The 121,323-nt window shown below is 40.8% G+C and overlaps 1 protein-coding gene across 9 annotated transcripts; it reads left to right on the forward strand.

Moving 5' to 3' along the window:
* The first annotated feature begins 1,176 nt into the window (after positions 1-1,176).
* MND1 (meiotic nuclear divisions 1) lies at positions 1,177-108,360 on the forward strand. Of its 9 annotated transcripts, none has more exons than XM_065545623.2 (9): positions 1,177-1,241; positions 6,584-6,649; positions 14,273-14,330; positions 17,057-17,205; positions 19,931-19,951; positions 53,801-53,875; positions 56,813-56,927; positions 68,369-68,413; positions 108,189-108,360. In XM_065545623.2, the coding sequence occupies exons 1-9, from the start codon at positions 1,239-1,241 to the stop codon at positions 108,266-108,268; spliced, it is 612 nt and encodes a 203-aa protein (XP_065401695.1). In that variant the 5' UTR covers positions 1,177-1,238; the 3' UTR covers positions 108,269-108,360. The 9 variants fall into 9 exon arrangements, with proteins under 9 accessions (XP_065401695.1, XP_065401694.1, XP_045248902.1 ...); XM_065545622.2 differs by lacking the exon at positions 108,189-108,360 and adding an exon at positions 74,172-74,414; XM_015450935.4 differs by lacking the exons at positions 1,177-1,241; positions 108,189-108,360 and adding exons at positions 1,806-2,010; positions 74,172-74,414.
* The last annotated feature ends 12,963 nt before the right edge of the window (positions 108,361-121,323 follow it).

Consider the following 121,323-nt stretch of genomic DNA (forward strand, 5'->3'; position numbering starts at 1 on the left):
TTACATGGTATAGCTCTTACAGGAAAAACCAAATTAATGGAACTCTGCAATTCAATGTATCCCTTCCTCTGCCTCCAGCAGAAGCAACAGGGGCCATAAATTCTGATTTTAGATGCTACTCTTAACAGTATCTACACGACTTACTATAGTGTGTGTGTCCGTGTGTGTGTGTGTTATAGAGTCTCACTCTGTCGCCCAGGCTGGAGTGCAGTGGTGCGGTCTTGGCTCACTGCATTCTCTGTCTCCTGGTTGCAGTGAGCGATTCTCCTGCCTCAGTCTCCCGAGTAGCTGGGATTACAGGCGCCCGCCACCATGCCTGGCTAATTTTTGTATTTTTATTACAGATGGGATTTCACCATGTTGGCCAGGCTGGTCTCAAACTCCTGACCTCAAGTGATCCGCCCGCCTCTGCCTCCCAAAGTGCTGGGATTACAGGTGTGAGCCACTGTGCCGGGCCGTACTTCTTACACCTAAAACTGGTTCAAAACACCATATAATAATTTTGAAAATAATTGAATTCTCAGTGAAATGTTTTCAGCAGTTTCAGGGGCCTGAGTTTTTGCTCTGAATCTGCATCTATTCTCAAGCCATGAAATAGCGTATTTTTGACCATTTTGATTCGAAATTCATTCCGTTGTTTCCTTCTTTTTTAAAACCTAAGGGAAAAACAGACATACACGGGATTTGAAAAGCTGGAAAGCAGTGGGTAGCGGCTGCGGGAGAAGATGAGAGGTCAGATTAGAAGACAGATTAGAAGAAAGGAATCTAGTCAGCCCCAGACAAGACAAATCCGCAAGGATGGAGGAAGCGTTTACTTCCTCAGCAGCCTAAAACGCCTCTATTTTTTTAAATCCAAACTTAGGCCAGATTTCTGCGGCGCCAAGAAAACGCAGTAAAAGCAAAGGCAAGATGTCCTTTTTTAAAAAAAAAAAAAGTCACATTCACAGAATACCGAGGAGACGGAGGCAGCTCTGTAATCGGTCGGGTGAGACGCGGACAAGCTCCCCCAGCCCCGGCCCCAGGCCCGCGCCCCTTCCCCCGCCGGCTGTTCGGATGGACCGCTAGGGGTCGCTGCGGGCCGCGCGTCCGAGGACCGGCCTCCTCCTCCACCTTCTCGGTCTCGCTGCTCCGCCCCTGCGGTGTCGGCGGCGCCAAAATCAAACGCGCACTGGTCTTCCCGCCCCTCGCCCCTCGCCCAACGCGCAGGCCCAGCCAGCGGAAGGCCCGGCGCCCGCGCCATGGTAAGGACTGAGGCTGTGGTCCCGCGTCTTCTTCCTCCCTAGTGTGTGGGCTTCGCCGCCCCTCGTTGGCGTGTGGATCCCGGCCTGGCGTTGACCGCCATGCCGGGCCGCGGGAGCGGTCGCCCGGCTCTCGGCCTCCCAGTGGAGAGGCCAGGCCCGGCGCGGCCCCGCCGCGGCCATTCCGCACTCTGCGTCGTTCCCCGCCGCTCCGGTCCGGAGTTCCGAGGCGGGGGGGCGTCCGCGGCCTCCCGGCTGGCTGCACCCAGCGTCTGTCCCCAGGGCCCATCGGGCGGGTTAAGTTAGAACGCTGGAAGCGTTCGCGAACGTGACTCGAGAACCTCACCAACCCCGATTTATCTAAAAGACCACGAACCCCTTGAGAACCGGGGCTCCCTACGCCTCCAGCCTCGGCCACGCGTGGTGTAGCCCCCCATTAAGAACGGGGAGAGAAAGCGCAAGTGGGCGGGAGGGACTGCGGGAAGCGAACGTCTTGATCCCAAAGCGCCCTCCTGGTTTGTCACCATTGAGTGGTTTTCTGTATTGTAATAACGTAGAGCACATTCCAGAACTTCTCAGTTTCGAGTTACCTAACGGATCTTCACTTTGTGCCAATTAGTCGATTTCTGTGAAAATGCCCCGGTTTCTGCCAAAGGGCAGGAGTCGCTGCTCCTGTGCCGGGCTCTGCTGGTTGTGTAGGGCGCTGATGCTTTTTTAAGGACCCTCTGCACTGAATAAGGCTTCCTCGTCTGTCATTATCGGTTAAGTCCTGGTAAGATTCCAGATCGGCTTTATGAGCTTAAGGTCTTTCTGCCCATCAAATCATTTTCATAAACCTTCAAAGTTTCATGCCGTTTTTTCTGCTTCAGTTGGCGAAGAATCAACATCTAGTTAAATGGATCTAAGATTTTAATATCTTCATTTACTTAAGTGGCCGTTAAATGTTGCCGAGCTAAAGGGGGCGGGGTGGGACACCAGGATCTAGTTGTATGCTATTTATTTGAAGATACTTGTCCAGATGTAGTTATAAATGATAACGGCTTCTTTGTGGTTAAACTAACAACCCAGCCACCTGGGCGTACAGTGCTCTAAGAAGCCAAACAGGACTACAGTTAAATCTGTTAGCAGTGCTCTTCAGTGTTACCAATTTTCTCTGCAGGGTTGCTGACCTCGTATAACTGACTTGGAGAACTGTGCAGCTCAAACGCGCTTTGTCCTTTTACCTGATCTCTCTCTCTTTATACATGAATCACCTTCTAATACTAAATGTGTTAACTCTTCAGAAGCTTACCTCTGATAATAGAGAATCCTTTTAAAAAATTAAAACTTTTGATAAGATGCAGACTTCCTATTTTTTAATATGTGATCAGGAAATAAGTTTAGTGTTGGTCAAAAGTAAACTTTTGATTGATTATGAATTAGAAACTGTTTTCATTTGGTTAGGCAGCCTAAGTAAATAGAGTTCGGGCAATTTTTGAAATTGGAAGAGTGCAGTGCTGAACTCTGAGAGCAGCAGTGACATCTACTTAATAATTCTTCATAATTTTATTGTAATTGATGAGTAGGGCTGGCTGTAGGAATTCCATAACTTCTAATTGAGAAGGTTCCTCAGATAACATGATTTTTAAAGTGGTTTAAAATACTTCCAGAAAGCTTCACAGTCCTTGAGTCAGATTTTGAGTCTCCTGACTTACTACTAATTTGAATGCATCGCTAACTTACACCATCAGGTTTTTCCTAGTCTTAATTAAATATTAAATACATCCTCATTGATTTTTTTTGAGAAGTTTCTAAATATGAGTATTAATATGGCATCTTTTTACATTAGTTATTTTAATTCTGGGTATGATACTCCTACTGTGGTTAATAGAAATTATTTCTAGTCATAAAAAAGACTGATGAATAAATCAGGCTGAAAACAATGGAAATGGATGATAGAGCTCATCCACATTTCCTGAGTAACTTCCATAGCTGCTGAGCTGAGTGTTGAGAGCTTTCCTAAAACTTTCCTAAAACCAGGACACTAGATTCTCCTCATTGCCTGCCTCTCGGGGGCAGATTCTTGTGGAGTGCGAGGAGCTGTTTAGAATATCAAAATGTTAGGATCTTGCCTAACACTTCGGGATCTGCTTTCTGCTAATGCAGCCACAGACTGAAGTTCTTAAGGGATTCCCACTGCCCTGCAGCGCCCTTGACATGGCCTTCAGATTCTGGGCTGACAAAAGTAGGGTTCTCAACCCTGCCACAATTAAAAAATATGTTGGAGAGGATTTTAAAAATATATTGGAGGATTTTTAAAATATGTTGCCCAGGTCCCATTCCAGAGATTTTGATTCCATTCATTCGACGTGAGCCTGGGCATCAGTATTTTTAAAAAACTCCTGAGCTGATTCTAATGTATGGCAGTTTAGGACCTTTTGGACTAGAAAAATATGTTGAAGGAGTCTTCTAACTGTTACGAATTTCATGCTTGATTTATCAGATACTGCAGAGGCAAGAATGAAGGCAGGCAGATAGAGCAGTCCTGGACCCTGGCTCTCAGCCCTAGGTTTAGTGAGCAGGTCTGTATGGGTTCCTGGAGTTTGCCTACCTGAGATTTCTCTGATTTATCTCTCCAAGCCAGGCAATACATGGTGTCACTGAATTCACTATGATTAATTCACCCGTTATATCTATGGGAGTATGGTAGGTGTTGGGGGGCTTAGGAGCCTGAGCAGTCTCAAATTTTAGAGTTGGGGGCTTTAGATACATGGTCCTAAAATTAAGGGCTTTATGTCTCCCCTTTCTAACTTGGCACTAAGCCCTGGAAAGGCAAAGGCAGTTCATGTTCTGAAGAAGTTTTTCAGTGTGCTGGGAGAGACAAGTAAACATCTTTTCAATGTAGTAAGTGATTTGACGAAGGTGTGTTCTGGGAATACATGCTTAGCCTGTGAACTCAGGGAAGTTCTGGAGGGATAGCGCCTAAATTAAGCCTTGGGAGATGTTTTGGAGTTTTGAGTAGGCGAGAGAGGTGAGGGTGTTCTAGGTGGAGGAACAACATTTTTTTTAAGGACGGAAATGAGAGCATTCTTTGAGTAGATAATTGCAAGTAGTTTTTGTGTTACAACTCAAGTAGCTTAGGTTTCCATTCTGTTAATGGCAGAATTTGAGGTGGGGTGTGGTGGAAGAGGCTGTAAAAGGTAGCCTGGGGTTAGGTGATAAAGGGCTTTGTATATCATACTGGGGTACTCAGATACGCCTGGATGTCTGGGAGCCACTGGAGGGTTTTGAGCAAGGGAGGGACATGGTCATATTTATGTTTTCCCAGCACAGAATGTGAACATAGAGGGTGAGTCAAAGTGTGGTTAGGGGACTGGAGATATATTGCAGGAGACGGATGATGAAGGCCTGAATGAGGCAGTGGTAGTAGAGATAGAACAGACAGGACAGGTAAGAGAAGTAATTAAATGCTGAAACTGGCAGAACTTGGTGATTGGTTGGATGTGAGATAAGAGAGGTAAAGGTACCTAGGATGACTGTCAGGCCTCTGGCTTGGGTCACGAGGTAGTATCTGAGACTCAAGGTCTAGAATAGCAAGTTTGTGGGGAGTAGGTATGAGAGAGGAAGAGTTGAGTTTAGACAGAGTTGAATTTTGTCCAGCAGGCGGGTAGATGCATGAGACTGAAGCTCAGGAGCACACCCAGGGGTGAATGTAAAGATATGAGATCTCAGCGTGAGTGTTAATTAAAACCATGAAAGCAGATGAGATCAAAGATAAGATATTAGGAGATGGGGTCAGTAGCCAAACCCTGCAGCAAAACAGTGTTTGAGAGTGGACTGAGGAAGAAGAGAAAAATATAAACTTTAAGCTATTTATTTACCCATATTACTCATCAAGAAATACCTGATCATTTTTTTCCTGTGGGAATGAGTTAGTGCACCGGTTTTTTTTTTTTTTTTTTTTTTTTTTGGGGGGGGGCTTTTTTTTGTTTCGTTTTGTTTTGAGACAGTGTCTTGCTTTGTTGCCCAGGCTGGTCTCAAACTCCTGGCCTCAAGTGATCCTCCAGCCTAAGCCTGCCAAAGTGCTGGGATTACAGGTGTGAGCCACCGCGCAGCCAAGTTAGTGGGTTTCTAGGTTTTACAAGAATTAAGACTCACTCACTCTAGTGTGTAGCCAGAATGGCAATTCCAAATCATTGTCTTCACTTATGTAAACTCACATTTTCTGATGATGTTTTTGGTTGGATGGGGCAGTCTTTAACTGTGGTTTTATGTCTGCTGTTTAAGCAAACAATTTATATTCCTTTATAATCCCCTACAATGTTTGAGAAAGATGCAGATCACATAAGAAATATTAGTGCGGAATTTTTTATTAGAGAACTGGAGGTGATAGTGCTCACTCTTTTTTTTTTTCCTGTAAACCTTTGGGTTGGAGGAAATTTGGCTCCTTTCTCTTCTAACTTGGGATTTAGCTTTATATATTCTATATACAACATACTGTAAAATTTATTATTAACATATATTTCAGCTACATATTGTCTTAATTTCAAATTGGCTAAAGGGTATTACAGAAGAATAACCTGAGTAGGCTTCCATTTTCTACTTGGATAGGCCTTTCCTCCTTCCCTCTTGTCGTCCACATTGCTGCTATAATTAACTTACTAAAATGCAACTCTAATCTTGCCACTAGTCTGCTTTAGAAATTACTCAGCAGCTCCTCATTGTCTAGAATGAAGTCCACTCTCAGCTGGACAGTCAGCTTTCGTAATCTGACCCCACACCTTTCTCATCCCATCTGCCACTCCCCATACATACTTCATACAATAATTATCCCCCACAGCTTATCCTTCTGGAGAATTCCATGTACTTCCATAACATTGTGCCTGTGTGTGATCTCCCCAAGATGTGCTTCTCACCATTTCTCAATTTGCCAAAATCTTTTTAATCTCTGTCCTTCTTAGGTAACCCTTCTTCCTCTGCATAGTGGAATTCATTCTGTTCTGGGTATTTATGTAGCAATTGGCACATGTAGCTGTTCATTAGCTATAAGTAGTTACATCTATCTATTTTCTGGAGAGATTGTAAGCCTTTGGAAGGTCAATACAGTGGCTTATCATTGGTTCACTTTATAAATACTGAATTTCTACGAAATGCCAGGCTCTATCTCAATTTATAGTTACTACCTTGGCAGCACCTAGCACAGTGGTTGGCAGATAGTAATTAAAATGAGTCTTTAGGTCTGACTTTGAGAGTATCAGACCTGTTGGTATCAGATAAGACCATGCATAAAATTTCAAATAATGTTGCAAATCTAGCTGTTTTCAAAATGTGTTTAAAAGCATTACTTTTTAATTTTTGTGCTTTAGTCAAAGAAAAAAGGACTGAGTGCAGAAGAAAAGAGAACTCGCATGATGGAAATATTTTTTGAAACAGTAAGTCATTTTCTTTAACACATAATTTTGTGTAATTTTCATCTTAAGTATATGTCATCCAATGTTAACTGCCCTTCTTTGTAAGACATCAATACTGATCAATTTCTTGAAGAATGGGTAAGATTCTGCAAATATTTGTGGCTCCTGTGAGTTATGGAGTTGAAAAAACATATCCCACTATTGGTAGAGTCTCTTTCACCCAAGCAGTCCTGTATACTGGCACCAGAATCTTCTGATGCATATATTTGATTGTCTCCCCTTTCTGCCTGAAAAATAATAATGACGAAAGCCCACATCTCCTGAGTGCTGCCTGGGTGCCAACCAGTCCTGGATCTCAAACAATAGAAGCCATAGTTCCAGGATTCAAACCAGGAAGAATCATTTGATTTCAGAGGGAGTACCAAATACTGTCTTTGGATTTTAAGTCTGTCTAATGTGTAACACATAGTTGATGGTACACAGGCCTCCTTAATTTATTCCAGATATTTGTACCTGCCACCAACAGGAAATATGTTTAAAGTTTCATCTCCTAAGTGACAGAGCCAGAGTTCAAACCCAGGTACCTGGCTCTAGAGCCTCCTGTCTCATGGCTTTACCCTGTTACTGGAAAGCTTTTCTTTGTCTTCAGGTTAAAGGCCACATAAATCTTTCACCTAAAACAACACTAACTTCAAGCCATATGATATGGCTTGGCAGGACCTGCATAGCCTCGTTGGCTATTTTCATGATATACAAATGTGAAGATGGGAAAAAGTGGTAAAATTGAATATTAACGTGATAAAATCCCTTTTCACTTTAAGGCAGATTCTTAGTTAAAAAAAAAAAAAAAGCAAAATACACTGGGGATTTGCCCACTAAGTATAATCTTATTCTTAAAAGTCATTGGCAGTTCAGAACAGGATATCATATTATGATGATGATATGGTTAGGAAGATAAATTGGTGAAGTCTCTATATGAAAATTACGGCAATTATTCTGCTGAGTTGAAATATTTTTCCTGTGGTCTCAGCAAGAAAAGTAGGTTTAATTCCTGCAAGACAGTAGAAAGCTGAGGAGAGTGTTGGGGAAATTATTTTGTCATTTTACAATATTGTTAATTATCTCAAAAGTGACAGTTTCTAACTGAAAAATTTTAAACCTTGTCCTCAGTAACACCAAAACATGAAAAACTCTGAGGATCAGCAGTTTAAGGAAGTTAGTAATTAGTGAGGTTTTCCATAAAGCTGGGAATTAATTGTACTGATTGATTCATTTCATATATTCCTGTTTCTTTTTTTCATTATAGCCTAATCAGTTGCTGCTCATTTATTTAGTCTATCAGTTTTTTGATGGAATTGAAAAGTATAAGAGATTTGGTAAAAGTAATGGAGGCCATTTAATTTGTTCTCTCATGAATGGGATATGGTATATCCAGGATCCAGACTGATGTCAAAAGTAGATAAATATTCGATTTGCTTCAACATCTCAAAGCAAATCAACAATAATGGTGCAGAGTGAAAAGCATGGATTCTGGAATTCAGATTCAGGAATCTGGATTCTAATTTCGTTGTTGCAATTGGCAAGTAAAAATTCCAACAAAATCAAATATGGCTACTCAAGGATTTGTTACAGAATTTGACTTTCTTTAGATGTCAATAGCAGCCCCCTAATGTCAAGGGAAAATGCTTATAATTTAATGTTAAGTAGAAAATGTAAAATATAAAAAACAATGCATGATGACAAATATTAACAATGGTAAGATACAGGTGGATTTTGTTTTACACTCTTTGTTACCTACAGTGAACAAATACTACCTTTTTAATCAAATTAGAAAATCAACTAATGAAGCAGCACATACTATATTGCCTCTAATCATAAGTGGGCTGTCTGCAAGGTTTTGGAAATCTTTTAAAAACATAGTCATTGGTAATAATGACAACTCATAGAGAGAGTAAGAACCGTCAGGGACTATTTGAGGCACAAAATAGGCCACCAATAAATGTGTTGAGCTTTTTAAAAAATTACTTCAGCAAACAAATGAGTAGCTTTCCACTGGCACACAGATCTCTGGAATGGCCATGCGTATGCCCAGATAATTAAAATAAATATATAAATGGAGAAAAAGATGCATAGACATGATCATGTATGGATGGATATATACGTGCGTGTATGTGTGTTTTGGAGCTGCTAATGTAATAAATTATTTGCCTGTTGCACTTAGGAAGAACATGAGAACAGTGTAGCTCAATAATTGAAAGTTTGCATCTGGAACCTGTTTAACTCAATAGCTTTGTGACCTTTAAGCAAGGTTCTTGACCTCTCTATGTCTGTTTCTTCTTCTCTCAAAGAAGATGATAATTTTACCCAGCTCACAGTGTTGGTATGGGGATTAAATAAGATAATATATTAAACAATGCCCAGGTCATAAGTGCTTTATGAAATGTTATCTAGGGCCAGATGCCACGGCTCACACCTGTAATTCCAATATTTTGGGAGACCAAGGCAGGAGGATCTGTTGAGCCCAAGAGTTTGAGGTTGGTAGTGAGCCGTGATCACACTCTGTCACTCAGGCACTCTAGCCCAGGTAACAGAATGAGACCTTGTCTTAAAAAAAAAAAAAAAAAAAAAAAAAAGGGTTCAACATATGCAAATCAATAAATGTAATCCAGCATATAAACAGAACCAAAGACAAAAACCACATGATTATCTCAATAGATGCAGAAAAGGCCTTTGACAAAATTCAACAGCCCTTCATGCTAAAAACTCTGAATAAATTCGGTATTGATGGAACGTATCTCAGAATAATAAGAGCTATTTGTGACAAACCCACAGCCAATATCATACTGAATGGGCAAAAACTGGAAGCATTCCCTTTGAAAACTGGCACAAGACAGGGATGCCCTCTCTCACCACTCCTATTCAACATAGTGTTGGAAGTTCTGGCGAGGGCAATCAGGCAAGAGAAAGAAATAAAGCATATTTAGTTAGGAAAAGAAGAAGTCAAATTGTCCCTGTTTGCAGATGACATGATTGTATATTTAGAAAACCCCATCGTCTCAGCCCAAAATCTCCTTAAGCTGATAAGCAACTTCAGCTAAGTCTCAGGATACAAAATCAATGTGCAAAAATCACAAGCATTCTTATACACCAGTAACAGACAAACAGAGAACCAAATCATGAATGAACTCCCATTCACAATAGCTTCAAAGAGAATAAAACACCTAGGAATCCAACTTACAAGGGATGTAAAGGACCTCTTCAAGGAGAACTACAAACCACTGCTCAATGAAATAAAAGAGGACACAAACAAATGAAAGAACATACCATGCTCATGGATAGGAAGACTCAATATTGTGAAAATGGCCATACTGCCCAAGGTAATTTATAGATTCAATGCCATCCCCACTAAGCTACCAATGACTTTCTTCACAGAATTGGAAAAAAACTGCTTTAAAGTTCATACGGAACCAAAAAAGAGCCCCATTGCCAAGACAATCCTAAGCCAAGAGAACAAAGCTGGAAGCATCATGCTACCTGACTTCAAACTATGCTACAAGGCTACAGTAACCAAAACAGCATGGTACTGGTACCAAAACAGAGACAGAGACCAATGGAAAAGAATAGAGCCCTCAGAAATAATACCACACATCTACAACTATCTGATCTTTGACAAACCTGACAAAAACAAGAAATGGGGAAAGGATTCCCTATTTAATAAATGGTGCTGGGAAAATTGGCTAGCCATAAGTAGAAAGCTGAAACTGGATCCTTTCCTTACTCCTTACATGAAAATTAATTCAAGATGGAATAGAGACTTAAATATTAGACCTAAAAGCATAAAAACCCTAGAAGAAAAGCTGGGTAATACCATTCAGGACATAGGCATGGGCAAGGACTTCATGTCTAAAACACCAAAAGCAACAGCAATAAAAGCCAAAATTGACAAATGGGATCTAATTAAACTAAAGAGCTTCTGCACAGCAAAAGAAACTACCATCAGAGTTAACAGGGGAGAAAATTTTTGCAATCTACTCATCTGACAAAGGGCTAATACCCAGAACCTACAAAGAACTCAAACAAATTTACAAGAAAAAAACAACCCTATCAAAAAGCGGGCAAAGGATATGAACAGACATTTCTCAAAACAAGACATTCATACAGCCAAGACACATGAAAAAATGCTCATCAACACTCGCCATCAGAGAAATGCAAATCAAAACCACAATGAGATACCATCTCACACCAGTTAGAATGGCAATCATTAAAAAGTCAGGAAACAACATGTGCTGGAGAGGATGTGGAGAAATAGGAACACTTTTACACTGTTGGTGGGACTGTAAATTAGTTCAACCATTGTGGAAAACAGTATGGCAATTCCTCAAGGATCTAGAACTAGAAATACCGTTTGACCCAGCCATCCCATTACTGGGTATATACCCAAAGGATTATAAATCATGCTGCTATAAAGACACGCACACGTATGTTTATTGCGGCACTATTCACAATAGCAAAGACTTAGAATCAACCCAAATGTCCATCAGTGACAGACTGGTTTAAGAAAATGTGGCACATATACACCATGGAATACTATGCAGCCATAAAAAAGGATGAGTTTGTATCCTTTGTAGGGACATGGATGCAGCTGGAAACCATCATTCTCAGCAAACTATCGTAAGAACAGAAAACCAAAGACCGCATGTTCTCGCTCATAGGTGGGAATTGAACAATGAGATCACTTGGACACAGGAAGGGGAACATCACACACTGGGGCCTATTGTGGGGAGGAGGTAGGGGGGAGGGATAGCTTTAGGAGATATACCTAATGTAAATGATGATTTAATGGGTGCAGCACACCAACATGGCACATACATACATATGTAACAAACCTGCATGTTGTGCACATGTACCCTAGAACTTGAAGTATTATAAAAAAAGAAAAAGAAAAAAAAAAAACAATATTATCTAGGATTATATGTCTTCCATGGTATCCTACACATACCTACACATCTTTTTATATTGTCTTCATCCCTTCTTCATTATCTCTGCTTAATGCCGGGGAGTCTAAGAACTGAGATTTACTTGAGATCATTTGCTCTGTCCACGTCAGTGACCGCACTGAGTTCTGAGGCTAGTTCTTTCCAAGCCTGTTTGTTTATACAGCAGCCCCACTGGGGCAGCCAGTACATCTGGAGCTGTTCCTTGGTGACTGCATTTAGGCAGATATCTCAATGGTTCGTGTTCTTTTTCTAGGGAATTTAAAGTATTTGCAAAGAGGTTTGATTAACTGATTTTTCTAATGCATTAAAGACTTAAAGTCAGTAATGTATTACATGTTCCCTGAGATTCTAAAGTATTATGTTTAAATAATTTATTCCTCAATGTGCAAAAATTAATCTCATACTCTCACGAAGTTCAATGACTTAATATTTTCCTAAATTTACTAACTCTTAGGTGTAGTGAGATGAAATTTTTTCAACATTTTATTACGAAAATTTTCAAACATACAGCAAAGATGAGTTTTTCAGTGAATACCCATATGCCTACTACCTAGATTCTACCATTCTCATTTTATTCTTCTGGCTTTATCACATATATATTCATCTATCTACTTCTTATCTCTCCATCAACTCTTTTTTTTAAATGTACTTCAAAGGAGTTCTTTATATATGTATATCCTGGGTGCCAGGCCTTTTCCAGGTACATGTTTTGCAGTTATTTTAATCTAGTTGGTATTTGTCATTTCATTTTCTTTCCAGTGCCCTTGGATGAGCAGAAGTTTTAAATTTTTATGAAGTATAATTTCCAAGTGCAGTTGCCTTTTCAAGTTTATTTTGGAAGAACTGTATCCCAAATATTTCGTAACAATAATCAAAATATTTCTGGTTTTTTTTGTTGTTGTTGTTTTGTTTTGAGACTGAGTCTCTCTCTTTTGCCCAGGCTGGAGTGCAGTGGTGTGATCTTGGCTTACTGCAGCCTCCACCTCCCAAGTTCAAGCGATTCTTGTGCCTCAGCCTCCCGACTACCTGGATTACTTGGGTTCCCGCCATAACGCCCAGCTAATTTTTGTATGTTTAGTAGAAACAGGGTTTTGCCATATTGGCCATACTGGTCTCGAACTCCTGAGCTCAAACGATCCACCCGCCTCAGCCTCCCAAAGTGCTGGGATTACAGGGGCGTGAGCCACCATGCCCATCCACAATATTTCTGTTCTAATTACTACATACTTTAGTTTTTTCAAATGATTTAACTTTTGTTATGCAAGTTCTTTTCACCACTTCAACCAAGGCTTATTAGCAGTAGAAAATAATATTCTAGACAGGTTTTTTTTTTTTTTTTCTGGTCGTAAGATTTAAATATTCAACACGCATATCTTCCCTTAATGTTTTCCTTTGCATATGGTGGACATGCAACATGTATATGTGAATGATTGATAGGCAGCCATGAATTGTATAATTTCCCTATTGTTTAGGTATAGCTCTTCCACGAAACCCCTTCCACGAAACCTGACAGTTGCCTGTTTTGCTTTTAGTTAGAACTGCTAAATCTGTACAGTGTCATACATGTTAAAGCACTGTCTGTGTTTTCTTAAAATCAAAGTGTCAGAGAAGGTAATTCGCTCGTGTTACCAAGTGATCCAGTATAACTAGGTTGGTGTTTTTTGATACCATTTCTGTTTTGTTTTGTTTTTTGAAACAGAATCTCACTCTATACTCAGGCTGGAGTATAGTGGCACAGTCATAGCTTACTGCAGCCTCAACCTCCCAGGCTCAAGCGATTCTCCCACTTCAGCCTCCCACGTATCTAGGACTACAGGCACACGCCACTACACCCAGCTAATTTTTTGATTTTGTAGAGTTGTGGTGCGAGAGTGGTCTCAATATGTTACCCAGGCCAGTCTCCAGCTCTTAGGCTCAAGCAGTCCTCCCAAAATGCTGGGATTACAGACAGAAGACACCGTGACTGGCCTATAACTAGTTTTTATACTTAAGTGGGAAGATTGTTCTTTATGTTCTGATCTCCAAGAACTTTATTGTTCTTTATGTTCTCCCTCAGGAGGCTGAAGTGGGAGGATTGCTTGAGCCCTGGAGGTCAAGGCTGCAGTGAGCCATGATCATGCCACTGCACTCCCATCTAGGTGATAGAGTGAAACCATGTCTCAAACAAAAAAAAATTGTATATGTATGCAAAAATCTCTTCATTTTAAGTTCTATTGAGGGTATTGAATGAGATAATCAAAGAGTTTCTTATAAGCTCTAAAATGCTTGATTCTATTATACTGTTCATTTCCAGGCCAATTTTTTAAATACATTTTTTCATGAACATAAAATTATGATGTATATATAAATATATAATAGAACACGATAGGGTGACTATAGTTAACAATAATATATTGTATATTTTAAAATACTAAAAGTGGAATCGTAATGTTCCTAACACAAAGAAATGATCAGTGTTTGAAGGGATGGATACCCTAATTACCACAATTTGATCATAGCACATTGTATACCTGTATCAAAATATCACACATACCCTGTAAATGTATACAACTATTATGTACCCATAATAAAAGTTTTTTAAAAAGATAATATACATAGTAGAAAATAAACACGTGCTTTTCATTTTCTTTAAAACCCTTTTAAACAGAAAGATGTGTTTCAATTAAAAGACTTGGAGAAGATTGCTCCCAAAGAGAAAGGCATTAGTAAGTACCAAAATTACACTGGAATGTTTTGGGAAATATACTGGGATGTTTTGGGAAATATCTTAATATTCATTAAGTCATCTTTTCTGCAACAGTCTTTCACTTTATGGAAAACCTGAATTTCTAGAGACAAAGAAATTACCACCAGTTACCTACCATCCAAAGATAACCACTGTCATGTTGTCCTTTATTTTTCTGTATAATACATCCTGTATATTACATTTTGAATATATATCCCTGTCATTAAATATCCTTTTATAACATAAATGATTGTATAGCATCCCATTGCAATAAAAAATACCTTTAAAAATCTAGTTGATAAGCTGGGTAGTAGCACACACACCTTGAGGTCCCAGCCACTCTGGAGGCTGAAGCGGGAGGATCGCTTCAGGCCAGCTAGGCAACATAGCAAAATCCTGTCTTTAAAATAAAAATCCAGTTATTAGACTGGTTTCCAGTTTTTTTGCTATCGAAAACAATGTATTGACAGGCATCCTTTTATGTATCTATTATTGTTTTGTTTGGCTGTATTCATAAGGTGGAATTTCCCCATAAAAGATATGTATAAATCAGGCTGGGCGCGGTGGCTCACGCCTGTAATCCCAGCACTCTGGGAGGCCAAGGCAGGCAGATCACAGGGTCAGGAGATTGAGACCATCCTGCCTAACGTGGTGAAACCCTGTCTCCACTAAAAATAAAAATAAAAAAATTAGCCCGGCATGGTGGCGGGCATCTGTAGTCCTAGCTACTCAGGAGGCTGAGGCAGGAGAATGGCGTGAACCTGGGAGGCAGAGCTTGCAGTGAACCGAGATCGCACCACTACACTCCATCTTGGGGACAGATCAAGACTCCGTCTCAAAAAAAAAAAAAAAGATATGTATAAATCTAAAGTTTTAGCTACAGAATGCCACATTTCTCCACCCATACTGAGAGTACCCATTTCCTTGAATTCTTTATTTTTTTAGTGTTTTTAATTGGGTAGTCATGTCTAATTGCTTTATTTTTTATTTCTTCAGTTATTAATGTGGTTGAACATTTTTCTCATATATTGGCCATGTATATTTCATTTTATTTTAATTTTATTTATTTATTTATTTTTGAGACAGAATCTACTCTGTCATCCAGGCTGGAGTGCAGTGGTGCAGTCCTGGCATGCTGCAATCTCTGCCTCTCAGGTTCAAGCAATTCTCCTGCTTCAGCCTCATAAGTAGCTGGGATTACAAGTGCCTGCCACCATGCCCAGCTAACCTTTGTATTTTTAGTAGAGATGGGGATTCGCCATGTTGGCCAGGCTGGTCTCAAACCCCTGACCTCAAGTGATCTACCTGCCTCGGCCTCCCAAAGTGCTGGGATTATAGGCATGAGCCACCATGCATATTTTATAGATGCACATTGATGTATTTTTTCTGTGTCTTATGTTGTTTCAAAATGAAAAAACCTCTTTTATTATGAATGTACATACAAATGAAACTAGACAACCACTGAGAGTCCCTCACACTTTTATGCACACCACACAGTTATTCTGTCTTTACAGTCATCAGTGAACAATTGGTTCTGCTACTTCTTAAAGATAGGAAAATTTCTTAAGTTTAAATACACAGCTAACCCTTGAACAACACCTATGTTTTTCAAGATTGGGATACCAATCCCCCACACAATTGAAAATCTGCATGTAACTTTTGACTCCCCCAAAACTTAACTACTGATAGCCTGCTGTTGACGGGAAGCCATACCATGTATTTACTATTCATTAAGTGGCAGTGGATCATCCTAAAGGTCTTCGTCCTTGTCATCTTACGTTGAGTAGGCTGAGGAAGTGGTGTTGCTGTCTCGGGTGGCAGAAAATCCACGTATAACTGGACCCATACAGTTCAAACCTGTACTGTTCAAGGGTCAACTATACAGTTTTAATTACACCAGTGTCCTAATATCCCCAGACAAATTGTAGGTAATGGAATCTCAACTGTATCTTGAAGGATCAAAATCAAAATTCAATACAGTCTACAAGATGGACAAATTTATTTTAAAAATTTGTATTAACTAGATTCCTTTTTTTCTTACCGTTTTCCCTCCCAGTGATTGACAATTTTTTTCTGCAGTATAAGATGATAGCCAAATTACCCAACATCTTTTTTTAAAAAAGAAACATTATTTAGAAAAGGAAAAGATACCATATAGCAACAGACTATGAGCGTTAACACTCTTAAAATTACTTACTAAGCACTGATGCTAGTATCTTCTATTAGTACATAATCTATTGGGGGAGAAAAACTTGCATTTCTGTAGTTCTGTTTTACTTTTTCAAAGGCTTCTCACAAGTAACATTTTATTGACATTACCGCTGTGCACCAAAGTAGGATTGGAAATGATCATATCTAATAGGTTTTAAAAATTAGGCATAAAGAACAGTTTGCCCTAGAGTCATCCAGTGTTACTGCTAAGAGTTAGGACTAGAACTCAGGTCCTATTCTTAATCCTGTATATGACCTGTTTTCCCCTAAGCTCCCATATAAGTTATGCTTTGCTTAAGGATGGGGATACATTCTAAGGAATGTTTCCTTAGGCAATTTTTTGTTGTGCATATTGTTATTTTTAAGAGCTTATTATTTATTAACTTTTTAATTCTTGATTTGTCATATGTTTTGCAAGTGTTTCCCCGGTTATTTGTCCTTTAATTTTATTTATGGTGTTTTTTTAACATAGAGTCTTTAAAAATTGTCTCTTAGCTGCTATGTCAGTAAAAGAAGTCCTTCAGAGCTTAGTTGATGATGGTATGGTTGACTGTGAGAGGATCGGAACTTCTAATTATTATTGGGCTTTTCCAAGTAAAGCTCTTCATGCAAGGAAACGTAAATTGGAGGTTCTGGAATCTCAGGTAAGCTGCCACAGTTAAAAGGAATAGATTTGCTTTATAACAGGAGTTGTTTTACTTCATCCTCTTTTCGTTTAGCAGTTACTTTTAAATTTTTGATGTGCATTATTTGACTGAAAGTCTAAAGATAATCAACATCTCTTTCTACAAAACAATATGAGGAACTTAGAACGTTTTAATTTTCATCTTCCCATATGTCAAGGTATTGTTTTTGTTGTTGCTGTTTTTATTGTTTTTTAATTTTCTCTTTATCAGTAGATGGTTTTTTGGGAGCAGTTTTAGACTTACAGAAAAACATTGATGGAAAAGTACAGAGTTCCCAAACATGCCCTTCCTCCCTCACCATGCACACAGTTTCCCCTATTATTGACATCCTATGCTAGTGTAATAAGTTTGTCACAATTGAGCCAATATTGATTTATTATTAACTAAATTCCATAGCTTACATTAGGGTTCATTCTTGGTGTTATATATTATGTGAGTTTTGACAAATGCACGATGATGTGTATCCACAATTATAGTGTTGTACAGAATAGTTTCACTGCCCTAAAAATCTGCTGTTCCCCACCTATTCATCCCTTCCTTCTCCTGAAACTCTAGCAACCACTGATCTTTTTACTGTCTCTATAGTTTCACCTTTTCCATATAGTTGGAATCATATAGTGTGTAACCTTTTCAGATTGGCTTCCTTCACTTCACAATATGCATTTGAGGTTTCTCCATGTCTATTAGTGGCTTGATGGCTCATTTCTTTTTATTGCTGAATAATATTTCGTTCTATGATTATACTACAGTTTGTTTATCCATTGAGCTATTGAGGAACATCTGGGTCACATCCAAGTTCGGGCAGTTACAAATAAAGCTGCCATGAACATTCGTGTGTAGGTTTTGTGTACACATAAATTTTCAACACATTTAGTACCAAGGAGCATGATTGCTGGATTGTATGGTAAGTTTATGTTTACTTTCTAGGAAACTGCCAAAGTATCTGTTTTTGCATTCCCAACTATGGTGGGTAAGAGTTACTATTGGTTCACATCATTGCCAGGATTTGGTGTTGTCAGTGTTTTGTATTTTAGCCAGTCTAATACATGTGTAGTGGTATCTCATTGTTGTTTTAAATTGCCATTCTCTAATGACGTATGATTTGGACATCTTTTTTTTTTTTTTTTTTCTTTTGTGAGATGGAGTTTCACTTTTTTTGCCCAGGCTGGCGTGCAATGGTGCGATCTCAGCTTACTGTAACTTCTGCCTCCCTGGTTCAAATGATTCTCCTGCCTCAGCCTTCCAAGTAGCTGGGATTACAGGCGCATGCCACCACGTCCAGCTAATTTTGTATTTTTAGGAGAAACGGGGTTTCACCGTGATGGCCACGCTAGTCTCAAACTCCTGACCTCAGGTGATCCACCCACCTTGGCCTCCCAAAGTGCTGGGTTTATGGCGTGAGCCACCACGCCCAGCCCTGGAACATCTTTTTTTATGCTTATTTGTCATCTGTGTAACAGGAGGTGTTTAGATCTTTTGCCCATTTTTTAATTGGGTTTTTGTTTTCTCATTTTTGAGTTTTAAGAGTTCTTTGTATATTTCGGACACCAGTTCTTTATCAAATACGTGCTTTTCAGAGATTTTCTCTGAGTCTGTGGCTTGTCTTTTCATTATTTTAACAGCGTCTTTCACAGAGCAGTTTTCAATTTTAATGAAGTCCAACTGGTCAATTTCTTTCTTCCCTGGGACATTCTTTTGGTGTTGTAACTAAAAAGTCATGGCCAAACCCAGCGGCATGTCGATTTTCTCCTATGTTACCTTCTAGGAGTTTTGTAGTTTTGCATTTTACGCTTAGATTTATTATCCATTTTGAGTTAATTTTTGGGAAAGGTGTAAAGTGTGTGTCTAAATTCAATTTTTTGTACATACATGTCCAAAGTAACTGTATTTTGGTATAATTTACTTCTTTTGTGTATGTGTGTGTATATATATGTATATGTCTATATATGTATACACATAAAGCAAGACCCTGTCTCACACACACACAAATATATATATACACACACACATATATATATATACACACACACTTATATAACTACTAAAGTACCCAGGGTCTTGCTTTGGCACCCAGGCTGGAGTGTAATGGCACAAACATGGTTCACTGCAGCCTCAACCTCCCAGGCCCAAGCCATCCTCCCACTTCAGCCTCCTGAGTAGCTGGGATTATAGCATACTCTGCTAATTTTTGCACTTTTTTGTAGAGACAGGGTTTTGCCATGTTGCCCGGGCTGGTCTTGAACTCCTGAGCTCAAGTGATCCACCTACCTCAGCTTCCTAAAGTGCTGGTGGGTGAGCCACTGCAAGCGGCCTGTAACCCTGTGCACTTTATGAATTTAAAAACATGTCAAGAAGGAATCCATACTGAAGGACTTCCTTTAGTAATTTGTTCAGCCAGAGTTTAAGAGTGGTAAACTCTCAATCTTTGTTTGAAAATGTCTAATTTATCATTGCTTCCCAAATATAGAATTCTTAGTTATTTTTCCTCAGCATTTTGAAAATGTTATTTCGTTGTCTTGTGGCATATGTTGCTAATGAGATGTTTTGCTATCATTCTAATTGTCTTGTTTTGCTTAGTAATTTCTCTTCTGTTTGCTTTTAAGATTTCCTTCAGTCTTTGATGTTATGTTATGATGTTTTATCATGAATCCGAGTTTGCATGTTTTTATTTCTCCTGCTTTAGGACCCTGGCTGCTGCTTCCATGTAATAATTAAAGTCTTCTATTATGGAAAATTCTGGCTGGGCGCAGTGGCTCAAGCCTGTAATCCCAGCACTTTGGGAGGCTGAGGCGGGCAGATCACAAGGTCAGGAGATTGAGACCATCCTGGTTAACATGGTGAAACCCTGTCTCTACTAAAAATACAAAAAAAATTAGCTGGGCGTGGTGGCGGGCGCCTGTAGTCCCAGCTACTCGGGAGGCTGATGCAGGAGAATGGTGTGAACCTGGGAGGCAGAGCTTGCAGTGAGCCGAGATTGTGCCACTGCACTCCAGCCTGGGTGACAGAGCAAGACTCTGTCTCAAAAAAAAAAAAAAAAAAGAAAAAGAAAAGAAAAGAAAATTGTAAGGTAGTATTACTTCAACTGTTTCCTGTTCCCTAATAGCTCTGTTCTTTCCTTCTGGGATTCCTATCTGTATCCTGATTCTGTCGTCTATGTTGTTTAAGAACTCTTTATTTTTCCATGCCTTTCCATGTCTGTGATTCATTGCAGTTAATTTTCTCAGCTCTCTTTCACTTTCAGTTCTTTCCATACTATTTATAATCTGCTACTTAGCTGTTCATTGAATCTTTTTATTTTAATAATTAGATTTTATCTCTAGAAATTCTATTTGGTCCTTTTTCAGTTCTGCCTATCCTGTTTTTCCTACACTGTTCTATTTCATTATGGCTTCTATTGCTTTCATCTCTTTTACAAATTTAAACTTATTGATATGGCTTTGATCTGTGTCTACTCCGAAACCTCATGTCAAATTGTAATCCCCAGTGTTGGAGGTGGGGCCTGATGGCAAGTGATTGGATCTTGGGGGCAGTTTCTCATGAATGGTTTAGCATCATCCCCTCAGTGCTGTTCTTGTGATAGTGAGTGAGTTCTCATGAGATCTGGCTGTTTAAGTGTGTAGCACCTCCCCCGCCTTTGAGTCCTGCTCCTGCCATATAAAACGCCTGCTCCGCTAAGTAAAAGATCCCTGAGGCCTCCCCAGAAGCAGAAACCCCCATGCTTCCAGTATAGCCTGCAGAACCATGAGCCAATTAAACCTCTTTTCTTTATAAATTACCCAGTCTCAGGTATTTCTTTATAGCAATGTGAGAACAGCCTAATACACATACTTAACTTATATTTTCCGATTACTTAAATATGTCAAATTTGGGGAGGACTATTAATTTGATATGTGTATCTGTTGGCTGCTACCATTTGTAGTTTTTTTAACCTGTATGTTTTTTAGTTTTTATTTATGAGCTCACATTCAATTGGTGATGTTTAGTCTGTGGGAGCCACAGGTGCTCTGTGAAATAGTGGTTTAGGTTTTTTTTTTTAGAGTCTTTGGGTACTTTAGTAGTTATAGACCAATTTTTATGTTAATTTCTTGGCTTACAGTTCTACTGCCTCATGTTTTATACAGGATGAGTACTGCATAAAATTTAGTATGCATGTCTATACATGGCATGGATTGAGAGATTTGTTTTCCTATAGGTGACTTTCCCCCACCCCCACATAAAGTGCAAGATGGAGGTAAGCTCCTTGTTATTGTCCATGGAATTTGCTGGTACTTTGAGCTATATGCTGGAGTTCAGTTCTAGCCCTCCTTGTTTCATGACCCTTCACACCTGCTTTCCTGGTGTGCATGTTAAACTCCTAGCCCCTAGTCACCTTTCTATTGTTGCTTTTTGTTTTTTCATTTCTGTCACCTGGGGATAGTTCTTCCTTTTTTTTTTTTTTTTTTTGAGATAGAGTTTCGCTCTTGTCGCCCAGGCTGGAGTGCAGTGGCACAAGCTCAGCTCACTGCAATCTCCGCCTCCCAGGTTCAAGCAATTCTCCTGCCTCAGCCTCCCGAGTAGCTGGGATTACAGGTGCCCACCACCATGCTTGGCTAATTTTTGTATTTTTAGTAGAGACAGGGTTTTGCCACTTTAGCCAGGCTGGTCTCGAACTCCTGACCTCAGGTGATCTACCCGCGTCGGCCTCCCAAAGTGCTGGGATTACAGGCATGAGCCATTGCACCCAGCCTGATTTTATTTTTTTGTTCATCATTCAAAAGACAGTTTTCCATGTTTTTTGAGTAAAAGAAGATGTGTTGGATTTTGGAAATAACATGCCTTCAAAGAGCGTGCAGTCAGTTGTAGGACAGTGGGAGAAAAGGAAGAGGATAGAGAAGGATTGGTGAAGAGATAGGTAGAGGCCACATTCCTCTGTGGCATGATCAGGAGTTCGGACCTACCTAAGAGGGATGGAAAGCCAATGAACATTTTTACCAGAGAAGTTACATGATGATAAATGCCTTTCTGGGGACAGTATGAAGAACAGGTTGAGGGAAATGGCGCCTAGGATCAGAGAAATCAGCTATGAGGCTATTATAATTGCATGGTTAACAAATGGGGACCCACATTGAGGTGTCTGCACACTCTCTAGGATGGCTACTGTCAGACACACGGAGAGGGCCAGGAGTGGTGGCTCATGCCTGTTATCCCAATGCTTTGGGAGGTCGAAGTGGGAGGATCACTTGAGCCCAGGAGTTCACGACCAGCCTGGGCAACACAGCAAGATTTTTTACAAAATAATAGTAATAAATTTTTTTCGAAAGAGAATAATAAGTGTTAGCAAGGATGTGGACAAATTGGAGCCCTTGTGCACTGTTGATGGGAATGTGAAATGGTGCAGCTGCCGTGGAAAACAGTATGGTGGCTCCTCAAAGAGTTATAAATAGAATTACCCTGTGATTCAGTAGTTCTATGGTGTACATCTGTGGTCTCAGCTACTTGGGGCCTGAGGTGGGAGGATCACTTGAGCCCAGGATTTCAAGACCAGTCTGGGCAACATGGCAAGACTGCGTCTCTACAAAAAAATTGTAAAAGTAGCCGGGGATAGTGGCAGGCTCCTGTGGTCCTGGCTATTTGACAGGCTAAGGTAGGAGGATCTCATGAGCCTAGGAGTTTGAGGTTGCAGTGAGCCGTGTTCGTGCCACTGCACTGCAGGTTGGGCCACAGAGTGAGACCCTGTTTAAGAAAAAAAATTCCATTTTTTGGTACATATCCAAGACTTGAAAGCAGGGTCTTGAAGAGCTATTTTTACACCTACATTCATAGCAGCATTACAGTAGCTGAAAGGTGGAAGCAACCCAAATGGCTTTCCATGAATGAATAAGCAAAATGTGAAAGTGGAATATTATTCAGCCTTGAAAAGGAATGACATTCCTTTTATTTATTTATTTAGAGATGGAGTCTCACCCTGTCGCCCAGGCTGAAGTACAGTGGCACAGTCATAGCTCACTGCAGCCTCAAAACTCCTTAGTGTAAGTGATTCTCCAGCCTTAGCCTCCTGAGTGGCTAGGATTGCAGGCTCATCCCACCACAAGGAATGAAATTCTGACAAATGCTACAACATGGATGAACCTTGAGGGCAGTATGCTAAGTGAAAAGTCTATCATAAAAAGACAAATACTATATGATTCCACATAATATGAGGTATCTAGAGTAGTCAAACTTACAGAAATAAAAAATAGAATGAGGGCTGACGTTGCTGACCTTAGAAGATGATTCCACTGGCACTCCTGTCCCTGACTGAAGAACCAGATGTTGTTGCCAGCAAAAAAAAAAAAATTCTATCCAAGCTACCAGTCACAGTTCTGGAAGGTATGTGTCATTGGCCAAGCCTGGGTCATGTGTCCACACTCTAGTTGCCAGGAGAGCTGGGGAAGTAAATAATTAGGGTTTCTAGATTCTGTGGTAGGAGTTAGCTGCTTCCTGTTGGCACAAACAGTTCCCCAAAACAGAAACAGGGTTCAGATGCTGAACAGCACCCCTGCTCCTGTGATAGATACTCAGAAAATAAGAGAAAAAACTCTAGAAAGGAACACAGGACATGGAGTCAAAATAACAACAAATTTATGGAATACCACCATCGTGTGCTAGATACTGTTCTGGGCACTTGGGATCCATTAGTAAACAAAGGTTGAAAGCGGGGAGATCAGATAGGTTATTGGAATAATCCAACTGTAAGGTTACAGTGGTTTTTTATTTATTTTATATTTTTTATTTAAGAAAAAGGAGCCGGGCACGGTGGCTCACGCCTGTAATCCCAGCACTTTGGGAGGCCGAGGTGGGTGGATCACGAGGTCAGCAGTTCAAGACCAGCCTGACCAACATGGTGAAAACTCGTCTCTACTGAAAATACCAAAAAAAAAAAAAAATTTTAGCTGGGCATGGTGGCGGATCCCTGTAATCTCAGCTACTTAGGTGGCTGAGGCAGGAGAATCTCTTGAAACCAGAAGGTGGGGGTTGCAGTGAGCTGAGATTGTGCCACTGCACTCTAGCCGGGGCAACGAGAGCAAAACTCCGTCTTAAAAAAAAAAAGGAAAGAGAAGGCCTCAGAAAAGAGGTCATCTTTTTTGGTTTTTTTTCGTTTTAGGAGATGGAGTCTTGCTCTGTCACCCAGGTTGGAATGCAGGGGCACAATCATAGCTCACTGCAGCCTTGAACTCCTGGGCTCCAGCAGTCCTCCCACTTCAGCCTCCCGAAGTTCTGGGATTACTGGTGTGAGCCACTGTGGCTGACCACAGTAATGATGGTTTAAACCAAAGCAGTGGCAATGGATTTGTGAAAAAAGTTGTTGAATTCTGGATATAGTTTGAAATTAGAGCCAATAGGATTTCCTTATGGAATGGATATAGAGTGTGAGGTCAATAAGGGAATTGTATTAGTTTTTTATGACTGCCATAGTAAATTAGTGCAAACTTGGTGGCTGCAAACAAAAAAATATATTCTATCACAGCTCTGGAGGCCAAAAGTTCAAAATCAGTGTTACTAGGCCAAAATCAAAGTGTTGGCACAGCTGCTCCTCCTCCAGAGGCTCTCTGGGATAATCTTCCTCGCCTCTTTCAATTTCTGTGGGCTGCCAGCATTCTTTGACTTGTTGCTGCATCACTCTAATCTCTGCCTCTGGGTCACATTGCCTTCTCTTCTGCTGTATGTGTCAAATTTCCCTTTAATAAGGATACATGTGATTACATTTAGGATCTGTCATAGTAATCCTTGATATGAACATTGACTACCATAGCAATTGTGGATGAATGTTTTAAAAATTCTACTAAGATAGGGAAGACTGCAGGAGGAGCAGGTTCCTGAAGGAAAATCAGAAATTCAGCTTTGACCATGTTAAGTTTGAAGTGACTGTTAGACAAAGAAGTGGAAACCATCAAGTAGACAATTAAATATATGAATCTGTATTTCAGAGACAAGTCTATAATTTAACCAACTGCTTCACTAATCTCACTGCAGATGGGGGAGTCCTCACTGAATCCTGACTCTCAGGTTGTTCCACATTTTCTTTGAAGTTCTATATTTAGAGTGTTATTGGTTACAAGTACTAGGACGTTACTCACGCTAGTGGGTATGTTTTAAGGAAGTAGAAACAGGAATGGGAAAACATGTAAGAATAATAACTGGTATTTATTGAGCATTTGTGCCTGGCAGTGAACCATGGTCCTAAATGTATTATCTCATTTAATCCCCACAGTATTATGAGGTTAGTATTGTATTTATTTTATAGATGAAGAAACTGAGGCACAGAGAGATTAAGAGCTTGTCCAAGTCTCACAGTAAGTGTGGAATTGGGATTCCATCTCAGGTATTTTGACTCCAGATAGCCTGTCTTTCCATTCTCCCCTCCTTACTGTCCCCTCCTCTCCCTTTGGCTGCTAGAGTTGGGTAGAATGGAAGTCTCAAAAGCACTATGGCTGGGCAGATATTCTAAAAGTACTCACCTTATCTCTCTTTTTTTTCAACAACCTTGCTGAGATATAGTTTATATACTGTATAATTCACCCATTTAAAGTGTATGGTGTAATAGTTTTTAATATGTTCACTGATAGATGTACAGTCATCATTACAGTCAATTTGAGAACATTTTCATTACCTCACACGGAAACCCTCTACTCTTTAGCTATTATTCTGAATCTTCTGAGCCCACTCCTCCCACACAGACCTAGGCAACCACTAATCTACTTTCTGTCACTGTAGATTTCCCTGTTCTGGACATTCTATATGAATGGAATCATATAATATGTAGTCTTTCATGACTGACTTCTTTCCCTTGTCATAGTATTTTCAAAGTTCATCTATGTTGTATGTTTCAGTACTTCATTACTTTTTATGGCCAAATAATACTCTGTTGTACAAATATACCACATCTCATTTATCCATTCACAAATATACCACATCTCATTTATCTATTCATCTGTTGATGGGCATGTGAGTTGTTTCCACTTTTTGACTATTCTGAATAATGCTGCTCTAAACTTTGATGTACATGTTTTTGTGTGGACATATGTTTTCATTTCTCTTGGTGTATACCCAGGAGTACAACTTCTAGGTCATATGGTAACTCTGTGTTTAATTAGGTGAAGAACTGCCAGACTGTTTGCCAGAGCAACTGCACCATTTTATAGTTCTAATAACAGTGTGTTGGCTGGGCGCGGTGGCTCACACCTGTAATCCCAGCACTTTGGGAGGCCGAGGCGGGCGGATCACGAGGTCAGGAGTTCAAGACCAGCCTGACCAACATGATGAAACCCCGTCTCTACTAAAAATACAAAAATTAGCCGGGCATGGTGGTGCACGCCTGTAATCCCAGCTACTTGGGAGGCTGAGGCAAGAGAATTGCTTGAACCTGGGAGACGGAGGTTGCAGTGAGCCAAGATCAGGTCTCTGCACTCCAGCCTGGGTGACAGAACAAGACCCTGTCTAAAAAAAAACACAACAAAAAAAAACTCTGTTAGCATACTCATTTCTCCACATCCTCCCAAAACCTATCTGAATTTTTGATTCTAGCCATCCTAGTGGGTGTGAAGTGGTATCTCATTGTGGTTTTGGCTTCCATTTCTCTGATGACTGGTGATGTTGAGCATCTTTTCATGTGCTTCTTGGCCGTTTGCATATCTTCCTTGAATAAATGTTTATTACTATTCTTTGCCCATATCTCTTCTCTTAAATGTGATGCTGTATTTTTCTTTCCTGCTAGGAAACAACGTGCATATTCACTCAGCAAATTTTTAAAATCTTAGTTATGAATTTAGAAACTTTATAAAGGGTAATTTACTTTTGGGCCTTACTGAACTTCCCTATCTTCATGTTTTTTTGTTCTTGCTTTTATCCATTTTGAGAATTCCCTTTTCTGTCCTATTTAGCCAAATTCTAAATATCTCTTAGAAACCTCCTCAAGCTCTCATTGCTTAAAATATTCTTACCCTTCTCTAACCTCCTGTAATATTTTTTATCACAAGTAAAATATGTTGCTTTGGCATGTACTGCTGGTTGCCTAGCTAGTAAACACTGTCCTCCTCTTCTTTACTATTAATACACTTTGTTAAGGGATAGTGTGTCTTACTAAAAAATACTCATCTTTCCAGACTCCCTAGCAACTAATGGTGGCAATGGGAAGCAGGTCTGATAAATGAGATGTAAGTAGAAGACTAGCTTTGACTTTCCTGGGAAAGTTTTCACTTTCCTGAAAAAGGCAAAGCTTCTTTCTCTTATTTTCTGTGATACTGCGTTACCAAGGTAGAAAGCATAAGGATGACAGTTCTGTTCATTCATGTCCATATCACATTCTCAAAGAATGACAGAGCCTGGAAAAAAGATCTTGGGTCTCTGGTGGCATCATGAGATACTGTACTAGCCTTGTTTAATCCAGTTTTAGTTAAGTATTGTTATTTGTGGCTGAATGTGTATTCTAAATGAATACTACTGTTTTGTAGCCTTTAAAAAAAAAGTGTGATTTAGATTTTGTATTAGTTATCCATTGCTGTGTAACAAAAATATGTACTCCAAAACAGGATGACTTTAAGAAATAGACATTACTGTCTCACAGTTCTTGTGACTCATGAATCCCAGCATGGCTTAGTTGGGTACGTCTGGCTCAAGGCCTTATGCGAGATATAGTCAAACTGTTGGCCAGGGTCATATTCTCATCTGAAGGTTCATCTGGGAGAGGATCTGCTTCCAAATCCAATCATGTGGTTATTGAATTTAGTTCCTTGCAGGGTCTTGGGGATCTCAGTTCCATGATGGCTTTTGTCCTGAGGCCTCCTTCAGCTTCTTACCACATGGTTTTCTCCATAGTACAGCTCACAATATGGCAGCTGGCGTCCCTCAAAGCAAACACACGTGTGAGAGTCCAAGACAGAAGCAGTAGTTTTTTTGTATCTTAATCTAGGAAGCAACATCCCATCACCTCAGCCACATTTTATTACCTAGAAACAAGTCATTAAATTCAGTGTACACTCAAGAGAGGAGATTACACATGACCATAAATACAGGCATACCTCAGAGATATTGCAGGTTCAGTTCCATACCACCACAATAAAGGGAATAATGCAATAAAGTGAGGACAGAAACTTTTTGGTTTCTTAGTGCACCTAAAAGTTATATTTACACTATACTGTAATCTATTAGGCGTGTGATAACATGTTTTTAAAAACTAATGTACATTAATTAAAAAATACTTTATTGCTAAAAAATGCTGATGAGCATCTGAGCCTTCTGTGAGTTGTAATCTTTTTGCAGGTGGAGGGTATTGCCTTGATCTTGATGGTTGCTGACTGATCAGGGTGATAGTTGCTGAAGGGTAGATGGCTATAGTCGGTTTTTAAAAATAAGACAACTGTGAAGTTTGCTCCATTGATTGATTTCACAAAAGATTTCTCTGTAGTATGTGATGCTGTTTGATAGCATTTTACCCACAACAGAACTTTGAAAATTGGAGTCAGTCCTCTCAAACCCTGCCTCTACTTTATCAATTAAGTTTTTGGAATATTCTAAATCCTTTATTGCCATTTCAACAATGTTCATAGTGTCTGCATGAGGAATAGATTCCATCTCAAGAAAACACTTTCTTTGCTCATCTATAAGAAGCAATTCCTAGGACTAGACTTGGTGGCTCATTCCTGTAATCCCAGCACTTAGGGAGGCTGAGACAGGCAGATCACTTGAGGACAGAAGTTCAAGACCAGCCTAGCCAACATCATGAAACCCTGTCTCTACTTAAAATACAAAGATTACCCGGACTTGGTGGCATACGCCTGGAATCCCAGCTACTCAGGAGGCTTGAGACGGGAGAATTACTTGAACCTAGGAGGTGGAGGTTGCAGTGAGCTGAGATCACGCCACTGCCCTCCAGCCTGGGTAACAGAGCCAGACTCCATCTCAAAAAAAGAAGCAATTTCTCATCTATTTAAGTATTATCATAAGATTGCAGCAATTCAGTCACATTTTTAGTCTCTGCTTCTCCTTCTCATTCTTATTCTTGCCATTTCCATCACATCAGTTACTTCTTCCATTGGAGTCTTGAACCCCTCAAAGTCATACATGGGGGCTGGAATCAACTTCCTCCAAATTTCTATAAATGTTGATGTTTTGACCTCCTCCCCTGAATCACAAATGTTTTGTTTTGTTTTTTGAGATGGAGTCTCACTCTGTCATCCAGGTATTGGCACGATCCTAGCTCACTACAACCTCCGCCTCCCGGATTCAAGTGATTCTCTGGTCTCAGGTCTCCCAAGTAGCTGGGATTATGGGCATGCATCATCACGCCTGGCTAACTTTTGTATTTTTAGTAGAGATGGGGTTTCACGATGTTGGCCAGGCTGGCCTTGAACTCTTGACTTCAAGGGATCTGCCTACCTCAGCCTCCCAAAGTGCTGGGATTATAGGCGGTATCCACCATGCCTGGCCACAAATATTCTTAATGGCATCTAGAATGGTGAATCCTTCCCAGAAAGTTTTCAGTTTACTTTGCTCAGATCCGTCAGAGGAGTCATTGTGGCAGCTATAGCCTTACTGAATGTTTTTCTTAATAAAACTTGAAAGTTGAAATTACTCCTTGATCCATGGGCTACAGAATGGGTATTGTGTTATTAGGCATGAAGACATTAATCTCCTTGTATATCTTCATCAGAGTTCTTGGGTGACTAGGTGCATTGTCATTGGGCAGTAATATTTTGAAAGAAATCTTTTTTCTGAGCAGCAAGTCTCAACGGTTGCCTTGAAATACCCAATAAGCCATGCTGTAAATAGATATGCTATCATCTGAGCTTTGTTGTTCCATTTATAGGGCACAGGCGGAGTAGATTTAGAATAATTCTTAAGGGCCCTAGGGTTTTCACTGAGCATTGGCTTCAACTAAAGTCACCAGCTGTATTAGCCTCTAATAAGAGTGTCACCCTGGCCTTTGAAACTTTAAAGCCAGGCATGGACTTCTCCTCTCTTGCTATGAAAGTCCTAGATGACATCTTTTTCCAACAGAAGGCTGTTTTGTCTACCCTGAAAATTTTTTGTTTAGTGTAGCTTGGCTAGGTCTTCTGGATAACTTGCTTCACTTCATAGTACTTGCAACCTCGTCTTGCACTTTTGTGTTATGGAGATGGCCTCTTTCCTTAAACCTTATGAGTCAATCTCTGCTAGCTTCCAGCTTTTTCTGTGCAGCTTCCTCACCTCTCTCAGCCTACAGAGAATTGAAGAGAGTTGAGGTTTTGCTCTGGATTAGGCTTTGGCTTAAGGGAACGTTGTGGTTGGCTTGATCCTCTACCCAGACCACTAAAACTTTCTCTATCTCAGCAATAAGGCTTTGCTTACCATTTGCGTGTTTACTAGATTAGCACTTTTAATTTCCTTCAGGAACTTTTCCTTTGCACTTGCAACTTGGCTCTTTGGCACAAGAGGCCTAGCTTTCGACCTGTTTTGGCTTTTGACTGTATCTTCCTAACTAAGCTTAATCATTTCTGGCTTTTGATTTAAAGTGGGAGATGTGTGACCTTTTTTCACTTGAATGCTTAGAAGCCACTGTAGGGTTATTAATTGGCCTAATTTCAATATTGTTGTGTCTCAGGGAATAGGGAAGGCCAAGGGAGGGTGAGAGAGGGAGGAACGTTGAGTCACTGGAGCAGTCAGAATACATACAACATATATTAAGTTCACTGTCTTATGTTGGCATGGTTTGTGACACCCCAAAACAATTACAATAGTAACATCAAGATCACAGATCACCATGAAAAATGTAATAATAATGAAAAAGTTTAAAGTAATGCAAGAATTACACAGAAACAAGAAGTGAGCATATGCCATTGGAAAAATGACACCGATAGACTTGCTTGACTCAAGGTCGCCACAAACTTAATCTGTAGAAAACACTATCTGAAGTGCAGTAAAGCAAAGCACAATAAAAACGAGGTATGCCTGTACAAAGAGGGATCATTTAGGCCATCTTAGAGGATATCATAGGATTTATTTTTTTTTTTTGAGACGGAGTCTCGCTCTATCGCCCAGGCTGGAGTACAGTGGCCGGATCTCAGCTCACTGCAAGCTCCGCCTCCTGGGTTCACGCCATTCTCCTGCCTCAGCCTCCCAAGTAGCTGGGACTACAGGCGCCCCCCACCTCGCCCGGCTAGTTTTTTGTATTTTTTAGTAGAGACGGGGTTTCACTGTGTTCGCCAGGATGGTCTCGATCTCCTGACCTCGTGATCCACCCATCTCGGCCTCCCAAAGTGCTGGGATTACAGGCTTGAGCCACCGCGCCCGGCCGGATTTTTTTAAAAAAACTTTTTACGTGTATATATCTTCTTAATTAGTTTTTTAAAAGCAGCTTTAATGATAAATAAATGACATACAAAAACCTGCTCATAAAGTGTATGCTTTTATAACCTTTGGCATATGTATGTGTCCACGAAACTATCACCACAATCAAGGTAATTGAACATACCAATCAACCCTAAAAGTTTTTCTATTCCCCTTTGTAAAGTCATTCTCTTCCTTCCCTACACTGCTCCCGTCCCCCTATTCCCAGCAAACTGCTGATTTGCTTTATGCCACCATTCATTAGTTTGTATTTTCTAGAATTTTATATAGATGGCATCATACCGTAGTATGTACTTTCCCACACCCCCACCTCCCAGCTTCTTTTACTCGGTAAAATTATTTTAAGATTTACCCATGTTGCTTTATGTATTCATTCATTTCTGTTGCTGAGTGGAATTTCAGTGTATGAATATACAACAGTTTATTGATGAACATTTGGATATTAAGCTCTTTTATTGAATGCATAGACATTAAGGATTATGTGGCTTTGATGTATTTATTATTATGAAATGACTTCTTTATTCCGGGTAATATTCTTTTTTTTTTTTGAGATGGAGTCTCGCTCTGTCGCCCAGGCTGGAGTGCAGTGGCCGGATCTCGGCTCACTGCAAGCTCCGCCTCCCGGGTTTACGCCATTCTCCTGCCTCAGCCTCCCGAGTAGCTGGGACTATAGGCTCCCGCCACCTCGCCCAGCTAGTTTTTTTGTACTTTTAGTAGAGACGGGGTTTCACCGTGTTAACCAGGATGGTCTTGATCTCCTGACCTCGTGATCCGCCCGTCTCGGCCTCCCAAAGTGCTGAGATTACAGGCTTGAGCCACCGCACCTGGCCCAGGTCATATTCTCTGTTCTGGTGTTAAATAGGAACTCTTTCTTCTGAGTAACTCTTTCTATAGGAAAATTTTTTTTTTTTAATTAAAAGTAGCATGGCATATCTTTTTCTGTTTACTTTTAATCTTTTTGTGTTTTCATATTTAGAGTAAGCTTCTTACATGTAGTTGGGACTTGCTTTTTTGTATAATCTGACAATTTCTGCCTTTTAATTAGGGTGTCTAGACTATTTACATTTAGCGTGATTACCTCTATAGTTATGTTAAATCTGCCATCTTAACTAGTCTCTAAGTTACTTGAGGACAAGAACTATCTTTTATTTATTCAACAAATAATTATTGAGCCTCAAGTACTTACCTTCTTACTAGGCAATCATTTCTTCCTAAATCTAGGCATAATGGGGGCTGGTTCAGCATTTCTTGGTTGACTTCAGAGAAATTCTTTGCATTTGAGGGAAAAGGTCAAATATACAGTTTTTATTTCTTTACTTCTAGATTTCACATAATTTCTACTTAGAAAGTGGGGGAGCTTGGCAAATCTTAATAGAAGTAAGCAGGGAATTCTTGCTAGTACAGTGAATCTAACTTTTAAAAAATTGAGCTTAATGTCAATGTTTATTAATTCTGAATGAGATAATTGGCATCCAGTGTATTTCATGACACCTCCCTCTTTCCGCACTCTCACGTACCAGAGATCAAAGCTTAATCTGACACACCTGCTCATAAGTTGAAGTCACATCAGAGGCTAACACATAGGTAGATCCTGTACCTCCTGTTCTAAGCAGTCCAGAAATAAATGAAGAGCAAGGTTTTGATACATCATTTGTAAAAGGTTGATAGCCCTTGGCATTTGCTATAGATAACTATTTTTTTTAACTCAAATAAAATGACCTCAATGCCATTTCACAGACCTAAACCTACTTTAATCTTTCACTGGATATTGAGAAGTGATGAGAGTATCACACTGTGCCCCTCAGCCATGGTTCCGAAGATCATTTATCATTTTAGAGAAGCAGTATGGCTTCATGGAAAGAGAAGTAGTTAGAAAGCAGACATGGATGGAAATCACAGCTTCACTTCTTGACCGGCTGTACAATCTTAGAAAAATATCTTAAGGCTTTTAAAGCCTTGGTTTCCTAGTTCGTAAAAGAAAGCTTACACCTACTTCAAGGGGGGTGTAATGAGGATTAAGTGGTATGTGTAAGATGCCTGGTACTTAAGGCACTCAGTATATGGTGGCCACAGATCAGCTAAATCAGTATTCACTCAGGAATAAATACCATAAGCTTGTTCATTCAGTTAGAACAAATATTTGAGGGTCTACTGTGTGTAAAATATTTTACCAGATACTGAAGGTAGTTCATAAAAGTAGAAGTCAGGGTCCAGACTTTAACCTGTGCTGAAGGTGAGATACATACACTTGAAAGAGTAAAATGAGTGAAAAGTAATACATGCCAAACTGCCTAAATGAACATTAGAGATGAAAAATGCTTCAAGAGATGGTGGGATTCACATAAAGATAGAAGCCACTCAGTTCATGTTGGATTGAACTAGGTTCCAAACTTAAGGTTGCAGTAAAGATCAGCTTATTCTACATATTGCCAAATTATAACGTTAACTTCCCTTGAGTTTCTTGTTAATTACTTCCAGATGGGGGTTGGGGGAGACTCTTTAATTTTTTTTTTTTTCCATCATTCTTTTCTGCCAGTGATTCCAATTATGTGCAGGAATTTTCTTGTCCCTTGAGAACAGACATTCTTATAATAGATCTGAAAAATCAGGAAACTTATTTTTTTCTCTTGCCTTTAGGTTGTATGTGTTGATCATTATTAAAGACAGTCTGTAAGCCTCATGGTTATAATTAACGTTTCTCTTTAACATCTTCTAAGATAGCAAACAAACCAGCAACTGCTCATGGGTTGTGTTAACTTTGGCTTATTTTCTGTGTGGCTGCTCTGTGCATGTGCTGTGCTAAGTTTTTTGGGCAATATAAAAATAATAGAATATGAGGTTCACGTCCAGAGAATTTACACTTCACTTGGTAAGGCAAGATAAATTCCTGATACGGTTAATTAACTTATTGGAAAAAGTTATTTAACTGTGTAATGTTTAATGTATACTCAGTGCCAAATACTGCCTTTGCTATGGGTCCTACTAATTGTTATACAAGTTTAGAGGATAGCAGATTTTTATACATTTATATAGCTATGGGAAACTTCTTAGAAATGATTAATTTGAGCTGAAAGTTGGGTAGGTTTAGATGGATGGAGGAAATTCCCAAGATAAAACAGAAGGAATATTTATTGAGCACTTAGGTACAGTTTTAAGAGCTTTTGCGTGTTTTATATCCTTTGATTCTTACACTTGCATGAAGTGCGGGAAGTAGGTATTGCTACTAACTCTATTTTATGTAAAAGAAAATGGAGGCACTAAGAGATTGAATAAGTATTAGTAAATGATGAAGCAAGATTCAAATCCAGGCATTCTGACTCCGTAATCCTTGTTTGTAACCACAGATAAACAAAGCTTTAAAGCAGATTACATTTAGTGGATAGTTGGTGACCAGCTTGGAAAGGATATGCAATCTTTTGTTATATAGTAATGGGAAAATAAGGTTGGAAATCAAATGGAGGCCATAATATGGGGTGTTTTAGTGGTTGGTTGAATTTTGTTGTGTACACATACACCAAGCAGAGGAAGCTGGAAGTTTTCCTGTCAGAATGTTTTTATATTCTTTTGCTTACCTAATTGCTTAAAACAATTAGATTATATGTAGCTTAGAAAATAGCTGTTATATTCTGATATTAAGCAAAAAATTTTCCTTCTCTGGGTATATGATTGAATTTTGCTGAAAATAATTTGAAGTGTAGTAATTTATTTCTGCAAAGCTGAAATAAATCTTTGTATTGGCTTGGAAAAATAATTGTTAAACTAACCTCTCTAGCTGTGACACAGATGCATTTCTGAAGACTTTTCACATAAATTAATAATTTTAATGGGAAAGAAAAGCTGTATGTGGAAGTGATGAAAGTGGTAGTGCATGTTCTAATCTGCTAGTTCTCCTGAGATATATGTACATTTTTTTAGTATTCGGATGATAGTGAAGCAGCTGTTTTGGCTCAACAGATAATAATTATAAAGATTAATTATGTTGTGGAAACTTCCAAGTGAAATGACATTTCTCTGTATGCTGAAGAATATATAGAAATTATTGAAAGTCAAGAGATGACTACTTCTTCTTGATAGCTATTTCTAGAATTTTAGCTGGAACTTGTTCATTTTCCCCAGTGTGGTAATGATTTAGTCACTGTGTGTGTGGATGTGTTTATTTGTGGGTGTGTGCACACACACGCTTGAAAGAGAGAAAGAGTGAGTGAATGTGTTTGTGGTCTTTTTGAATATTTTTTGTAAGGAAAAGCAAGGTAAAAATGTGTTACTATAGGTTCTTCCCATCATCTTCTGGTTCTCTTCTTTTCTTTGCCCCTCCCAAATAACTTGGCCTTAAGAATGAAAGAGCAATTCAACTTCAAGGGAATGACTTCTCCATTTTACTTTGGTTTGTGTTGGTGGACATAGCATGGGGTCCTGTGATGTGCACACAGCCAGGAAAGAGCAATGTTGTAACTGTTACGTCTAACCTGCTCTTCCCCTGGAGTCACCTGGCAATACAGGAGGTAACTGACAACTACTGACTTGAAATGCACATTTTTTTAGTCTTTTTCCAAAAAGAATAGAATTTCCAAAATTTATTTTTGTATTTGTACCCCTGTCCATCCCTTCTACACTTCCTGTTCTGACTTACACATTCCTTTTCTCTGGTGCTGTGGTACCCCGAACATAACTCTAATCTACTGGAATATGCTACAATTGTTGGCTTACTCAACCCCGTGTCTTAGTCAACTTGTATCAGTACGTAGCACCGTTTTTGGCATGTGGTAGATTCAAATATTTGACAAGTGAATGAAAATTAAAGGAAATAAAGGATATGAAATTAATCTTAACAAAAGCCTTATACTAATTTGGAGAATTTTATTAATATGGCAGCAAGTCTGTGTAGTGGTTTTTGACTGAGTTTTATTTAAAGTTAATTGGTCAGAATTATGAAAATCAAAATCTTTATTTTGTTTTCTTCCCCTCCTGACCTCTTCCTTAGTTCTTTATCCAAATTCTGGTTTACACCCCACTTATTGCCACTGGAAGTTAGTTTGGGGACATATTTTTTAGGGATTGGCTTATGATAAGAATTACATTTTGAAATCCATACTAAGCTGAATTTTAGTATTGTGTATTGGTTAGGGAAGACACTAACAAATATTTTTAGGATTTTTTTTTTTTTAACCAATTTTTAGAAGTGAGTATATAGAATTCTTTATAGCTAAAACTGAGTGCATCAAGAGTAGGTCCACTATTGGGCTGTGTAGATAACTTGAAATGTTTTTGAATAAAAATAGCATCTCTGCTGAAGTTTATTCAGTTCTGTAAATGTTTAGTGAATGCTTGCTGTGGCTGGCATTGTGATTGATGAGAGGGACATAAGAATGAATTAGGCAGTTTCTGTTCTCTAGAACCTCTCACTCTAATGAAGAGATGCCCATGTCAACAAATCATTGCAATATGGTATGATATATGCAATGCTGAAGAATAATGATAGGACAAAAAGAGGGTGAAAGTCAGTTCTGCTTCCGAAAAGGCTTTATAATTAAGGAGACATGTAAGTTGGTGCTGGAAAGATCTGTGGGAGCTCATAAGGGAATTGAAGGGTGAAGGGCACTATAGCAGAGTGATTTAAGGGAGTAGACTCTAGACCTAGACTCTCTGGATTCAAATTTAACTTCGGCCATTTACATGCTGTGCCTGGCTTTTTCCTTTTTTTGGTTTATAACAGACCAATTATAGTTGTATGGGCCTTGTTCTTTTTACTTGGAAGTTTTAAAATCCCTTCTTCCTCAGCAGAGTATAGTACTTTTTTGTGCTGTGACTGTCTTTTATATATATCTTTTCTCAAGTGAAATCTTTATGTGCCTTGTTTCTATGGCAGACTTTCTTTGAAGGCAGGGTCTATATCTTAATCATTTTCCATCTCCCACATGGGATGCAGTCTCTGAGACACATTGAAACATAAAGAAACATGATAAATTTTGAGCGAATGCATAAATCAATACATCACAACCTAGTTTCTGTTCCAGCTATTGTGTACTGGGTCCAGTAGTCTTACTCCCAGACCCATACCTTTTCTTTGACTCCCAGTCTACACATACAGCAGAAAAGGTGATTTCCATTAAATAGTTATTATAGTAATCTTGATTTTTTTCCTAGAACTCAGCTTTATAAATACATATTGTATAGGAATAATTAAATGTGAATTTTAAACTATTTTTTTGCTACTACCTTACCAGAATTATATTTTGCTGGGACTGAGCTCCAAATGACACAAAATAATTCTGTGGAATGGATATATGATAAGTGTTACATAAAAGGGGGTTCTATAATCAAAGGAATTTGAGCAATCCTGGGTTGACAAAGATAAACTAGTTTGACTTTTCTAAAGCTTTAATATGCCAGCATGCATTGTGAATCTCATTCGACCCATTTTTATGAGGGATTGGTGACCCATGGAATACACTTTGGAGAAATGCTGCCTAAGTTTATGGGTTCATTTTAGCAAATAAGACTATTTACTGTCTTAGACTACCTCTTCTTCCCAGAGCTGACTTATCTTCTATGTTGATATCTGGAATAGTCTCACCAGTTGGCAAATCATATCCCAACATGTGCAAAGCGCTGTTGATAACAACTGGTCTTTTTTGACTCCTTTGCTAATTAAATATACCTGCATGGAGTCTCTGAAAGAGCCCAATCCATATTCCTTATCCTTAACTACTCCCTTATTATCAGGGACTTCAGTATGGTAGTCAGCTTTCTTAGTGTATGTATAAGTGTCTACAGATTAAACATCTGTTCTCTCCATCCATTTAGCATACTTTAGATTTGTATCTCTAACATGACATTAGCAAGTGAGAACTTTGAAACCACAAAAGCCACATATCCTATTTTAAAATATTATTATTTCCATTTTTTAAGTAAGTCTGAACTGGACAGAGACATTCTAAAAGGCCAGGAACAGTGGCTTATACCTGTAATACAGTGCTCTGGGAGGCCAAGATGAGGATGGTTTAAGGCCAGGAGTTTGAGACCAGCTTGATCGTGACAGCAAGCGCCATCTCTGCAAAAAAAAAAAAAAATTAGAAAAATTAGCCAGGCATGGTGGCTTACCCCTGTAATCCCAGCACTTTGGGAGGCCGAGGTGGGCAGATCACGAGGTCAGGAGTTCGAAACCAACCTGACCAATGTGGTGAACCCGTCTACTAAAAATACAAAAATTAGCTGGGCGTGTGCCTGTAATTCCAACTACTCAGGAGACTGAGGCAGGAGAATCGCTTGAACCCGAGAGGCAGAGGTTGCAGTGAGCCAAGACCACACCACTGCACTTCAGCCTGGGCAACAGAACAAGACTCCATCTCAAAAACAAAACAAAACAAAACAAAAAAACCAGATGTCGTGGCGCACACCTGTAGTCCCAGCTACTCAGGAGGCTGAGGCAGGAGGATGGCTTGAGCCCAAAAGATTGAGGCTGCAGTGAGCTATGATTGCTCCACATATTTCAGTCTGGGCAACAAAGCACAACCTTATCCCCCCACACCAAAAAAAAAAAGGGTTATTTACTGTAGATGAAAAGATAAAGAAAATTAAACGATCTGTTATTCTCTTATTCAAAACTAATTACCATGGACATTTTTATATAATTTTTTTTCTTTTTTATGTGCATGAATCAGGATATTTTTAGCCACAAATAACAGAAAAGTGGATCAAAGTTGACTTAATTAATAGGAGTTGATTATCTTATGTAACAAATTTGGAGGTAGCTTCTTTCAGGATTGGTTAATCCCACCACACATTGATATCAGAAGTCTGGACTGGATTTATTTATTTATTTATTTATTTTTTGACATTTTTTTGGATTTTCCTTTTTACCTGCAAGTAGTTACTGCAGCTACTACGTCCTACCATGACAACGTCAAAGCAGAAAGAAAGATGAACTGTCTTCTTGGACATCTCTCTTTATCCAGGAGAAATATCCCAGAATTTATGTCTTATTGGCCAGATCTGAATTACTTGCTCACATTGAAGGGATCTAAGTGAAAAAAATTCATGCTCTGGGAAGGGACCATCCTCTGAGCACATTAACACCTTAGTCTGAACAGAAGCTGTAGTTCTGTTAACAAAGAAGGGCTGGCTTTGGAGAGGCAACTAACAGGATCTGCCAGATTATATCTCTGTGCACTTAAAAGTCACTTTTACTAAACTGAATTCTCTTATTACTTCTTTATGGCCTGGATAATCCAGAATTAGATATATAATTGTTGAAATTAAGTGACTGAAAGATTGTGGGGGGAATAAGGTAAATAAACTAAGATTTTTTTTTATTGGTAAATTATTTAAAATAATGCTGAAAAGTTAATATTACAACTCTAAAGCTTATATGAATTTGTGTGGTAGAACGTAAGACATCAGAGATTTTTTTTTTTTAAGACAGAGTCTCACTCTGTCGCCCAGGCTGGAGTGCAGTGGTGCGATTTCGGCTCACTGCAAGCTCCACCTCCTAGGTTCACACCATTCTCCTGCCTCAGCCTCCCAAGTAGCTGGGACTACAGGTGCCCAGCTAATTTTTTGTATTTTTAGTAGAGACAGGGTTTCACTGTGTTAGCCAGGATGGTCTCAAATCTCCTGACCTTGTGATCCGCCCGCCTCGGCCTCCCAAAGTGCTGGGATTACAGACGTGAGCCATCGCGCTCGGCCAGATATTTATTTTTATATTTATTGTCTGTCTTGCTTTTGCGGTTGGTAGCTTTGGTCTGGGCTTCCAAACCTTCCTCCAGCAATGATTCTCCTTTGCTGCTGAAGCTGTTTGGTAGATGAACCTGAGAAGGCTGACCCTACCGCTACAGAATTCCCATTCTCAAACACTCCTCCGTGTTTCATATGAGATACAGATTTGTGGCAGCCATTCTTCAAAAATATACTGCCCCGAAACCAAACAACTTGTAAAAGATTTATTCTACAAAAAACTGGGCCTGCAATTTTGATGCTGCTACCAGGTAGTGGCAGAGTGTCAAAGTTATATATATTCTTACTTTCCTGGAATAGCCTTAATTTCAATTTGTTTGGGCTGTATTGCGCCCCCAAAGCATATCAATATTTTACAAACTTTAAAATTTCAGTATTCATAACATCTCTGGCTGTTATATATATATGTGTGTGTGTATGTGTGTGTGTGTATGAAAGAAACATATATATAAATTTTTTTTAAAGAGATGGAGTCTTGCTGTGTTGCCCAGACTGGAATGCAGTAGCTATGCATGGCCATGATCCCACTACTGAGCAGCATGGGAGTTTTTATCTGTTCCATTTCCTACCAGGGCTGGATCCCCCCCTGCTTAGGCAATCCAGTGGTCCCCACTCCCAGTAGGTCACCGTATTGGTGCCAAACTTAGTGTAGACACCTGATCAGCGTAGCACACAATAGCCTAGAACTCCTGGCCTCAAGTGCTCCTTAGCCTCCTAAGTGGCTGGGACTACAGGTGCACACCACCGCACCAGACTGTATACTTAGAAGTTTCATAAAAATAACCTTGTTAGGAGGGTGCTTTTTTTCATTTAAAGTATAGCTCTTACTTGACTCAAGGGCATGGTTTAAACATCCAGGCCTATATTTCATCACATTCAGATTTGGGTCCTTGTTCAGGTTCCTCAGTATTTATATTTACTTAACCAGAACTTTTGTGTACAGTAACTCTTTTTGAAAAAAGTAGCTTAACTTTAGATCCAAAACAAAGCAATCTCAGTTTTAAATTATATTAATTGTTATTTTTTAAAGCTATATGCATTCCCCTTTTAAATAACCTCTAACACTTTGGTTTACTATCAATCTTTGTTTGGTGGGTTGCTCACAACTCTTGAGCTAGTTTGCTATCAGAATGTGTTCACTTGCTTTCTTTGCTCTTCTTTAGCTATATAGCCCATGGAAGGGAAGTCATTAGTTTGCCCTTTTAATTTTTTGAAATCCAAGTCCTCTTGAACCATTCTACTGTAAGAGGCAGAAGTAGGAAAGTAAGAGCATTATTCTCTTAAAAAGATAAAAGCCTTTATGGCCAGGTACTCTAATCACTGAATATTTCTCAGACTTTGTAAATTTAATGGGAAGTTTATTTTAACCTGATCTAAATAGAAATTTAAATCTTTAAGTTAATTCTATCTAAGTAGAAATTGGAGTTTAAACTCTTAACTGGTTATTATCTTAGCAAATAATTTGTTTTATTTTAGATTGATGTCTTCTAATAAACAAAATTACTTAAAGGAACTGAATAACTTATTACATTAAAACATTTAAAATAGTAATTAAGCAATATTTTCATTAGAAATTTCAGTGGTGGACAATCTTAATTCTCATAAGTATTCAGAAATGCCAGGAGTAAAACTGAATCAGGTATGAGAAACTTTCTTTTTTTTTTTTTTTTTTTTTTTTTTGAGACAGAGTCTCACTCTGTCACCCAGACTGGAGCGCAGTCATGCGATCTTGGCTCACTGCAAGCTCCGCCTCCCGGATTCACGCCATTCTCCTGCCTCAGCCTCCCAAGTAGCTGGGACTACAGACTTCCGCCACCATGCGTAGCTAATTTTTTGTATTTTTAGTAGAGACGGGGTTTCCCCATGTTGGCCAGGATGTTCTCGATCTCCTGACCTCGTGATCTGCCCGCCTCTGCCTCCCAAAGTGCTGGGATTGCAGGCATGAGCCACCGCGCCCGGCCATGCAACTTTCAACCTAGACAACTTCAGTGGTGTGATGGAGACTACTGAATAGGCTAATCTGTTAGGCCCATTCTTTCCCAATGCTTTTGGAAAAAAAATAGGAAAAAAGCAATTCCATATGTGAAAATAATTTTACTGATCTTTAGCATCTATGTAGATCTGTTGGGAGGTTCTTTCAGTTTTTATAATACATATAAGTAGGACCTTGGCCAGCAAGCCTGAAAATTTGTTGAGCATATGAGTATTTCCATGGACTGCATGTGACCCACACACAAAAGTGAGAGAACAAGAGCTCACCTCGTACTGTGTTAAATTCTGTCCCAGAGAAAGTCATTGAAACCTAACAGGGAGTCTGTGTACTATGAATCTCTGAAAACCCAGGCTGGAAGGAGACTGGTGGCAAACAGAGAAGCCCGATGGTGAGAGAAAGAATGTTGGGTAGCAGCCAGAAAAATAGAATGTGTTTTCTACATCATGTGGATTGCAGCTGGGGAGACCCAACAGGAACACCTACAAAGAACCCAGAAAGGATTTAGCTTAAAGGATTTAGCTTAAATATCTCCCAGGCCCAGAGAACCCTGAGGCATCTTAACAACAATACTTGTTAAGTGTATTTCCTGTCCCGTTTACCTCCTCTCTCTTTCTCTCTGTTTCTCCATACCTTGGTTGGGATAGGGGACAGGAAGCTGCAATTGCAATCAGTGGCCTGAAAGAACTCTAGACTAAAAAAGAGACAAAGATTATGTGATTATGTGCCCTTGCTAGAAGACTGCTCTTGTGACTCCTGAAGCACTCCATCATGTCCTTATTACAGAGGTAGCACGAAGGAGAGAGGGAAGGGTAAAGGGCACATCCGCTTCCAACATCTGATCCCATTTTATTGGACAAAACTTAGTCATGGCTACACCTGATTTGAAGTAGGCTGGGAAATACAGAGTTTCTTGTTTTTTGTTTTTAGCTAGGCCTATTGTCTGAGATCCTGTTACTAAGAAAGAATGGATATTGGTAGACAATTAGTAGCCTCTTCAACTTAGCCCTCATCTCTGGATTTGTTGCGGGAGAACCCATTTCTCAGGTCTAAACAGTCTGTAAACATTCATAAGTTTATATGCAACTGCCTTCATGGCATCAGTTGGATTTTGCATGTCTTTGACTCTCAAAATATCTGAATGATTTCTGACTGGATTCTGCATAAGCCTTTGTCTGACTGTAGCCACAACTAAGTTCTTTGTCCTGACACTGTTAGGCTTCTATTGGATCTTTTATAGCTCTTAACTACTTTTTAATATTTTTAATCCTTCCTAGAAGTTAGAAATGGTTCATTTTAAAAATCTACCTGCTTTTTTTCCTTTCCATATTCCCATTTCCACTTTTTTTTTTTTTTTTTTTAAGAGCCAGGGCCTCACTCTGTTGCCCAGGATGGAGTGCAGTGGTATAATCATGGCTCACTGTAGCCTTGACTTCTGTGGCTCAAGTGATCCTCATTCCTCACCCTCTTGAGTAGTTAGGACTACAGGTGCATGCCGCCATGCCCAGCTAATTTTTATTTTTATTTTTTGGCAGAGATAGGGTCTTGCTTTCCTGGCCCGGCTGGTCTTGAACTCCTGACCTCAACCGATCTTCCTACCTTGGCCTCCCAAAGTGTTGGGATTACAGGTGTGAGCCACTGTGCATGGCCTATTTCTGCTTTTATTACTTTAGTCTTATTATATCTAGTTGAGGTACTAGTCACTTGTTAGGCTCTGACTCTGCTTGACAGTTCGTTTTTTTCACATTGTAATTGATTGTGGTCTTACCTTTAGCAGGTATTATTTTATGTGTGTCTCAGCATGTACTTATTAAGTGGCTTCACTTGTCCTTTATGTTTCTTACTTGATGGGATTTTCATACTCTTTCTATGTCCATTATTCAGGATTTCTGGACTACGTTTCTTATTTCCAGGTTCTTAATGTGTTCCTCAGGGTTGGATTGCTGGAAATTTAACCCTCTGGTTAAGTGGAACATTAATATGCTATATTCTTGCTAGCTTCACAGAGTGTTTTCTTTTAATGACTACTGTCTTACAGCATATAATGAAAAATAACTTAATCCGAAAATATTCAACAAACATCCAGTACTCACTACCTGCAAAGCAATACCTTAAGGTGTTCATTACCCAGCTATATTAATTTTGTGAAAAGATCTGAGCCAATGATACTGTAACTGTATATGTAGTGGGTACTTTATAAATGCTTATTGAATGAAGAGCTTTCCTGGCATGCATTACTTTATTCCAGCCACTCTTATTCTTGGACACTTTGTTGTATTTCCCAAAGTAGAGGAATAGGATGTTTTAAATTTGATATCTCCCAAAATTTTTCACAGCCTTCATAGCTGGCCAGCACTATATGAAAGAGATTATTATTAAAGTTTTATCCATTGTAACAGTTAAAATATTTACTGTGTTAAAGGCAGAAAATTCAAGTTTACTTTGCTTAAAGGATAGGGGAGAGATTGATTTAACGACTTGTTTAACTTCCAAGTTTTCAAAAGTAAAGCATGGTCCAGGCACAGTGGCTCATGCCTGTAATGCCAACACTTCAGGAGGCCAATGCAGGAAGATTGTTTGACTCCAGGAGTTCAAGACCAGCCAGGGCAACATGGTAAAACACTGACTCTACAAAAAAAAAAAAAAAAAAACACAAAAATTAGCCCAGTATGGTGGTGCACACTTGTTTTCCCAGCTGCTCAGGAGGCTGAGGTGGGAGGATTGCTTGAGCTCGGGAGGTCAGGGTTGCAGTGAGCCATGATCATGCCACTGCACTCTAACCTGGGTGACAGAGTAAGACCCTGTCTCAAAAAAGAAAGAAAAGAAAAGAAAACGGTAGAGCATGCTTCAGACATCATTTAAGACTCTGACTCAATTTCTCTGCATTTATCTTGGCTTTTCCTTTTGTGTGATGCTCATGTCCTCAGGTTGGCTTTCTTCATGATGACAAGATGGATGCCAGCAGTAATTTGGGCTCTTTGCCTCTTTGTAGCTGTGTAGTTTAGAATCCAGAGGGCAGGGAGAATTGTTTCCCACAACCACTGAACAAAAGACTTTGAACTGTAACGTAGACAGTGGACTTTGGATGATAATGATATCAATGTAGGTTCACTGATTGTAGCAAATGTACCATCTTGTGTGGGATTTTGATAGCAGAGGAGGCTGTACATATGCGGAATTAGGTCATATATGGGAAATCTCTATATCTTTCATTCAGTTGTACTTTGAACCTAAAACTGCTCTAAAAAATAAAAGTGTGTTTTTGGTTTTTGTTTTGTTTTGTTTTGTTTTTAATGAATGAGTCCAGGCTTGGTGGTTCACGTCTGTTATCCCAGGACTTTGGGAGACTGTGGCAGGAGGATCTCATGAGGCCAGGAGTTCGAGACCAGCCTGGGCAACATAGTGAGACCTCTTTACAAAAAAAAATTTTTAATTAGCTGGGTACGATGGTGCACACGTGTAGTCCTACCTACTCAGGACGCTGGAGCAGGAGGATCACTTGAGCCCAGGAGTGTTGAGGCTACAATGAGCTATGATTGCACTAGTGCATTCCAGCCTGAGCAACAGTGGAGACTGTGGATCACGAGGTCAGGAGTTCGAGACCAACCTGACCAACATCGTGAAACCCCGTCTCTACTAAAAATACAAAAATTAGCCAGGTGTGGTGGCACGCCCCTGTAATCCCAGCTACTCAGGAGGCTGAGGCAGGAGAATCGCTTGAACCCGGGAGGCAGAAGTTGCAGTGATCCAAGATCGCACTGCTGCACTCCAGCTTGGGTGACAGAGCGAGACTCCATGTCAACAACAACAACAACAAAAAAGAAATCAAAGTAGACCTAACTATATATGCAGATATGGAAATTTCTCTGAAAATAGCGAGGCGTAAGACACTACATAACAGATAATCCCCTATATGCTTTTAAATGTTATCCATATTGATCTATATCTAGATGTAAAACAAAGAAATAAGACAAGAAGGATGCACACTGGACTTTACAGGGGTCACTGGGGAGGGGGTTGTGGGGATGGTGCAGAAGTGGAAAGGCAAATGAGGATTTTGCTTTGAGTCTTTTAAAACATGAATGTGCTCACATTTTAATATTTTAAGAATATATTCATATAACAGGAAAATAATTTTTTAAATACTAGTTATATATGTTCATTATATGGAAAACTTAAAAGTATGTTTCACAACACAGAGATAATCATTGCTTAGATTTAGTGCATTTTCTTGCAGTGGTTTTTGTTTGGTTTTTTTTTTGGTCATAGATAGGCTCTCAATGTATTATAGTTTTCCTTCTAGCTTTTAAAAAAACTCAGTTGTATCCCACGGGAATTTTTCGTTGCCATTAAAAATTCTTTGAAAACACTTCCATCGGTAATTATGACATATTTATACCATGAAATATTAACATTTCTCTATTGTTGAGACAAGTGTATTACTCCCATCTTTATACATAAATATATCTTTACAGTGTTCATTGTTTCCTTATGATTAGTTAATTTTTAAATGGAATATTCCCTTTATTAGAAGAGACAAATTTTAAATTTTAACATAAACAAGGCCAGACTCAGTCACTCATACCTGTAATCCCAACACGTGGGAAGTCAAGGCAGGAAGATTGCTTGAGCTCAGAAATTGGAGACCAGCCTGGGCAACATAGTAAGACCCCATCTCTACAAAAAATGAAAAATAAAAAAATTAGCTGGCATAGTGGTGCATGCCTGTAGTTGTAGCTACTCAGGAGGCTGAGGCAGGAAGATGGCTTGTGCCTTGGAGATCATGATCACACCACTGCACTCCAGCCTGGGTGACAGAACAAGACTGTCACAAAGCAAAACAAGGAAACAAAAACCCAAATAAATAAATAAATTATATGGCTTTTTTTTCTTTTTAAAGCAGAATGGAAATATAACCTTTTTTTCCCACAACATAGTGCATGAATTTTGATAAAGCAGTAGACTGATCTAGTTGCTTTTGCTCTTGTCTCTCTCTCATTCTCTATTCCTTGGCATTCTTTCCCATCTGTGAACGTCTCTGTACTCCTCCTTTAATGCTACGACATTTTTTTAATTTCTAAAAAAGTAAATCAGAATTCCAATGCAGCCAGCTTGAATCAGTCATTCTGTGTCTTATGAATAGTCAGTTCCTCCAGGCAATGAATTAGCCCTTTAGAAAACGTTGGTATTATTTTTCTCAATCCTGATTATCTGTATAGGTGACCTGGAATGCATTTAAGGGAAGCATTGTGTCAGTTCCTCAGATCTAAAGATGGAATCCTAGGCTGGGTGTGGTGGCTTGTAATTCCAGCACTTTGGGAGGACAAGGCAGGAGGATCACTTGAGCCCAGGAGTTTGAGACTAGCCAAGGAGTGAGACCTTGTCTCTACAAAAAAAAAAATTAAAAATTAGGCATAGTGGTGCATGCCTATAGTCCCAGCTACTCAGGAGGCTCCGGTAGGAGGATTGCCTGAACCCTGCATTTCAAGGCTGTAGTGAGCCATGATCATGCCACTGCATTCCAGCCTGAGCAACAGAGTAAGACCCTGTCTCAAAAAATGAATAAATAAGGATGAAATCCTGTTTTTACTGATTATAAGTAGTTTTTATTGTTGCAGCTGCAGTTGGGTTCTGGGTTACTGAGTTTTTAAAAATTATTATTCGCTTTAGTGAAATTTGGAAGTGGATTTGTTAAAGTATGTAATTGTGGCACGAGATTTTTCTCAGCTGCTTTGCCAACTGGAAACCTCCACAGCCAGCAGCACCGCACTAGCCCCAATCTGGGCCTTGCTCAGCCCCAGGCCTGCTGCTGGAGGTACCCTGCCCACTCAGCCCACCTGTGTTACAGCTTGTACTCCATTTGGCAGTTCCCGAGCTCTTGTTCTGCTTCCAAGAAGAACAAGAATACCCTGACAATTGAAGGGTAAGAATGGACAGAGAAGAATTTCATTGAGCAACAGAACAGGTCTCATTGGAGAGGGATCTTAGGGGATGGTCCCCCCACCCCATAGTCCGATGGTTTCTCTCCCAGTGTGGCTGAGTCGGGGGCTTTTATAAAAAGGGCACAGAATAGGGGAGTGCATACTGATTGGTTTGTGAGTATGCAAAGAAACTAAAGGCACCACTGAAAGGTGAGCACAGCAATATAGAAAACCAATTATGAAACGGTAGGTATATGTAAAATAGGTGAAGGGTGGGGATCAGAGGAAAGCCACCAAATAGGAAGATGGGTTCTCAATCTAGTCTGTGGATTTAATTTGTAGTTTGGCTTTCAGGCTTTAAACTGTCTTTGGCTTGGAGGTGGGGTTTCACCAGGGACCCACCCCTATCTGCCTAGGCATTTGTCTGCCTCCTGCCATTATCAGTTGCATTATAGAATGTTGAAGACTTTGCTCTTTAAAGGAATATTATGATAAATACCTTTTTATTGTTTATTAATTTTTTTTTTTGAGATGAAGTCTTGCTCTGTCACCCAGGCTGGAGTGCAGTGGTACGATCTTGGCTCACTACAACCTCCGCCTTCTGGGTTCAAGCAGTTCTCCTGCCTCAGTCTCCTGAGTAGCTGGGATTACAGGTGTATGCCACCACAACCAGCTAATTTTTGTATTTTTAGTAGTTACGGGGTTTCACCATGTTGGTCAGGCTGGTCTGACCTCAAGTGATCCACCTGCCTTGGCCTCTCAAAGTGCTAGGATTACTGGTGTGAGCCACTGCGCCCAACCCATGCCTTTTTAAAAATACAGGCTATCACCTCTCTATTTTTGTAAATGTGGACATTTGTATTTCTTTTAAAGACAAACATTAAGATGTTTTCTTGTTCGGGCTACAGCATTTAGCAGTAATTCATCTTTGCTTGTGAACGAGATAACATTTTTCTATAGATAAATATCCTGTGTGTTTTAGTTGAGTTTGTTACTATAAGAAAATAGATTCTTGTTTAGTTCACTAATTATCAGAAGTGTGGTGTCCCCAACTAGCAGCATCACCTGGGAACATGCTAGAAATGCACGTTATTGGACCCCACCGCAGATGTGCTATTCAGAAACTCGGGAGGTAGAGCCCAGCAACCTGTGCCTTAAAAGCCCTTTGGGTTCCACTATATGCTAAAGTTTGGTAACTACTGGTTCAGATAGTTGATATACAGTGACTAGAAATCTCAGCTTTTATCACATGAGGGCTGCATTTGGTTTATTTCCAAGGTATAGGTTCGGAACTATGGCAGTAGTGCAACTGTATAGATGAAAAGCTGATAGCATGGGTGGCCCCACAAGAGTTGCTTTCATTGTTTGTTTCCAGTGGTTGGGATTTTAAGAACTATGCAGTGAGCCAAGAGTCCTTCACTACTGAGTTGAACCAAATTATTTCAGTACTTAGGATAATTAGCAGAAGCTTTTCCTTTAATAACATCATTTGGATTGTGCCTCCCTGTATTACCAAGATACTTAAAATGACAAGTTATGAATTCCATGCTTCAGATTTGAAATATGTAAGATTATTTTTGTAATTAAGAAATTTCTGGCCGGGCGCGGTGGCTCAAGCCTGTAATCCCAGCACTTTGGGAGGCCGAGATGGGTGAATCACGAGGTCAGGAGATCGAGACCATCCTGGCGAACACAGTGAAACCCCGTCTCTACTAAAAAATACAAAAAACTAGCCGGGCGAGATGGCGGGCGCCTGTAGTCCCAGCTACTCGGGAGGCTGAGGCAGGAGAATGGCGTAAACCCCGGAGGCGGAGCTTGCAGTGAGCTGAGATCCGGCCACTGCACTCCAGCCTGGGCGACAGAGCGAGACTCCATCTCAAAAAAAAAAAAAAAAAAAAAAAAGAAATTTCTGAATGAGCTGTTTTTCAAATGCTTTTAAGTTGTAAGTAATTCCAAACAGATGTATAGTACCTGAAAGACTCTTAATTAATATAATTAAGGTATATATCCTGGCTGGGTGTGGTGGCTCACGCCTGTAATCCCAGTACTCTGGGAAGCCCAGGTACATGAACTGCTCGAGCCCAGGAGTGCAAGACCAGCCTGGGCGACATGGCAAAGTTCCATCTCTACAAAAAAAATAAAAAAATTAGCCGGGCATGGTAGCATGTGTCTGTGGTTCCAGCTACTTGGGAGGCTGACGTAGGAGGATTGCTTGAGCCCGGAAGGCAAAGGTTGCAGTGAGCCGAGATCCGGCCACTGCATTCCAGCCCCTTTCTCAAAAAAAAAAAAAAAAAAAGTGTATATATACGTATGTGTGTATATATATAAAATGTCCTTAAAATGTCCTTTCATTATTGTCTTTTATATAATTAGTAACTGTTTGGATAGTGTCTGTCTGGTTATTTTAAAAACATTTTTAATGGAAAAATGTTATGCTAAAATATGTGTTTTTTTTTAATTGGAAAAAATTATTTACTCCTAAATTTAAATGTTATGTATATATTTTAATTATTTCAGGCAGGTCCTTCAGGGTGGAATATTAACTTCTATTTTATTTTTTTTTTTATTTTGAGATAGAGTCTCACCCTGTTGCCCAGGCTGGAGTGCAGTGGTATGATCTCAGCTTATTGCAACTTCCACCTCCCAGGTTCAAGCGATTCTTGTGCCTCAGCCTTTCAAGTAGCTGGGATTATAGGTGTGCGCCACCACTCCTGGCTAATTTTTGTATTTTTAGTAGAGACAGCATTTCCCCATGTTGGTCAGACTAATATTAACTTTTAAAATATGACTTTATTTTATAAATAGGAGCTCTTTTTTAAAAGAACTAGATCTTCGGCCGAGTGTGGTGGCTCACGCCTGTAATCCCAGCACTTTGGGAGGCTGAGGTGGGTGGATTGCTTGAGGTCAGGAGTTCGAGACCAGCCTGGCCAACATGGTCAAACCCAATCTCTACTCTCTACTAAAAATACGAAAAATTAGTCGGATGTGGTGGTGGGTGCCTGTAATCCCAGCTACTCTGGAGGCTGAGGCAGGAGAATCGCTGGAACCTGGGAGGCAGAGGTTACAGTGAGCCAAGATAGTGCCATTGCACTCCAGCTTGAGCAAGAAGAGAGAAACTCCGTCTTAAAAATATATGTATACAGCAGATTTTTTTTTTTAAACTTAGGAAGATAATTACTTGCAAGGAGAGGTATAACTGGTTTGTAGTGGTGTCTGCCTGGCATTATCTATAGATCTTGTTCATGCTACGGATTAGAATCAGTGACTGGAGAGCTGTTAAAGGAAAGCTTACAACGGTCCCTTTATGCGTACTGAGACGTGAAAGATTTCCCAAAGCAAGGGTAAACTTACCAACTTTTTGAAGATAGTATTTCTGAATTTCAAGCAAAAAAAGGATATCTAAATTCTATCCACTCTCTACATATGACTAGATCATATTGTGAACGGTTAGTTTTGTGTGTGTGTGTGTGTGTGTTTTCGGGGTAGGGGAGCAGTTTATTTGTTTTTTGAGACGGAGTCTCGCTCTGTCACCCAGGCTGGTGTGCAGTGGTGGGATCTTGGCTCACTGCAAGCTCCACCTCCCGGGTTCATGCCATTCTCCCGCCTCAGCCTCCGGAGTAGCTGGGACTACAGGTGCCTGCCACCATGCCCGGCTAATTTTGGTTTTGTATTTTTAGTAGAGACAAGGTTTCACCATCTTAGCCAGGATGGTCTCGATCTTCTGACCTCATGATCCGCCCGCCTCGGCCTCCCAAAGTGCTGGGATTACAGGTGTGAGCCACCATGCCCGGCCGTGAACAGTTAGTTTTTTATAATCAGCCAACAGAAATTAAATCCATCCAATTATTAATTATTTTCTAAATGTTTGTAATTCAAGAATGAGGGAGGAGTGAAATATTTTTTAAGAAGGTCCTTACCCAATCAAATGAATCTGTAATTTCTAACTAGTTTATAGCAAAAGATGTGGAGAATTTAGTATTCAGAATTTCCTGTGATTATTTGTTTACTTGTAGACCCAGGTGAGATTAACAAAATTGAGACAAAAAGCCAACACTCTGAAATTAACCAGTCCTTTTTGATGTGTAGGCCTACCCACATGCTAATCAGCATTCAATATCTGTAGTCTCTTTATGCTGGTGTTATTTAATCCATTTCCACATACAACTTATCTACTTTCTAAGCTGAGTAAAAAGTTTAAACTGATGACTTTTAAGATATATAAAACAGGCTGAGCAACAGGGCACACACCTGTGATCTCAGCATGTTGGGAGGCTGAGGTCGGAAGATTGCTTGAGCCTGGAGGTTCAAGACCAGCCTGGGCAACATGGCAAAACTCCATCTCTAGAAAAAATTTTTAAAATAGCTGATTGTGGTGGTGCACACCTGCAGTCCCAGCTACTGGGAGGTGGAGGTTGGAGGATGGCTTGAGCCTGGGAGGCAAAGGTTGCAGGGAGTCATGATCATGACACTGCACTCCAGCCTAGGCACCAGAGTGAGACACTATCTCAAGAATAAAAAGAGAAAAAGATATAAAACATACCTAAACTTGGCAACAGGCTAGCAGATTTTTTTCTTGAGAACATGATATGTAACTATGCAATTCCTTGTGAAGTACTTTATGTAATAATAATAAGTGACAAATTTATTATTGACTTAGTGAAATAGGTTAGGTATTTTGAAAAGACTTTAGTCGGAAGTGAAATGAAATTTGCAGAGAGAATTTATAGAAAAGAGATTTTTTTGGATTTTCAAATTCAGTTTCTTTTTTGTTTCTTTTTTTTTTTTTTTTTTTTTTTTTTTTTAGTAGCTGGGACTACAGGCTCATGCCATCATACTTGGCTAAATTTTTTTGTATTTGTTGAGATGGGGCTTTGCCGTGTTGCCCAGGCCGGTCTCCACCTCGTGGGGTCATGCAATCTGCCTGCCTTGGCCTCTCAAAGTGCTGGGATTACAGGCATGAGTCACCGTGCCTGGCCTTCAAGTTCAATTTCTAACTAAATAATAGACCTCAAGTTACTTGGAGTAGGAGTGGGGAACCTAATAAATAGAGACTATGTGGAAAAGATTAGAGGCATGATATTTGTTTCATGTATTGGCATGGAATAAAAAGAAAATGTTTTTTAAACTTTTTTTTTTTTCCAGTGTACCCTAATGATTAATGGTCTTTGGTTTTCTTCAGATTGGAGAAATTAGTTCCCAGTATAGTGTTTGACTTTGTTTTCTTTTTTTGTTTTTTTTTTTTTTTGAGACAGGGTCTTGCTCTGTCACTAGGCTGGAGTGCAGTGGCCCTATCTCGGCTCACTGCAACCTCAGCCTTTCAAGTAGCTGGGACTACAGGCGTGCACCACCACGCCCAGCTCATTTTTGTATTTTTAGTAGAGATGGGGTTTCACCATGTTGACCAGGATGGTCTCCATCCCTTGACCTCGTGATCCACCCGCCTTGGTCTCCCAAAGTGCTGGGATTACGAGCCACTGCACCCGGCCAACTTTGTTTTCATAAACTACTACATGACTACATGGCAGTTTGTCTTAGCAAGCTATTTTATTTGTTTTTGATTCTCTAGTTGTCTGAGGGAAGCCAAAAGCATGCAAGCCTGCAGAAAAGCATTGAAAAAGCTAAAATTGGCCGATGTGAAACGGTAAGTTTGTGTCTATAGATTCTTTTAATAATGACAATTCTACATATTAGAGTAAGGACACAGAGCTTCCTGTGAGGAGGATGCATTTCTACCAGAAGAAAAGGAGATCATAGCCAAGGCTATGAACGTTTGACCCAGTAGGATTCACTAATTGTGAGTCTAGATTTTGTTATTATTATATATGGTAGCATAGCATAGAAACATAAACCCTAGAGCCAGACTGCCTGGGTTTGAAAGTCTCCTAAATTCTGTTTTCACTTTTCTCTGTTGCAAAATGGGGAATAATAAAATCTATTATACTTCATTGGGTTATTGTATGGATTAAACTAGTTAATATTTGCAAAGCACCTGGAAGAGGACCTGGTACATGGTAAGCCCTGTATAAATGTTTATGTAAATTTTTAAGAGTCTTTTAAAAAAAATTGTATAGAACAAACTGAAAACCATCAACATAGTATCTTTGTGGCCTTGTAATATTTAAAAATTTTTTAAATAAATATTGACCTTTTTTTTTAAAGTGCAATCTTTTTCTAAGTATTAGGTTAGAGATTTTAAAAAATCATTTTACTTTCTATTTTCATCATTATCTGAACTATAGACTTATGACTTTAAAAAATATTGAAGATCAACATGAACCACTAAGCATTTCATCTGGGCCTCTATTTGTATCACTTGATTGGGAAAGAAAGCAACTGGAAAACTTGTCACATAGTAGAAAGGGATATAGCAAAGCTTTACAGTGGCTTTATGCTTTCAGAGTTATTTCACATATATTGTTTTATGTGAATCATCAGCACAATCACAGATAGGAATTGGAGAATAGTCGTTTCTAAAGAATATTCAAGGAAAGGTAAATTCTGGGCATAACCTGAAGCTGTTCTATTTCTTCCTCAGTTGACAATAGCAACTACCACTTTATTTGATCCTTTTGTTTCTTTTTTTAAACACTGGCAATAACTTGTAGAACCACCTTCAACTAATGGTGACATACACTTGCCCTGAAGTTGTCAGCCAGTCTACTGTTAATCCACTGAAACAAGTACATCTTGCAGGCAAAAACCCATCAGCAAACATAGTTGCCGCCTGCAGATATCAGAAGAGCTTAATGGTTCAGAAATGTTCCTAAGAAAGATGAAGTCTTGTGCTCATCCTGATCTTACCAGCCAGGCCTTTTCAGAACTACCTGGCGCCTATCTGCTAGATATTATTCTTGACGATGGTGGCGATCCTGCTGTTGGTAAAGAAGAAAAATAGCTAACATGTGTATTCTGCTTACTCTGAGCCAGGCAACTACTGTTCTAAATGCATTTTGTATATTTATTGAATCCTACCAGCAGTCTAGGGAGGTGGCTACCGTTACTGTCTCCATTTTGCTTTTTGAGGAACTGGAGGCACAAAGAGGTTAAATAATTTGGCAAAGATCTCAATGATAGTGACTGTCTAAGATTGTTTCAATGCGTGATACCTGGAGAACTATCATTGTATTCACAATGGATGTTCACCACTCTGCTTCTCCTGTCTTTTTTTCTCCTCTTGATTTTGTTTTGTTTTGTTTTGTTGTTTGGTTTGTGTTTTAGAGATGGAGTATCTCTGTATTGCCCAGGCTGCCCTTGAACTCCTGGGCTCAAGTGATCCCCCTGCCTCAGCCTCCTGAGTATCCGGTACTACAGGCAGGCGCCACCACACTTGGTGACAGTGTTCCTTTTGAAGCATGTATAATTTGGGTATTGATGGCAAATAATGACTTATCTTCTTATATTCTAGTTATTTTAAAATCTCTCCTGAGCTGTGAAGTATGATATACACTAACCATGTGTGGCTATTTATATTTAAATAAAGATTAGCTACAGTTAAATTTAGTTTCTCAGTCACAGTAGCCACATTGCATATATTGAGTAGCCACATGTGGCTAGTGGGTCTTGCAGTGAAGAGTGCAGATCTAGAAAGTTTTCCTCACTGCTGAGAGTTCTGTTGGGGCGTGCTGCTTCTGAGCGTGCTGCTCTGTATACGCAGTCTCTTGTACAAATGCTAGCAAAGGAACTGTCTTCGCTTTGGAACCAAACGAAATAGCTAAAAGCAAAGTAGAAAAATACAAATAAAAAATACAAGGTAGTTGGGAACCTTACAAGTCGTGTTAAGCAGTTTGAACTTTACTTGATTTTGCCTCGGATTTATCCTATGATTCTGTACTATAATCTTTGCGAACATTTGGTTTTTGTTTGGGCTTTTCAGGTTTCAGAAATACAAAATGAATACGTATAGCACTATGACTTCCACCTGCTAGTGAGAAATATGGCTAGACATTTCAAATGGTTTTTATTGGATTATATTGTATTTTGAAGCTTTATTCTGGTTTACCTTTAAAGAATAGGTAGTGGGAGGCCTCAAGCTACAATTGTGTTATTTCTTTAAATGTATATAAAATATTAAGGATATATTAAAATATTCTTAAAAATTGAAAAATTGTCTAGAACACTGTTAAAGATAATTGTATAATGATCAATGTTGTCTTAAAATGTTACTTACATATATAGCCTTGTGAAACTACTCAAAAAGTAGTATAATTTTTTTCTCTAACATACGATGACATGGTCATCTTAGAGTTCTAACATGAACCTCTCACCTATTTGTGAGCATTCTATTCTGCATATTAACTCCCATTTAGTTATTCAATATATATAAAAGACAGGCTAAGACAGAAAAATATTTAAAAAGTTATATTTTCCCAAGTAAGTAATTTTCCTTGAGATTTCAGGAAAGATGAGAATTGAGCTTGTTCTTATACTGTGACTATCTGTGTGTGTATGCTTATATATATAATATCAAAAGTCTAATGCACATCATTTATGAGAAATAAAATGAAATTGTTATAAAATGTATTACCTTACAACATACAGAATTTTGTCTTAATTGAACATAAAACTATTTGGAATGCAGGAAGAGCGAACCAGGCTAGCAAAAGAGCTTTCATCACTTCGAGACCAAAGGGAACAGCTAAAGGCAGAAGTAGAAAAATACAAAGATTGTGATCCACAAGTCGTGGAAGAAATACGTAAGTTTGTATCATATCTTAGGGGTCTTTAACTTTGATAATGAAAAAGACTTTATATTTCTAGTTGCCTGCTAACCATTCTCCATATACATGAGAAAATAAAACCAGTTAAGATAGTATTCTGTTTGTAGTACTCTAATTTTGTATTTGTAACATAGTAGGAAAATACTGCTTTAGTATCGCCATTAAGAAGTCTTAATGTGCCGGGCATGTTGGCTTATGCCTATAATCCCAGCATTTTGGGAGGCTGAGATGGGTGGATTACTTGAGCTCAGGAGTTCAAGACCAGCCTGGCCAACATAGTGAAATCCCATCTCTACCAAAAAAACACAAAAATTAGCCAAGCGTGGTGACACAGGCCTGTAGTCCCAGCTACTTGGGAGGCTGGGGTGGGAGAATCCCTCAAGCCCAGGAGGTTGAAGCTGCAGTGTGCTATACGTGCCATTGCACTCCAGCCTGGGTGACAAAGTAGGACTCTGTCTCCAAAAAAAAAAAAAAGTCTTAATGTTAGAGCATTGAACAGTGACAACTTTGAAATTATAAGCATTTTAAAATTAAGGAAGATGTGTGGGATAGAAGGATAAAGACATAAAATACAAGCTTAGAGAACTGAGGAGTCAGAAAAAAAGCTAATTTGGCCTGAAGAACTTTGATTCTGTAAAGAAATCTGTCATTATCTTCTAGGAAAAATGATACCATAAGTAGAAGAGTTTGCAAGTTGCAGAAAATCAGTCTGTACATTGAGTTGCCTTTTAAATATACCAGTGATTTTTTTCCTTCTTTTAAACCAGAGTCCCCAGAGCTTTGTTTTAAATAATGTTTATATATTTTTTAAAAGATAGAAATGTGAATATTTGAGGAGATAAAAGAGTATATTATAAAGACAAAGCATTTAATTACTTGGGAAAATATAACTTTTTAAATATTTTTCTGTCTTAGCCTGTCTTATGTTTAGGAAACTGTACCAAGTGAAACTTACAGAAAAGCTGATACTATAGTGTGTGATAGAAAGCTTTGAAAGACATGGAAAATATTTGGTATGTTAAAATTAACCTGAGGATAGTTTGATTGCAACTAAGCTGGCCTAGTCCTTGGCAGTGGCCTTTACAATTAAAGAATTTTTAAGCAGTTCAGTTAGTGTAAATCTGAAGTTAAACTTCATATTAGAGACAGGTCGCTGCTTTGCACAACTCCAGGAGGCACCATTCACATATATGGAGTACATCGCCTAGATGGTGATATGTAGTGCCACTGGTTCAGCTGATTACCCTGGGTGATTTTCAAAGAGAGGCGGAGGTAGAATAACTCCCTGAGCCAGTCATTCTCTGTAAATTAAGTATTTGGGGAAACATGTCAGCTCTTTTATGCTGACCACAGATTCATTTGTCATCATCCTGCAGAAGAAAGTGCTAATCAAATCTACACCTACAAAAATAACCACCTTAATCTGTTTGAAAGTTTTAACTAATACCAGATGATCCTCAGTGAGCACAAGCACATCACAGCAGGAGAGTACCTCACAGGTAGAAGGTTACTACTAGGAAGCTAGGCCTGCATATGATTCATCTTCAAAAGGAAACAGACTGCTTGTTCAGGAGGACATAGAACGTTGTGTACCTTATCTAGAGCACCTTCTCATTCTCTTGAAAGAGAACTTCAAGCACAGTTTCTTAATGAGGTTGAATACTTTCAGGTGATTTATTTTCAGGATAGCATGACTGTGCCCTCTAGCAGTTCATCATGAAAAATCTGACTTTCCACAACAACCAAATCTGACCCTTCATTTACTCTTTCTTGCCTTTTTTCCTGATTTCAGTTTTATGTGATTCTTGTACTTGGTGTACTACCTCTTTGCCTACCTGTTTCATTCTCTTTTATGTCTAGGACCTACAACTCTTAGGTATATTCAAAAAGACGCAAGCTTTTCCACTCCATGGTCCCTATTGTACTGCCACAGCTATTTCCTTGGACAGGTGACCCTCACTGACATCACCTCCAATTGTCTCCCCAGTCCTTTTCTTAATGTTGATACATTCTGCCCACTCAGGAATGAATAAAACCCTTATTTAGGCTTACTAAACTACTGTAACCTACACTGATAGTGACCCTGAGCCAGGATCACATTAACGTTCAGGAAATTAACAGGGAATTGTGCCAGACCGATTCATGAAGTGGGGAAAACTTGTATTGTAGGCATGTTAATTTAAGATGTTGCCATTCCTTGTAGGTCTGATTCAAGTAGCACTTTTGGCAAACACATCACCTCTTAGGTAATAAAACTTCAGAAAAGAAGTTCAGGGTATACAAAGGATGGTGAACTTTCTGGAGGGTGGAATAACACAGTTGAGGAAGAGGCAGCAACTGAAATTTTAAACTGGTTGCCTGCATTCTGCTGTCAATTTTAACCCTTGAATTTATAACTTTGGTAATTTATTTCCCAGCCCAAGGAAAACATGCCATTGTGAATGAGTATTATAGTATATGAGGTCTCACTGAGAGAACAAACCTGAAATTTTCTGGTTTTCAGTGAGATTTTTATTTATTTATTTATTTTTTATTTTTTTGGAGACTGGGCCTTGCTCTGTCTCCCAGGCTGAAGTGCAATGCATGATCAGGGCTCACTGTAGCCTCAACCCCCCAAGCTCAAGTCGTTCTCCTACCTCAGCTTCCCAAGTAACTGAGACTACAGGCACGTGCCACCACATCCAGCTAGTTTACTTTTAATTTTATTTTTTAAAGAGATGGTGTCTCGCTGTATTGTCCAGCTGGTTTCGAACTCCTGGCCTCAAGCAGTTGTCTCCCTTTGGCCTCCCAAAGTGCTGGAATTATAGGTGTGATTCACCATGCTTGGCCTTTATCATTTTTCATCAACATCAGACTAGGTTATCTTTTAATAGTTATTTATGCAACCATGTAAATATGGATCCTGGAGAACTTGTAATGGAGTCTATTAGAGATATATTAATTTTTGACTGGGGAATGAGAGAGTAAGAATCCTTCCTTCCTGGCTTTGTGCATTTTTACAAATTTATGAAAGATTATCATCTTTTTTGCCAGACACAGTGGCTCATGCCTATAATCCCAGCACTTTGGGAGGCCAAGGCAGTAAGATAGCTTTAGGCTAGGAGTTTGAGATTAGCCTGGGCAAGAGAGAGAGACCCTATCTCTACAAACAATTTAAAATTAGCTGGTCATGCTGGCATGCACTGTAGTCAAGTTTTCTTCCTCCAGTTTTATTACCTTTCTACTTGAGAGGCTGAGATGGGAGGATTGCTTGCACCCAGTAGTTCAAGGCTGCAGTGAGCTAGGGTCGTGCCACTATATTCCAGCCTGGGCAACAGAGTGAGACCCTGTCTCTTGAAAAAGGATTAACATCTAGCAAGATAAAATTCATTATGTCTGGCATATAAGCAAAGACTACCAGGCCTGGAGAGAAGTGGGAAGACATGATCTATAATGAGCAGAATACTCCATCAATCAAAATTGACCCAGAAATTAGGATCAGAAGACCAGAACATTTAAAAAGTTATTATAACTGTATTCCATATGTTCAAAAGTTAAGTGGAAATAGAGAAGATATAAAAAAGACCCAGGTCAAACTTTTGGACATGAAAAACTACAATGTCTAACCTGAAAAATACACTATGGTGAATTACCAGCAGATTAAATTTTGCAGAAGAAAGAATTGGTGTTAGTTGAAGATACAGCAATAGAAACATCCAAAATGAAACACAGAAAATAAAGAATTTTAAAAATACTAAAATGGGGCCAGGCGCAGTGGCTCACTCCTATAATTCCAGCACTTTGGGAGGTTAAGGTGGGTGGATCACTTGAGCCCAGGAGTTCGAGGCCAGCCTGGACAGCATATGGAGTCCTTGACTCATGTATAAATTAAAAACTTTAAAAATATGAAAATGGCATCTGTGAGCCTTAAGACAATTTCAAGGGATCTAACAAATGTGTGATTACAGTCCCAAATGGAGTATGTTTTGGTGGGAGGAGAGGTTGCTGAGCCAGAAAAATATCTGAAGAAATAAAGGCTAAAGTTTAAAGTTTTTCAAATTTGATGAAAAGTATAAACCCACAAATCCAAGAAATTTAAATATTTAAGTAGTAGATGCCAGTGATCCCCTTATCGCTAAATTTAGAGAACTTCTTAAGACTTTAACCTCTACTCACCCCAAATCTCCATTCCTCAATGAAATTGTTTTTTAAATGCACTTTTTGACAATGAGGGGTTTCATGGGATTTCAGCTATCATGTTAGTGCAGAACAGATTATACTGGATTAAAGGCTTATGAGTTTCACAAATTGATTTTAATAGGATTTGGTTCTTAGTAGCATGGCTATAGCCCCCCCCCCCCCCATATTATATCACTCAAGCTTATCTCTAAGTCTGTCATGATTTATTCAGAGAATAATTTGGTGACTGTAGCCATAACCATTTGTTCATATGGGGCATGGCTATGTATTCTCTTATTTCTCAGTAACATCCGTGAGAAATAATTTATATTTATGCCAGTTGAATTATATCATTAAGCAAGTATTTAGAAGATTAATTGCTTTGGAGGCAGAGGCAGGCAGATCATTAGGGGTCAGGAGTTTGAGACCAGCCTGGCCAAGTTGGTGAAATGCTGTTTCTATTAAAAATACAAAAATTAGCCAGGCATGGTGGCACATACCTGTAATCCCAACTACTCTGGACGCTGAGACAGGAGAATCGCTTGAACTGGGAAGAAAAAGGCTGCAGTGAACCAACATCACACACTGCGCTCCATCCTGGGCAACAGAGCGAAAACAGTCTCAAAACAACAACAACAACAATAACAAAATTAATTGCAGTATCCAAGAAGTGATATTTACAAGCAACAGTTCTTTAAACAATTTTTTAATTTAGCTATTCTGACCATTATTCAAATGTGACCAGAGAAAACATGTTAGTAGAAATTAAATTCCCACAAAAATACTTGAAAATATCTTAGAGGTACTTAAGTAATTTTCTGAGAAATAAATGCCAGGATGACAGTAAAAAGGTGGAGTAAGGACTTCTGAAACTTTGCCCTTTCAGAAAACTTGCAAAAATTGTTGTAGTCAACTTTTTCAGACCTCTGGAAATTAACCAAAGGCTTACAGGAGCCTACTGAGGAAAATTAGCAGACTCTGAGTAAGAATAATGAGCTTTGTGGTATTGAATTTGCCTATTCTCATTTCCCACTCTCACCTCAGCAGTGACCTTGAAGGATAACAACCCTGCATTCCTACTGTCTAGGGGAGCAAAATGCAGCTGGAGCTCTATAAGAGCTCTGATCCCAAAGAATTGTCATTATTTACATGTTTGGTGATTCCCTGGAGGACACCAATAGGAAAGACTGTTTTTGTTTGATCTGGCCTGGGGTATGCCCAGTGCTAAAATCCTCTCTGTGGGGAGTGTTTGTCTATAACAATTACAAACAAACAAAGAAGTTAAAATTACAAATAATTTTAACTTCTCAGTTAATCATTGTTGATGAATAACAGTTGAGGCAAACAGTAGACTAATCAAAAAGCTTAAAAGGGCCAAGTGCAGTGGTTTATGCCCGTAATCCTAACACTTTGGGACGATTGCTTGAGCCCAAGAGTTCAAAACCAATATGAAAATGGCAAACTCTATCTCTATAAATAATTTAAAAATTAGGCATGGTGGCATGTGCCTGTAGTACTAGCTACTCAGGAGGCTGAGGTGGGAGGATCACTTGAGCCCAGGAAATCAAGACTGCAGTGAGCCATGATCATGCCACTGTGCTCTAGCTTGGGTGACAGAGTGAGACCCTTCTAAAAAAAAAAAGTAAAAACTAAATAATATGTTCATGAGAGCCTTGAAGAGCAACATATTCCTGAAACTATAGAAGGCCTACATGCAAGTTTAGGGTTGTTCACATTCTCAGTAAAGACCTGGGACGGTCCCCACATCTAGCTGACCTTGATGCTCTGTGCAAGCAAGAAGCGAAGAGTAGGTCAGAGTTATAAACTGCCTTGCTGAGAACGCATGTCCCAGCACACGCAAACCCTTAGGCAAAGACGGCTGAGCCCTTTGGCAAAGACAGCCTCTTCATAGAGGTTTAGTCCAAGCATTTAAGGAAATCTCTGTTCAATTAATAGCTTGACCACTAAGCTAACCAAGTAGAGACTTCAGTGGCCATGCTTAAGAACATGGACTTTACGGATTTAGTTCAGGAAAATTACTAAACAAATTGTAACAACTTATTACAAGCAGCAATCCTGGGGAGTGGGGAGAATCTGCTTTCTAGGGTTGCTATTTTTTTTATTTGTGTGTGTGTGTGTGTGTGTGTGTGTATATATATATATATATATATTTTTTTTTTTTTTGAGACAGAGTCTTGCTCTGTCACCCAAGCTGGAGTGCAGTGGCATGATCTTGGCTCACTACAACCTCTGCCTCCCAGGTTCAAGTGATTCTCGTGCCTCAGCCTCCGAAGTAGCTGGGATTACAGGCGCCTTATATTATTTTTTAAATTAATTATTACCCCCTTTTTTTTTTTTTTTTTTTTTTTTGAGACATTCTCACTCTGTCGCCTCAGCTGGAGTGCAGTGGCATGATCATGACTTGGTGCAGCCTCAACCTCCTGGGCTCAAGCAATCCTCCTGCCTCAGTCCCCTGAGTAGCTAGAACTACAAGCACATGCCACCATGCTGAGCTAATGTTTGTATTTTTTGTGGAGACAGGATTTCACCATGTTACTCAGGCTAACATTATTTTAAATGCCCAGTTTTGCAACAGAAAGATTGCAAGACATACAAAGCAATAAAATATGGCTCACACACTGGAATAAAAATGTTTCAGTGGAAACTGTTTTCAATGGAAACTATTCCTGAGAAAGCCCACGTGTTGGACTTACTAGACAAAGACACTTCAAATATGTTCAAAGAGAAATGAAGAACAAGAAAATAAAAACCAAAAATTGGTTCTTTTTTTTTTTTTTTTTCAGGTGGATTCTTGCTCTGTCACCAGGCTGGTGTGCAGTGGCATGATCTCAGCTCACTGCAACCTCTGCCTCCTGGGTTCAAGCAATTCTCCTGCCTCAGCCTCCTGAATAGCTAAGACTACAGGCACGCACGACCATGCCCAGCTTTTTTTTGGTGTTTTTAGTAGAGACGAGGTTTCACCATGTTGGCCAGGGTGGTCTCGATGTCTTGACTTCGTGATTTGCCCGCCTCACCTCCCAAAGGGCTGGGATTACAGGTGTGAGCCACTGCGCACGGCTGTTTTTTTTCTTTTTCAAATGGAGTTTTGCTCTTGTGGGAGTACAATGGTGCGATCTTGGCTCACTATAACCTCCACCTCCCTTGTTCAAGCAATTCTCCTGCCTCAGCCTCCTGAGTAGTTGAGACTACAGGCACGCGCCACCATGCCCAGCTTCTTTTTTGTATTTTTAGTAGAGACAGGATTTTGCCATGTTGGCCAGGCTTGTCTCAAACCCCTGACCTCTGGTGATCTGCCCGCCTCAGCCTCCAGAAGTGCTAGGATTACAGGCATGAGCCACCACACGCGACCCAAAATTTGGTTCTTTAAGTAGATCACAAAGTAGACACACTTTTAGCTAGATGAAAGAGAAATAGAAAAAAATTAGTAGCTGGGACTCGAAGTGTGCACCACTACACCTGGCTAATTTTTTTTTCATTATCTTTTGTAGAAATGGGGTCCCACTATGTTGGCTAGACTGGTCTCGAACTCCTGGACTCAAGCAGTCCTCCTGCCTCAGCCTCCCAAAGTGCTAGGAATTCAGGCGTGAGCTCTTGCACCCGGCTGAAACACAATATTATTAAGGAAATACTCCCCAAATTGATCTACTGATTCAATGCTATACCGATCAAAATTTCAGCTGCTTTTTTGCAGAAATTGGTAAACTGATCTTAAGTTTCATATGGAAATGCAAGAGATACAGAATAGTCAAAAGAATCTTGAAAAAGAACAAAGTTACAGACTCAAATTTTCCAATTTCAAAACTTACTATAAGACTACAGGAATCAAGACAGTATGGTAGTGGTATAAGAATAGACATTTACACTTTGGGAGGCCAAGGCGGGCGGATCACGAGGTCAGGAGATCGAGACCCTCCTGGCTAACATGGTGAAACCCCGTCTCTACTAAAAATATAAAAAATTAGCCGGGCATGGTGGTAGGTGCCTGTAGTCCCAGCTACTCGGGAGGCTGAGGCAGGAGAATGGTGTGAACCCGGGGGGCGGAGCTTGCAGTGAGCCAAGATCATGTTACTGCACTCCAGCCTGGGCAACAGAGTGAGACTCCATCTCAAAAAAAAAAAAAAAAAAAAAAAGAATACACATATAGATTAATGGAATCAGGAGTCCAGAAATAAACCCAATTGATTTTCAACAAAGGTGCCAAGACCATGGAATCAGGAAAGAAATCATGTTTTCAGCTAATGGTATTTGGCACAGCTGGATATCCACATGCAAATGAATTAATCTGAACCCCCACCTTACATCAAAAAAATTAACTCAAATGGATCAAAGACCTATATGGAAGAGCTAAAACTATAAAACTCTTAGAAGAAAACAGATTTATATTTCTTTATCCTTGTGTTAAGCAACAGTTCCTTGAATACGACACCAAAAGCAGGAACAACCACAGAAAAAGTAGATAAATGGACTTCATCAAAATTAAAATTTTTTTTACAATATCAAGAAAGTAAAAAGAGGCTGGGCACCGTGGCTCACACCTGTAATCTCAGCACTTTGGGAGGGCAAGGGGGGCGGATCATGTGAGGCCAGGAGTTCGAGACCAGCCTGGCCAACATGGTGAAACCCCATCTCTACTAAAAATACAAAAATTAGTCGTGGTGGCACACACCTATAATCCCAGCTATTCGGGAGGCTGAGGCAGGAGAATCACTTGAACCAGGAAGGCAGAGGTTGCAGTGAGCCGAGATTGCACCACTACACTCCAGCCTGGGTGACAGAGAGAGACTCCATCACAAAAAGAAAAGTGAAAAGTGAACTCAGGATGGAAGAAAATATTCACAAGTTTTGTATCTGACAAGTGCCTAGTATCCAAAATATATAAAGAACTCATAATACAACAATAAAAAGACAACCCAATTGAAAAATGAGCAAAGGATATGAACAGACACTTCTCCCAATAAGATACACAGATGACCAATAAGCACATGAAAAGATGCACAAAATCATTAGGAAATGCAAATCAGAACCCCAGTGAGATACTACTTCACACTTGTATTAGTCTGTTTTTACACTGCTGATAAAGACATACCTGAAACTTGGCAATTTACAAAAGAAAGAGGTTTATTGGACTTACAGTGCCACACGTTTGGGGAAACCTCAAAATCATGGTGGAAGGTGAAAGGTATGTCTCACATGATGGCAGACAAGAGAAGAGAGCTTTTGCAGGGAAACTCCCATTTTTAAAGCCATCAGATCTTGTGAGACTCATTCACTATCATGAGAACAGTGCAGGAAAGACCCGCCCCCATAATTCAATCCCCTCCCACTGGGGTCCTCTCCCAACACCTGGGAATTGTGGGAGTTACAATTCAAGATGAGATTTGAGTGGGGACACAGCCAAACCATATCAACACCCATTAGGATAGCTATAATGTAAAAACAGAAAATAATGAGGCTGGGTGCGGTGGCTCACGCCTGTAATCCCAGCACTTTGGGAGGCCAAGGCAGGCGGATCACCTGAGGTCAGGACTTGGAGACCAGCCTGACCAACATGGTGAAACCCCATCTCTACTAAAAATACAAAATTAGCTGGGCGTGGTGGCGTACGCCTGTAGTCCCAGCTACTCTGGAGGCTGAGGCAGGAGAATTGCTTGAACCTGGGAGGCGGAAGTTGCAGTGAGCTGAGACCACACTATTGCATTCCACCCTGGGCAACAACAGCAAAACTCTGTCTCAAAAAAAATAGAAAATAATAAGTGATGAGGATGTGGAGAGACTGGACCTCTTAGATTGCTGGTGGTATTATAAAGTGGTGCTACCACTTTGGCAAACAATTTATCTCTTCCCCAAAATATATACCCAAGATGATTGAAAACATGTTCACACAAAAATTATTATTCGTATTAGCAGAAACAACCCAAAGGTCCATCAGCTGATGAATGGATAAGCAAATTGTAAAATTAGTACTTAGCTTAAAAAAGAATGAGGTGTTGATACATGAATGAACCTTGAAAACATTGTGTTAAGTGAGAGAGGCCAGACCTAAAAGACCACATATTGTGTGTTTCGTTCGTATGAAATGTACACAAAAGGGAAATCCATAGAGAAGAGACAGCAACTAGGTTAGTAGTTGCCAGGGGACGGAGGGAGAAGGAATGTGGAGTGAGTGCTAAGGGGCACAAGGGTTTTTTTTGGGGTGAAGAAAAAATGTTCTGGAGTTAAATAGTAGTAATGGTTGTACAATTTTGTGAATATCATAAAAACCACTGAAGGTCCGGCATCGTGTCCCATACCTGTAATCCCAGCACTTTAGGAGGCCAAGATGGGGAGGATCACTTGAGGCCAGGAGTTCGAGACCAACCTGGGCAACATAGCAGAATATCTTGTAGAGATAGGTGATCTCTACAAGAAATAAAAAAAATGAGCTGGGCATGGTGGCGCATGCCTATAGTCTCAGCTGCTCAGAAAACTGAGGCAGGAGGATTGCTTGAGCCCAGGAGTTTGAGGCTACAGTGAGCTATGATTACACCACTGCACTCCAGCTAGGAAGACAGAGTGAGACCTAGTCCCTAAATAAGTAAATAAATAAAAATTACTGAATTTTATAGTTTAGTATGCTGAATTTTGTAACATATAAATTATCTTTCAATTTAAAATGCCATCATTTTAAGTAATAGTTAATGCCCCATTAATCATGGCACTGTTACGTGCTGTGCAGATTAACTTGAAGTACATAATATACATACAGATACATTTGATAGCACGATGTGTATTTATAAAGTAAAAGTAAATACTTCCTTCTATGTGACTACTTTCTTACCACTAAAATTTTTTTTAGAGTCACACTTATTGTGGTCTTATAATGCCTGTATAGTAAAATTCTTATTACATTTAACTTGTGTTTTGGTATGGTGAGTTCTTTGAAAAACATCTCATTTAAACTTACATGTTATCTTTAAAGGAGCAAGTATAATGATGATGGACACTTAGGAAAGGGAAATTGTTCACTTTGACTTTCCATTAATTACTAATATTACTGCAGCTCCCTAAATTTCCTTAGGAATTTGCAAGAGTTTGTAAAATACAATATTATGTCACTATTTCAGCTTTTTTCATAGCCATTTTACATATAAATTTTATTAAAATTTTGTTCTTATGAAAAAATATAAATGTACACATAGCCAAAGATAATTTTATATATATAAATACATTTCATTTTACATATATAATTTTTTTTTCAGGCCAAGCAAATAAAGTAGCCAAAGAAGCTGCTAACAGATGGACTGGTATGTACCATAATAATACTGATAAATAAACTGTAGTTAAACTCCCTTCACACTTACTGTGATGTGAAATTCAGATACCTTGTGCTGGCTTTGTTCAAGAAAGGATATTTCTGAAAAATGTATGCATTACTCAGATGTTTACATATTAAATTATTTCAGTTATTTAAGGTTATTTTTTATAATCTTATGAGTCATTTTGTAAAGTATCAGATATTTTTGTAAAACTAATGATTGCTTCCAGTTTAACTTTTGTACAGCTTTTCCCAAGATAAGTCACTTGGGCTAATAACTTAACTTTCATATATATTAATGTAAGATACACTTTAAGATAATGGAATCTTAAAGATTTATATTCTCGCTAATAATAATAATAGCTAAGGTTTGTTGAGGACTGACTATATGCCAGTTATTGTAATGTCTATGGTTCATTCTCATTTTATCTCCATGATAATCTTGTGAGGTAGATATGATTATTATCCCTAATTTAGGAGACAAACTAAGACCCTCAGGAGTCCAAGGCCACACATTAGTCAGACAGCAGAACAGGAATTAGAATCCAGCTTTTTTGGCTGGACTTAAAGTGACTGTGTTTAGTCAAAGGCGATTAGTCACTGGAAGAACAGACGCTGGAGCCAGGTTTCTCTGACTCCCTGTCCAGGCCTCTGTTTCACACACAAAAAAAAGAATTATTTTTTTCCTACTCTATTTTATAATTAAATAGACTGGTAAAATCAATATAATTGGCCTTTAGAGTTGTTGTTTTTTTTTTTTCTGAAATTGCAGTTTTATTTATTACAAAGTTATTTCTTAAGTAAGGTAATGCTTTAGCGATAAGAATAGAGGAGGGTACAAAAGCAAACTGACATAAAAGAGAATAATGAAATGTGTCCCACAAAGTGTAAATAAATATGGATTTTTAGGTTAAAAATAAGACAGAAATCCAAGGTGATTTCCCCCAGTATTTTCAACAAAGAGGCTCAGCACACAGTAGGCACAGGCAGCATTTGTGTGTAGTGGGAGGAACGTGGCTTTGAAAAGAATCCAAGCTGTTCTCCTTACTTGCTGTGTGACCTCTTGACCCCCTCTCAGCCTGCTTCCTCATCTGTTCATTGTGGATAAATAATACCTACCTCCCATTTTGGGAGGATTAAATAAGACAGTTTGTAAGCCCTTCAGCACCATGTTGGACACGTAGATAAATACTCCTCTTTTCCTTTTCTTCTCTTAAAAAAGTTCATGATTTCCAATTGATCATAAACTTCCAAAATTATAATTGGAAAAACATTTGGAATGGCTTTTTTTTTTCCCTATCCTATTAGCTACAGAAGAACCTGGGACTTTTAAAACCATGAGGAAGAAAGATATTTTTAGAATAGCAGAAACAGCTGTTAAGAACCATATTTCCATTTAAAGTTACAGCTTACTCCTTCCAGCTTCCAGCATAAACATGTGTTATGAAAAGACGGAGATAAGAGATAAAGCATCACACCTCAGAAAACCGCCACCTTCACAACAAACAAAAAGAAAACAGTAATAAAATGAGAATTATTTTTTTCCTAGTCTGTTTTAGAATTAGGTAGATTGGTAAAATCAATATAATTGGCCTTTAGTTTTTTGGTTTTTTGTTTTTTTAATGAAATTGCAATCTTATTTATCATATAGCTATTAAAGTTTGCTTTAATATTCATATTTAAATTATCATATAGAAAGAAAGTTTGCTTTCTTTTTACTTAAAAAAGCCCTGGCCGGGCGTGGTGGCTCATGCCGGTAATCCCAGCACTTTGGGAGGCCAAGGCAGGAGGATCACTTGAGGTCAGGAGTTCAAGACCAGCCTGGCCAACATGATGAAACCCTGTCTCTACTAAAAATACAAAAATTAGCCAGACATGGTGGCACACACCTGTAACACTAGCTACCCAGGAGGCTGAGGTAGGAGAATTGCTTGAACCCAGGAGGCAGAGGTTGCAGTGAGCTGAGATGGTGCCACTGTACTCCAGCCTGGGCAAGAGTGAGACACTGTCTCAAGAAAAAAAAAGTCCTTAAAAATGTATCTGGAATTGAGAATATATACTGTTCAACAATTTGGTATCTCAGTTCTATAGGATGAGAGATTACCAAATGTCACATCTAAATGTTTGGTGACATTAAATACACTTTAAGTGTGATTTCAATTATATCATATGAAACCTTGCTTAATAATTAAGATGGTGAGGTTTTTGTAAACACATATGAGAGATATCTTAATGAGTGAAGAGGGATAGGTGTTGCCAGGGCCTAACCTAGATTCATTGCAAATGATATTGCTCATCCTATTCCTATAGGTATCTTCGCCGTGCCACCGTATAAATCAAACAGCCTTAAGGTTGTTTGTTTAAAATAAAAAAATTATTCTATATCCATTTATAAAAATTTCTACATTAAATAGGGAAATTATTTGACAGAGAATGAACTATCAAGATTGTCAGTGACATTATCTTGAAGGCCGACATCCAGTGGCCCAAAGAAATGTTTAATCAGAGTCTTCTTTGAATTGGTCCAGTAGGCATAGTTGTGGAGAGGTTTTTATTTGTTCTTTTTCTTGCTTTTAACCTTTAAATGTTTATAATGAAATGGTTTCTTATCCTTCTATAAATCAGGAAATCCTTCCTGTAGAGGCTATTCAGTAGTCTTACCCTGATGCCTCATTCTCTTTTCTGATCCAGGTTTGAAGTTGATTCCCTGCAAGCTTCCTACATTGTTGTATCTGTTCTCTCATTTCCTAGAAATCTTTCTGTATTCATGAAGCCTATCCTGTAAGCTGTACACATAAGACTTGGCCTTTTCTCTCTGAGACACCTATCACTTTATAATTGTTTAGTAATAAATTATTATTTTTTCTCTCTTGTGTCAACTTGAAGGCATAGGTTCTTCACATTCTGTAATATCTGCAGTACACCTGATACTTGTCTTATGTAGCAGCAGACCCTCTATAACATTTGGGTGTGATTAGCAAGAATGTACTGGTTGGGCAGAGACTGGTAAAAATTATCCTAGAATACCTTATGGTGCTATTTTAACATTCTCTCTTAGGTTGTTGTGAAAAGTAAAGATTCATTTTAGATTGTTACAAAGGGTAAAGATCATTTTAATATCTGTTGACATTCCATAACACTTTAATTGAAAGAAATTAATTTTGTTAACATTATTCTATTTGATGCAGTAGTATTCTCCATAAAATTCATTCCAGAAATGTGCTTATCATTATTTGATACTTGGAATTAAACTTCCACAGAAAAAATATTTTACAAAGTGATCAAACTCTATGTATTAGTTTTCTAGAGATGCCAGAACAAAGTATCACAGATAGGGTGGCTTAAACAACAGAAATTTTTCTGACCATCCTGGAGAATCAAATTTCAAGATCAAGATGTTGGCAGGTTTGGTTTCTTCTGTAGGTCTTCCTTCTCACTGTGTCCTCTCACAATCTTTCCTGTGTCTCTCGGTGTGTTCACATTTCCCGTTTTTTTTTTTTTTTTTTTTTTTTGAAATGGAGTCTTGCTATGTTGCCCAAGCTGTAGTACAGTGGCGCAATCTCAGCTCACTGCAACCTCCACCTCCCTGGTTCAAGCAATTTGCCTGCCTCAGCCTCCTGAATAGCTGGGATTACAGGTGCACACCACCAGACCCGGCTAATTATTTTTGTATTTTTAGTAGAGATGGGGTTTCACCATGTTGGCCAGACTGGTCTCTCAAACTCCTGACCTTAGGCAATCTGCCTGCCTCGGCCCCCCCAGAGTGCTGGGATTACAGGCGTGAGCCACTGCACCCAGCCAATCCTTTTCCTTTCTCTTTCTGCTTTTTTTTTTTTTTTAAGACAGAGTCTTGCTTTTTCGCCAGGCTGGAGTGCCGTGGCACTATCTCAGCTCACTAAACCTCTGCCTCCTGAGTTCAAGCGATTCCCCTGCCTCAGCCTCCTGAATAGCTGGGACTACCGGTGCACGCCACCACGCCCAGCTAATTTATTTGTATTGTTAGTAGAGGCAGGATTTTACTATGTTGGCCAGGATGGTCTCTATCTCTTGACCTCGTGATCCTTTTCTTATAAAGACACCAATCCTACTGGATTAGGGCCCATCCCAATGACCTCATTTTAACTTAATCACCTCTTTAAAGATATGTTTCAATATAGTCACATTCTGAGGTCATAGGGGCTAGGACTTCAACATACAAATTTGGGGGGAAAATGATTCGGCCCATAACATTCCAGAAGAACCTATTCTAACCCTTTACTTCATTGTCACTACTAATAGATTGTTTAACATTTTACAGAATACTCTGACAAGCTATAACATCTTATACCATCGTTTTTTCTGTGTGTGTAATACATTTTCATCATAAAGGTTGTATATGTACATTAAAGAAATATATGAAATTAAGAAAAGAAAGGCTGGACACGGTGGCTCACACTTGTAATCCCAGCATTTTGGGAGGCCGAGGTGGGTGGATTGCTTGGGCTCGGGAGTTCAAGACCAGCCTGGGCAACATGAAACCTCATCCCTACAAAAAATACAAAAGTTGCCGGGTATGGTGGTGCACGCCCATTGTCTCTGCTACTTGTGGGGCTGAGGTTGGAGGATTACCTGAGCCTAGAAGGCGGAGACTGCAGTGAACTGAGATTGCACCACTCATTGCACTCCAGCCTGGGAGACAAAGCAAGATCCTGTCTCAAGGAAAAAAAAATCCACTGTTCCTCCCACCCTCTCAAGTGCAGCCACTGTGAGCGCACTGGCACTGTCCTGCCTCCCTCACTAGCTTCCTGATGAGTAGACATTTAGATTGCTCTTATTTTTCTATTATGGCACTGGGATAAAGACCCTTGACCAAAAATCCTTGTACACAGTTTATTTTCTTTCCTTGGGATAAATCCCCTGAAGTAGACGTACCACTTTTTTTCAGTCGTTAATGCATTTTAAATCCCCCCAGGAGATGCTGAGGACATTTCTATTCTTAGTCTTAAGAGAACCCCTTTCCCTGCTCCCCACCCCCCTCCCTACTACTGGCCTGATTGTCTGGAAGCCATTACTGTCTGTGGGACAGGAAGAAGGGTCCGGAGAGAATGTGTTCCCTTTGGGAACCGGAGCAACTTTAATTCCTGAGGCAACAGTCCTGGCCTCTGCTGTGGAAATGTAGAAGAGACACCATTAACCTGTCCCTGTTTTTGTATTATTCTTAATTAAGTCTGATATTTAGCAGCAAGCAGCCTATAGAATTTTTAAATATGAGATCTATTAACTTGTTCAAAATAGTATTTAAATACTTTTTGTTTGATACGGAGTTTCACTCTTGTTGCCTAGGCTGGAGTGCAATGGTGCAATCTCGGCTCACCACAACCTCCGTCTCCTAGGTTCAAATGATTCTCTTGCCTCAGCCTCCCGAGTAGCTGTGATTACAGGTGCCCGCCACCAACCACGCCCAGCTAATTTTTGTATTTTTAGTAGAGACGGGGTTTCACCATCTTGGCCAGGCTGGTCTCAAACTTCTGACCTCATGATCCGCCTGCCTCGGCCTCCCAAAGTGCTGGGATTATAGGCATGAGCTACCGCACCTGACCTTAAATACTTTTTAATTAGTTGCCATTACTCTTAAAAATACAGAAAACTCCTTATTTTGATGTATCTGAAAGTTAATAGAAGGAAGTAAAAGAACAATGAAGATAATTGTACTTGAAATGTTTTATGATTATGTTTTTCTCAAAATTATTTCTCAATTTTCTTTATAGATAACATATTTGCAATAAAATCTTGGGCCAAAAGAAAATTTGGGTTTGAAGAAAATAAAATTGATAAAACTTTTGGAATTCCAGAAGACTTTGACTACATAGACTAAAATATTCCATGGTGGTGAAGGATCTACAAGTTTGTGAATATGTAAATTTTAAACTATTTAACTAAGTGTACTGAATTGTCATTTGCCTGTAACTGTATTTATCATTTTATTAATGTTAAATAAAGTGTAAAATGCAGATGTTCTTCACCCCTTTTTGTAGATCAAAAGCAGGATGATAACCATATCACCCCAGTGCTCATCAGAGTAGGACAATACAAATAAAGCCATCCATCTCAGTCCAGGCAGATAACAAATGATTTTTTTTTAAGATCAAAACCATGACGTGATAATGCTTTAGTTTTGTTTAAATATTAATATTAACTATTAAGGGTGTATTTGGACAGGGCGTGGTAGCTCACACCTGTAATCCCAGCACTTTGGGAAGCTGAGGCAGGCAGGTCACTTGAGCTCAGGAGCTCAAGACCAGCCTGGCCAACATGGCAAAACCCCCCTCTCTTAAAAATACAAAAAGTAATTCCAACTACTTAGGAGACTGAGGCAGAAGAATTGCTGGAACCCAGGAGGCGGAGGTCACAGTGAGCTGAGATTGCACCACTGCACTTTAGCCTGGGCAACAGAGCAAGGCTGTGTCTCAAAAAAAAAAAAAAAATGTATTTGAAGGATCCAGCATACATATACACACACCTAAATGCTTGGAAATAACCTTTAAAATCCTAATGGCTGCTCTCCTATTTCCCAACAGTGACCGAACTCAGTATTCTGCATTATCTTTGCAAATTTCCCACAGAAAAAAATACAGAAAGTTGGTATTCCTCAAATGTAGTTAAGTAGTAATGCCTCAGACATGAAAACTCCTTTTTTCTTTTGAGTTTTTGATACCTTTCTACTGGAAGGAACAAGTGCAGGGTCATTTGTCCTGATTTATGCACTTTTTATAAGATGATATACAGTCATGTGTTACTTATCAATGGGGATATGTTACTTATCAATGGGGATATTGCTCCTAGGCTACAAACCTATACAGCATATTATGGTACTAGAGACTGTAGGCAATTGTAACACAATGGTAAGTATTTGCATATCTAAACATAGGAAAAATATAGTAAAAACACAGTATAGGACCATGCGCAGTGGCTAACTCCTGTAATCCCAGCACTTTGGGAGGCCAAGGCAGGTGGATGATCTGAGGTCAAAACTTCGAGACCAGCCAGGCCAGCATAGCAAAACCCTGTCTCTACTAAAAATAAATTAGCCGGGTGTGGTGATGCACGCCTGTAGTCCCAGCTACTCAGGTAAGCTGAGGCACAAGCATTGCTTGAACCCAAGAGGCGGAGGTTGCAGTAAGCTGAGATTGCGTCACTACACTCCAGCCTGGGCAACAGAGCGAGATTCTGTCTCAAAAAAAAAAAAAAAAAAAGTATAAAAGATAAAAATGGCACACCTGTCAAGGGCACTTACCATAAATGGAGCTTGCAGGACAAGAAGTTGCTCTGTGTGGCAAGGTGCAGTGACTCACGCCTGTAATCCCAGCACTTTGGGAGGCCAAGAAAGGCAGATCACAAGGTCAAGAAATCGAGACCATCCTGGCCAACATGGTGAAACCCCATCTCCTAAAAAAGAAAATACAAAAATTAGCCGTGGTGGTATGCGCCGGTAGGCCCAGCTACTCAAGAGGGTGAGGCAGGAGAATCGCTTGAACCCAGGAGGCAGAGGTTGCAGTGAACCTAGATCGCACAACTGCACTCCAGCCTGGGCGACAGAGTGAGACTCCATCTCAAGCAAAAAAAAAAAAAAAAAAAAAAACAGAAGTTGCTCTGAGTGAGTGAGTGGTGGGTGAATGTGAAGGCCTAGGACATGACTACACACTACTCTAGACTTTGTAAACACTGTACACTTGGGCTACACTAAATGTATTAAAAAAATTTTCCTGTAATAACCTTAGCTTACTATAATTTTTTACTTTATAAATTTAAGTTGTTTAAACATTTTGGCTCTTGTGAAGCATTTAGTTTAAAACGTACAGCTGTACAAAAATTGTATTAATACTAAAAATATTAAATATTAAAAATAATAAATATTTTAAAACTTTTTGAGGCCGGGCGTGGTGGTTCATGCCTGTAATCCCAACACTTTGGGAGGCCAAGGCAGGTGGATCACCTGAGGTCAGGGATTCGAGACCAGCCTGACCAACATGATGAAACCCTGTCTCTACTAAAAAAAAAAAAAAAAAAAAAAAAAAAAAGACAAAATTAGCCAGGCATGGTGGCGGGGGCCTGTAATTCCAGCTACTCAGGAAGGCCGAGGCAAGAGAATCACTTGAACTTGGGATATGGAGGTTGCAGTGGGCCCAGATCGCGCCACTGCACTCCAGTCTGGGCAACAAGAGCGAAGCTCAAAAAAAAAAAAAATTTGTCTGCATGTGGTGGCTTACACTTGTAATCCCAACACTTTGGGAGGCTGAGGCAGGCGGATCACTTGAGCCCAGGAGTTCGAAACCAACCTGGGCAAAGTGATGAAACCCTGCCTATACAAAGAAATAGAAAAATTAGCTGAGTGTGATGGTACGTACCTGTAGTCCCAGCTATTCGGAAGGCTGAAGTGGAAGGATCACTTGATCCTGGAAGTCAGAGGTTGCACTGAGCTGAGATCATGCCACTGACTCCAGCCTGAATGACAGAGTGAAGTTGTGACTCAAAAGAAAAAATTAAAAACTTTTTGTTAAAAACCAAGGCAAACACATTAGCCTAGACCTACACAGGGTCAGGATCACCAATATCACTGTTTCCACCTCCACATTCTGTCCCACAGGAAGGTCTTCAGGGGCAATAACGTGCAGGGAGCTGTCATCTTCTGTGGAAACAGTTCTGGAAAACTTCCCAAAGGACCTGCCTGGGCCTGTTTGACAGTGAGCTTTTTGTTTTATTTTTGTTTTTGTTTCTGTTTCTTTTGAGATGGAGCTTTGCTCTGTCACCCAGGCTGGAGTACAATGGCATGATCTCAGCTCACTGCAACCTCCAACTACTGGGTTCAAACGATTCTCCTGCCTCAGCCTCCTGAGTAGCTGGGATTACAGGCATGCACCACCACACCTGGCTAATTTTGTATTTTTAGTAGAGATGGGGTTTCTCCATGTTGGTCAGGCTGGTCTCAAATTCCTGACCTCAGATGATCCGCCCCCGTTGGCCTCCCAAAATGCTGGGATTACAGGCATGAGCCCCTGCACTCGGCCAACCTTTTTAATAAGTAAAAGGGGTACACTCTAACATTAAAAACATGGAAAATACATAAACCGGTAACATCATCATTATCATTGTCAAGTATTATGTACTATATATACTTGTATTGCCACACTTTTATTCAGCTGGCAGTGCAGTAGGTTTGTTTACACCATCACCACAAACACATGAGTAATGTGTTGCACTAAGACATTGCTATAGCTACGATGTCACTAGGTGGTAGGAATTTTTCAGTTCCATTATAATCTCATGGGACCACCATCATATATGTAGTCTGTTCTTGACACTGTTGTTAAACAATACATGACTGTAGTTGTGTTTGTATAGCACACATCACCAAGTATATAAAATTTTAGGGTTATTTTTCAGCTATCTAAAAAAGTAGGTTAAAAATGATATATCCCATGTATATATCTTTTTCCAGTTCAGCCTGGCTATTTAGATAATTTGCAGGCACTCCACATCTAAAGAAATAAAATCAAAACGTATGTAATGCCCTTTACACACATGCTTAGTTTTTTTACATTGTCCAATTTTGATTTAAGTAACTCAAGTGAAATACTCCATATGTCTGAAATGACCCAAATGGCATCCAAACCATTTGTTAATGAATCTGGCCTTTGTATCGCATGGAGTTGCTCTGGGCCTACTTAATCACTTCCTGGAGGTTGGTGGGGAGCAAATTGGTCTATCTTTGTTCATGAGGCCAGTTTACGTTGCCTTAGGCAACAGCTCTTCTGACAAGAGAAAGTATTTGATGTGAGAGACAGAGGACAAAAAATAAAAAGAACCAATTTTTCTAAAACTAATTGTGGGAATTCCAAAACTTCTCAGGCCCAATTTGCTATTATTATAAAAGATACTTGTTTAGAAAGGAGGTATGTGTGTTCAAAAAGGAAACCATTTCTAATGATCTCTAAAAGATGCTGTTTAATATTTAGGTAACTTTAGAATTTAGTTCTCTATAGGGCTAGCACAAGAGTGAGTGAGATGGGGGTCTATACATGAGCTAACCAGAGGCTTAGCATCTTCTTTAGCCAGCAGTGTGCTAAGTGTTTAATAGCTGGCGGTCTGGAAGAGGGAAGGTGACTTACAGTGTTTGCCTACTTGCGTGGTGTAAGTACTGCCAGCATAGGTTACCAATGCGGTACCAGTAGAGAAGGGGAAGAGATGCTCAGCAGCACACCGTTACATAGTATCTCCACCATACAGATGCAGTAGATAATAAATCTCAACAGCCCAGGGAACAGTAAAATGTAGTGAAGTACTTAGGGAGTGATCATGCTTCAGTATTTGGTGTCTTTGTTTTTTATATACAGTTCATCATTCTTTATATAACTTCATCTTTAATGCTGGCTGTGTTTAACCACTGGCTCTCTGTTAAACAGTTGACTTACCTGCTCCTGTCCATCACTGTTGTTAATCTTTAAGAGCTGTTTTTGAGTTTGTTCTCTCCTGAAGTTTGAGATACTAGTTAAGTAGGCAGGAAGCCAGGCATGGTAGCCTATGCCAGTAGTCCCAGTGTATTAGTCCGTTCTCATGCTGCTAATAAAGACACACCCCAGTCTGGGTAATTTATAAAGGAAAGAAGTTTAATTGACTCACAGTTCAGCATGGTAGGGGAGGTCTCAGGAAACTTACAATCATGGCAGAAGGGGAAGCAAACATGTCCTTCACATGACAGCAGCAAGAAGTGCCAAGCAAAAGCGGGGAAAACCATCAGATCTTGTGAGAACTCACCCACTATCCCGAGAACAGCAGCATGGGGTAACTGACCCATGATTCAATTACCTTTCACTGGGTCCCTCTCACGACATGTGGGGATTATAGGAACTACAATTCATGATGAGGTTTGGGTGGGGACACAACAAAACCATATCACCCAGGTACGGAGGAGGTAGAGGTGAGAGGATTGCTTGAACCCAGAAGATCGAGGCCAGCCAGGACAGCATAGTGAGACCCTGTCTCTTAAGAAAAGAGAAAAAGCAGCAGCCCAGGAGCATGAATCTAGCTAACCTCAAGGTAATCCTTAGTCTTGGGTTGGTTTTGTTACTGATTTGAAGATTTAGGACAACTTGGGTAGACCTAGAATCATATTACAAGTTATCCAAGACCAAACTTCATTCAGTAAATCATGCTATAAATGATAATCCCAGTATCTTTTCAATGAATTGTGAAGTTTAAAGGGCATCTTATCAACCTCTTTTACTTTTTTTTTTTATCTCAACTAATATCTGTCCTATTTTTAAGGAATTCTAAAAAAAATTTTTACAGTCTCCTGGTAAGTTTCACAATTGTCCAAGGCCAGATCAAATCCGTGAAATGTCTATTCTGAGGTTAGACCAGGACTAAAGCACTCTGTAAGGATGAATTGGGTAAGACTTTTCTCCTGATGTTTGCCACATCATTGGTCTAGTGGGATTATACAGTTCTTGGCCTGTCTCAGAAATATATGCTATTGTTCTTTACTTTATCAAACCTGATTTTCAGACATGCACAGTGGCTCACACCTATAATTCCCAGTGCTTTGTGCGGGCCAGGTGGGAGGATCACTTGAAGCCAGGAGTTCCAGACCAGCCTGGGCAACATAGCAAGACCCCCTCTCTATGAAAAAAAAAAAATAGCCAGTTGTGGTGGCACACACTTGTGGTCCCAGCTAATAGGAGGCTGAGGGAGGAGCATCACCTGAGCCCAGGAGTTTGAGGCCACAGTGAGCTGTGATTGCACCACTGTACTCCAACCTGGGCAATAGAATGAGACCCTGTCTCTAAAGAAAAACAGAAACATGATTCTCTTTAAAGGGTTAGAAAAGGAAATGAGTATAGCTGCCAGCCAAGAAGCAAGAACCACCCTGATAATTCTTGAGCAGAAAAGTCTAAATTTTAAATCTGATAATACTGGTTTTTGAGTGCCATGACTAAAGTAAAGTATCAGCCTGGGTGACCGAGCAAGACTCCGTCTCAAAAAAAAAAAAAAAGTATCTAGAAAACATTTTTCAGTTGATATGGTAATCATCTGTAAGAGCAGTTAAAACGTGACAGATGGTGGGATGACATCGCAATATTATGCATAAACTCTCTTTCAGGATATGCTTCTGGATATCATTTATTTGCCAGAAAGAAAAAGCACTGCATTACAAAATGACCCACTGCAGCGAATCTATATATTATACTTATCCCAGCATAAGTTTAAAAAAAAATTGTGAGGGAAGGCTGGGCGCGGTGGCTCACGCCTGTAATTCCAGCACTTTGGGAGGTCAAGGCAGGTGAATCACCTGAGGTCAGGAGTTCAAGACCAGCCTGGCCAACATGATGAAACCCCATCTCCACTAAAAATACAAAAATTAGTTGGGTGTAGTGGTGGGTGCCTGTAATCCCAGCTACTCAGGAGGCTGAGTCAGGAGAATCCTTGAACCCAGGAGGCAGAGGTTGCAGTGAGCCAAGGTCATGCCATTGTACTACAGCCTGGGTGGCAAAGTGAGACTCCAAAAAAAAAATTATGAGAGATAGAGGTCAGAGATGGAAGTGGCTGGCTGTCTCCTTCCAAGGTACTCATTGTCGAATCTCAAGGCTAATGGTTTTGTTAACCAAGATTAGTAAATTACCACACTGAGCGATAACCCAAGGTCTATTTTTTACAGTCTTTTTACATTTTTTAATGATATAAAAATAAACAGGAATATGGGACAGAGACTGGTAGTGGCCTACAAAGCCTAAAATATTTGCTATTTGACCCTTTCCAGAAAAAGTTTACCAATCCCTGAAAGGTCAAAAACAGCCTGTGAAGTAGATATGATCTGCAAGATGTATTTTATTTTTCCCAAAATGTATTTTATTTTTCATTTAAATTAGTTGCAAATATATTCAGACTGTAAAATATCACTTGCAAATTGAGATGTTCAGCTTCTTTTGGAAACTGGATGATTTGGCAACCCTAAGTCTTCATTCCATATGGCAGCAAATGGGCTAAAGGTAAGTAGGACTGTCTCAATAGGATTATAAGGTAGTGAGTTCATATATTAGAGGGACACAAGCATGCTTTCTCCTTTAAGTCACAGTTCTGAGTTGACAAACTGACTTGAGCTGAAACTTTAGTTTCAACTTTTCTAATTCCAGGAAAAGCATCTGCCTTGAGGCTGTAACCCTAAGAAATAAAGTCTCCTCTTCTCTTCTTTAAAAAAAAAAAAAAAATCTTGGCTCTATTTTTTTATTGAGATTGTATCACATTTATAAATTAAGGAGAACTGATATCTTGATGATGATGAAACATTCTATCCAAGAAAAAGGGATGCCTATTTGCTCAAGTACATTTTTATTTTTTCTGGTAGTTTTGTCATTTTCTTCACGTAGATTTTTCACATTTCGCATATATATTCCTAAGTACTTTGTTGTTGTTGCCATTCTAAATGGGGTGTTCTCTTCCATTTTTTCTCCTAGTTAGCCTTATTTATGTATCTGAAGCCTATTGATTTTGCACATTACTTTTATACTCTGCTTCTTGTTAAATTCTTGTTTGTTCAGTTTATTTTATAATTAATTCTCTGAAAATTTTCAGGTATATTGTCTTTTTCCAGGTATAATCTTTTTCCAGGCATAATCTTCAAATGGACATAGTTTTAATTCTCTTTCCATCCTATCCTTCTAATTGTTTTCTCTTACCCATTTGCATTGGCTAATATTACTCATAAAACTGTAGTGGAGGCCAGGCGTGGTGGCTCATGCCTGTAATCCCAGCACTTTGGGAAGCCGAGGCAGGCAGATCTCCTGAGGTCAGGAGTTCGAGACCAGCCTGGCCAACATGGTGAAACCCTGTCTCTACTAAAAATACAAAAATTAGCCAGGCGTGATGGTGTGTGCCTGTAATCCCAGCTATTTGGGAGACTGAGGTAGGAGAATTGCTTGAACCAGGGAGGCGGAGGCTGCAGTGAGCCAAGATCACTGCACTCCAGCCTGGGCAACAGAGTGAGACTCCATCTCAGGAAGAAAAAAAAAAGATAACTATAATTTTAAAACAAGAACAAAAACAAAAATTAGATCATTCTGTACATGTTGGTCAACATTATTTCATCTTTCATTTCAAACTGTTACTGAGCCAGTTACAATGGCTCATGCCTGTAATCCCAGCTTTGGGAGGCCAAAGTGGGATGGTCAGTTGAGCCCAGGAGTTCTAGACTGCAGTGAGCCATGACCGCACCACTGCCCTCCAGCCAGGGCAACAGAGACTTCGATTCAAAATACTAGAAATAAATTAATGACCCTGATTCAAAAAACAATAAAATGATTATTGGACATCTTCACATGTTAGTCATAGATTTACCTCATTTGTCTTACTTGCTATATAGTATTTCTTCATAAAGATATACTGCAGTTTATTAAACCAAAATTGATGAACATTTGATTTGTTTTCAGTTTCATGTTATTTCTTTTTTTTTTTTTTTGAGACGGAGTCTCACGCTGTTGCCCAGGCTGGAGTGCAGTGGCGCGATCTCGGCTCACTGCAAGCTCCGCCTCCCGGGTTCCCGCCATTCTCCTGCCTCAGCCTCCTGAGTAGCTGGGACTACAGGCGCCCGCCACCGCGCCCGGCTAATTTTTTGTATTTTTAGTAGAGACGGGGTTTCACTGTGGTCTCGATCTCCTGACCTTGTGATCCGCCCGCCTCGGCCTCCCAAAGTGCTGGGATTACAGGCTTGAGCCACCGCGCCCGGCCTCATGTTATTTCAAGAACATTTTTTTCTTTTCTTTTTTTTAATTTTTTTGATACGGTCTTGCTCTGTTGTCCAGGCTGAGGTTCAGTGACATGATCACAGCTCATGCCACTACACCTGGCTAATGTTTAAATTATTTGTGGAGATGGGGCTCTCCCTATCTTGCCCAGGCTACTTTTGAACTCCTGGGCTCAGGTGATCCTCCTACCTCAGCCTCCCAAAGAGCTGGGATTACAGGCGTAAGCCACCTTGTCTGGCCTCAGAGAACATTTCTAAATATATCTGTTTGCACATTTGTGGGAAATCTAAAGATGAATTCCTTGACGAAAAAGAAAAAGAGTCCATATTCAGAAAGAATTGATCCCCTAAAAGGAATGTGAGAATGTAAGATAGAGCTGAATTTTATAGAAAAGAAGAGGAAAGGTAATGGCTTTGAGGACTTTTAAAATTACTTTTTCCAACGGGTTTCAGAAATGAACTCTTAAGTAAGTTTTTATTAAAAAGATTTGTGGGCCGGGCACAGTGGCTCATGCCTGTAATCCCAGCACTTTGGGAAGCTGAGATGGTGAGATCACCTGAGGTCAGGAGTTCGAGATCAGCCTGGCCAACATAGCAAAACCCCATCTCTACTAAAAATACAAAAATTAGCCAGGCCTTGTAGTGCATGCCTGTAATCCCAGCTACTCCGGAGGCTGAGGCAGGAGAATCACTTGAACCCGGGAGGCAGAGGTTGCCATGAGCTGAGATCACGCCACTGCACTCCAGCCTTGGTGTCAGAGCAAGACTCCTTCTCAAAAAAAAAAAAAAAAAAAAAAAAAAAAAAAAGATTTATATAAAATGAGCTGGGTATCTATTATAAAAAACATACTTATTGGCCAGTCGTGGTGGCTCACCCTGTAATCCCAGCACTTTGGAAGGACAAGGCAGGCAGGTCAGGAGTTCGAGACTAGCCTGGCCAATATGGTGAAACCCCGTCTCTACTAAAAATACAAAAATTAGCCGGGTGTGGTGGCAGGCATCTGTAGTCCCAGCTACTCCAGAGGTTGAGGCAGGAGAATCACTTGAACCTGGGAAGCAGAGGTTGCAGTGAGAGCCAAGATTGCACCACTACACTCCAACCTGGGCAACACAGTGAGACTCCGTCTCAAAAAAACAAAATTAAAAATAAATAAATAAATAAAATAAATAAAATTTGTTAAAAATACTACCTTTTAGGGTCCCATGTGGTGTATTACGCCTGTAATCCCAGCACTGTGGGAGGCCGAGACAGGTGGATCGCTTGAGCCCAGGAGTTAGAGACCAGCCTGGATAACATAATGAGACCCTGTCTCTACAAAAAAATAAAAGAATTTATTTGGGTGTACTGGTGTGTGTGTGTGTGTAGTTCTGGCTACTTGGGAGGCAAGAGGATCATTTAAATCCAGGAATATAATGCTTTGGTGAGTCATGATTACACCACTGCACTCCTGAGTGACAGAACAAGACTCTGTCTCAAAGAAAACAAAAACAAAAAAACCTGGAATTGATTAATGAAGAAGAAACTTTGTAATGAATATTTATATGTCTTTAGATTAAAATTTGGCTTTCTAGGCTGTGCGCAGTGGCTCACACCTGTAATTTCAGCACTTTGGGAACCCAAGGCAGGCAGATCACTTGGGCTCAGCAGTTCAAGACAAGCCTGGCCAACATGGTGAAACCCCATCTCTACAAAGAATACAAAAATTAGCTAGGCGTGGTGGCCCATGCCTATAATAATCCCAGTCAGGAGGGAGGCTGAAGTGGGAGGCCCGCTTGAGCCTAGGAGGTCAAGGCTGTAGTGAACCATGATTGCACCACTGTACTCCAGCCTAGGTGACAGAGTGAGACACTGTCTCATGAAAGAAAAAAAAAAAAAGTGGCTTTCTAAAGTTAAAGCCCAAATGCTCTCTGGAAAACCTCTTTAGAATATAAGTTACCAATTTGGAGATTGGATCTGATGCAGAAAGGGTGAGCTGTTTTGCAAGCCTGAACTTGGAAGGCATCATGTTTCTCATAACATTTTGAAAAGTAACTATGGGAACTTTTAACTCATTTAAATTGAACAGATGTGCGGGGTTTTTTTCTGTCCAGTTGTGGTTGTTGCCGTGTTTAAGTAAATGTACTTCTTGCTTGCACGTGTTTCCTGTGAGCTCTGGAAACTCACACCTGACTGAATTTAACTTGCTTAGATTTGATTTGATTCTTAGGTCGACTGGAACAATTATTTTGCCATTAAGTACCCTAACAAAGTGTTTATACGTACAAGGATCAAAAAGGCCTGTTTGTTTATTTGTTTGTTACAGATAAAAATACACTTTTTATAACAATGCTTACCTTAATAAGATCCAGAAAAATAACGTCTGTTTTGGAAAAGTGTCAATCTTTGATGTAACACAGCTTCAGGGAATAAGATTATTTTGCATAACCATAATTGAAAGTGCCATATCTTCAGCAGGAAGGTAGGATAAATAACTTTTTGTTTAGAACATTTTTAATTTTATTTATTTATTTTTTTTTTTTGAGACGGAGTCTCGCTCTGTCGCCCAGGCTGGAGTGCAGTGGCCGGATCTCAGCTCACTGCAAGCTCCGCCTCGCGGGTTTACGCCATTCTCCTGCCTCAGCCTCCCGAGTAGCTGGGACTACAGGCGCCCACCACCTCGCCCGGCTAGTTTTTTTGTATTTTTAGTAGAGACGGGGTTTCACCATGTTAGCCAGGATGGTCTCGATCTCCTGACCTTGTGATCCGCCCGTCTCGGCCTCCCAAAGTGCTGGGATTACAGGCTTGAGCCACCGCGCCCAGCCTTAGAACATTTTTTAAAAAGACAGTATGGGCCAGGCACAGTGGCTCACACCTATAATCCCAGCACTCTGGGAGGCTGAGGCTGGAGGAGCCCAGGAATTTGAGACCAGCCTGGCTAACATGGTGAAACCCAGTCTCTACCAAAAATATAAAAATTAGCCTGGTGTGGTGGTGTGCACCTGTAGTCCCAGCTACTTGGGTGGCTAAGGTGGGAGGATCACCTGAGCCTGGAGAGGCTGAGGCTACAGTAAGCTGTGATAGTGCCACTGCACTCCAGCCTGGGTGACAGAGTAAGACCCTGTCTCAAAAAAGAAAAAAAAGTTAACTTTTCACATATTTCAACAGAATATTTAGAAGCAGTGACAACTGTATTGCGACGTTAACAATGTTACAATAAGGTTGCTTTAGGAGTAAGGTGGTATGTTGGGACTAAATATATTTTGAAGGGACAGATGGCCTTCTCTTTACAGATAAAAGCTCCTTGAGGGCATGTTGATTTTCATCTCTGCAGGCCCATAGCACCTCACAAGGTTCTTGACATAAAAGAACTACAACTTCATAATTTCCAGTGTTAAATGGACTCTCAGCGTTGCTTATCAACACCTTTACTTGAGTTAATATAATTGCTCTTATTCCAGAAGGGCTGTAAGGCAACTGTTACATTTCAGTCAGCTTTCCTCTCAGTCCCTACAACTATTTCGAACATTTGCCACTCAGGCCTCTTTACTCAACCACACTTTCCTCAATTTTTTCTATTTAAAAGAAAATTTTTGGCCCGGCACAGTGGCTCACGCCTATAATCCCAGCACTTTGGGAGGCCAAGGCAGGCGGATCACGGGGTCAGGAAATCGAGACCATCCTGGTTAACACGGTGAAACCCCGTCTCTACTAAAAAATATAAAAAATTCGCTGGACGAGGTGGCGGGTGCCTGTAGTCCCAGCTACTCGGGAGGCTGAGGCAGGAGAATGGCGTGAACCTGGGAGGCGGAGCTTGCAGCGAGCTGAGATCGCGCAGCTGCACTCCAGCCTGAGGGACAGAGAGAGACCCCGTCTCAAAAAAAAAAAAAGAAAATTTTTGTTTTCTTTAAAATTTGAATTATTTAAGCATAATCTCAGTTTACTAATCTCTGTACCCAAAATTATTTTCACACCCATACTTCCTGTTCGGGCCAAACTCTCCCCTATTGTCCATGACCCCAGCTCCCTTGGGGGTGCTCCAAGACCTTGCTTTGTTTTTTTCCTCCTCCTCTCCCAATATCTTCATTCGTTCTCCTCTTCTCTACTGCGTGATCTTTCTCAACGCATCTCCACAGTGTTTCATCAAACTCTATTGCCAGATCGAATAAATACCATTATTTCTCCTGATATTCTGGCACCCTAAGGATCAGCTAAATCTAAACCATTCATTATACATATTATTCACATTCATTCAGCAAACGTTTTCCTCCATTAAGTCATTTGAACAGCCATTAAGTCACTTGAACAGCCATTTAACATAACATCAAATATGATATTTGCCAGGCATTATATTAGATATTGATGCCACGAAGATGAAGGAACTCCATAGTCCTTGCCTCAGAGAACTCACTGTCAGGTGGATGAGGCAGACACATAAACAGATCATTCTAAAATTATGAAGAAAGGCCAGGCGCAGTGGTTCATGCCTGTAATCCCAGGACTTTGGGAGGCTGAGGTGGATGGATCACCTGAGGTCAGGAGTTCGAGATCAGCCTGGCCAACATGGTGAAACCTCGTCTCTACTAAAAATACAAAAAAAAAGCGGGAGGCTGAGGCAGGAGAATGGCGTGAACCTGGGAGGCGGGGCTTGCAGTGAGCTGAGATCCGGCCACTGCACTCCAGCCTGGGGGACAGAGCCAGACTCCGTCTCAAAAAAAAAAAAAAAAAAAAGTAGCCAGGGGCGGTGGCGGGCTGCTGTAATCACAGCTACCCAGGAGGCTGAGGCTGGAGAATCGCCTGAACCCAGGAGTCGGAGGTTGCAGTGAGCCGAGATGGCGCCACTGCACTCTAGCCTGGGCAACAAGAACAAAACTCCATCTCAAAAAACAAAACAAAACAAAATGAAGAAAGCCAGGCCATGGTGCATACAAGGCGTTATGGCAACACTGACGAGGAGCATTCATCACCCTACACCCATGCTTTGTGTCTGTGGACAGAATATGGATTCTGGTGAGTTTACCTCTGGAAGTTACTGTCCCTATTCTGGACCCCCAATGCTTGATATTTGTTTGGTAAAACCACACTGGGAAACACCCTTATATTAAATAAATAAATGTAATCATTTTAAATAGTAAAATAGATACATGTATAAAGTAAATTATTCCTGTTTGAAATTTTTACAGGCCATATGCTAACTTTTAATAAGTAAAGTGGGGAATAAGAATATGTATACATAAACATATATACATATATATAATTGCTTATCTGTTCACAAGAAAAAGGATGCACAGAAAGATGACTAACAGTGGTTATTTATGTGAAGTGGAGGGATTTTTCCTTCATTCCTGTTTATAAATTTTTTAAACTATGATTATTTGTTTGAAAAACTAAATTATAACAAAGAAATTCTAGAGGTCTCTGCACCTTCTGGCCCCAGTATTTTCAACTTGCACTCTAAATTTTAAAAATCATTAGCCTGCAAATGTGCTTCTGTGAGCCTTCCATCAGGCATGTCCTCTATCAAAACCCATTTCTTCAAGGCACAGCTTAAGTCTAACCTCCTTGATGAGGCCTTCCGTGATAATTCCAGGTCCCAGAAACCACCCTTCAGCTCTTACTCTGAACTAAATAACAATATAAGTTATGTACATTCCTCTGGCACTGGTCATCTGCATAAAGTTACCCAAACGTTCACGTTTGGATGTCTTGTATCCACTACATTTCTAGCACCTTCCTCCTTGAATGGTCCACATAGAAGGCACTTAATATTTCTTGAATGAGTTAATCCAGTCCATTCATTGCAGGCGATGATTATTGCCTTAGTTAAAGCTGTTAACTGGGAAACTAAATAAACTGTTGGAAATGTTCCTCAAGTCTCTGGGAAAGAGTACAGAATAAGTGGATTTGGAGTGAAGCCAGCTTGGGTTCAAGTTCTGGCTCTAACTATATAAAGTTAGGCAAGTTACTTAACATTCCTAAGCCTTCATTCTTGTCTTTTTTTTTTTTTTTTTTTCTTTTTGAGACAAGGTCTCATTCTGTTGCCCAGGCTAGAGTGCAGTGGTAAAATCACAGCTCACTGCAGCCTCGACTTCCCAGGCTCCAGCAATCCTCCCACCTCAGCCTCCTGAGTAGCTGGGACTACAGGCACATAACACCATGCCCGGCTAACTTTTATATTCTTTTTTTTTTTTTTTTTTTTTGAGATGAGAATTAATATTGCCCAGGCTGGTCTCAAACTCCTAGACTCAAGTGATTCTCCCGCCTCGGCCTCCCAAAGTGCTGGGATTACAGGCATGAACCACCACGCCCAGCTCGTGTCCTCTTTCTTGAAGGCAGATAACAATTGGCCTCACAGATGTTGAGCGTGCTTGGAGAATTAAGAGAAATAAGGTAGACACGGCAATTAACTCTGTGCTCTAGTATAGAGTATGTGATCAATAGAAGGTAGTTACATCATTCTGAACATTTAGGGAGTTCCTACTAGAAAGAGATACATCCTCCTTGTATGGCTACGGAGGTTACTGACACAGGTGCACAGCCCTGCAGGGCCCAGACTCCACCAGAGTTCACTTCCATCTCAGAGTCCTTACTTTTGCACTGCAAGAGCCTACTTTTCCCTGCCCACTCCACTACCACCTCCCAACCTGCCTCTGTACTTCTTTACTGGAAGTCGGGGCATTCTACACACCTGCCAGGGCAAGGGAAGAGGAGTTACAGAAATTGCAACTTAGAAGTTGGGAAATATTTTCTTATAGAAGAGTATTGTTTTACATGGTGGTTATCTTTAGTAAAATTACTTAGGACTAAATAGGCTTCCTTGGCCATATCTGGAAATCTAAACCACCATGTCTAAAATTGTTTCTATGGGAAACTATGTTCTGAGTTCCTAGCAACTGACTTAGAAATGAACTATTGGAATGCGTCTTGTTTGGGGACAGTCTGTAGGTCAACATTCATAACTCATTGTCAGTGAAAAAGGAAATGACATTTGCTCTGCCATTATTGAAGCATACTGTGCATATATTTCTGTAACTGTTCCTTGTGGACACCAAGTATCTAAAGTTATTTAAAATAGCAACATAAACCTATCAGATTTAATTGATATCTGGATCTTATTATGTTTCAGCTACTAACTCCCCAGCATCTAAGATGTGCATATTAGGTGTCTTTTAGACATTTTTAGAATTTAATACTTTGAAGGAAGGCGGAAAGAGCCTTTTGCTTTTGCAGTGCTCCTCGTGTGTTATATAACTGCTGTGCTGCAGCGATGTTCTCCCTCCCCCTTTTCCTCCTCGGAGCTTCTCTGCCCATGTATGGTAACCATTCCACAACAGTTTTTGGTACTGAAGTAAGCAAGTAGAATCCTTATTAGGATCCAAGCTTAAAAGTCAAACCGCTTTGGAGCTAAGAGTAAGAATCTTCCATGTGTAGAATCCTGTGGATACCCTATGGATCCACAAAATTAGGTTTAGGACAGTTATTCAAAGAGAAAAAAAAAATGTATGAATTTTGATCTGTATAAGATGGGTGTCCTAGCAAAAAACCAATCAGTTGCCCTGTTTTAAATTTCTCCTAACTCCCAAGAAAGCATTTTTCTAACTCTTTTGTTTCCACTTTTGTATGATCACCATGAAGAGAATCAGATATGTCTTGTATTTCCTTTCTCTTCTCTTTTTTATGTCCTAGTGTATGTGGACAAAAGCAACTTCCATGTACTCTTAGCTGTTTATTTCAGGTTTATATTCAGTGCCTCAGTTACTCACCTTCTTTTTTGAGACAGGGTCTTGCTATTGTTGCCCAGGCTGGAGATAAATGGCGTGATCTCGGCTCACCACAACCTCTGCCTCCCAGGTTCAAGCAATTCTTCTGCCTCAGCCTCCCGAGTAGCTGGGATTACAGGCATGCACCACCACGCCGGGCTAATTTTGTATTTTTAGTAGAGATGGGGTTTCTCCATGTTGAGGCTGGTCTCGAACTCCTGACCTCAGTTGATCTTCCCACCTCAGGCTCCCAAAGTGCTGGGATTACAGGTGTGAGCCACCACGCCCGGCCCACCCTCTCTTTTTAGATCAGTTTCTCTAACAGAGAAAAGATAAAAAAGCAGAATTAGGCAGAGCATTCATTCTTTTTCCACTTTCTTGTCAAAGCCAGCTCTCAAGAATGGTTGGATGTAAGCATTATTTAATATATTACTGTAAAGCTTAAGAAGAAACCTTGCCTGGAGTATTTAAGAACTATGGAAATAAAACAAGCTGAAACTTTTTTTTTTTTCTACAAGAGATTCTTGGAACACCAGAGCTCTCCAGTCACTTTTGAAATGCCTACTTTATACCATTCACAAAGAGGAATGGCAAGGTCTGAGTCCAGAAGATAATCAGTCTTGGTGCAGAAACAGAAATGGAATTGGTAGTGACATGTCAATAAGTACTGTAATAAAGATTTTCAGAGGATACTGGGGAGGTCAGGAGAAAGACAACAACTGTCCAGGGGCATCTTAATTGGCCTTGTAGAGGAGAAGAGATTCGTCATCAGGGCTGAGCCTTAAGGGTACAGTGTTCACAAAGCATCATGTTCTCCATAAACGTGTATGATTATTATTTGTCAATTCAATTTTCTTTAAAAGGGAAAGTGTTTTCCTGTAGTAGGGTAGAAGAGTACAAGAAAAGCCAGATATTCTATGAGGTGATAAGTTGAGGATTCTCTCAGGAAGTAAGTGTGGGGTGAATGTTGGTACTTTCATTCATTCTTCCACTCAATGAGTATTTATTGGGCACTTAGTAGGTGTTGGAGGTTACAGTGGTGATCAAATTCTCATAAAGATTGTGGCCTAGTCTGGAAGATGTTGGACAAAAATCTATAAATAGCACTTGTAATACGTGCCCTGATGGGAAAAGCAGGGTGCTAGAACAGAGTTTAACTGAGGATTGGAGTGGCATGGGGTCGGAGGAAGTTCAGAGAAGAAAATGACATTTAAACCAAGACCTAAAGCTTCATGGAGGCAGAGGGAACAGCATCCGTGAACATTTCCCATGGGAAAAACCTGACTTTAAAAGGACAGAGAAGTCAGAGCCCCGTGCACAGAGAAAGGAGTAGGTTATAGGGAGACCCAGAGAATTAGACGCATCCTTCAGGGCTTGTAGGAACTGTCACAGATTTTGGGCTTTGTACATAATGGGAAGCCATTGAGTAGTTTAGGATCTGTATTTTAAAAATCATCCTGGGCTGGACATGGTGGCTCACACCTGTAATCCCAACACTTTGGGAGGCCAAGGTGGGCGGACCACTTGAGGCCAGGAGTTCAAGACGAGCCTGGCCAACATGGTGAAACCTTGTCTCTACTAAAAATACAAAAATCAGCTGGGTGTGGTGGCACACACCCGTAATCCCAGCTACTCAGGAGGCTGATGCATGAGAATCACTGGAACTTGGGAAAGCAGAGGTTGCAGTGAGCCGAGATCGTGCTACTGCACTCCAGTGTCGGTGACAGAGCGAGACTGCATGTCAAAAAGAAAAAAAATTAAATAAATAAAAAATTAAGACCAGGCGCCCTGGTTTACACCTGTAATCCTAGCACTTTGGGAGGCCGAGGCAGGCAGATCACAAGGTCAAGAGACTGAGACTATCCTGGCCAACATGATGAAACCCCATCTCTACTAAAAATACCAAAATTAGCTGGGCGTGGTGGCAGGCACCTGTAATCCCAGCTACCCGGGAGGCTGAGGCAGGTGAATCGCTTGAACCCGGGAGCGGAAGTTTCAGTGAGACGAGATCACTCCACTGCCCTCCAGCCTGACGACAGAGCAAGACTCTGTCCAAAAAAAAAAAAATTTAAAAATCACTATGACTGCCCTATAAAGGCCACCAAACTTAAAACCATGTCCCTTTATCAATAAAACATTTGAAATCTTCAAGCCAATATAGTTATGTTTATTTATTATTACATATACATTATGAAACACAGAAAGATGAACAATTTAAAGGATAATTAAAAGTCCGAGGATTTCCTCCCACAGCTCTTTTGGGCCCTCCTCAGGTGCCTGTCCCATCTGGGAGGCCCCTGGTATGGAGTGTGGCAGGAGAGCAAGATTGGGAGTAGGAGTCTGGGCATGGTGGCTCACACCTGTAATCCCAGCACTTTGGGAGGCTGAGGCAGGAGAATCTCTTGAATCCGGGAGTTCGAGATCAGCCTGGGCAACATGGTGAAACCCCGTCTCACCAGCAAAAAATTAGCTGGGCATGTGGCGTATGCCTGTAGTCCCAGCTACCCAGGAAGTTGAGGTGGGAGGATCACCTGAGCCCTGGAGGTTAAGGCTGCAGTGAGCCAAGATCATGCTACTGCACTTCAGCCTGGACAACAGAGTGAGACCCTGTCTCAAAAAAAAAAAAAAAGAAAGAAAGATTCTGAATAGGGAGACCGGCAATGTTTACTGTAACGATCCAGGGCAGAAGTTGCAGGGAGTGTGGATAAGGGAAGAGGGGAAGTAGACAGGTATTGGGCGTATTGTACCAGTTGAATGGTGAAGACCTGGTGGTTGGTTAGATGGGATGAGGTGAGGAGGAAGACAGTGTTAAAGGCGACTCAGTTTCTGGCTTGAATGCTTCTCAGATGACGGTGTCAACTTACCCTTTTAATGTCATGGAATCAAAATCTGCCATTTATATTTCTGGAGAAAAATAAGAATGAAAGAACTCAAAGAGTCATTTTATCGGTGAGTTTTAAGCAATTGTTCTTGTGAAGGGAATTACCTCTAGCCCTCAGGCGTTCTGTTTTCATCTTTTCTCTCTCCCCCGGGGACTCTAAGGGTAAGAAATTCCCATAGAAAGTCACCATCTCTAAGGCCCCACCTCACTCTCACTCTTTTTTCTCTCTCATTCTCTCTGCTACTGAGCACCTTCTGAGTTGAAATTGCAGGAATAGTTTTATTACCTACAACTTGTGATATACGTATAAAATCACGACTTTTTTTTCCTCCACTGATCCATTTTATGACCCTTTTCTCAGCAGGTTTTCAGAACTACTTGAGTCTGTCTCACCATGTGGTACACTGAAAGTTATGTTATTCAGAGATTGCTACCAAAATTAAAAAGAAACTGGAGGAGTTATGATTATTCTAACATGCAGATGGCAGGCGTCTTTTGCACATTTCCACAGGACTACCTGGGAGTCCCCTCATTAATAAGCCCTGGGCTCAGTACTTATCTCTAGACAAATGTCAGCTGCAACTACGATTTTATCTTATTTTGTTATTATTATTGTTATTATTATTTTTTTTTATTGAGAAAGAGTCTTGCTCTGTCACCCAGGCGGGAGTATAGTGACGCAATCGCAGCTCACTGCAACCTTTGCCTCCCAGGTTCAAATGATTCTCCTGCCTCAGCCTCCCAAGTAGCTGGGACTACAGGCACACACCACCATGCCTGGCTAATTTTTGTATTTTTAGTGACAGACAGGGTTTCACCATGTTGGCCAGGCTAGTCTCGAACTCCTGACCTCAGGTGACCCGCCCACCTTGGCATCACAAAGTGCTGGGATTACAGGCGTGAGCCACCATGCCCAGCCGCAACTACTGTTTTAAAAGTCCTTTGGGCAAGGTGCCCTGGCTCACACCTGTAATCCCAGCACTTTGGGAGGCCAGGGAGGGTGGATCACCTGAGGTCAGGAGTTTAAAACCAGCCTGGCCAACACGGTGAAACCCCATCTCTACTAAAAATACAAAAATTAGCCGGATGTGGTGGTGGGCACCTGTAATCCCAGCTCCTTGGGAGGCTGAGGCAGGAGAATCATTTGAACCCAGGAGGCGGAGGTTGCAGTGAGCCAAGATCACACCACTGCACTCCAGTCTGAGCAAAAGAGGGAGACTCTGTCTCAAAAAAAAAAAAAAAAAAAAAAAAAAAGTCCTTTTAAAAGTGCTACCATTTATAGTGATTATGAGGCTTCAAACAGATAATGGAGATAAAGCATTCTGTGAACTGTAAGTTCACATATGAATGTACACTAATATCTTTATAACAGTCCTATTCCATAACTTAAAGTCTCCTAAAATGACTTTAACTTTGTCATTGGAATGATATTCAGGATGGAAGCAGGATGATTCTCCTGGATACATACTTAATAAAAGTAGGCTTTCCATGCCATAACCTGTTAAATGTTCACACTGACTTTTGCATCACTCCTTTGGTTATACAAATTAGCAAGCCAGCCCCAAATTTTGGCCTGTTCAGTGATTCTAGAGTACAGGAGGAATATTATTTGTAAACTTGGAAATGCCATGGTAATTTTCTCCAGAAAAGAGAGTTTGAATAACACTTGAACAAATTTTAGAGAAATGCAACTTATTTATACATACAGATCTATACAAAGACCTAACAATTACTTTGGTGAGGGCAGGGTTTTCTTTAATCAGTTAGATACCTAAACATCCTTTGTAACCATAGTATTCGCTGCCTGTATTCAAAAACTGCTGCTGAAAATGTGACCTAAAGTTATAGCAGGGATCCTCTTTATCTTACTTTTCAAATATGGCCTTGTGCTTGTCATAGTGGCAGCCCTTTAGAGAGCACAAATCCTGGCTTTTTGCTTTCAAAGACCTGAGCTCTAGAGAGGGTCGTAGATTCCTAGTTATTGATAAACTGTTGGTTTAAAGGCAAGGGGGGAAAGATTAGTGGGCATAGTCAAAATATCTCGGCCAGGAACATGAAGGCAAGATCTTCCTGTTATTAGAAAGAAATTTCCTCCATGCTGAGAGAAAGAAGAAAGAAAGGGAAGTTGTGGGATCCTAAGGGTTGAGGGGACCTGTGCATTGCTTCTTAGGCATGCTGCTAGGGAGAAGGCAAGACCCCAGAGAGAAATGGCTCTGAGCTGGGCCTGGGCAGGTGGGACTATGAGGTGTGTAGACGGGCAAGGATTCTCGTGTCCCAGACATGGCACCAAAAGAGCTAAGAGCTGCCGGACCTTAGTGGACATCTTTGCTGCAGGTCACTTCTATGAACAAAGCACCAAATGCACAAGGTCTTGATATTGTGTGAGATCCCAGGGCTGGGGCACCATCTTGGGAAATGGGAAGGGGACACCTTCAAAAAGGGATGAGGTTAAGTCTCCTATCTTGCAGAATGGGGCTTGAAATGGAAAATAAATTGATGTAGAAAATACAGTTCTATTTCTTACAAAAATGAGTTTGTGGACTGAGATTTATAACCACTACATAGCGCGAACTCTCTTTTTATAGAAAGAGCAAGCCAGGCATGGTGGCTCACACCTATAATCCCAACACTTTGGGAGGCTGAGGCAGGCGGATCTCCTGAGGTCAGGAGTTCAAGACCAGCCTGGTCAACAAAATGAAACCCCATCTCTACCAAAAATACACAAATTAGCCGGGCGTGGTAGCGCGTGCCTGTAGTCCCAGCTACTTGGGAGGCTGAGGCAGGAGAATCGTTTAAACCCAGGAGGTGGAGGTTGCAGTGAGCCAAGATCATGCCACTGCACTGCAGCCTGGGTGACAGAGTGAGACTGCGTCTCAAAACAAAAACAAAACAAAACAAAAACAGAATATGCAAGCCAGGTGTGGTGACTCACACCTTTAATCCCAGCACTTCAGGCAGGAGGATTGCTTGAGCCCAGGAGTTCGAGACCAACCTTGGCAACATAATGAAACTCTGTCTCTACAAAAAAAATAAATACAAAAATTAGCTGAGCATAGTAGCACGGGCTTGTAGTCCCAGCTACTGGAGGGGCTGAGTAAAGAGGGTCACTTGAGCCCAGGAGGTTGAGGCTGTGGTGACCAAGAACCTGTCTCAAGCAAACAAACAACAAAGAAAAAGTGCAGAAATAAACTTCAGTGTAACATGTCCAGGCAATTCTACACACTTTGGAATAGTGGGGTGTGAATGAATGAGGGTTAACCATGCCACCACCCTATAATGAAAAGATACAGAACGAGTGTGTTCTCAGTCCAAGTCAGAGTCATTTAAACCGAGTCAACTGAGATGAGGCTTAGAAGCTCATATAGGGGATAGGTTTGGAATTTTTTTTTTTTGAGACAGAGTCTCACTGTGTCACTTAGACTGGAGTTCAGTGGTATGATCTTGACTCACTGCAACCTCCGCCTCCCAGGTTCAGGTGATTCTCCTGCCTTGGCCTCCCGAGTAGCTGGGAGGGCATACCACCACACCTGGCTAATTTTGTATTTTTTGATAGTGAAGGGGTTTTACATGTTGGCCAGGCTGGTCTCAAACTCCTGACCTCAGGTGATCTGCCCCCCTTGACCTCCCAAAGTGCCGGAATTTTTTTACTTTTTTTTTTTTTTTGAGCCAGGGCCTCACTCTTTCACCCAGGCTGGAATGCTGTGGCACTGTCATGGCTCATTGCAGCCTCTAAGTCCTGGGCTCAAGGGATCCTTCCACCTCAGCCTCCCAAGTAGCTAGGACTACAGGCCAGCTGCTACAATGCCTGGCTAATTTTTAAAAAAATTTTTTTTATAGAGACAGGGTCTCACTAGGTTGACTGGGCTGATCTTGAACTCCTGGCCTCAAGCAATTCTCCTGACTCAGCCTCCTGGGTGGCTAGATTACAGGTGTGAGCCACAGGATTCAAATTTTTGACAGGAATTTTTGAAGGTCCTAATGAGGTTTTTGGCTTCAGAGGTAGCTTACCCAATAAAGCTCTATTTCATTTTTACTTTTCGAAAAGCCACCATTGAGGTGAAATGGGGACCTGTAGCTCCAGAGAAACAGCGGGAGGCATAGCCTTCTCTGTGAAATCCCTCTGTGAGTAGCCAGAGAGCGCCAGAGAACTCTGGTGGTGGAGAGCAAGTGAAAGCAGCCAGAAGGGAGACCGGAAGTTCTCGCCCAAGGTCTGTGGTGTGAAAAAGTGCCAAGAATGACCAATGAGAACTGCAAATATGAAGAGTAATACTGAAAGTAGAGCATTGTGTTTGGTATAAAGACAACCTGCCAATGCCTTTTTTGAAGTGGAACTCAAGACGTGAAGACAGCCAAGCGTGGCATGTCTACTGTAGTCCCAGCTACTGGGGAGGTTGAGGTAGGAGGATTGCTTGAGCCCAGGAGTTTGAGGCCACCCTGGGCAACATAGTGAGATCTTGCCTCTAAAAAATAAACAAGTGAAAAATAAAGATGTGAAGGCAGAGAAAGTAGCAGTAGCAGGTAGACAAACCCAGGAGAGGTGTCGGGGAGAAATGAAAGGGAAATGACAGGGAAGGAAGAGGAGAAAGCATTACTCCCACGTGGGGATTTCTGATGGGAGGGGAAGTGAAAACCACAGAAATAGAAAGAGGAACTTGGGGACCAAAAGGCTTTATTTCCCAGTGTGCTCCCCAATGCCCCTTCCCCAAAAGAAACCACCATGTTAGGGGAAAGGTACAAAGGAAATGTCCTATTTGTGCTTAGACCCGGATTTTGAGTCTGGGTAAGTTGCCCTCTCTTTGAGAGGGGACTGCCTAGGTTGAAACGATAGGAGGGAATGTTCCCAGAGTGGAATGCAGCCTCACTGTGTTCAGAAGCAGCATGAAGGTCCCATCCTACTTTGATACTAATACTTGAAAAAGGAGAAAAAATTACAAACTGTCACTTTTTATGTGGTATTCGTGAGGGAAGGAAAGGGGGTGGGAAAGTAGGAGGAAAGCACCATCTAAATCAAATCTTCCAAGAACTTATTTTATCAAGCATTTAATCAGCTCTTGCTCAAGGCTAATCATAAAAATAAGCTGTGCATTTTTACCTGCTGCAGGCAGCTTGCAAACTGCAGGTGTGTTTTGAGAAAGCCACTGTCAAGTCCCCAGTTGCAATTCAGAAGATATTAACTAAGAGCTAAACCAAATTTATGAGTCTTACATTATGTTTTAAGAACTAGACATAAATTACCACCCTGTTAAAATATCTAGAAATGAGCCAGCATGTGAACTGTCACCAGATGAGGGCCTACACTTAAAAAAAAAAAAAAAAAAAAAAAAAAAATTTACTTTGTGGTTAACTATATATGAGTAAAATCTACCATTTTAACCATTTTTAAGTGTGCAGTTCAGTGGCATCAAGTACATTCACATTGTGCAACCATCCCCACCATCCATCTCCACAACTATTTTCCTCTTCCCAAACTGAAACTCTGTACCCATTGACAATAACTCCCTATTCCTCCCTCTCCCCAGCCCCTGGCAACCACCATTCTACTTTCTGTCATATGAACTGACTACTGTAGGTACCTTGAATATTGGAATCACACAGAATTTGCCCCTTGTGATTACTTAATAAAGCATAACGTTCACCCACGTTGTAGCCTGTGTCAGAATTTCCTTTTTTAGGCTGAATGCGCCTATAATTTTTAAAGGGAGACATATTAAAAATCGTTTTCTAAAAATAATTGCATAGCCACATCATTTTTTAAAAGCTGCCATAGCATGGCCGGGCACGGTGTCTCACGCCTGTAATCCCAGCACTTTGGGAGGCTGAGGCAGGCAGATCATGAGGTCAGGAGTTTGAGCCCAGGCTAGCCAACGTATCGAAACCCCGTCTCTACTAAAAATACAAAAAAAAGTCAGCTGGGCTTGGTGGCGGGCACCCATAATCCCAGCTACTTGAGAGGCTGAGGCAGGAGAACAGCTTGAACCCAGGAAGGTGGAGGTTGCAGTGAGCTAAGATCGTGCCACTGCACTCCAGCCTGGGTGATAAGAGTAAGACTCCATCTCCAAAAAACAAAACAAAACAAAAAAACTGCCACAGTATTGAATAGCCTTTTTAGCATTCATTAGGTTGCAAAAGGAGGCTGGAGCTGGGCTTCAAGGTAGCATTGTTCGAAGTCCTCTTACTTTCTAGGGTGGGGTTTTTGTTGTTGTTGTTGTTGTTTTTGGTTTTTCTATTTTGTTTTGTTTCTGAGAGGGAGTCTTGCTCTTGTCGCCCAGGCTGGAGTGCAGTGGTGCCATCTCGGCTCACTGTAACCTCCGCCTCCCAGGTTCAAGCGATTGTCCTGCCTCAGCCTCCCAAGTAGCTGAGATTACAGGCATGCACCACCATACCCGGCTGATTTTTGTATTTTTAGTAGAGACGGGGTTTCACCATGTTGGCCGGGCTGGTCTCGATCTGCTGACCTCGTGATCCGCCCACCTTGGCCTCCCAAAGTGCTGGGATTTACAGGCGTGAGCCACCACGCCCAGCTCACATGGAACTCTTTAGACAGAAATTCCTCTCTTGGACCCAAGTTTTGAACACTTTTATTTTGTGTGTTGAACTGGGTTCTGGTCGTTAGAGAAAGAGAAACAGATTAATAACTTTCTTCCTCTCAGCTCTATCCTTAATCTCAAAAGTCTGTGACTTTTACTAAAATAACATTCTCCTTGCCATAATGGCGTCTTTTGACCTTATTCCCCAAAACCAAAATATTCTCTCTCTCCCTTTTTTCCTTCCTTCCTTTCTTCTTTCTTTCCTTTCTCTTTCTTTCTTTCTTTCTTTCTTTCTTTCTTTCTTTCTTTCTTTCTTTCTTTCTTTCTTTCTTTCTTTCTTTCTTTTTCTTTCTTTCTTTTCTTTCTTTCTTTCCTTTCTTTCTTTCTTTCCTTCTTTCTTTCTTTCCTTTCTTTCCTTTACTTTTTCTTTCTCTTCTTTCTTTCTCTTTCTTTTTCTCCTTCCTTCCTTCCTTCCTTCCTTTCTGTCTTTTTCTGTCTTTCTTTTTGAGACAGAGTCTCATTCCATCACTCAGGCTGGAGTGCAGTGGCACAATCTCAGTTCATTGCAACCTTTGCCTCCTGGGTTCAAGTGATTCTCCTGCCTCAGGAGTAGCTGCAACTACAGGTGCCCGCCACCACACCTGGCTAATTTTTGTATTTTTAGTAGAGATGGGGTTTCATGATATTGACCAGGCTAGTCTCGAACTCCTGACCTCAAGTGATCCTCCTGCCTCAGTCTCCCAAAGTGCTGGGATTACAGGTGTGAGCCATGGCACCTGGCCAGAAAATGTCCTTTTGCTGCAGGACATCTGCTGTAATGGCAGCTGGGGAGGCATGATCAGTCTCACCTTGATTTTTAATTGATCAGCTGGCCCTGAAAATAGTTTCCAAAACTCATTGAGCTATGAAATTTCTGTTAAACACAGCAACCAGGCAGTACCAAGATTTATGAGTAACCCAGTGGCCCATATAGTAATGCCCAGAGCAGGTACCTAAGAAAATATCAGCATTTACTTATAGCCAATACACAGATATGTTTCCCATGGATATAACTCAGAAATTACAAAAGGGAAATAGTAGACACTATAGTTTTTAGGCCTTTTAATTTTTTTTTTTTTTTTTTTTTTTGAGATGGCATCTTGCTCTGTTGCCCAGGCTGGAATGCAGTGGCTTGATCATAGCTCACTGCAGCCTTGAACTCCTGGGCTTAAGTGATCCCCCCACCTCAGCTGCCTGAGTAGCTGGGACTACAGGTGTGGGCCACCATGCCTGGCTAATTTAATTTTTATTTTTGTAGTGACAGGGTCTCACTTCGCTGCTCAGGCTGGTCTCAAACTCCTGGCTTCAAACAATCTTCCTGCCTTGGCCTCCCAAAGTACTGGGATTATACGTGTGTGCTACCACGCTCAGTCCCTTTTTAATTTTTAAAAGATTTTAGATTTTTTATTTTTTATTTTTTTTAGGCAATCCTTTCACATTTCTCACAAGTCATCATGAGTTGTTTTAATGTAAAATTATTTTCCAGCAGATTGAAACAGTTAAGACCTCTATTTTCAAGGAGGGCAAGAAAGTCAGTGTTTGTTCTGCCTCTTCAAGATAGCTGAAGGCAAGGAAACTGTATAGCTCCCTGCAGTTTACAAGTTAGTTGCCCACTGATTGCTTCATGAATAAAGCTGGAAGATCTAAGTTTGGGAGTGAAAGAAAGAGGATCTGGAAGAGAAAAATTAGAGAATACAGTCCCAGAAATTCATATTTCTAGACTCAGATCTCATGGACATTTTTGCCTGATATAAAAAAACACTGTCCTGGCCAGGCACGGTGGCTCCCACCTGTAATCCCAGCACTTTGGGAGGCCGAGGCGGGCAGATCACCTGAGGTTGGGAGTTCGAGACCAGCCTGACCAACATGGAGAAACCCCATCTCTACTAAAAATACAAAACTAGCCAGGCATGGTGGCGCATACCTGTAATCCCAGCTACTCAGGAGGCTGAAGCAGGAGAACTGCTTGAACCCAGGAGGTGGAGGTTGTGGTGAGCCAAGATCGTGCCACTGCACTCCAGCCTGGGCAACAAGAGCAAAACTCCATCTCAAAAAAATACATTGTCCTGCCCAACCACACTCACTGGTTTACTGCTCCCAAACCTTGAATAAAATTCTACAAGAAGATGGTGTATTGATTATCCATTCTATGTCTATCATTCTGCATCTGACTTCAAATCTGTCTTCTAACAGTTTCCATGTCTCCTTTTAAGTGCCCTTTGCTTTTGCAGGAAGACGAAAGATATTGCTAGTCTGAGAAAAGCACGTGGCTTCATATATTTGAGTGCTATGAAATATTAATTTTTCAAAAACTGACATTATTTAGCAATCGGCAATGTGTTAGCTCTAACTTTCTTTTATGGGTACTTTTCTGTGGTTATAATACACGAAATTAAATTTACCACTTTGATCATTTTTAGGTGTATAGCTGTGTAACATTAAGTACATTTTAGGGGCATTAAAAAATCTCTTCCTGCTCTCAGTGCAGAGGTTCCTTCCTGCTTTCTCTATAAGTCATATCCAGCAGATAGTATTTAGGAACCCTTCATTTCTCAACTTTGTTTTGACAAAATTAGGAGACATTCTACTACCTCTTTTTAAAAATCGGGATTCTAGGCCGGAAACGGTGGCACACGCCTGTAATCCCAGCACTTTGGGAGTCCAAGGCAGGCAGATCCCTTGAGGTCAGGAGTTCCAGATCAGCTTGAGCAACATGGCAAAACCCCACCTTTATTTTTTCAAAAAAGGGATTCTAAAGTGGAGTGGATCAAGGCCTATGTCTTTCTTACTGGTTTATTGCTCGTCGGTGCCTTTTTACTCACTAAAGATCCCTATTAGGTAGATGTTAAACTTTCTCTCTTTCAAGCTAAGTGATTTCAGTTTCATTGTCTATTAATAGACACCTTTGCCCACACTTTAGTCGTGGGGCTCTCACAGTGATTCTTCTGATACCCTGCCCAAAGTTATTTATATCCTGTTAATTTAAAAGTCTAGTAGTAGTGTCTGTAAACTCTGCTTAAAATAAAACAAAACTCACCAAGGGTTTGCCAGAATAGGTTTCTGGAGAAGAACCGCTGGTGTGAGCAGGAGCTCTGTCCCAGTGGGGCTGCTGAGTGCCACCCACGTCCCTACTGCCATTTTCTCACTGTCAGTCCCACTGCTTCCTGCCACTTGGTCTGGCTGGTCTCTTTTTTTTTTTTTGAGACAGGGTCTTGCTCTGCCACCCAGTGCCCAGGCTGGAGTGCAGTGGCATGATCTCGGCTCACTGCCTGGGCTCAAGCAATCCTCCCACCTCAGCCTCCTGAGTAGCTAGGACTACAGGCACATGCCACCATGATGCCTGGCTAATTTTTTTTTTTTGTAGAGATGAGGTCTCACTATATTGCCTAGGCTGATCTAGAACTCCTGGGCTCAAGAGATCCTCCCGCCTCGGCCTCTCAAAGTGCTGGGATTACAGGCGTGAGCCACCATGCCGAGGTTGATCTCATCTTAAAAGCAACCACCCGGATGAAGAAAAGCACTGCTTTCTTCAGTTCCTTATAGTTGAAACAGTATGACAGTAGGGTAAACAATGGAGATGTTAAACTACATTTTCCAGAGCAGACCGGATTTCAAATACCCTGAGCCATTGTCATACCTCATGTCAGGCAGCTGATTTGCTTATTCAAAAAACGTCCAAACTATCAATGGAGGCTAAATGGAGCACCCAAGCACCCTAAGAATAAGGGGCACATGAAGACCATCTTAGTGCTTACTCGTGCCCCTCCCAACACGGTCTCTTTAACGCTGGTCCTCAATGAATATTTGTTGACTGAATAAATGATTTGGGGGTGGTCGGGTGCGGTGGCTCACGCCTGTAATTCCAACACTTTGGGAGGCCGAGGCAGGTGGATCACCTGAGGTCAGGAGTTCGAGACCAGCCTGGCCAACATGATGAAACCACATCTCTACTAAAAATACAAAAATTAGCCGGGCATGGTGGTGGGTGCCTGTATTCCCAGCTACTCGGGAGGCTGAGGCAGGAGAATTGCTTGAACCCAGGAGGCGGAGGTTGCAGTGAGCCAAGATCGTGCCATTGCACTCCAGTTTGGGCAGCAAAAGTGAAACTCTGTCTAAAAAAAAAAAAAAAGAAAAAAAGTAGGGGATGGACAGGTTTTAGAGACGTGACAGCCCCTGGTAAGCAGAATAACCCAAAAGGGGAAGCAGGGGCAAGTTCGGCAAGTTAGAGAGTAATTTTTGACCTAACGTGAGGATGTGGGTCACATGGGGAAGAAAATGAAAGCCTGAATAGGTTTGAATTTGATCATATCATCCTGGCTGTGACAACCCTAAGTGATTTACAAATGGCTCATTTAAAAAAAAAAAAAAGTATCATCAGAATCCTCAACAAGAAAAAGAAGAAGCAAGAAAAAAGAATTCTCTCTTGCCCCTCCTACCCGCATTTTTGCATGCCTGTCACCCCTCATGGACACCATCCTCCCTGTTCAGCGTCCTGTCCCCCCATGTCCCCTGGCTCTCACTAGACACTGATACAGCCACACCAAACCAAATGTCTTCCTTCAAACTACACTTTGTCCTAAAACTATTCCTTTTAAAAATACACTTCAAGTAAAGTTTTCAATTCCTCAGAGTTGGAAACCCGTCTGATTGCCTTGTTATATGCATATTTAAGCCATACTCATCAGGTACTTAGTGATCAATACATGTCTCCAATTACTTGATTAAAATACTGTAATTCTGAATGACGATAGGCTTCATTCTCCCAGGGAACATCTGTGTTTTCTAAGTTTCATTACCCTAAATGAATCTAATTGATAAAATGTATTAGGACCCTTCTGTGACAATTGTGGGCAGTGTTCTCTCTCTACTGTCAGGCTGGAAACAGAGGCTCAGTGACTCGGCATCCCAGTTTTATCCGGTCTGTGGGAAGCCATTGTACATTCAGTAGGGGAAAAGGCATAATACGAACATTTTAGAAAGTTTACTAGAGCAGGCTGGGTATGGTGGCTCACACCCGTAATCCCAGCACTTTGGGAGGCCAAGGTGGGTGAATTACCTGAGGTCAGGAGTTCGAGACCAGCCTGGCCAACATGGTGAAACCCTGTCTGTACTAAAAATACCAAAAAAAAAAAAAAAGTAGCCTGGTGTGGTGGCACGTGCCTGTTAGTTCCAGCTACTCAGGCTGAGGCAAGAGAATAGCTTGAACCTGGGAGGTGGAGGTTGCAATGAGCCGAGATTGCACCATTGCACTCCAGACTGGGAGACAGTGTGAGACTCCATCTTAAAAAAATAAATAAATAAACAAAGAAACAAACAAAAAAGCAAGTTTGCTAGAGCAGTACAGTTTAGTCTAGATTTCCAGGACTCTAGGGGGTGATTTCCACTGCTGCTGGTGCTCAGTGCCATTGAGGCCGAGTCCAGCGGAGGAAAGTTGGCAGATTCTGAGCTCAGTGATCCTGAGGAGTGCTACCTGGTTCTGAAACATGCACCAAACACCTAGGATGCACCAGCGGCTGGGGATACAAAGTGAGTGAGATAGAAAAAGGGTGATCAAGTCTACCTGAGGGAAACACAGAAGAGAGGGTGACCAACTCTGCCTGAGGGAATAGAGACAAGTAACCAAGTCTACTTTGAGAAAATGTAGACAAGAAGGTCATCCACTCCACTTGAGAAAGCTGCAGAAGGCTTCACCAAATAGAATGGACTGAGCCTCACAGCACTTGCCATCTTGTTCTTGTGTAATTATAAAACCTTTTTGCCGGGCGCGGTGGCTCACGCCTATAATCCCAACACTTTGGGAGGCCAAGGTGGCCAAGTCACCTGAAGTCAGGAGTTCAAGACCAGACCGGCCAACATGGTGAAACCCCGTCTCTACTAAAAATACAAAAATTAGCTGGATGTGGTAGTACGTGCCTGTAATCCCAGCTACTAGGGAGGCTGAGGCAGGAGTATTGCTTGAACCCAGGGGGCGGATGTTGCAGTGAGCTGAGATCACGCCACTGCCCTCCAGCCTGGGTGACAGAATAAGACTGTCTCAAAAAAATAAAAATAAAAAACAGAAATCTTTTTATAAATCTGGCTTTACTACTCTGCTGCTCCTTGAGGGCAGAGATTGCTTGTTCCATGGTTTAGGGTAGATTAATGTACTACTTGGCATAGTGTAATCATTGCGATAATTACTATTTTTAAATTTATTATTTATGTATTTATTTTTAGAGATGTGGTTTCCCTATGTTGCCCAGGCTGGGCTGGAACTCTTGGGGACTCAAGTGATCCTCCCACCTTAGCCTCCCAAGTATCTGGGACTATAGGCGTGAGTCACTGTGCCCAGCTGTAATTATTTTTGAAAGAGTTGACATCTTTCGTCTTGAAACATGAGTAGAAATGCATTGGAAAGAAAGGGTAAGGTACCACATGTGGAGAGAGAACAGCATAGCAAAATCATGGAGTTGGGAAATCCAGTGTGGTTGTTAGGAACACAATTAATTCATTTCTGGGGTTTGGAGTGACTGGGGGATAGGGATTGGAATAGAGGAATGCTAGAAGTGTGGCCAAGGATCAGTGTGAAGGGCCTCATAGGCTCTGCTAAGAATTTGGACTTCATTCTGCAACGGGAACCCATTCACAGTTTTAAAGCAGGGAATTAATTAGGTCAAATCTGTTTTAGAGGGATTACTGGCAGCAACATCGAGACAGATAGGAGTAAAGGGAGATTAGAGGCAGCAATCAGCAGTCCTTTTGTGAGTGGGGAGTGGAGGGACAGACATTTGAGAGAAAATTCAGAGTAGCATTCTTAGGATTAAGAATAGAAGGAGTTGAAGATTACATTAAGTTTCTAGTTTGGATTTGAGCATTTGAGCATATAAGAAGAGAAGCAAGAAGCGGGAAGGAAGGAGAGATGATTAATTCAATTTTGAATACTTTGAGTTTGAGGAGCCTGTACATTCCAGGGAGAGCCATTGTATATACAGCTGGTAGGCTGGAGGACAGCTTGCGACCAGAGATACAGTTTGGGCTGCCGTAGTTGGAACTACTTGATTGGGTGAGGAACCCAGAGAGATCACATGGAGAGAGAAGAGAAACAGTTGAGCCCAGGGGAGACTGAGATTCCCTCCATTCTTTTTGAAAGTTACATGTCTTTCTCCCTTTTATAGAAATTATCTAAAAACCAACAACAGCCGGGCGCGGTGGCTCAAGCCTGTAATCCCAGCACTTTGGGAGGCCGAGACGGGTGGATCACAAGGTCAGGAGATCGAGACCATCCTGGCTAATCCAGTGAAACCCCGTCTCTACTAAAAAATACAAAAAACTAGCCGGGCGAGGTGGCGGGCGCCTGTAGTTCCAGCTACTCCGGAGGCTGAGGCAGGAGAATGGCGTAAACCCGGGAGGCGGAGCTTGCAGTGAGCTGAGATCTGGCCACTGCACTCCAGCCTGGGCGACAGAGCGAGACTCCGTCTCAAAAAAATAAAAATAAAAATAAAAATAAATAAAAACCAACAACAGATCATAGTAAGTAGAAATGCCCATTTTTTTTCCCCCAGAAATTCTTTAACTTCTGGCACTCTAAGAGGTGAGCTGGCACTTTCAGATTCAGGAGTGCTTGTCTGGGAGTTGACAGCTATGTAACTTTAGGTAATGCAAGGCCTTTGGTGGAGTCAGCTCATCCAGGAGTCTACCAACAGCTCTTGAAATGTCTGCACATGAATCCCCAGGTGCAGGAGCCAGCCCAGCACAGAGGGAGAAGCTTGAGTCAGAGCATTAACACAATGGAGCTTTCAACATCCCTTTTCTTTTTTTCTTGAAACAGAGTTTTGCTCTGTTGTCCAGGCTGGAGTGCAATGGCACGATCTCGGCTCACCACAACCTCCACTTCCCGGGTTCAAGTGATTCTTCTGCCTCAGCCTCCCAAGTAGCTGGGACTACAGGCGCTTGCCACCACAGCCTCACAAAGGGCTGGGATTACAGATGTGAGCTACCGCGCCCAGCCTCAACATCCCTTTTCTTATTCGCTGTCTTGAAATGTCTGAAGACTTTGTGATGGCAAGTGGTTTAAGCATTTTCTGGTGGTGACCACTGCGGGGAACCACAGGTCAGGTGAATGAGAGATGCCTCGCTATCCATTCCTCTCTGATCTCATCTTCTGTACTCTTGGCCTCATCCGGCTGTAGTCACACTGGCCTCTTACAAGTCACTCTCCTGCCACAAAAGCCTTGGCTGTGCTCCGCCTGGAGTGCTTTTCCCAGATAGCTGCAAGGTTAACTCCTGCCCAAATGTCATCTTTTTAATGAGGCCTACCTTGGCCTCTTTATTTAAATTGTATCTGTCCAGGCCGGGTGCGGTGGCTCATGCCTGTAATCCCAGCACTTTGGGAGGCTGAGGTGGGCGTATCACCTGAGGTCAGGAGTTTGAGACCAGCCTGGCCAACATGGTGAAACCCCATCTCTACTAAAAATACAAAAATTAGCTGGGCATAGTGACACACGCCTGTAGTCCCAGCTACTCAGAAGGCTGAGGCAGGAGAATCACTTGAACCTCATAGGTGGAGGTTGCAGTGAGCCAAGATTTCGCCCCTGCACCCCAGTCTGGGCAACAGAGTGTGACTCTGGCTCATAAATAAATAAATAAATAAATAGTATCTGTGCTTGTCTGCAATTTACACCACCACCAAGTACCTCCTCCTTGAAGTTATGCGGGAGAAATTTCTCCAGCTCTTCTACATGGGGTTGCTAAAATCTTCTCATCTCACAACCAGCTAGAGCAGATCTCTTTTCTTCCAGAGAGTTCCAACGTTCTGGCTTGGGACTCATGTCCATGAGTTCAGTTGGTTTTTACAGTCAAATGCTGACCGTAATATCTATTCTACTAAAATAAATAGAAATAAAATGGAGAACATTTCTCAAAAGGCCCTTTTAACATATAGACTTACTTCTTGATATTTAAGAAGAATCCACTTTTTTGCTATACAATTACACAGTTTAAACCTAGTGTTACAGCCATTGTTCATAATTTGACTTTTCAGGAAATGAAAACACCTATTATACTTAAAAAGACTTGAATTGGGCCAGGCACGGTGGCTCATCCCTGTAATCTCAGCACTTTGGGAGGCTGAGGTGGGTGGATCACCTGCAATCAGGAGTTCAAGACCAGCTGGGCCAACATGGTGAAATCCCCTCTCTACTAAAATTACAAAACTTAGCCGGGTATCTTGGCAGATGCCTGTAATCCCAGCTACTCGGGAGGCTGAGGCAGGAGAATCGCTTGAACCTGGGAGGCGGAGGTCACATCCCAGGACTTTCGGAGGCTGAGGCAGACAGATCACGAGGTCAGGAGTTCGAGACCAGCCCGACCAACACAGTGAAACCCTGTCTCTACTAAAAATACAAAAATTAGCTGGGCTTGGTGGTGTATGCCTGTAATCCCAGCTACTCAGGAGGCTGAGGCAGGAGAATTGCTTGAACCAGTGAGCCGAGATCGCGCCACTGCACTCTAGCCTGGGTGACAGAGAGAGACTCCATCTCAAAAAAAAAAATGTATATATATATAGAATAAGGTTAGGGTTCCTTTATTTTGATAATATATATTTCTTCTTCAAATATTATTATTTTCATTCCCTAAAGGTTTTAAGTTGGCAAGATCAAAGAGATCAACCTAGAAATAGACATTAAAATGTTTCAACGTCTCCATTTTTTCTATCAAAGAACTAAAGACCGGAGAGTGTCAGTGGCCCGCCTGAAGTCACTCAACTGGTTGACCATCTAATCTTCCATCTTCCAGCTAATCCTGGAAGCCAGGCCACATGAAGGCTACTGGAATCACGTCTCTGTTATCCCAGACCACCTTCAAAATAGTTTGGGTGTAATTATTCTGTTAGCCAGATTGTATTTATTTATTAGCTAACACTAGCTAATAAATTTGGGGAAAACCAGACCAAGCCGCTATTACAGCATTACACTGGCACTCTTATATATGTAATGAGATTTAATTTGAAAATATGCAGAACCCTCTTCTATAAATTTTGAGTGCTTGCTCTGGCAGTTTACCCTCCGGCTTTAGCCAATTTATCATAAAGTATTAATCACCTCCGTGTTTCTGTGTGTGCGTATGTAGCTATTTCTTAGGATTAATGAGGAAGAGTTGGATCAAAAGGATGGGCTTTGTATTCTCAAAAATGACTGAGTGGAGTTTAAGGGTTCTCACTACAAAAAATAAGTATATGTGGTGACATCTGTGTTAATTCCCTCCGTTTAGCCATTCCACAATGTATACATATTTCAAAACATGTTGTACATGATAAATATATACAATTTTTATGTCCATTTAAAATGATTAATTAGTGTTTTTAAAGGAATGAGCTAAATGTTCACCACATAAAGAAACATTAGAGACCTTGTGGAGTGAAGTTATTGGAATGAAATAGTATCACCACGGTCACCAAATCGAGGCTCCTCAGACACTGTGGGACCAAGGACCTCTGAGCAGATTCCATCAACCTCCTGCCTCTCCTTAAGATATTCTCGATGGCAGGTTGCTAGTGACATTTGATCTCTCTCCTCCCCGTTTCCACTTCCCTTTCTCAAAAGTCACAGACATGAAGACAAGTTTTAGCCATGTTACTCTGTTAATCTACACACTTACTTTAAGGAAAGAATACACTGATAGGCCGGGCACGGTGGCTCATGCCTGTAATCCCAACACTTCGGGAGGCCAAGGCAGGAGGAATCCTTCAGGCCTAGAGTTCAAGACCAGCCTGGGCAACATAGTGAGACCTCATCCCTACCAAAAAAAAAAAAAAAAAAATTAGCCGGGTGTGGTGGCACACATTTGTAGTCCCAGCTACTTGAGAGGCTGAGACTGGAGGATCATTTGAGGTCAGAAATTTGAAGCTGCAGTGAGCCATGGTTGTGCCACTGCACTCCAGCCTGGTCAAAAAAACCAGACCCTGTCTTTTAAAAAAAGGAAAGAAAAAGAATAAATTGATAGTAAACTCCAGTCTCCAATATGGAATGGCACAGAGCTGAAAATATATTATTCCTTATCTGTCTTCTGTGCTAGGAGTTCATTTGTTAGAGTAATTGCAGAGATTTTGCAACTGTTTATACAGCATTTGAAATCCTAGACTTTTACTCCCATGAGACTACCATAGTCAGACTGTTTATGTCTCTTAGCAGTAGAATGAGAGTCACTTTATTATCTTAAATGTGAGCTCCCCTCATCTTGCCCTATTTCCTGATCACCAACCTTCACCAAGAGATTGGAAGAGAAATTAACAATTGAGGAGACTGGAGAACTTTAGGTAGCCCATTGTCACTAAGGTATAGCTATTTTCCCAGAAAAAAAAATTCTAAAGAAGCGAAATATTTTTAACAAACTTATTCATGCTTACACCAAATTAAAGGGGGGAGCATGGCAAATTCTATTTTACAATTTGTTGTCCCAGAGCCTTGACTATTTGGAATGCAGACTGTGCCCAGTTGGCAGGAATTTGGAATCAATTTACAGTGTGTGATATGATAACACATGTTCTGGATCAGCGGCAGGGGAATGTTTGGAGCTGTAATTCTGTCTCCCCATTAAGCAGGACGCCATGCTAAACTCACAGCTGGAGAAGTGCCTAAAAAGAACTAGGTTCTTTGTGTGTGTGAGAGAGGGTATTTATAAAGACAACACAAAACCCAGCCCCGGGGATAAATGCTAAATTAAGGCCATCAAAAATGAAACAGTACATTCATCACATGGATAAATTGGTATCTCGTCGAGATCACTACTTTTCTCAGCCAGAAATGTGGCTCTATACTCTCATACATCTGGGCTTCATGTTACAGGGGATGTTTAACAACATTAGAGAAAGAAAACCCTAGACCCACTGGGAAGCAGAAAGTCAAATGGAAAGTGTTCATTTTAATAAGGCACGAAGGGATGTATACAAGATTCAAAAAACGTGAGTTGAAACCTGATATCCCTGAGGCTTGAGGTAAAAACGGACTCTTGGCTCTGGTGAGCCAAACATTAAGGAAACATGTAAGTGCGTGTAAGTGCAAGCATGAAGCTAGCATAATTCAGCAGGCTTCGTGAAGCCAAATGCTGAGCTTAGGCAAGAAAGACTGAATGCTGTTCTTTGAAAAGATGTAAGTTATTGGCACATCGAGGTTAGCAGAAAGAATGATTTATATAATGTAGTCTTGCTTTCATCTCTCTCTCTCTCTCTTTTTTTTTTTCCTTTTTTGAGACAGAGTCTTGCTCTGTAGCCCAGGCTGAAGTGCAGTGGTGCAATCACAGCTCACTGCAGCCTCAACTTCCTGGGCTCAAGTGATCTTCCTGCCCCAGCCTTCCAAGTACCTGGGACCACAGGTGCACGGACACAATGCTTGACCAATATTTTTATTTATTGTAGAGACAGGGTCTCACTACATTGCTTAGGCTGGTCTGGAACTCATGGGCTTAAGTGAAAATGCTGAAACTACTGCGCCTGTCTTCTTTCTTTTTTTCTCACTGTGGAGTGCAGTGGTGCAATCCCTGCTCACGACAACCTCTGCCTCCCGAGTTCAAGTAATTCTCTTGTCTCAGCCTGCTGAGTAGCTGGGACTAGAGGCGTGCACCACCACTCCTGGCTAATTTTTTGTATTTTTAGTAGAGTTGGAGTTTCACCATGTTGTCTAGGCTGGCCTTGAACTCCTGGCCTCAAGTGATCCACCTGCCTCGGCCTCCCACTGGCTTCTGTTTTCTTAAAGCCTATAGTGTCCTGTACTTTTTAATGGCTTCCTACTTTAACAGTACTTACATAGACACAGCACTTCTCTCATGATTATCCTGAATGAATGAATTAGTGATTATGTTATTTAAAATATTCAGACTATGAAAGTACTGAGCCAGTCATGGTTGATTTGGTGTTTTTATAGTACTTCACTAATTCACAACATGATCAACTTAATTATGGCTGGCTTAAAATCACCAAAAATCTACTAAAAAGTCAATCTGGTTTAATAGTCAAGATAATATCATAGCTTCAGATAGGAAGATGATCATGATTTTACCATCACTTGTTCAAAATTAGAACCATAAGGCTTTGTAAAACCGTGCACTGATTTAGAGTATAGTTAAAGGCTCTCTGCAGTCTTTTTGTAGAGGGAAGCCCTAGTTTTCAGGGCAAGGATTTATGAAGCATTTCTCTGTTGGCAAAGTGCTTCTACACACATTTCATTGAATCCTCTCGACCTTTTTACTCTAATATACCATTTGGGCTTCTTCAGAGGTGATCAGAAGTGTTTGGTCTTAATATTTGAGCAACGTTTTTCCAGAGTCCTGTCATCATTACATCAACTTCCTTTGACAGCTAGAAAGACTGTCTTAGCCATTTCCTCTTCAGAGCCCTGTTCCTTTTGAGCCAGTGACCTGTGTACCAGTTTCCTGCTCCACAGATGCCTTTAGCGAGAAGAGTCCAGTCGCTGACTCCGTTCCCATTTGGGTCGCAGCCCCAACCTGTCACTTCTCTTTGATGACCCACTCTATAATTTTCCAGTTTGTATCCCATTAAACCACACACAAGTTTTCCCCACTTTCCATTGAAAATTAAAAATCATTTGATAGAAAAATACATAAACTAACAAATTGCTTATGACCATGGCATCCCAAGGTTCTCGGTTTGTGTTTCGGTGGACAATTGTCATCAGCGTGGATCCTAGCACTCATGCACCTTGCAAGTGGAACTGTATCTACCTCCCTCCCCAACCCCACATCCTGCTCATGCAGGAAATGCTTTCCTCCACCCTTACTCAACTTTACAGCCTCCGAGTCCCTTCTACTCCAACCTCTTGTGTGTGCATAACATCCTCTTATGCTTTTTTCTCTTTACAGTGTTTTAAAAATCCTTTGTCATTGTTTTGAGTAGTTTCTTACTGAAGCTATCGTAGTATTATTTGCCATTTCCATGTTAGTGGATTTATTTTGGGTATTTCCAGTTTGGAGTTATTACAGATAATGTTGCCATAAATATCTGGTAAAATATTTTTCATTTAAAATTATTTTCTCAAAATAAATTACTAAGAATATCATTGTGGCAAAGGGTATAGTCATTTTTTTTTCTTTTTTTTGAGATGGAGTCTCATTCCGCCACCCAGGCAGGAGTGCAGTGGCACAGTTTCGGCTCACTACAATCTCTGCCTCCCAGGTTCGAGCGATTCTCCTGCCTCATCCTCCTGAGTAGCTGGTTTACAGTCGCCCACCACCACACCTGGCTAATTTTTGTTTTTCTTAGAGATGGGGCTTTGCCATGTTTGCCAGGCTGGTCTTGAGCTCCTGACCTCAAGTGATCCACCTGCCTCAGCCTCCCAAAGTGCTTGGATCACAGACATGAGTCACCGCGCCCAGCTGGGTATAGCCATTTTTATGGCTGTTATTCTGTATTCGGGTTGCCTTCAAGAAAACGTACTGCCAGCGTGGTGGCTCGGGACTGTAATCCTAGTGCTTTGGAAGGCTGAGGCAGAAGGATCACTTGAGGCCAGAAGTTCAAGACCAGCCTGGGCAACATAATGAGACCCCGTCTCTATTAAAAAAAAAAAAAAAAGAAAGAAAAGAAAAAAAAAGCTGGGCATGGTGGCATGTGCCACCTGTGGTCAAAACAACAAGAAAGTACCAACTCATCCTGTCCTTGGCACTGGAAGAGTGAGCTTCTTTGAGTTATTTCCAAAATTGGGTTTTATAACAATTCTCTTTTATTGTTGTTCTTAACTATCACAAATGATACTACAGTTATCTTAATTTGGACTTTGCAGTGAGGCTGATCTATCAGTATAAAATTTCAGCTCTGAACCAATCTTTAACATAAAGGGAAAATAATTTCGAAGGAGGGTGGGGTAGATCATTCCTTCAAATGTATTGGGCAAACTCAGAACTGAGAAAAACCCTGGCTTACTGTGCAGTAACGCGCTGCCACCCTCTAGTCTAGATACCTATTTCTTCACGCACAGATGATTGCCCAAGTCTCTTAACCAATTCACCAAACTTCCAGCTTCAGCTCTCCAAGTCATCTACCACACAATTTCCAGTTTGATGTGCTCACAGAGGACGCACGGCCCTAGGGAGGGGACAAGGGCCGCAGGCAGCTCACACTGGAATCTAAGTCTCCAGATCCTCAGCCAGCGTCCTTTCTCCTACATCTTGCCCTTCTCACTACTTTCTGGGAGTTCCAGTGTCTCAGCAGGGCTGCTGGGAGATGCCTTAGCCTTTCTCTGCAGCCCTCCGGCAGCAGCCGCCAGGGCCACTGCGTGAGGTTCACACACCCGCTGATTGTCATTCTGCCCCTTGGCTCTGGCGGCCCGGAGTCCTCGCGCCTCTGAGAGTCTGGGCTGCATCCTGCTGTTTCCGCGAAGCTACTGTTGGCAGTTGATTTGCTTGGGGTTTTCTCCACAGCCCGGCCCGTTTGCCTCCTGCCTGGTTTCTCTTCCCGAGCTGATAGACCCTGCTCTCTGTGTGTCTGCCACGGCCAGCCAGGGTGTGAGGATTGTGATTCGCATGGAACTAATTTTCTTTGCTGGTGGATGCCCCCTCTGATCATGCTCTGCAGCTTCTTTCCTGAGGGAAAGGTAGAGGGAGGTCTGTGTACACTGTGAGGGTCCTTTTCAACCATCCACCAGGCATTCCTCTCAAACCATTTAGGGTGGACTTTTGTTCTCTTCTTCAGACACACACACACGCACGCTGAATTTCATCTGTCGCTGGCTCAAGATGTCTTGGTTAGTAGCACACAAGCACACGCTCTGGAGCCAGACTGCCGGATTTGAATCCTGGCTCCACCGCTTAGATCTTCGACCCTGGGAAGTTACTTCACCTCTGCCTATGTAAAGGTTTGCTCCTATTATTGATTAGTCCTTGAAGAGAAAGGGAGATTTTAGGAGGATAGACAGATCAGGCCTTACCTAAGGCGCTCCTTTTTCAGTTGGTGGTCTGCTTTATTTTGTAATTGGAGGAAAAGTAAGGAAGCCCTATCTTGGCTTGGGAGCCTGAAATATCAACATGTGTCTAAATGGAAGAACGGAAATGGGGTCATTTTCACAATATGAGGGCATTAGTTTCATGTTGGCCTGGCATTAAAGTTGACTTGGTGGATGCATTTAGTGGGCCATCACCTGAGTTCTTCTGACAGGCCCATCCAAACTCATAGGGTTTGCTTTCTTCTGGTTCTCACTTTGTTTTTCTTTTTTTTTGTTGGTTTTTCTTTTTTGAGACGAAGTTTCGCTCTCGTTGCCCAGACTGGAGCACAATGGCACGATCTCAGCTCACTGTAACCTCCACCTCCTGGGCTCAGGCGATTCTCCTGCCCCAGCCTCCCGAGTAGCTGGGATTACAGGTGCCCGCCACCATGCCCAGCTAACTTTTATATTTTTAGTAGAGACGGGGTTTCACCATGTTGACCAGCCTGGTCTTGAACTTTTGACCTCAGGTGATCCACCTGCCTCGGCCTCCCAAAGTGCTGGGATTAGAGTCTTGAGTCACCGCGCCTGGCCTGTTCTTCTTAATATAGGAAATAACAACAAAACAACATTGCATAACACTTACTATGTGCGGGGCACCGTCCTTTAGCCTTACATATACTAATTCATTTTTCTGCCACAATCTGTGAGGTTTCTCAACCTTAGGTTGAGAAATGAAGGCACAGAGAGGTTAAGAAACTTGCTGAAAGCCCCATGGGACACCAGATCCTACCAACTATAAACTTGGCCAAGTGGTCCTAGACTGGCAGGCCAGGTGCACCACAAAGGAAGGAACAGATCTTCCTTTATCACTCCTTTTTCCTAATATCTGGCTCCCACTGCTGACCTGGCAGCTTTTTATTTGAACTTTAAGTGCCAAACCTAACATGACTGTAATTTGAAAGCACGCGGATTCAGGAAGCTGTGGAGTTGCTTTATTTGGTGGATTCTGAAGCAGTAAGAAATGACTAATTAAAAAAGTTCAGTCTTCCTGCTGTCAAGCTTACAGGTCAAGACAGAAATTCATTTGATGTCAGATGTGGAAAGGACCTTAGAGGTAACATCATTTTTTGGCTTTATTTTATTAGGCAAGAATAAAGGTCCATGGGAGGCAAAGTGCCTTGTTCAAGGTTGTGAAGCATATTTTCCAAAATTACAATTAGATTGTTTAGATGGGTAAGTCAGATAAATGTAGCTGAAGTACTACAGTTAGGGTTCTATCTAATTATGGAAATTAATGTGTATTAGTTTGGGGAGTTCCTATGGCATCAAAGGTTCATATGACTTAATTCATATATCATGGTTATCTCACCTAGACAGAAAAGTCCCGTATCCACTACTGAGCATGACATCGTTTCTGGAACTATGAAACATGCAATAGGCTGGGCGCGGTGGCTCATGCCTGTAATCCCAGCACTTTGGGAGGCTGAGGCGGGCAGATCACGAGGTCAGGAGATCAAGACCATCCTGGTTAATACAGTGAAATCCCGTCTCTACTAAAAATACAAAAAATAGCCTGGCGTGGTGGTGGGCACCTGTAGTCCCAGCTACTCGGGAGGCTGAGGCAGGAGAATGGTGTGAACCCAGGAGGTGGAGCTTGCAGTGAGCCAAGATCACGCCACTGCATTCCAGCGACAGAGCGAGACTCTGTCTCAAAAAACAAAAACAAAAACAAAAAAAGAAACATGCAATACCCAGAAGTTGGTTATATAATATTGCCATCCTCTTAAAAACAGATTTTGTGGTGCCATAATGGCTTTTATTTAGTGTTTTCAATTGTGCACATTTCTACTGATTGCTGTTACACCAGTGATCAGCCCTGACCTCCCACTCATTCAAGGGTATAAAGGCAGTATTGCCGTGGTGGCCGAAAGCAAGGATTCTGGAGCTAGCCTGCCTGGGTCTGAATTTCAGTTCTGCACTTACTGGTTTAGGACTTTGGGCAATTATACCTTACCTATGTGCGCTGTGGTCTCAATGTTTATGTCTTCATAAAATTGATATGTGGAAACCTATTAATAATTCCCAAGGAGATGGAGGTAGGGCCTTTGCAAGGTAATTAGGTATGAGAGCATAGTCCTCATGTATGGAACGAGTGCCCTTATGGAAGAGTCCCCAGAGAGCTGCCTTGCCTCTTCTACCATGCGAGGACACAACGAGTAGGCAGCATCTACAAACCAGGAAACGGGCCCTCACCAGACACCAAATCTGCCTTGAGCTCAGAGTTCCCAGCCCCCAGTATTGCAAGAAATAAATTTCTGTTGTTTACAAGCTACCCAGTCTGTGGTATTTTGTTATAGCAGCTAGAATGTACGCAGACATTGTATCTCAATTTTCCCATCTGTAAAACAGGCATAATGATTGCATGGGGTTGTTGGAAGGATGAAATCATTTAATATATGCAAAGCACTTAGGAAAGGGCTGGGCACATCATAAGCACTACACAAAGGTTTCCATCATTATTGCTAAAAGGAGAAGCTGAGTTACTATGGAATCACTTCAGATTGTTAAATGGCGATGGAGCTGAAAAAGTACTAATCATTTCTGCTTCCCAGACTAGGGCTAGGCCTTGTTTTATAGCTTAAGAGAGACCTTTAAAAATAGGGTCTTTCCAAGATCATCTACTAAGAAATTGACTCAATTTCCAGAATTAAATGCCAAGATTCTAAAGTATACTTCTATATCTTTTCCAATAACAAGGAAGTGAGAAAGAAGACAACGAAAAGAAACATAAATTCGCCGGAAACGTGGTGGCTCACACCTGTAATCCCAGCACTTTGGGAGGCTGAGGCTGGTGGATCACGAGGTCAGGAGATCAAGAACATCCTGGCTAACACGGTGAAACCCCGTCTCTACTAAAAATACAAAAAATTAGCTGGGCAAGGTGGCGGGTGCCTGTAGTCCCAGCTACTCGGGAGGCCGAGGCAGGAGAATGGCGTGAACCCAGGAGGCGGAGCTTACAGTGAGCAGAGATGGTGCCACTGCACTCCAGCCTGGGTTACAGAGCGAGACTCCATCTCAAAAAAAAAAAAAAAAAAAAAGAAAGAAAATTCTACTCCCGGGTCTGCATTTCAAATCCACAAGTACGAGATTTCAATAATAAGTGCAAACCATTAAGTATGTTAATGCAGTTATTATTTTAAAGGTTTACACAGATAACTTTCCCAATAGACTATAAGCTAATATGTACAAAAGTATGTAGAGGAAAAAGGGGGAAAAAGTATGCAGAGGGACAAGAATTGTATGCTTAAAAGTGTGGAGACTCAAAAGCAAAATGACAGATTTTACTAGATTTTGTACTGTCCTTAATTTATCAACTGGAGATGATATGGGGGGGGTATGTTTCATAGCTATATGTCACAATGGTAACTTACTTTTGTGTGTGTGTGTGTGTGAGATGGAGTTTCGCTCTTGTTGCCCAGGCTGGAGAGCAATGACGCGATCTCGGTTCACTGCAACCTCTGCCTCCTGGATTCAAGCAATTCTTCTGCCTCAGCCTACCAAGTAGCTGGGATTACAAGCATGTGCCACCGCACCCAGTTAATTTTGTATTTTTAGTAGAGATGGGGTTTCTCCATGTTGGCCAGGCTGGTCTCAAACTCCTGACGTCACTTGATCCACCCACTTCAGCCTCCTAAAGTGCTGAGATTACAGGCGCGAGCCACTGCGCCCGGCCAGTAATTTAACAACTGTAGCTGGGCCTTCATAGATTGTTCTACCTATGAGCATCCTAAAATAAGTAGAATTAAAACATTCAAAAAGAGGAAGTTTCAAAGGGTGTTCCTGCCTCTTTGTCTTTAGAGACAGTATGGTACAATGAAGTTGGAGGTCAATTTTAACTCTGGATTGGCTACCTACCCCTCTCAGTCTCAGTTTCTAACATGCAAAATAAGGACAGTAAATGATTCCTATCATATATTTGTGGGGTTTACATAAGACATGCGTGAAAAGTAAGTGCTCAGTGACTGTTATCCCTTTTCCTAACACATAAGAAATACTTTTTTTTTCTTTTTTTTTTTGAGACAGGGTCTCACTTTGTTGCACTGGAGTGCAGTGGCATCATTATTGCTCACTGCAGCCTTGACCTCACAGGCTCAAGAGGGGAAAGGGCAGAAGTTTGAATTTTATTCTAATCATATAGAAAACCACTGGAGGGTTGTATACGTAATCTGAATTGTATTTTTAAAAGATCATTTTGGCTCTTATAAAATTGAGATGTAAGAGGCAAGAGTAGAGGCAAGGAGATCACTGGAAGGCAACTACAGGAGTCTGTGAAATGAGTCTTGCTCTGTTACCCTGGCTGGAGTGCAGTGGCTCACTGCAATTTCTGCTTCCTGGGTTCAAGCGATTCTCCTGCCTCAGCCTCCTGAGTAGCTGGGATTACAGGCATGCACCACCATGCCTGATTAATTTTGTATTTTTAGTAGAGGCGGGGTTTCACCATGTTTGCCAGGCTGGTCTTGAACTCCTGGCCTCAAGTGATCTGCCTGCTTTGGTCTCCCCAAGTGCTGGGATCACAGGCATGAGCCACTGCGGCTGGCCAAGAAATGAGTTCTTAGATCAGGGTAGTGTTGAAGAAAAAGGCTAGGTATGGGAAATAGTGTGGAGGAGGGCACCATAGGACTAACTGATAGATTTAAAGGCTGTGAAGGAAAGAGGAATTAAATATGACTCCTTGGCCTCTTTTTTTTTTTTTTGAGATGGAGTCTTGCCCTGTCGCCCAGGCTGGAGTGCAATGGCACGATCTCAGCTCACTGCAACCTCCACTTCCTGGGTTCAAGCGATTCTCCCGTCCCAGCCTCCCAAGTAGCTGGGATTACAGGTGTGTGCCACCACACCCAGCTAAGTTTTTGTAGCTTTAGTAGAGACGGGGTTTCACCATGTTGCCCAGGCTGGTCTCGAACTCCTGACTGCGTAATCTGTCTGCCTCGGCCTCCCAAAATGCTGGGATTACAGGTGTGAACCACTGTGCCCAGC

Source organism: Macaca fascicularis, chromosome 5 (genome assembly GCF_037993035.2).
Source record: "Macaca fascicularis isolate 582-1 chromosome 5, T2T-MFA8v1.1".
NCBI lineage: Eukaryota > Metazoa > Chordata > Mammalia > Primates > Cercopithecidae > Macaca > Macaca fascicularis.

Bases quoted from the DNA above. Each gene is read 5' to 3' on its own strand.
- MND1 (XM_065545622.2), top strand. The intron at 56,928-68,368 runs GTAAGTTTGTAT...TTTTTTTTTCAG, and splicing joins ACAAGTCGTGGAAGAAATAC to GCCAAGCAAATAAAGTAGCC. The intron at 68,414-74,171 runs GTATGTACCATA...TTTTCTTTATAG, and splicing joins AGCTGCTAACAGATGGACTG to ATAACATATTTGCAATAAAA.